Source organism: Acomys russatus, chromosome 8 (genome assembly GCF_903995435.1).
Source record: "Acomys russatus chromosome 8, mAcoRus1.1, whole genome shotgun sequence".
Lineage (NCBI taxonomy): Eukaryota > Metazoa > Chordata > Mammalia > Rodentia > Muridae > Acomys > Acomys russatus.
This window is the reverse complement of record NC_067144.1, coordinates 68,756,006-68,900,184: the sequence shown is the minus strand read 5'-3', so window position 1 is coordinate 68,900,184 and position 144,179 is coordinate 68,756,006. Positions and strand designations below refer to the sequence as shown.

General features: G+C 43.8%; 2 protein-coding genes and 1 pseudogene across 3 annotated transcripts; 1 reads left to right on the top strand and 2 right to left on the bottom strand.

The window, feature by feature from the left end:
* Nucleotides 1–24,799: 24,799 nt before the first annotated feature.
* Nucleotides 24,800–83,462, top strand: Scaf4 (SR-related CTD associated factor 4). Its single transcript, XM_051150238.1, has 20 exons — nt 24,800–24,906; nt 48,944–49,027; nt 49,707–49,751; nt 51,810–51,971; nt 53,109–53,244; nt 53,989–54,128; nt 54,686–54,835; nt 59,246–59,439; nt 59,784–59,892; nt 61,455–61,787; nt 62,320–62,405; nt 63,239–63,429; nt 63,684–63,784; nt 64,164–64,277; nt 66,079–66,235; nt 67,311–67,468; nt 68,346–68,508; nt 68,594–68,680; nt 68,836–69,027; nt 81,658–83,462. Exons 1-20 carry the CDS (start codon nt 24,877–24,879, stop codon nt 82,611–82,613), a joined length of 3,588 nt encoding a protein of 1,195 aa, XP_051006195.1. The 5' UTR covers nt 24,800–24,876; the 3' UTR covers nt 82,614–83,462.
* Nucleotides 83,463–85,268: 1,806 nt separating this feature from the next.
* Sod1 (superoxide dismutase 1) lies at nt 85,269–109,690 on the bottom strand. Of its 2 annotated transcripts, none has more exons than XM_051150199.1 (5): nt 109,620–109,690; nt 89,057–89,153; nt 87,311–87,380; nt 86,460–86,577; nt 85,269–85,475 (listed from the first exon to the last, which is right to left on the bottom strand). In XM_051150199.1, exons 1-5 carry the CDS (start codon nt 109,623–109,625, stop codon nt 85,368–85,370), a joined length of 399 nt encoding a protein of 132 aa, XP_051006156.1. In that variant the 5' UTR covers nt 109,626–109,690; the 3' UTR covers nt 85,269–85,367. The 2 variants fall into 2 exon arrangements, with proteins under 2 accessions (XP_051006156.1, XP_051006155.1); XM_051150198.1 differs by lacking the exon at nt 109,620–109,690 and adding an exon at nt 91,131–91,217.
* An 11,462-nt stretch (nt 109,691–121,152) lies between these two features.
* LOC127193032 (60S acidic ribosomal protein P2-like) lies at nt 121,153–121,868 on the bottom strand (annotated as a pseudogene).
* Between the last annotated feature and the right edge of the window lie 22,311 nt (nt 121,869–144,179).

Genomic DNA, 144,179 nt, shown 5'->3' with positions numbered 1-144,179 from the left:
AACTATGCTATCTGATTTGGTCACTCCTCATTTTGGCTGTCTGGTATATCTGCAAGACTTCCTATATGTACTCCTAGCTTGACTATTTTTAAACATCATATAAATATCGCTAAAATGTTGTTTTTCTGAGACTTCTCTTTTTTTTTTTTTTTTTTTTGGCTTTTCAGAAAGGGTTTCCCCATTTAGCTTTGGCTGTCCTGGACTCACTGTGTAGACCAGACTGGCCTCGAACTCACAGCGATCTGCCTGCCTTTGCCTTCTGAGTGCTGGGATTATAGGCGTGAGCCACCACACCCGGCGAGTCTTCCCTTTTTTGTTCAACGTGGGGTCCCAGAGAGCCTCCCGTGGGGAAGTGTTAGCTCCATCTCCCACTGGCACTGCATTCTGCTTTGCAAGCTCAGTTCCATCTACTTTGGCTCATGGACATTCAGATGAGTTCCTTATGTGGGTCTTGGCTCCTGCAAACATGATGCTAAGGCCAAGGTTGAACTCAGCAGTAGAGAACATGCTGAGCCTATGTGGGGCTGAGGGTTCGATGCTTAGCACCCAAACCAAAAAAATGCTGCCAAGGGTTCTCTCCAGTGAGGCCTGCATACCCCACCAGCCTTTCTAGGTGGTCGCTAATCGAGTCTGGAATGATAGAGTGCACATGCCTCTCCCCCACCCCTCTGACAGCAGCATGCCCATGGTCTTTTCACATCTTTATTCCTGGACACATCTGAGCACAGACAACAGCTGTTTAAGGAACAGCCATTTGACAGTGGTTGGATAGATGGAAGAGAAGCGCCTCGCCAGGTAAGATGAGGAGAGCCAAGGACACCATTAGGCGCCTCCTCGGAGGGGTTCTGGATCTAGCAAGATACGCACTCCTTTAGAGGCAGAATTCCTGCAGATGTGCTCCTGGTCTACCCACCAGGATATGGCTCTCAACAGTATGCACAGGTGTGGGAGAGGAAAAAAATCTACCACCTATCCCTGGTCTATTGAAAGGACTTGGCTACAGAAAACGTACCATGCATCTTCAAACCCAGCCTCAGTTGTCTGTTACTCGGGCATCCTGATACACTCCACAGGAACACTCTGTGGCAGGGCAGATCACTGACAGGAATGGCCATTGGAACGTATAGAACTAGACATGTGTTGAGGTCTGTTTACAAGTAAGAGCAGGTGACGCACGCACCAGTTGAAAACGGGACAGAACACGACCAGTCCGTGTGGTGCTTCCTGGTGACAGCTTGAATCTTATTCAACTGGAAAAGGTTAGTTTTGTAGCAACAGGACTTTCCCCAAACCATGGGCTTCCCTCACTTCCTGCACAGCAAACAGGGTGTGCTGGAGGGCGGCTGAGGAGGAAGGCAGGAGGCATAGGCAGGTTTCCTGAGGGTAGCAACTTCCAGTGAAGACATCCACTACACATATGACATGGCCTCATCTTCATCAGCCATGTTATCTTGTTTGACCAAGGACTGGGGAGACAGGAGCTTCTGTCTCTATCTCTGGCTACCTTGTGGCTGGTCCACTGCTTTGGTAGCACTGTGACCCCTCAGCAGCAGGCGATACCATGAATCATTACCATGCCCCCACTAACAAAGAAAGGAGAAGCACAAATCACTGGTGGCCAAGTGTAGATGCTGCTGATGGTTTGCCTTGGCCTGGGTCAGTGGGTGCTGATGGAACGGTGTGGCCTGGCTCAGCAGAGGGTCCTTCATTTGTGACAACTGCAGAGTATAAACAAGAACCGAGAGATGTGATCACAGGACCTCCTGTCTCAGTAAGCTCCAGGAGAAATCACAAAATCCCACTGACTTGGTGGCTTAAAGAGCAGAAGTTGGACAAGTGAGGGGAAAACAGTTGAGATGTAATCTGAATAAATTAATTAAATAATAATTTTTTTAAAAGAGCAGAAGTTGAGACCTGGGGAAATAATTCCATTTGGTGGAGTCCCTGCTTTAAAAGATGAGGACCTGCGTTCCACTCCCAGGGCCCATGTTCCAGACGAGCTGGCTATAGTGGCACATTCGTGAAAAGGTCACTGTGGAAGTAGAAAAGAGAAAGGTGCATGCTGAGACTGTTGGCCAGCCTGCTTGGTGGATTCCAGGCCACTGAGAGACCTTGTCTCAAGAAAAGTAAATAATACAAAGTGGATGACATCTGAGGAAAAACATCCAGAGTTGACCATTGGGCTCTACACAAGCACCCAATGAATATATTACCCCTTGTGTGTGCGTGCACACACACACACACACACACACACACACACACACACACATACACACACACCACCACCACCACCACATCACACCAAAAATGTATCTTTTACAATTCTAGAGCCTGGAAGTCAAAGTTAGGTTGATGGTGCTTTCAGTTCTAACAACAGCCTTCTTCCAAGCTATGGACAGCTGATTTTTTAAAAAGATTTATTTATTATTATGTGTACAGTGTTCTACCTGCATGTACACCTGCAGACCGGAAGAGGCCATCATATATTATAGATGGTTGTGAGCCACTATGTGGTTCCTGGGAATTGAACTCAGGACCTCTGGAAGAGTAGTTGGTGTTCTTAACTCCTGGGCCACCTTGCCAGCCCAGACAACTGACTGACTTCTAAGTATATCTACACACGATGGAAAGATGAATGAGACAGTGCTCCCTGGGGCCCTTTTCCAGGGACATGTGTCTCATTCACGAGGGCTTCTCTTTCATGGCCTGCTCATCTCCTCAAAGGCCTACCTCCTGATGCCATCCCAAGGAAGGGGGTCAGTTTCAACATTTGAACTTAGAAGGAGCACACATTTATTCCATAGCACCCTGTCATCGTGTACATGACAAAAGCTGGGGTAGTGGGAACAGTAGTGTGCTCACCAACCCCAAAGCCCAGGACCATGACTAGATGAATAAATATATGGAATGCATTGCATTCGTGGGATAGGATTCCATATAACAATTGCGGCTGCAAAGTCACAGATAAGGACACCTGTGACCTCGGAGGTCACAATATATGCTTCCATTGCTGGAGATCTTCAGGAAGCAAGAAACCTCCAGAGAAAAGTCTTGGAAGCTGAAGGCTCTCTCTGCCCTTCTAGGGGACACAGGGGATGCTCAAGTTAAGTTTACCAACAGGAAAGGAAAACATCCAACATGGATTATCAGACCAAGGGCAAATGATACGGCCACTTACATGAGTCACTGTGGCTGTGCATATCTAGTCACCTCAGCTCAAAGGGAAATTCCCTCAGTTCAGCTTGACCTGGGGCAGGGGTGACTTTTCCCTTTGCCCTGCCCCCATGAAAGGTCTTTCACATGGTTGTTTACTGTGCTGAGATATCACAGGCCAGTCCTTCCTTCCCTGCCTGGAGAGGCTCTGCTCTCTACGCACTCCCCTCTCTCATCTCACGCACTTCAGGGGCTGGAAGTCCAAGTTCAGTGTGCCACTACATTCTTGCCTCAGCTGAGAGGAAGGAAAACACACAGAAAGTCAGCTGTGTCTTTGCTCTGACAGATAAGCCAGACCACAGTCCTTCAATGAAAGCATCCTCCCACCCCCCTTGGAGGCTAATATGTAGGCACTACTTTTAACTCTATTTTATTTGATATTCCTTAAACCTCTACCTCCCTTCCAACCCCCCAACCCTAGGTAGGAGAGAAAGAAGTTTAGAAGGGAAAGGGGACGTAGGCCTCTTTAGACTTAGTTCCAGCTTAGGGTCTTTGGGTTCTCTGAAAAAAAAAAAAGCAATCTCAATCATTAGGATGTCCAGCAGTCCAGCAACAGCAAACACAGGAGGACGAACAAGCAACCTTCTCCCACTCAGTCTGTCTCCTCAAAACCCCTCGCTTCTTCTCTCTCTGGGCTCTTGTATTTATACCCTCTCCGAGTCCTCAGCATTAAACTAACTGCAGCTGGCAAAGACCATGCCCCCCTCAGAGCCACACAAGGCAATTATCAGCTGTGGATAAACTAAGGAAGTCCATATCCCACACTTGGGATTAAAACAAAAACACACTTATGTAACATACCTGAGTTTTTGAAGAAAGCAAAACTTCCGCTACATAAGTACTGGTGTTACAGCAGTCCCCTTGCTGCAGTCTGGACCTCCAATGTCACAAAAGGTCTATATGTTAAAGGCCTCGTCCCAAAGATGACACTATTGAGATGTGTGAGGAAAGTCCCTAGGTCTTTGGGAACATGCCCTCAAAGGGGATTGACTGTGAAATTGTAGTCCCTTCCTTTTCCTCTTTTGTTCTTTTTTGTTTTTGTTTTTGTTTTTTTTTTTTTTTTTTTTTTGGTTTTTTGGGTTTTTTTTTTTTGTTGTTGTTGTTGTTGTTTTGTTTTTTTGTTTTGTTTTGTTTTGTTTTGGCAATGAGATGAGTGGATTTGTTCTAGATCATGCTTGCACTATTTTATGATGCCTTGATACAGGCCCAAAGCAACAGGAATAACCAATCATGAACTGGAAATTCCTCTGAAACTGTGAGACAAAATAAATTTTACTCTTAGTGAGTTAATTATCTCATATACTTTATCATAGTGGTAGAAATATGGATGACAGGTCTCTATCAACAGGAAATATTTTCTGAGATCTCCTGCAAAGGCTTGAAACTGCAGTTAGTCTCAACTACTTTGGAGACTACATATCTTTTCCTGTGCATCTGCACTCAACACAATTTAACGTCTAGATATAATAAAAATAATGACACCAATAACTCACAAAAAAATAGAACAATGATAATGGCATATTATAATAAATAATAATATTGTGCAGGGCCACTATTCTTGCACTTTAGGGCCTGTTATTTAAGACTCGCTTGAAGAAAAGCCCTGGGATGCATGGATGGTTGATAGGATAACTGAGATAGCTGCTTACTAATACCCTGGACAAAGAAGTGATTCCCATCCTCAGCAAGCAACAGTGAAACAGACTGAGCACACGCTAACCCCATTACACCAATGGGCAACACCCCCAGCCTTTTGCAGTCATTTGCAAGTCATCCACAGAGAACCCCTAAGAAAGAGCTCTACTAATCACTCTGCAGACACAGAAGTCTGAGAAGAAAGGAGGAAGAGTGGCTCAGGGTCCCATGGATGCTAAGTGCCAGGGTGGGGCTCCGCCTCAGAGCTCATGACAACCAATGGAAGACTCTTTCGACCTGCTCACATGAAGCAAAGATTTACATAAAGCTTAACCATAGTGCATTTACACCAAATCTACCTGATTCAGATAAAGAAACTGATTTGAGGAACAGAAACTTGGTCAAAGTTGGTGCACTGTAGCCAAAGAGAAAGTTGAATGCTTAATATAGAAAGGTCTGTCATGTGACTAAGAGCATGAAAATTTCAGCAGTTGATTGCCAAATGTCTTCTACTCAGATTTGACAATTCTAAATTCCAACACAGGCTTCTCTAGTCCACCGTAAGATGAATGATATTAGAAGAGAGTGGTCGTTTGCAAAACCACGGTCATTCTTCTGTGACATTTTCACAAAAGCCCTGTGATGAGCCTAGGGTCTGTATTACCCTTATCTCTACTCTTAAGGAGAATGAGACTGGAAGGGGAAAAAATGGCTTCCTAAAAGCATGCAGCTAAGGGCTGGGGTGTGGCTCAGGTGGTGGAGGGCTTGCCTAGCGTGCACAAGGTCCAAGGCTCAAGGCCCAGTATTGGATAACATCAGATATAGTGGTGCCATCCTGCATCAAAGAACTAAGAGGGTAGAGGCAGAAAAATCAGAAACTCAGAATCATTCTTGACTACATAGTAAGTTAAAAGCCAGCCTGGAATAATATACATAACTTCTTTTTCTTATTCTTATTTTCCATATTTTCTAGCCATTAATTGCACAACACAGAACTTAAAGATACAGTCCAGTTGACTGGCTTGGTTTCCTATTAAGAAAGCTTTGGCTGCATATTACAATTTGCATATGGTTTGTCCCATAAAGGTTAATGTACAAGATCAGCAGTATGGTAGTTAAGAGATGGTAGAATCTTTAGAAGGTGGAACCAAGAAGAAGATAATTGGGTCAAAGGGCATCATCCTTAGAGGAGAGCAAGACATACACACACACACAAAAAAATTCATAAAATAAAGAAAACCTACAAAAAACTAAACCTTTTGGAAAATTTTGAACATTCTACTAAATACTGTGTTTAAAAGGAAATGAAAACACATACATAAATAAAACTAAAATAAATCTTTAAAAAATTTTAATTTCCATAAAAATCAAACTTAACTTCTTGGGTGTTTTTAAACATTGGACTAAATAAATCTAGAGTTTGAAAGGAAATAAAAACGCAGTACATAGTCTGGGCATGGGGGCACATACCTTTAATCCCAGCACTCGGGAGGCAGAGGCAGGCGGATCGCTGTGAGTTTTAGGCCAGCCTGGTCTACAAAGCAAGTCCAGGACGGCCAAGGCAACAGAGAGAAACCCTGTCTCAAAAAAAACTATTAAAAAAATGAATTAATGAAAAAATAAAAATAAAACAAACCAAAAAAAACACAGTATAAGCTACTTGGGGCTGAGTCATAATCAGAGAATATGATATTAATGAGAGACATGTATATATATATATATATATATATATATATATATATATATATATATATATATATATCCACATACATGTATATGTAACGTTTATGCTGTATATATAATCACATACATAAGGACACAAAGATGCAGAATTTCGTGTCCACCAGTGTATTACAGGAACAGCACAATGTGGCCATTCAAGGAATTTAAGCATGCTTCCGTATTAAACATCTACTAAGTAGGACCTGAGAAGATGACTCAGGGGGTAGAAGCGCTCTTGTTTGTAAGCATGATAATGAGTTCAGGGGGGTGGCCAGGACTTGCTGCCTGCCAGTCTAGCCAAGAGCTCAAGGTCCAGTGAGAGGCCTTTTCCCAAGGGAGCAAGGCGGAGAGTGACAGAGATTTTAACAAAGACAAAGGTATCTTAGAAAATATATCTGATTTTTTAAGTAGGGGAAATCATAAGTAATGTTTATTATAAATTAATAACACAAAAAATGAGCAGACATTGCTCTAATTTTGTATCACAAAATTGGTAATTATATAATCACTAGTAATTATGGCTCCAGCTCATAGTGGCATGGGCATTACATGTTCATTGATAAGTGTGTTCTTGGAGTGGTCTGGTTTGCTTTCCAGCACTATGATAAGCAAAGTGCCACTGTGACCTAAAGCAACGTGAGGAGAAAAGGCTTGCTCCACATGGCTTGCTCAACCTGCTTTTTTATGGAAATCGGGACTACCTTCCCAAAAGTGGTACCCCCCCCACAGTGGGCGGGGCCTTTCTCCATCGACCGTTACTCCATAAATGGACCCCAGACTTACATACAAGCCAATCTGATAGAGGCATTTTCTCTGTTGAAGTTGCTGTTAAGCTTTGAGCCCTGGGCAAGTGGCTGAGGTGTCTATTTAAGATACCAAACCTGGCCCCCAGATTCTCCCATCTGCCCTCAGTCCCTGCCTGTTCCAGGGTATGGCTGGCATGCCCTGAACTTTGCAGACCAGGGGCTAGAAGCTGGGCTACCCTTCCCCAAGTGCCTCTTTACTATATAATCCAGACATTTTGGCCTCCTGGCTGCTGTGTTTGTATCTCCTTTCTCTCTTTCCTCCCCTTCTCCGTACATGCTTCAGGGTCTGCAAGTCTGGACTCTTGCAGATGTGTCTGCCTCTGGCGATGCTCTCCCACATAGCTGTGATAAACTTTCACCTCCACCATACCTAAGAACAGCCATGTCCTTCCCTTTCCTTTTTCTTTCTTTTTTCCATTCAATTTCCTCTTCCAAAATGACTCTAGCTTGTGTCAAGTTGACAAACAAAACAAGAAACTAACACGGGTTAAATGAATGAGGTAATAATCCTAGTAAATTGGTTGAATCATTAAAAAATAATTAGTGAAATTAGCATAACTGACCATGTACATCCTATGTATTACTGTTTGTTTCAGGATCAGTATTACAAGTCATTCTTGGGGGAAGGGGAAGAGCCTGTCTCTTTAGAAATAGATTTGGGCATTTCCTTTACAGTTTAATAATAAAGAGCTCAAACACTATTTCACTAGGGCAGAATGCAGCAGAGACTGAGACAGCTCTTGTGATCCGGTTAATAAAGCGATCGCTAGAGGAAAGTTTTCTAGGAAATAATAGATTTAAGGAAAAGAAGCCTTTGGACTTCTACTTCGAGTGGGGGAGGGCAAGCTCTGAAGGACTCTGATAAACGGTCGGGGGAAATGTCAGGTATTGACTCTTCCTAAGGCTGGGACGGCGATAATGTCACTTTGCAAAAGAAGCCAATGAAAATGTCACAGGTAATAGAAACAGAATCTGTCGATGTGAACAGTAGCACAGACATTAAAGATTTATGAACAGGTGTCATAGCATTATAAAATGATAGGCGTTCCATCTAGGGGAGACAGACTCTTGGAGGGGCAGGAATTATGGGAGAATCCTGGGGTAATTTTAAGATATGTTAAAGACAAATTGCCTAAAACAATCTGTCTGGACATGGCCCCTAAGGAAAGCACTTCACTACAAGATGTGAGGTAACAGAGGCAGCCAGAGGCTGATAGATCATCCTCGCACATAAAACACCCGATTGTGGAAGATGTGCGGTGGTGCAGCCACACACCAAACATTCTCTTGTTCTATTTATGAGCCAGCTCTTGTCTTGTGTCTCAAACTATTTTCCCAGGGGGAAAATCATGATAGATTTAAGCTGATCCACATGATTTTTCCCTTTGACTTTCTTATAAGCACAGATTTGGAAAACAAAACGCCCATGACTAACCAGGCATCTTCAGTAATGAAACTGTATAAAAGCCACCTCGTAGAAGCCTGGGCTGAACTTGGAAATATTTATGAGCCTGAGGTGAGCCCAGCAGGAGACCTGGGTCCTTTGTTTCCCAGAAGGCTATGAGTCACTCTTTTCATGTCAAAGGAGAACCTAAGCCTTGCTTGAGCAGTTGAATAAATAAGCCATCTCCGATACAAATAAAGGTAGGTCCACGGCTTCTCTACAGGCAATTGCAGTCTATAACTGTATTAACGTCTTCATAAATAATTGACCCTTATCTGTGATGTAGTTATGCTTGGCGAGCAATTCTGTTGGAATCATTTCAGCTTTTGTTACCCAGTTGAAATTATAAGGAAGTAACGTATCTTGTTTGAATTTTAACAAGTTTACTGGTTGGAAAAAATGGCAAATTATTTTCTCCCTTGGTCCCATGGCCTCACCAGCCATGGGTAGTTGGCTAAGTTTACAGAACCAGGCAAGAACTCCTCTATAGCTATTAAGCACGGCTTCAGTCTAATTAGACAGCAGTTGGTTACCTCCAAGACATAAGTGCCACTATTACACTTTTGGGGACATTTTGCTTTTCTGCTTGTTGTTGTGGTTTTTGGGCATCATAACTGGGCAAGGCTATTGGTTGCTTTTCCTCCTTGGCAGCTTGAATGACACCACTCACTCAGTACTACGAAAGCTTGTGTTCAGGGAGGAGGCTTCCGGATCAGGCCCAGCACAATCTTCCGAGTCCTATGTCGGAAGTACATGGTGTCTTCAGCAACAAGGATTCACCTTCAAATTCTGTGAGGCAATGAAGAGCACAAGCAGCAGCCTACATTATTTTGGAGCGGGAGGGGCTCTCGAACTCCCTTGACAAGATCTCAAAGGGAAAGTCTTCATCCCTGGTACTAGAGTTTTGTTATATAGACCTTGGCCCTAGAGGGGAGCATTGTCACTCCTAGTGGCATCATTTCATATACATATTTTTGTTTTGTTTTGTTTTGTTTTGTTTCTCGAGACAGGGTTTCTCTGTATAGCCTTGGCTGTCTTGGACTCACTTTGTAGACCAGGCTGGCCTTGAACTCACAGCAATCTGTCTGCCTCTGCCTCCCGAGTGCTGGGATTAAAGGCATGCACCACCACACCCGGCATATATATGTATTTTTTTAGGTAAACAAAACAACATGGAAGATTCCCTATGTTTTTCTCCAAACATCTCTAGTATTATTCCCTCCCCCTTCCCTCTGTATTGCCCTCCCCACACCACCCCCAATTACACTCCCTGTCCATTTATCCTTCCTAGTACCTAATCTTACTCCCACTCCCCACCCTACCTCACCCCCACCCCCTACCCACCGAGACAGGGTTTCTCTGTGTAGCCTTGGTTGTCCTGGACTTCCTTTGTAGACCAGGCTGGCCTCGAACTCACAGCAATCCACCTGCCTCTGCCTCCTGAGTGCTGGGATTAAAGGCGTGCGCCACCACGCCTGGCTTCTAATGACATTTTTTAATACTTATCCTTAAGCCCACATATAGGTGTAGCTCTCATCCCTCATCAGAGAACTTCTCGGGCAGCAGATGAAAACCATCACAGAGAGTCATAGAGTACAGAGACTCACTGACAACGGGTACCCAGCCCCAACTGATACATCCACAACACGATGTGCAGGAGGATGCAGAGATACTGCAAGAGGAAGACGACCAGGACATCTGTGATGAGATGCAATCTCTGTATATAACAGAGAAGCTTAATAAGTTGGTTGCCTAAACAAGATGAGTAATAACAATACCAGTTGACAACCCAACGTGGATGAGGGAAATCTTTCAAGGCCCTACCCCTAGATAAAATCTACAAGCAGGGTTAGGGTTAGGGTTAGGGTTAAGGTGACTGATGAGGGAAGAAAAATCAGTCTTCCCCAGGGATGAGCCCCTAATTGAATATTCAACACCAAGTGGTAAGCCCTTAAGACATATATAGACAAGCAATACTTGCTTGCTTACATATAGTACCACCCAGGACCACAACCCAGCCTAAGGGTGACACCACCCACAATGAGTTAGCCCTCTTCTGTCAATCACCTACCAGTAAATGAACTGCAGGCTTGCTCACTAGTGGGAGCATTTTCTCAACTGAGATTCCCTCTTCCAGAGTGACTTGAGCTTGGGTCGAGTTGACATAAAGAACTAGATAGCACACATAACATAACAATAATAAAGAAATGAAGCAATGAATTTGAGAGGGAGGAGGATGGGAGAGGCTAAGGGGAGGAGAGTGGCGTAGGAAATGGTGTAAATACAGTACAAATATGAAATTTAAAAATAAATAAAAGGTATCCTGTTTCCTCTTTACCGAGGGCCTTAAATTCCAGACATGTAGCTTAGAAATACGTCTTAGAGCTCTGCTGTTTGTTCAGAAGGCTAAGTGACAAGTATTTCAAACCTAGTGAGCAAGCCCTGTACTGTCCATTCTGTCAACAACTCATCATTGAAGTGTATGGAAACGAGCGAATCTATGTTCCAATAAAACTTTATCTATAAAACCCCTTGTGCCCAGGGGTCCCGCTCAAACTACGGCACCAGCCAAGGACAACACAGGCAGTGAACTTTAAACCCCTACCCAGGTCTAGCCAACGGTCAGAACAGTCTCCACACTTGAGTGGAGAGTGGGATATGATTTTCACACGTACTCTGGTGCCTCACATTTGACCATGTCCCCTGGAGGGGGAGACCTGGTGGCACTCAGAGGAAGGATAGCAGGTTACCAAGAAGAGACTTGATACCCTATGAGCATATACAGGGGGAGGAAATCCCCCTCAGTCACAGTCATAGGGGAGGGGAATAAGGGGAAAATGGGAGGGAGGGAAGAATGGGAGGATACAAGGGATGGGATAACCATTGAGATATAACAAGAATAAATTAATAAAAAAATTTTTTTAAAAAGAAATTTTCAAACAATAAAATATTTTAACAACAACAACAAAAAAAACCCTCAAAGGGCCTCCCATGGAACGGGCTTAAAAGCACCATGCCCCTTCCCCACTCACAGAAATTTGGAGATTCTCTAGCGAGGAGGTGGGAAAATGCAATTCCCATCTTACAGAAAAGAAAGCCATGAAGAGGCTAAGGTTACCTACGGTCACTAGTTACCTAAAACTAGTAGCTAGAGGAAAAAAAAAAAAAAACAAAAAACAAAAAACAAAAAACAAAAAAGCCAAATAATACTTACAATATTAGCACACTTCTCCTTCACGCTGGTGGGAAGCACAACACCCTGCAGGCAGACAGGTGCTGGAGGAGCTGTAAATTCATGTTGGGGTAGGTGTGGCCTTGTTGGAGGAAGTGCGTCACTTCACTTGTTGGAGGAAGTGGGGTGGTCTTTGAGGTCTCATATGTCCAAGTTCTACCCAATGTGGAATCCAGTCCCTTTGGATCAAGATGTAGAGCTCTTGGCTCCTTTTGGTTTTTGTCTTTTGTTTTTCTCGTTTCAATATCTAGAAAACACTAGAAGAATGTTGGTCATGTGTTTCACTTGCTGGGATAATGATAACTTTTTCCTCTTCCTCAGTGTGACGTTAGCACTCTGATGCTGTTCAGTCTGTGCAAACCTGGATCGTCTCATAGGACGTTTAGCCAAAAGACTCCAAAGAGCTGAAGTAACAAGACACTCATTCGGGTGAAACAGTTCACAGCAAAGAGTGAGTAGGAGTCATAGTTCAGAAAACTAAAGAAGGTTTGGAGAGGTCATGGAACTGTCCTATTATCTGTCTGCCTGTTTCTCTGCAGAACAAGTTGCCCTGCCGTGCAGGTCCTCCCTGAAAGCAGTGCAATGGGTGTGAGCCTGCATCAGCTTTCAGAGAGGTAGTGTGCAGCTGGCTGTGCTGTGACTCACCAGCCCGCAGTGTGGAGAGCTGAGGCCCACAGCTGGCCCAGGCTTAAATGCAAAGGACTCCACCACTTAGCACCTCTGAGCCTGCTGATGCAATGGAGCCAGATGAGACACCCAGCAACCAAGGGATGGTAAGTAACTATCCAGTCTTGGCCAGATATAGTGGCTCATGCCTTTAATCCCAGCCCTCGGGAGGCAGAGGCAGGGGATCTCTGTGAGTTCAAGGCCAGCCTGGTCTACAGAGGGAGTTCAGGACAGCCAGGGCTGTTACACAGAGAATATATAAACAAACAAACAAGAAAAAGAAACTGTTCCGTTTCTAAACAACCAGCTCTCAGGTTGCTGAGCCACAGGCAGTATAACAGAGTGGACCTTCCATGTCTCTGTGTTCTGCATCGATAGGTCAACCAATGGCAGATTAAAAATACTTTTCTAAGGGGCTGGAGAGATGGCTCAGAGGTTAAGAGCACTGGCTCTTCTTCCAAAGAATCCAGGGTCATGCTGGAGAGATGGCTCAGAGGTTAAGAGCACTGGCTCTTCTTCCAAAGGTCCTGAGTTTAATTCCCAGTGACCATATGGTAGCTCACAACCATCTATAATGAGATCGAGTGTCCTCTTCTAGCCTGCTGGCTCACATACAGGCAGAATACTGTATAAATAAATAAGTAAATAATAAATGAATGAATAAATAAATCTGGGGTTCAATTCCCAGCACACATGGCAGTTCACAGTTTTCAGGGGATCTTACATAGACACACATAGAGGATGGAGGCAGAACATGAATGTACATAAAAATTTACTGCTTTTTAAAAATTGCATTGGAGCCCAGCATGGTCGTCCACACCTTTAATCCCAGCACTTGAAAGGCAGAGGGAGACAGACCTCTGTGAGCCCAAGTCCAATTTGGTCTGCATAGTGAGTTCCAGGCCAGACAGATATAGGGAGGCTCTTTACTTTAAGGGAAAAAGAAAAGAAAAGAAAGAAAGAAAGAAAAAAGCATCTAGCATCAAGGAGATGGCTAAACAGATAAAAAACATTTGCCATGCAGCCTGATGGACAGAACCCAGAACCCAGGTAAAAAGTTGGACCCGGTGACGCACATCTGTAACCCCGGCTCTCCCGTGGTGAGGCAGGAGGCAAAGGCAGGAAAACTGGTCAGAACCTCTCTGTCCACACATGAAGCACAACAGAAGCAGGAGAAATCCTGCCTTTGCCACAGGGTGGAGGGAAAGCACCACGCCCCCAAAACGTCTCCCTTGGCTTCCCTAGGCAAGTCACTGCCTCTGTACGCCCTCTCCCTATTTAAATCAAGTTCTAGACATTGCGTCTGTACTGAAGATGTGCAGGCTTTTTTCACTTTTTGTCACTTGCCTTTCCCTACTCAATGCAGCATGCGTGGACACTGCATAGGGGTTACAGCCGATGTACAGATGATTTAAGCTCAGGGGAGGATGTCCTAGGTTGTACCGAAATACTGAGCTATACGATACAGGTGACCAGAGCATGCATAGGCCTGGTCCATTCCTCTGTGGATGCAGAGGGACAAAACCAATGTTTGAGAGTTTGGGGTTTGGATCTCATCTCAACCACTCACTCGCCACGAGGTTCTGGGCTGACACCTGTCTTGACTTCCTTTCCGTGATAGTAGCTTACCATAGGCTTGTTGGGATGTGTTATTTTATGAAAAGTGTGTGGTGTGACATGCGGTGTGTGCACATGCTTATGAATATTCATTGTTGGATCCGGTAGAGTAAGCATGAGTCACAGCACCGGCAAGATCTCCTGTGTTTGCCTCACCCTCTAAGCTCTCTTCAGTGGACATCGAGGCTTCATCACCACCACTCAGTGCTTTTCTGCTCATGTCTAGGTGACAAATGAGTCGCGTTAAATCACGTATATCTTCAGGTTAGTAGCTAGCCAACGTAAGGGTGGCAAATCTTTTATTTATTTTTATGTGCATTGGTGTTTTGCCTGCAAGTATGTCTGCGTGAGGGTGTCAGGTTTTGGGAGGTACAGACAGTTGTGAGCTGCCATGTGGTTGCTGGGAATTGAACTCAGGTCCTCTGGAAGGTCAGTGCTCTTAACCGCTGAGCCATCTCCCCAGCCCCCAACAGTGGCAACTCTTTCCTCAGCTTTTGCCTGGAAGTCTATACTGGGGGTAGAATGCCACCGCCCTGTGGCCTGGTCCCTCCCAGTTATGTCTCTTTCAATGTGCCAGCAGTTAATGCAGACCCACCTGGGTGGATCATCAGAAGGGCAGCAGGGAATAAGGGTCAAGGTCAGCTCTTCTGGCTGTCTCTGGGCCGCAGGTGGCAAGAGCGCACTCTGTCATGGCTGCTTTGAGGGTTCTGTGGGTTTTCTGGGCCTTCCCTCTTTTTACTTGCTTTGACTTCGTGGAATGTACCTGTTTTGACGATTCCCCGAGAGGCATTCTTTAACCCCTGGGCTCTCAGTGGTCAACCCCAGGCCCCAAGTGGCCTACCCACTAACTTCAAATGAAACCATTGTGCTGGCCAACCCACAGGCATGAGTAGGCCCCAGCAAACACTCAGATCACTTCTCTATTCGTCCTGGTTCCCAACATCACAGTATTGATTCTGTTGCCTGAAAAGACTGTGTTTGGCTCTTGGAGCATTTAGCATCTTTAAGTCTAAGTATACTGTAAGAGGCAAAAGAGTGAAGGAGGTCCCTTTGAGGGGTCTTCACTGACTGGCTTTGCAAGCCCATTATCCACACTTTAGCTACCACCTATGAGGGATACATCTCAGAGTTTTTGTAATGACCCCAAACGCCTTACATATGAGGCATGAGGTCAGAACAAAAGTAGGCAAACTTTTTTTAGAAAGCCAGATAGTATATATTTCAGGCATTGTGTGCTTTGGGTCTTTGTCTCAATTCTGCCACTGTAGCTTAGAAACAGCCATAAACAATACATACGTACATTAGCATGTCTGTAATCTAATAAAACTGTCCTTGCTCGTAGGATGGCACACGCCTTTAATCCCAGCACTCAGGAGGGAGAAGCAGGTGGACCTCTGTGAGTTCAAGGTCATTCTGGTCTACAAAGTGAATTCCAGGACAGCCAGAGCTGTTCTACAGAGAAACCCTGCTTCATAAAAATAAAGTAAATAAATAAAATTGTCCTTATGGAAGCTGACTGTGACCAACTTAAAGCTGGGTCTTGGATTAGGAGAAACCTCATGTTGCTAAGTTGGTTAGTTTCTTCGTGGCTGTGACAAATACCTGACAGAACCAACTTGAAGAGAAGAAGGGTTGATTTTGCCTCATGGTTTCAGAAGTCTTGGTATATAGTTGTGCAGTCCCATCGCCGTGAGCCTAGGGTAGAGCAGTGGATCATCACAGCAGAGAGGCCATAGTGGAGCCAAGCTACTCACTTCATGAAGCAAAGGTGCAAGTAGTGGCGAGGACAAAAGACAGGCAGCACACTCTCTCAGTGGCCTACTTCCTCCAGCAAGGCCCTTCTTCCCAACGGTGCCCACCCCATTCCCACAGACAGCCGCTGGGGGCTGTAGAGGCAAGTCAGCGTGTAGGGGACCTAGTGCTGGAAAGCCCTGGGCTCAATACACAGCACTGCCTAGAACAGTAGCACAAGTGGGCACCAAGCACAGTACAGGCACTTTAACCCCGTGCCTGTACTGAGTATTTCATATCCAAACCACGGCGACTCCTCACTTCACTCCAAGCACAAGGACAAGTGGTAGGAGCCAGGGACAAGCAACCACTGTTTCCAAACCTCTTCCGTTCTGTGGCTCCTCCATTCGGTGGTCTCCCTTACTCTTCCGACCGCTCGTATGTATTAGTTAGGGAAAGCTATGAAGTGCCTTCCCTTGCAAACCCCTACATGAATTTGCTTTGTCACACGGTGTAACCATTGGCGCATTAGGATCACCAGCAGAGTGTGACGCAGAAGAGCTTAACGCCTAAGACGCAGTCCAGTTGATAGAGTGCTGCTTTAAGTTAGCTTGGACTTTCAAAAACAAAGACTGGAGTAGTAGAATTGTCAGGCAATACCAGCACCAAGTGTAGAGCGGCGATTCAGCAGGAGGCGTGTGCGTTCTTACTGTAAAAACTCTGGGTCTTCCTTTTGGCTGCTTTTGCAACTGTTTCTCTGTGGGGAGCCCTACTAAATTCTGCCAGGTCAGAAACCCTGTGCTTAGGCTGCACGCTGTGACCTTCCAGTTGCTGAGCTTTGCTGGAGGAGGTCTTTGTGTTCCAGGCCATGCTTGGACTATTTACCTGTGAAAGAAGTAGGCAAGTCCCTACTGACAGACACCTAGAGGATTAAGGAAGTTCCCACAGAGAGCAACTCAGGCTATTGTGTTCTTCTTGCCTGGGACCTAGGGAGAGAGGGATCAGAATAGATCCTATTGACCTTACTATATAAAGTCTTACTCGGCTGCATTAAAGAGAGTCTTGATCAGAAATTTCCAGACCTGACTCGCGTCTCTGTACCCCACTTTCAATCCCCACTCCCTCTTTCAGGTGAACCCTGGTTCGATTCGTCCCACGGGCCGGGACACATCATTCTCTACAGTCAGCCCTTTATATTTTGAGGTTCAACCAACCATAGATCAGAAACATTTAGAGCCAGGTACAGGCTCATGCCTGTAATCCCAGGGGAAGGAGAAAGTAAGTCCAGGATATCTAAGGCTACACAGAGAAACCCTGTCTCAAAAAAAAAAAAACCAAAAACCAAAGAAGAGATATTTAGAAAAATACATATGTGTGGAACAGGTAACAGATGTTTTCTTCTCATTACTCCCTGAATAACGCAGAATAACCAGTACTTGCCCAGCACTGCTATTGCATTAGGTTGCATGCAAATACCATGCCATTTTGAGTAAAGTAACCTCAGATCCTGGAAGCGATCTACTGTAGATACTGAGGGGCTGCATCTACTTATCCAGCCACCCCTCATTCACCCTTCTCTTTTCTGCTAGCAGGCGCGTGCAGGTCTGCTGGGCTGGCAGACCCAGAGAGTGAGGACATTCCTCTTCCGTCTCCTCATGGGGGCCAGTGAAATGGCTCAGTGGGTAGAGGCTTGGATTTGAACACTGGAACTCAAGAGAGGATTAACTCCACAAAATTGTCCTCTAACCTCCATATGCATGCTGTGGCTTACCTCACTGTCATATGCATGCCCACACGTATAAACACACACAGACACACATACCTGCACAACACATGTACGGGCTTCTGTACATTTTTGAAAAACTAAGAAAACAGAAGTTCCCTAAAATCCCAACTGTTCATGCCATCGTGTGCTTCCTTCTTGAAGGTCTTGGCTTTCCCACACCAGCTTCTAGACTGCCCCACCTTTTGGGCAATAGCAGCCTAAAGATCTTGAGGACAGAAGTTGGTGCAAGGGCTGGAGAGATGGTTCAGGGGTTAAGAGTACTGGCTACTCTTCCAGAGGTCCTGCCTGAGTTCAATTCCCAGCAACTACCTGATGGTTCCCAACCATCTGTAATGGGGTCTGATGCCCTCTTCTGGGTGTGTGTGAAGACAGATTACTCACATATACATTTAAATAAATAAATACATTAAAAAAAAAAAGAAGAAGTTGGTGCAAAAAGGAGTCAGGTGGGGCCCATCTGGAAGAAAACATTAGAAAGCATCATTTGCTTTCAATTGTTTGTCTGAATACAGTTTCTTGAGCCTTTAGGGAGTGAGCTGTTTTCTGGCCCCATTCCCCACAACTGTGACCATAGCCAGCATCCCATTCACAAAAAATAAGTGAACTCGCAAAGGGTGCAGAACTGACCAAAACTAACTCCCACCTGTGGTCTTTCTCCTCTGAACAGTGATCTGTTTACTCAAGTGCAATCTTGTTTACAATGGCTGCCTAAACTTCCTGTTTTTACTATCACATTATGAACAAAGGAATCTGCATAAATCTATGCTCCAAAAAAGAAGGGAACTTTGTGAGCGGCCGCAGTGCCTGCTGGGTTCTACCATTCACATGTATTTACAATCCTCCAGCTACTTTTTAAAGTAGGGTGCATTCCTACCACTGCAAGGTCTGGCCACAAAGGGCAGCCCTTGGGAGATTTTGTCATTTGCCTCAAAATGTGTTAATAGGAGATTTACCTGGTCTTCCTGGAGAGATGGAAATACTGCAGTAGCTATGCAACTGGCTGCAGAGATACCCCTTTCTTCAGAACAAAGAAATGCCAGCAACGCTGAGGCACCCAAAGTCTAGCTGATACCACTCATCTCTAGAGCCTTTGTTTAAACCTCCCAGTCAACAGAAAACCAAACAACCCTTTCCAGTAACTCCTGAATTAGCCCCCCTCAAACATATGGCTCTTTAAAAAAACATATGGAACACAAATCTTGTTCCTTACACACCGAAATCTCAATAGGATGGGACACAGACAGTATGGTTGTCTGAACTGCTGTTCCCTCACTCAGTAGCTATTATGCAGCCCAGTAGCTACAGTGCATTGAATCTCAAAAACACCAGTCCAGAGCTGAACTTCTCATCTCCTCCTAAGCCCCTTGTGGTTCCAGCTCAAATTTCCATAATGTCCAAGATGAAACAATCCTATTGGTTGAAGAGGAAGAATATCGTTTCGTGAGCCTATTTTTAGGGCCGTCTGATGTCACAGAAAGGGGTAGTTATGACTTTACAGTCAAGCTCCCTGGAGGTTCATGTTTGAATGCTTAGTGCCAGCTGGTTGTAAAGCATTTAGGAGGTAGGTCCTAGGCCTGGGAAGAGGAATGCCGGGGACAGTAGTCTAGCCAGTCCCTGCCAAGCGTTTTGCTTCCTGGCTCCCTCTGCCATGGACCAACCCATTTCAACCACCATGTTTTCCCATACTGTGAGCTGAAATAAGCCTGTCTTTCCTCAGGTTGTATCTTTCAGGTATTATGTGACAGTAGGAGAAAAGTAGCTAACACAGGTAGAGAGGAGGCAGGATGTAGAGTGACACAGGCTTTTACACAGATAGCAGCAATGCAAAGTGATAAACACTATCCTGGATATATGGAAACATCTGGGGGAGACACTGAGACTGGCTAAGAGGAAGGCAAGGAAGCTCTCCTGGAAACTGCTTGTTACAAGGAAAGTAGGTGCTCAACACATAGTGAAAGACAGGAAGTGACCTGTGGCCATTATCAGCTACATCCAATGGGCCTGCCCAAGTGGAGGAGCAAGAGCTTTATTTTATTTTATTTTTTTATTATGTATACAGTGTTCTGCCTGCATACACACCTGCAGGCCAGAAGAGGGCATCATATCACATTACAGATGGTTGTGAGCCACCATATGGTTGCTGGGAATCGAACTCAGGACCTCTGGAAGAACAGACAGTGCTCTTAACCTCTGAGCCATCTCTCCAGCCCCAGGAGTTTTAAATAACAATAGAGGCCCCATTTTGTCAGTACCCATGTGTGTTCAAGAACTAATAAAATTTGGGTTCTCCTGCGGGGAATCTTAGTTAGCATTTGCCAGATAATGAATACCTAGAAAGGCAAGGGTAGAAGTCTAGAGACCCCTTAACTTCTGTATTTTCCAATGCAGTGTTAGTTGTCCTGTGGGTGACAGCGCTCAGAGAAGCAGACGCATTTAGAAGATGCGGAGGACATTCAAGGGAGGAGGTAACATGAAGTGACAGTAGACAATGGGTAAAGGTGAAAACAAACCCTGGGATCTGTTGTGGTTTGTGTTAGGATTCTGCTTAAGTCAGCCTCCCTGTGATGTCACTGCCTACCTGCCATGGGGGCGTGGCCCTACCCAAGATTATAAAAGGTTAAATCCTCCTGGTGGCTCCCTCTCTTCCTCTCCCTCTTTTCTCTCTTCCTCTTTCTCTTTCTCTCTCTCTCTCTCTCTCTCTCTCTCTCTCGCTCTTCCCCTCTCTCTCTCCCCAAGTGTCCTTCAAGTCCTCATGGGGCATGGACTGGGTTCTTAGCTCTAACAGGGAGGTCAAATACATTTCCAACAGAGGTCTTGCTTATCCCATGATATAAAATGCCAAAATGCCTGCAGTGGGAAGTTCAGTTATGGGAAGGTCATCCAGGGATAAGGCTGAACTGGTAACTCAGGCTGCCTGTTTTAACCTCTCCAGTCAATTTCTGATGGATGTTTTAAATATCTGATTTGATTATGTGTCTGTCTACCTAGCTGCTATTTCTTTTTTTACTTTGACTAGTTTTTTGTTGTGTGTGGTTTTTTTTTTTTTTACTTTGGCTAGTTTTATACTTAATAAATTCACTCATTCAAGATCAAAAGCCCTTGTGGTTACTCATAAGATCATGCTCCCAATCGTACAGAATAAATGTCTCCCTTGTGTCCTCAGCTGGTGGCACCGCTGAACGTTTCAGCTGCCTGCCTCTGTCTCTTGGGACTAAAGGTGGGTCTGTATTCCAGCTGGATCACATAGAGATCCGGAAGGTCTTTGGATGTGCTCTCTTGCCAGAGTAACCATGTTCTGAATTAACCCCAGCACTCAGGAGACCGAGGCAGTCAGATCTATGTGAGTTCGAGGCCAGCCTGGTCTACAAAGCAAGTCCAGGACAGCCAGGGATCTGCTACACAGAGAAACCCTGTCTGGAAACACAAGAATATCAAGTTTGAGGCCATCCTGGAATGTATGAGATCCTATTGCAAGGGGAAAACAAAAACAAAAACAAAAACAAACCAAAACTGGCAAGATGACACAGCGTTACTGTCATCTTGACTCAATCTCTAGGAATTAACCTGAGTTCAGTCCCTAGGAAAGCGAGACCTCTGACAATGGTACTCTAATTGCCACATACATATGTGCCATGGCATGAGTGTACCTACCTGTACTCATAACACTCAAACAACATTTAACAAACTTGTTTGTTTTGTTTTCCATGACATGGTTTCTGAGTGGCCTTGGCTGTCCTAGACTCACTTTGTTGACCAATCTGGCCTCAAACTCAGTTGATTGTCAGCCTCTACCTCCCAAGTGCTGGGATTAAAGGGGTGCACCACCATGCCCGGACCAACTAAACTTAGTTTTAAAGAAAAAGGATTAGTAAAGGATCTGTTTTGTTTTTCCTTTAGCAAAAATGAGCATACTTCTGTCACCTTCGTAAACTCTTCCCTTTTCCCAGCATCCCACCATGTCCTCACAACTTGTCTGCAACACCTCTCTACCTGCCCTCCCTTCTGTGATGTGTATTACATGGGCTTTTGCCCTCAACACCCTAGCCAAGGTGTAAGATAAGCCACATTCCCAGCACCTCCCAACGATTTAAATTTTAACTGAAATGTGATAATTAGATGTATTTATTTGGTTCAGTGTGGAACACAAAGTGCACGTATGCAATGAGTAGCTAGCTCAGGGTAAATAAATGACACAGCCACTAAAAGCAGGTTATTTGTTTACTTACTTAGATTTAAAAAAATAATAATTTACTTAAGCCAGGTGTGGTGGTGCACGCCTTTAATCCCAGCACTCAGGTGGCAGAGGCAGGTGGATCAACTGTGAGTTTGAGACCAGCCTGGTGTACAAAGTGAGTCCAGGGCAGCCAAGGCCACAGAGAAACCCTGTCTGAAAAAAATCAGAAAACATTTTTTAAAAATATTTATTTTGGCCGGGCATGGTGGTGCACGCCTTTAATCCCAGCACTCGGGAGGCAGAGGCAAACAGATCGCTGTGAGTTCAAGGCCAGCCTGGTCTACAAAGTGAGTCCAGGACAGCCAAGGCTACACAGAGAAACCCTGTCTCAAAAAACCAAAAAAAAAAAAAAAAAAAAAAAAGTTATCTGCATTGGTGTTTGCCTGCATGTATGTCTGTGAGAGGGTGTCGGATCCTCTGGAAGTGGAGTTACAGGTGTGAGCTGCCATATGGGTGCTGGGAATTGCTCAGCAAGAGCAGCCAGTGCTCTTAACTGCTGAGTCGTCTCTCCAGCGCCAGGTACGTTTGTTTTTTAAACCAAAGTTTCTCTATGTAGCCCTGGCTGTCCTAGAACTCACTCAGTAGACCAGGCTGGCCTTGATCTCAGAGATCCACCCGACTGCATACAGGTACGCTCCACTACCGCCTGCGTCTCATTTCTGGTACTGGGGGGAGTAAATACATTCAGAATCCTAATGGTTCTTTTGAAATTTGCTGTCAATTCTAGTTATCCACACTCTCCTATTGAGATATTTTCCAATCTTGCTCTGCTGGACTTGAACCTCGCTCTCCAATTTTGTTTTTGCTTCCAGTCTCTTGTTCTTAAACACCTCTGCTCCTCGTCTGTCTGCCTTGTTGCAGCTGTGCAGTACCGATTCCCAGACATCTTCCTCCTCTCAGCCATTTTTTCTGGTTTCCCACCATATCCTAGAAACCCTCACTTACTCTCCCAGGGGCAGCTCAGATGGCTCGAACGCCCAAAGGAAAAAGAAAAGCCACGTGACTTGGGGCACTGTGGTTAACTCAACTCGGCTTCACCCTCTCAGGGTAAAATGAGGGCACGGCTGATAGGCACCGACACAGAAGCTTGGCAGAGAGATGAAATAACAGACGCACGTCTGGTAGACCCTGGCGCACACGGAAGGTGACCTACAAGTGTCAAGCATTACTCCCTCAAACTTACTCCTTTCTGTATTTATTACCAAGTTAACTCAAACCCACCACTCATGCCCTTCAAGAAGCACTGTACATCTTCCTTGACAAATCTCTCCGGGACACCATTCTGTCCTTGTCCCACCTCATAAGTATGTCCTTCCTCCACTGCCGAGGCCCCCAGCCTCACCATCCCCATGGCCTGAAGCCATGACGTCTCTGCCCCACTTTCTTTCACTCCCTTCTGAGTGCATACTTTGCACGACTCCAACTTACTCTTTTTTTGTTTTTTAGATAGGGTTTCTATGTGCGTATCCCTGGTTGTCCTGGACTCTCTTTGTAGACCTGGCTGTCCTCGAACTCAGCCTTCCGAGTGCTGGGGTTAAAGGCGTGCGCCACCACGCCTCGCAATTTACTCTTAAAAGATCCCCTTAGGAACAAATCCTAACTCTGTTAGGAAGTGGTCTCGCTAGCGCCAGTTGCTTGACCTAAGTTCCAGCAGGCTGTCCTGCAAGGGGCGTTGATGGCACAATGCTCATAGCCCAGAAGGTCCCTCCATTTAGTTTGCTCGCCATTTTCTCCGGGAAGTCTTCCCGGACTTCTAGTCAAGAGTCAGGCCCTATTGCTTCTATAACCACGCTCTCAAGTGTCTACCCTCTCCACAAAAGTAAGGTCTCTGCAGCAGGAAAACTTTCATTTTCACACACCTGATAAACAGCGGTCGCAGCGTGCGGCAGACAGTGAGAACTCAGAAAAAGAGAATCATAGCAGCCCTTCTTCCGAAACGAAACAACGGAGTTTGGGGAAATTAGCATTAGGGGTTTGCCAGGTCCGCATGGATGTCCTTATGCGCGCTCAGCCTTATACCCACGCGGTTGGGCGGGCGCAGGTCTGCATGGATGAGGTCGCAGCACCGAGCTACGGAGGCTGCAGCCGCTCAACCTCCGCGCTTTGTTTGTCGCAGCAGCTGGGCGTAGTCCTACCGGGGAACAATTGCACCAAACTGCACCCCGGGAGCCCTGGTCTGGATCCTGAGGCCAGGAGATCCGCACTTTCCGCAGCCGCCACCGGCGGGAAAGCGGGCGGCGAAGAGGCTTCGCGCCCTGGTCGCTCGGCGCGCGGCAGGGGCGGGGCGTGGGCGGAGCCCAGCACAAGCTGGGCGGGGCCTGGCGCAGGAAGCGCCTGGAGGCCGGAGCTGTCCCAGGGTGCTCCGCGCGGCGTGCACTCCGGTCGCTGCCGCCATCCTGCTGGCGAAAGAGAGGAGAGAGAGACAGAGAGGCCCGCCCGCTAGCCGGCCCGGCCAGTGCGTGAGGGCGCGGGGGGCCGTGTCAGCGCGACTCAGAGCGCAGCCGCCACCGCCAAACGGACATGTTGGAGCCCCGCGCTGCCGCCTCCTCCCTTCCCTCCTCCGGCGCACGGGACTGAGCAGGGGCCCGCCGCCTGCCTGCGCTCGACCGGCCCAGCCTCGCCGCCTCGGCCGCAGCCCCTTCCTGCTCGGCCTCGGCCTCCGCCGCTCGTCGCCTCCCGTCTTCCTTCCCCTACGTCCCAGGCTCTGCCGGCTCCCGGCCCTGCTCCGCCGCGGCGCGAGGTCTATGTGACCGGCGGGCCCGGGGCAGCCGCAGCCGCCGCAACGCGAACATGGACGCCGTCAACGCCTTCAACCAGGAGGTGAGGGGTGCTCGGGGCAGGTCAGCTACGGGGCCAGCCGGGCCGCTTCTCCCGCTGCCCGGGAGCTTTCGAGCACGGAGTCGGGGCGGGGAGGCTTCCTGCCCGGGGTTCCGGGGCGGCGGGCCTAGAGAGGAGGAGAGGTCGCGGCCACCGCCGGGGGCTGACCCCGCGCCCCTCCCCCGCCAGTGCCCCCTTCGCCCCCTTCCGGCCTGTGCCGGCTCCGGCTTCCCTAACGTGGCCCTAGTGCTCCCGGCCGGGTTATCGGTTTGGCAGGGCCGGGATCCCGCCCGGGGGCTGCAGCGGAGCGCGGGCGGGCAGACTTTGGGGCGGGAGTTCCCGCGGGTCGTGGGGCCGGCGTTGCAGCCGCTTTGATTCTCCTGTTGCTCGGGCTGCGGCGCGTCGGCCCCTGGACTCTGATCCCCGCTGGCGGAGAGTTTGAGAGGGTGTCTACCCTCCCCGCCTCCTGGGTTGACACGCTCACGAATCAACAGAGAGGTAGTTCCTTAGCCTCGCTATCTGGAACGTGCCCTTTCTTAACGACGTGACACCCAAAAAGTTGAATGGAAAAGCAGAGTAAATGCCCCGCCTTAGTTCGCTAGAAAGGCTGCATGAGCCTCCACTTGCTCACCCTGCCCTCCGGAGTACTTAATCCTCAGCTCCCTTCTTCAGGAACATTTACATGTGAAAACCGCCCCAAACCGGGAACAAAGCTGCCTGCCACCTTAAAGCTCTCTAGTTGTATCTCTGATCGTTCCAGGTGCTGCGTTTGGAGCATAAAGTCCATACCATCTTATTTTTCTGAATGGATTTGGGAGGAGGAGTCGACCATTGATGCTTTAAAACGCAGTTACAGACTGGAATCTGTTATGGATTGAGTTGGATTGTGTTTTCCGTTTCAAATACTAAAGATAAACCAGCATTGAAGAAATCTGATGTCATAGTTTGACACATGTCGATGTGGTGTCAGAACTTGCTCCATCTCATGATGAGATTTTTGTGGCTGAACTCGAAATAGGATTAGGGTGTTACTCCCCTTTCTATCTGTAGTGCCCTCCAAGTAATGCTGCAGTTGAGAGTATTTATTACTTGTACAGATTACTCCCCTCGAAAGACTTCTGTGTGCACCTAATGAGTACATGTCTTCACTGACTGCAGTAATGGAAGTGAAATGAAGAAGTTCACAAATGATGATTTTCAAAATAGTAAAATAATCTGGGTTCCCAGAATGTTGGTAATAATGCTCCAAATATTCCAAAGTTCAACGCTGACTTTGTAGAATTGCCCTCAGCATAGCAGTTGCCTGGCAAATGGTTCTTGAATAGTGGGAACTTACACAAAAGTCAGCTTAAGATGTCAGGCACATCTCTTAAGATGAAAACTAGCTTGAGGGTTTTTAGTGTATTTTTACAGGCCAGAATTTCACGATCCTAATTTAAGGTGATATCAGGTACTCTGTTAAAGGATCTAATATTAACCTCTCCACTTAATTAGGCTTTGTAGACTACCAAGGGGGTGGCCAACAGATTAAAGGCTTAAGGCCACTGAGCCTTTTAAGGGTTAATAGAACTGGAAGCTGAGGGTTGAATGGATGAGGAGATATAGCCTAGAGCTGCAGTCAGTAATCTCTCTGAAATACCAAACTCAGGGATGTTTTTGACTCTTTGAGAAAGGGAAATAGACCCTTTACATGGCATAATGAGCATTTTCACAGGTTAGTTTCCCCTTTATCCCTAGTCTTTCTGAACTTGAAGTTACAGTTGGTAGGCATATTTTGCCTTTGCCAGCCCTTCCTGCTAAGTTGCAAATTAGAACCTATGTTCTTGTGCTTTTTGGAATTGTACTCTTATTTTCTACTAGGTCTCCCTACTCAGAAAACATTACTGATTAGGCAGCTGTACCATTGAATCTCCCAAATCTGCTATTAAAACATTTGACTATTCAGCTGTGTCCTTACTGGGAAAGGCCTGTCTCTTAGGACTCTGTCTAATTGAGCTTCAATTGATGAAAGAACAGTTTTTCCTCTGGGCTCTATGTGTTGCGGGCTGCCTATGAGGTGTTAGTGAAATTCGGAAGGAGAAAAAGAGGTGTCAGTTTAAGATTTCAGAGAAGGTAAGAGACGGTTTGAAGGACAGCAAGCCTGGGGGGAGGAGGAGTTTGGTTCCAGGAGCTATGATGCAGTGTGTAGTGAGATGTTTCATGTCCAAAGTACTTGAATTTCATTTTTAAGTAAACATTGAAGTTTTTAAGTAGTAAGATAGCCAGATTGTAGCAGTGTGGTGTAGAGAGGTAGGTGTAGTTCGGGAGAGGCATGAGAGGATGTGGGCCAAAGGAATTTGTGGGCCTTGGTGGCTGGTAGTGCTGTGGACACCTCTTGTCATTGTGTGCTGAGACAGGGGTGGTGCCATCCACGCAGGTCAGTCTTCAGAAGTACGCTTAGTGGAGAAGAAGATAGGTTTTGTTTTCAGATAAGGTGAAGTTCCTTTTGTGTGGAACGGTCATGTGGAAGTTTCTGGCAAGCAGTTGAGCATGTAGTATTTAAAGTCAGAAAGAGCCAAAATGGGCCGAATCAGATGGATGCTTGTGAAAATGCCAGGGTACAGGGCAGAGAAGAATAAGTACTGAGACGTATTCGCCTTGCTTGTTGGGCACTTTGTATCTAGCTTAACAGCTACATATTCCCATAGCCTTGCACAGACATCTAGTTTCATATAGAGAGGCTGATTGTCAAAGAAGTTAATTCCCCCAAGGGCACATTTCTGATCTAACGGTAGAGCTAGGCTTTGAATGTAGATCTCTGCTTAATTGATATGCTTTGTAGGATACTAAGGGGGTGGTCAACAGATTAAACACCACTGTGCCTTTTAAGCATAAAAGAATTTGAAGTTTAGGGTTGAATGGGTAAGGAAATAAGAGGTCTAGTGGTTTGGTTTTGAGCAGTTAGAGGAAAAGGCTGTTTCTGGGCAGTGGGAGGGAGAGGGAAGCTAAGAGTGTACTGGTGCTGCTGCCCAGTGCAGGCCACATGGCTGGGCATGCTGCACCGTCAGTTTAGTCTCAGGAAGACCCTGGTCCCTATTAGGGCGGAGGGACAGAGTGCGGCTGTTCTTTCAGAGGCCCGGACCCATCTAGCTGCTCACAGAACAGTCCGCAACTCCAGTTCCAGGGCATCTGATGCCCTCTTCTTGAGCACAGACGCAGACAGAACATCCATATACATGAAATAAACTTTAAAGGAGCGAACTGAGCATTTTCAGGCAAGGGACATAAAAAGGTGAGTTTAAGGCAGCAAGAGAAGGTGGTCACTTTGGAAGGTGTGAAGGAAAAGGACAGACTGGGAATGTCAAGAAGGTAAAGAAGAAAAGTGAATTAAGTAAAGGCATTCATTAACTTGCTGTATGCAAGGTCCATTACAGTTGGTACTTTGTGCTTTACTGTGTAGTTTTCCTCATTGTGAAAAGTTTAAAAGTTTGCTGATGTTTGTGGAATGAGTAAAAGTTACAGAAGTTTTTAGCTGGACAGTGATCATGCCTTTAACTCCAGCATTTGGGAGTCAGAAAGTTACAGATTTTTAAAATTGCTTTATTGCATTCTTAGGTATTAAAAGAACATGTCTCCCCCCCCCCCCCATTTATCTATACTTTTCAAATCTTTCAAGTATAAAAGTAATGTAAAAAACAATTTTAAATGAAAAAATGAGTTATTAGTTATTATTTATTTAAGAATAGTCCTATTTTTATTTGTCCTCACTCAAGCTATTGCTTCCAGCCAAGACAATGAAATGGTAAATTCTAAGGGCTGTGAACAATAAAAAAGAACCTGAGCCGGGCGTGGTGGTGCACGCCTTTAATCCCAGCACTTGGGAGCCAGAGGCAGGCGGATCTCTGAGTTGGAGGCCAGCCTGGTCTACAAAGCGAGGCCAGGACAGCCAAGGCTACACAAAGAAACCCTGTCTTGAAAAAAAAAAAAGAACCTGTGTTTGTACATACATTGCCTATTGTGCATATTCTTGAATGTGCTCCCAAACTAATTCTGCAGAGAGTCCATTTTTGCTGATAAACTGCAGTAAACCTTGTCGGGTATGTTCCTGTGCACACCTGCTGACAGTTGTATTCTCTTCGCATTCATAAATGTTAAGGGCCACAGCAAACTGTTTATATATGTATTAGAAAGTTAAACTGATTTGACAGTCTCCCCTTGGTGGGAGGCCTGATGGCACTCAAAGAATAAGCAGGCTACCAAGAGGAGACTTGATAGCCTATGATCGCATAGTGGGGGAGGAGGTCCCCTCGGTCTTAGACCTAGAGAGGGGAATAGGGTGAAAGGAGGGAGGGAGGAACGGGAGGATACAAGTAATCTGAATAAATTAATTAGTAATAAAAAAAAGAAAGTTAAACTGAAACTATATTATCGGGAAAACCTTTCATGCAGTAACAGCCCTTGGAAACCACTGTTGGGTGCTTGTGAGAAAATAAATGAAAAAAGAGAGGAAGCAATCTCCTAGTATATAACCATTAGTACAGTTTTGAACTCAGACCACCAACAAGGCTTTCTGAGTGCTTTATCCCTGAGGTGTGGCATGCGTGCAGTGCTGCTTTGCAACGGAGGGGAAAAAAAAAAATAGATTAATACTTTATCTTTAAAATCAAAGTGAGGGGGCTGGAGAGATGGCTCAGCGGTTAAGAGCACTGACTGCTCTTCCAGAGGTCCTGAGTTCAATTCCCAGCAACCACATGGTGGCTCACAATCATCTATAATGTGATCTGATCATGCTGCATACATAATAAATAAATCTTTAAAAAAAAAAAAATCAAAGTGAGCTGATTCTTGGTTATGAACTGATGTTCTGTTGTCACTCCTGACTCTGAATTTACCCTGAAAGGAGAATTCTGTTAAGCGGGGAGTTTGCTGTCCCTTCCTGTAATCACTGTTATGTTGACTTTGTTTTGGTTTGGTTTGGTTTTTGGTCTTTCGAGACAGGGTCTCTCTGTATATCTTTGGCTGTCCTGGACTCTGTAGACCAGGCTGGCCTCGAACTCACAGTGATCCACCTGCCTCTGCCTCCCGAGTGCTGGGATTAAAGGCTGCACTACTATGCCCGGCTAATCGCTGTTACGTTTACCTGTTGGTTACCAGGCATGATTGTCTAATGGAGTTTAGAGCTCAGATGAGGCTAGTCCTGATTTACCTGCAACGTTAGTTGTTGTTGTTGTTTAAAGATCTGAATGGAAAAAGGGTTCAAAATGCTCTTACTGTGTGGAAGGGTTGCTTACTATTCTATTAGCAGTTTCTTGCTGCATTTGACTGTGCAATGCTGTTATTCCAGGAGTGTTTGGATTCTGACAGTAAACAGCTTTCTTCTGGGCCCAACTTCCCATCTCTGTCAGCGTTTGAGTCTCTTTACACAGTAATGAAGGAAATCTGACTCTTCAGAGCATTCAGACAGCACTTATCCCTAATGTTCTTGGTAAAAATATATCCTCTTTAACATTTTTGTCAAGTATTTAGTTCCAGAAAATGTTACTTACAGAAATAATACATTGATAGAGATAACTTTAAGAGTCATAGAAAGGTTGGGTTTCTAAATATGGTGAACAGAATTGGGGATAATCTATACCTAATCATAGAAGGTTGGCAAAATGGTGGTTTTGTTTGTTTAAAGCCAGAAAGAAACAAATTGTAGGTCTTCTGTCATGGGGCAGAAAAAAACTCGATTTAAGTATTTCAAGTTGCCTTGTATGGATGTGTCTGTACATTTAAATCTCATTTTAAATATGCCTTGACAACACAGTACTATATACCCTGACCACTGTTGTCTGCAGCATTTGTGTGGCTTGTTGATTACACTCCTTGCTTTATGCTGATGTCTGTAAACAGATGCCCTGCCCTGTAGCAATGGTGTTGAACAAATCCAAAAGCCAGGCTGAAATTCAGGGAAGCAATTCAGAGTTAGAGGCCGCGTTTGGTGACTCACGCTTTTGATCCCAGCACTTGGGAGGCAGAGGCAGACAGCTCACTGTGAGTTCCAGGCCAGCCTGGTCTACAGAGTGAGTCTGCGACAGCCAAGGCTATATACAGAGAGACCCTGTCTCGAAACCACAGCCCCCCCAAAAAGAATGAGAAAGTAGAATTTGTTTGTTTGTTTTATCAGAGGTGAGTGGACAGCAGGCTCAGTAAAAATGGAGAGCCACCATTTACCTCTGCAAATTGTCACAGCCCGTCTGGGCCGTTGGGGTGTCTTGGTGTACATCCATGTGATCAGTAAGTCCCTGCTAGAACAGACCCTAGAAGGCGCAGTAGGTGACAGTGCAGAGGGTTTTGTTTGTCGTTTCCAAACACCAGTTTCCACAAAATTACTTTCAGACATAATTGATATTTAGATGGAGGGGGGGCAGAAAAGAAATTTGAACTGTATATGCATACATAGAATTGGCCAATTGCAAGTAAGTATCATGGTGGCAAAGTGTAGTTGACAAGTGCCTCTAAAACTTTTTAAAGTAGTAAAATATACTTGTGTATTAATTTGTCACAATGATAGTCACAATAGTAAATTCTTTTAAGTTTTAAGCTTGTTTTGTCAGTGGCTACTAAACTTAATCTGCACATATTTTTGTTCAGTAGACAGTTAAATGACTAGATTTATCTATCTATAGACCCTTAATTGAAGAAAAAAATTGTTCCTTTTAATTAAAAAGTTGTACATGAAACAGCAGGTGTACAGGCAGGAAGTCCCTGGGTGTCTAGTAGGAACTCAAAAGGCCTGCTTGACTATGAGGTTGAGAGGTTCCGATATTCTCTATGTGTACAGCACTGATTTTAGTGTCAGTTATCATCTTGATCAAAACGTTTCCCTATGAGGGTTAGTAAAAGTGCCTGCTCGGAGTGTCTGCCCACCTGAGTTCACCACTCCCTGGACCCTCTGCCAAGGTGCAACAACTCCATAAGGTTGTTGTCTGGCCTCCATGTATGCTCCCACACACACCATATACATTTGCTTTTTAATTCAGTAATGGTTTTTACACCAAAAGCCATTGTTTGCTTATTCCATTTTTATTTTTAAAGATTTATTTATTTATTATGTATACAACGTTCTGCCTGCAGGCCAGAAGAGATGGTTGTGAGCCACCATGTGGATGCTGGGAATTGAACTCATGACCTTTGGAAGAGTAGTCAGTGCTCTTAACCTCTGAGCCATCTCTCCAGCCCCATCTTCCATGTTTATTAACCACTGTAAACCTAGATATAAATTCCTGCTTACTCTTTGTCATTTAGTAGTAACATTCTGCATGATATTTGTCCATGAGTCTTTAGTTTTAAAGCTTGATATTCACTATGTACATTTGTTCCAGGCTGATTCTGACTCTTTGCAAATATATTAGAAGCATAACCTCGGGGTGGGGAGAGAGGCATTCATATAACCGGCATAGTTTGAATACATATATTGGTCACTGAACCCAAAGAAGTCCCATCAGTGCGTACCTTGGAGCTGACCGCTTGAGGTGAGGAAGTGGCTATTTCCTGACGCACTTTTACTCTAGATTCCTCCTATAGGTGGTGTATAGACTTGCCATCGAGGTACTGGTTAATCTTAGCAGTAGCCGCTGCACTAGTCTTTTGTACTTACGACTCTCCACTAACAAGATGCTAGGGCGTGAGGGTATTATATTCCTGGTGTTATTTATTATTGCAGATGCTTAATGGTAAGTAAAAGAATAAATGGAAAGCTCTATTATGTTTAGATCTGATCTTCTATATCCCCTTACTATTGTCCCAGTGTTTTTGCCTCTCTGTATATGCTATTATTTGGAGCAGGAGTTGACTAGCCTTGTAGTCTTCATGTTAAGAGATTTTTATATTGTTATTGGTCAGCATTAATTTTTAGCTGAAGCAAAATTATAAAACCCTACCTACATATGATAAAACTAATTATTGTTTTAAGTTTTTTATAGGTTTTATAGGATGCTAGATTTCCTAGAGTAACAGTTATGGATAGTTGTAAGCCGACAGCCATGTGTGTACAGGGAACTGAACCTGTTCCTCTGCAAGAGCCACAGATGCTCTTTGCCACTAAGCCATAAAACATGTAACTCTTTAGGAAACAAGGTATTTCTAAAAAAATGAATGTCTGGGCTGAGGAGATGGCTCATTTGGTCAAGTGTTTGCTATGCAAGCCTAAGGACCTGATTATGGGACCCAGCGCCCACATAGTTGGGTTGGCAGTATATGCCTGTAATCCTAGCACTGGGGAGACAGACATGAGGATTTCTGGAGCTTTTTGGACAGCTAACCTTGCTGAATGGCTGAGATCCAGAAGTAAGGTAGAAGGCCGTAGAGGAAGACAGGAAATGTTGACCTCTGACCTCCACATAGACCCACCACACTTATTTTTAAAAGCAAGTGTTTCTCTGTGTAGCCCTCGCTCTGCAACTCGTTCTGCAGACCAGGTGGCCTCAAGCTCACACAGATCCACCTGGCTCTGCCTCCTGAGTGCTGGGACTAAAGGTATGTGTCACCATTGCAGACACCACCACACACTTTCTAAAATGTGTGTGCATCACCTAATTCCTAAGAGTTGCCACACAGAGTAAGTCTGCTTTAGAAAGGATAGCTAAGCCGTGGCGATTTGCAGGTAAGTGCAATTCTTCCCACCCCCCCCCCCACACACACACACACACTTGAGACAGGGTCCTTCTTTGTAGTTCTTGCTGCCATGTAAACACTAACCCAGACTGCTTTTGAATGTGCAGCAGTGCCTGGCCCACCTCTGAAGGGCTGGGATAGCAGGTGTGCACCACCATCGAGGCTGTCCAAATTTATGGAAAGGCCCTTCACTGTTGTCCAGTATTGTACAAAACCAGTGAAATTACATTTTAACATACCATTTTATTGTTTCTTGATTGATCTGGTTTTTTCTGTGAGATTGAAAACAATACCTGTTAGCCAACTACATGGCTTTGTAGATTATTTTGTTGAGCCGAGCAGTGGTGGTACATGCGTTTAATCCCGGCATTTGGGAGGTGGAGAATGGGAAGTGGGTCTCTGAGATTGAAGCCAGCATGGTCTGCAGAGCACACGACATCCAGGGCTGCTCAGAAAAAACACTGCCTTAAAAAAAAAAAACAAAAGAAGAAATATTTTGTTAATTCTGAGTCTAAACTTTACTCAAAGGTGTCTTTGTTTTTGACATGATATTTTAAGAAGTTATGCAGAGGAGACAATTTGAGGAAAAGAAGGAAGGGAGAAATCCTGTGTGTGCTCATAATAACAAGCAGGTGCTAGTTGTATAGTGTTACGTATCAGTCTAAATGCTAAAAGGTATTTTACATCATTTTCCAACAAAATGATTTTTACATTCTTGAAGCAAGTTTTTTTTCTTTTGTTGAAGTCTACGAGGAAATACTTCATGAAAATGGTTCTTCATAGGTGATGTCAAGGAGATACTAGTGTTCAAGTTGACTAGTGATGCATAATAATAAAGCTGTTGTTGAAACCTGCTGCTGTGTTAGTTAGGTAGAGCAATGCCAAAGATAAGACATAGACAGTCTAAAAAAAATAGTGTGTGTGTGTGTGTGTGTGTGTGTGTGTGTGTGTGTGTGTGTGTGTAGGTCAGAGGACAGACAGCCTTATGGAGTAAGTTCATCTACCTTTCCATTGGTTGTGGTGGTTGAACTCAGGTCATCAGGCTTGGCAGCAAGCACCTTTACCCCACTCTACCCATCCTGCCAGCCCCATGCATACATTACCATTTCTTAGAATCACCTTCTGGCACATTTCATGAGCAAATGAAAAGGACTTTTGGATTGACTACAGTTGTGTGAACCAAAATGGAGGTAAGGAATGGAAAAGGCCTGGTGTTGACACTGGAGCTGATTGGTTGTGGTTTGTTTTTGTTTTGTTTTGTTTTTAGGGAAAAAACAACCCAGTGAAGGAAGTACCACTTGGTTCTGAAGTAAAAAAAATTAAATGCAGGATAGTTTTTTGCAAATTTTATCAAAGGTTCTCCAAAATGTAACAGAAATTGGGGTATATTTTAGGGCAAATCATCAGAAATTACTTTGAAAATTTCTTCTGTCAGCCGTAAATGGTAACAGAATTTGGACTTGATAATGAAATTAGAGAGTAGAAATAAAGAAAATGAATATTGCTTGTTATAGCCTATGCTGTTTTTTGTTGGACTTGCTTTGTAGACCAGGCTAGCCTCGAACTCACAGAGATCCCCCTGCTTCTGTCTCGCCGAGTGCTGGGATTAAAGGCACGGACAACCACACCCGGCTTGCTATGCCATTTTTAATGCATGTAGAAATGCATGTTAAGCTAAAATGGTCTTCTATTTAATTTTTATGTTTACGTGTCCCTAGTTTGTAAAATTTCTCTTAAGTTCTGGAATTAGAAAGTTTGATACATTTGTGGGAGAATGTGATAAGTAGAAAGAAAATTAGGGAAAATGGGTTGGGTTTTTTTTTTTTAACACACTTGAATTTAAGAATATTAAATGTAACTTTGCTTGTCAAGTGTCTGGTTTGAATCTAGAAATCTGAGGAGTGAGTCTTATAAAGAAATAGGTGGGGAAGTGTGCTGCTTACACCAAATTAAAGGCCCTGAGTTGGGCCTGGCGTGGTAGCTCACCCCTATAATCCCAGCACTTGGGAGGCAGAGGCAGGCGGATCTCCGTTTGAGGCCAACCTGGTCTACAAGGTGAGTCCAGGACCATCAGGCTGCACAGAGAAACCCTGTCTCAAAACAAAACAAACAAAGACCCTGGGTTGGGGCAGGACCTTGGGGGCTCACGCCTTTAATCCCAGCTCTTGGAAGGCAGAGGCAGGTGGATTTCTTGAGTTCAAGGCCAACCTGGTCTACAAAGTCCAGGATAGCCAAGGCTACACAGAGAAACTCTGTCTCAAGAAATGGGGGTGGGGGGGTGAGGGGCGGGAAGAGACCCTGGGGCTGGAGAGATGGCTCAGAGGTAAAGATACTACTGACTGCTCTTCCAAAGGATCCTGAGCTCAATTCCCAGCAACCACTAGGTGGCTCACAACCAACCATCTATAATGTGATTTGATGTCCTCTTCTGGCCTGCAGACATCCATGCAGGCAAAGCACTGTATACACCATCATCATAAACAAATCTTTAAAAAGAAGAAAAGAAATGTTTACCAAAAAAAAAAAAGAAAAAAAAAAAAGCCCCTGGGTTGGAGTGTAGAGCGCACTTGCCTAGTGTGAAGACCAAAGGTTGCTCCCCAAGAACAGAGAGAAGGGGAGGAAAAAAAGGATCCAAAGTAGTGTTCATGGGAGCAATAAAGAAGCACAGTATTTGCTCCTAGTTTTCTATTTTCTAGACAGGGTTTCTCAGTGCAGCCTTGGTTGTCCTGGACTAGATTTGTAGACTTAACTTTTTATGTAGTTAAACATTTAGGCTTCAAAGGCTTGGACACAAAAAAAAAAAAAAAAAAAAGAATTTACATGGAAATAAGTTAATAGTAGCTAAAAGCTAAAAGGATCCTTCCTTTAATCTACAGATGTTAATAAAAAATACACACAAGACAGTAGTTTTCCAGATTTGCATTTTATATCCACAGATCACTGGTAAGAATATAAACAGGAAATTTAAAAAATACTATTGTTAGTAATTTAAACAAAGTTTTATTAAAGATTTTCAAGTACAGCTGATAATAAAATATATAGCTAAGTTCAGTATCCCAGTACTACTACCTTCCAAAATTTGTAAGTAATGTAGACTGTAAAAAAAAGTAGAATTTATTGCAAGGACAAGCGACACGTGATAGTGCTGCGTCCATATGGCTTGACTTTGTGTTAGGGTTTTGTCTGAGTCAGGGCCTCTTTACGTAGCCCTGGCTATCTGGGAGCATTTGTATGTCAGGCTGGCCCTGAGCTGGCAGAAATCAGTCTGTGTCATCTGGGATTAAAGGCACCTGCCAGCATACCCAGCTAACACCTTTTTATCATTTAATTACTTTTATAATAATTTGACAACAGAATGGTGGCACATGCCTGTAGCACCACATTCAGGCTGAGGCAGGCAGAACTTTAGTTTAAGACTGTCCTCAAAAACAAACCTGTCTCAAAAAGAGGGGGAAATGTGTCTTACACCCAAATTAAAATTAACTTTTATGTACATGATTTTAACTTTTTCTTTTTGTGCAAGTTAGGCACAAAAAGACATTTAAGTTAGAAACATTTAAGTTAGAAAATGAAAGGAAATAAAAGTCTGACTAAGTACTACACCTGCTGATTTTGAGATGTTTCAGTATTTCTTTCCCTACTGCTTATATTGGGATTTCTCCCCTCTTGGAAGACAGAGCCTTACTGTGTTGTACTTTGTAACAGGAAATTGTTATTTATTTATCTTCTGAATAGTCCTTGTGAGAATTTTAAGAGCATCCCATTGTTACATTAGGTACATCTGTGGATGTAAATTTGGCTGAAGGTTATAGGGGTTTTGTTCAGTTTTTTTAGTTTTTGTTATTATATCTTCGTATTTCTCCAAGGAATTAAAATGCATCAACTATGTCTCACTCACCAGCTCAGTATTTTGGCTTGATGCTAAACTCAACACCATAGATACATAAAGAATTCTAGCCCATTTTAATTTATATTTACATTTTGCTTGGTAAGATTACTAATTAGTTAACTATTTTTTGATATTTCCTTTGTTAATTGAGTTCACTGTATGTTTTTCAGTTGTAGTGTCTCTTGAATTTTTTTTTAGTTCCTTTTATGGAGAGGGGAGATATGTGCTACTGTGCACATGTGGAAGTCAAAGTACTTTTTTGCCAGGAGTCTTGATTCTAGGGTCTCGGCCTTAGCAGCAAGCATTTTTACCTTTAGAAACACCTCACAGTCCCTTTCTTGCTGTCTGTACCTGCTCTTTTTTCCCCCTTTAAGATTTATTTATTATTTGTACAGTATTCTGCCTGCTTGTGCATGTGTGCCTGCCGGCCAAAAGAAGGAACCAGATCTCATTATAGATGTTTGTGAGCCACCATGTGCTACCTAGAAATTGAACTCAGGACTTTTGGAAGAGTAGATGGTGCTCTTAACCTCTGAGCCATCTCTCTAGCCCTGTGCCTGCTCTTGATAGCTCTATACAACAGGATCCTACTTTTGTAGAGGCATAGTAGTGCTTGTTTTAGTGTGCTTGGTCTTCCCCAGTCTCTTTTCCCCAATATTAGGAAAAGTATTTTCTCAAACATTGCTCTGGTAATAATATTAAAGACCTACCCTTATTATTCTGGCAATACGTTTTATGGAATTGTCTTGAAGCTGTAATTAGCTGGATAAGCATTTTTCCCGAGAAATGACAGTTACCATTTGTTAAGAAGTTTATAAGTCTTTTATGCTATGTTATTAACTATCACAGTTGTGCTGGCTTTAGCTTTTGATGTGGTAAAACTCATGCGCTGGATACTGAGTCAAATGTACAAAAGTGGAGGAGGAATGGAATTGAATGCTTTTGACCTCTGCATCTCACTGGAAGACTTTAGCATCTGCCTGTCACTAAATATTTGTATGGCTCTTAGAAACATTCTCCCCTTTTTTGTGTCATGTGTGCATGTGTGGCTCAGAGGGCGACTTCCAGGAATCAAATCTCTCCTTCATTGGGATCTGGGGATCCAACTCTGTTTGATGGCAAGTGCCTTTGCCATCCCACTGGCCCAATCTTGGGTTTTGGTTTTGGTTGTTTGTTGCCTTAAATTTTGTAATTAAGGGCTGGAAAGGTGGATCAGGGGTTAAGAGTGCCACTTGCTCTTCCAGAGGTCCTGAGTTCAATTCTCCCCAACCACATAGTGCTTTACAACCATCTATAATGTGATCTAATGCCTTTTTCTGGCGTTCAAGTATACATGCAGATAAAGCACTTAATATACATTAAATAAATAAATGAATAAATCTTTGAAGAAACTTTCATTAGATAAGAATAACAAGACTTAAAGAAAAAATGCTTTGTCATCTTGGAGTTTATATGATACCAAAGGAGAGAAAGGTAGATAGGATCCATTGTGAACTAAATTTGAGAAACCCAGCACTGGGAGGGCAGAGACAGGTCTTAGCAGCCAGTCTAGCCCGTAAATGTCTTCCAGTGCAGTAAGAGACCATATTTCAAACAAGGTGGAGAGCAGCAGAGGACATTGAACTTTGACTTCTGGCCTCAGTGGAGGCGCGCGCGCGCGCGCACACACACACACACACACACACACACACACACCTTTCTTAAAAAATTTAAGACCAGGACTGGAGAGGTGGTTCAGTGGTTTAGAGCACTTGTTTTGGTTTTGGTTTTTTGAGACAGGGTTTCCTTTGTGTAGCCTTGGCTGTTCTAGAGTCACTTTGTAGACCAGGCTGGCCTCAAACTCACAGCGATCTACCTGCTTCTGCCTACCAAGTGCTGAGATTACAGTCATGAGCCACTGCGCCCGTCAAGAGCACTTGTTCTTGCAAAGGACCTGGGTTAGAGTCGTGGCGCCCACATGGTGATTCACATTTGTCCATAACTCCAGTTTTAGGATGCACATGATACATGGAAATGGCACTCATACACATAACATTTTAATGCCCTTGGTAGTTTAATTTCAAGATTAGAGTAAGACATAATTCTAGAAGTTGTAGTCTGTACTAGTTCACTTTTTTTTCTTCCAGTTCTGTTTCTCGTAGGAATATCTAGTCTACTAGTTACCAACAGTCAGAACATGTTCATTAACAGTCTGTAACAGAAAAAAATTGCTTTGTCAAATGAAGACTGCCTAACTTTTTCTTTAGAAAGATACTGGCTATGACTATTCTGAGCCAGTTATAAAAATAGAGCTCAGATAAGGGTATCAAGTAGTTTTGTTTGTTTGTTTGGTTGGTTGGTTGGTTTTGGTTTTGCTAGACAGGGTTTCTCTATGTAGCCGTGGCTGTCCTAGATTCACTTTGTAGACCAGGCTGACCTCGAATTCACAGCGATCCACCTGCTTCTGCCTCCTACTGCTGGGATTACAGGTGTGCTCCACCATGCCCAGCTGGTATCAAATAGTTTTAATTAAAAATAATAGGACTCAGGTGAGGTCATCCTAGATAAAAGTCCCCCCCCCCTTCTTAATTCAAAACCACTTACTTAGACTAAGGCATATACAGTGAAATGAAAGTTGGTTTAAGTGATTTTCAAACTACCTAGATTGTGAAGACTATTAAAAACCCAGCAGTCACTGTGAAGATGTAGTTTTGTTAGAGATGATGAAAAACAGCCATAACACTGATTTAAAGCAATAAATACTTCTCTCTCCTCTAGCCCAGGACTGTATTATCTTAGTCAAAAAATTGGGGGGTTAATGATCTCACATGGAGACCTGAATTATCTGAGAAGGTCCTGTATAATCTCAAGGGTTCTTATCCAAGAGTGACAAGAGACAGGGGAAGTAGGACAAGGCGCGCAGAGGTCAGAGAAGGAGAAGCCATGCACCGTAGGCATGTGTCAGCCAGTAGAGGCTGGAATAACAAGAAATAGATTCTGCTGGAGAGTCTCCGGAGTGCTCCCTGCTACCGTGCTGACGTTTGATCACTGGTGTATTGTAAACTACTATTGCATCAGGCTAATTCACTCTTAGAATATATTCATTTGAGACTACGTCTAGACTCTGGAATTTTAGATGTCACCCTAAAAAATAAACTGGGATAGTTATATCTAGAAGTTATATCATTTGGCATTACAGTAGTTAAGGCATGGTAGTCAGCTTCATATACTTTTGTCATTGAGAGTCTTGAGAGGGCTCTGTACAGAGTTGGTTGTGGGTTGGTACAGACGGTGTTGTAGCCATTGGAACTGACTGACTAGTAGTTACTAGTACATCACCAGAGAGATTTCTATGAGGGCAGTATTTCCGCAGCTTCACGGCATTATGAAAATAAGAGCTCTTGGCTATGCGAGCTTGAGGCCCTGACCCCGGCACCCACCTAAGAAGCTGGTGGGGCTATGTGAGCATGCTTGTTATCCTGTTGCTGTGGTGAGTGGAGACAGGAGCATTGCTGAAACTTAGCTGTAGGTTCACTGAGAGGTCGTTTCAGGGGAATAAGGTAAAGAGTGGTAGAACAGTATTCTATGACCTTTGAGCTCTGCCCATACACACACAAATAAAACATAGATTTGTACATACCCATACTTTTTAAAAATCAGAAACAAGCTTTCCAGGGTTTACTGAGTGTGCGCACCAGGGTTAGGTGTAAGCTATGTGTGCGTTGCCTTACTTAACTTCAACAGCCTTATGAAGTGAGAGAAGAACTGTTGATGTGACATTGTCAAATGTTAAAACCCCGTGGTTTGAAAAGGTTACCTAGAATTATTGACGTGTGTGAATGATTTAGGTTCATGCATGAAATCATGTGTATGTTTGTGCAGGTGTGTTGGTAAATGAAACCTCATCAGAGATGGCTGGTTACCAAGAAGCTAATGCCTTTCTCATGAAGACAGGTTATTGAGGACATAAGCTTGGTCCTTCTCTCCTGTTTTTCTCCCCTCCCTTCTTTGCTCCTCATCAGTTCTCCTCCTCTCCTTGTGCTCTTCCCCTATCCTTTGCCATGAGGAGAGATGGAACAATTGCCTTCACCAGATAGGGCACCTTGGACTTTACAGCATTTGGGGGACTGCCTTCAGTTTGAGTAAAACCCCATCTAAAAACAAATAGAAGAGGCTGGAGAGATGGCTCAGAGGTTAAGAGCATTGTCTGTTCTTCCAGAGGTCCTGAGTTCAATTTCCAGCAACCACATGGTAGCTCATGACCATCTGTAATGGGATTTGCTGCCTTCTGTTATACATGCAAATAGAACACTCATATAAATAAATAAAATTAAAAGCAAACAAAAAAATTTAGAAGTTCCTTAAAAATTGCATAGCAGACTGAGAATGTAGGTGCCTCACACACCCTTTTAAATTGCCTAGTGTGTACTATTCTGTACAGTTAAACAGAACTAAGACATTTACCCAGGTTTGTGCAGATGGCAGAATGTTATTTTATTCTGCTTTGACTGACCCCTAAATACTGAGTGAACTCCAAAAGAACCACAGTCTAAATACCGTGTTCCCTTTTCTTCCTAAGTCTCTTTACTAGAGGAAAGGCTGAGAGTAAGTAAGTGGTTCTTTGTGTTTAAAGTACTTTGTATCTCAGGCTAGCATGTGAGGACAATGTCAAGGACAGGCTTCTTAAACGTCCCGCTTACAGAACAAAGGGCCCAACTCAGGCTGGTTGCTGGCAATGTAATGCCTGATAGGCCCTGTGCCTTTGCGATCTAGCGGCTGCGACTGTTACTGTCTGTCTGTCAGAGGAGTCCATGGCTCCACACACTGCTTTGTGATGCATTCTCCCGCTGACGAAGAAATGGAAATGGAGGCTGCTGGGGTTAAGGTGGAGCCTGCACCAAAGGAGACTGTTGAGGGCGTGTACACCCAGCCGTAGATAGCAGCGCACTTCTGGAGGGGGGGTAGTTACTGTAGTTTGGAAAGGCGAATTCCCCCAATTTAGGTCAAGTTTCTGACTCAGTACCTCACTGTCTGGTGTGTTTTCCATATTAGACAGTGTTGGAATAACAGTTTTATGGTTTCCACACGTGCACAGTTAAGTCTTGATGTTTGTTGCCTTGAGACTAGATGTTAGGTAGAAATTACCAGTCTTGAGTTACCCTCCCCCCTCTGCATTTTAGCAGTTTTCTTTTCTTCTCCTCATTTCTAAAATGGATTCCCCCCCCCCCCCAATGCATCAATGCTCTCCTGTGTTAACCACAGTCCACACAAAGACTTACAGTTTACATTAGATTCAGGTGTTTAAGGGTTATGTGCCCACAAGTGAAACCACAGAGTTTGTGAAACAGTGTAGTTGAGCCACCCTATCCTCAAATACTGGGGTGAGCCTGTAGAAAGTCCCAGAGGCTAACACTTCAGCTCACTGTTCATTAAGCAGTCCTTGGAGTCCATGTGAGTGGGGATGTGCAGACACATACTACTCAGTGTCACTAACTCACACCTCCTGTTCCACCAGCACTTGCCTGAAAATGGTTTTCTCTCGTGCCTCATCTGTGTGCGCTGTGGTGCAGACTTCGTCATCGTTGTTGTCGTTATTCTGTAAACAGTGCATCATAGCACTTGCTGTGTATTAGACTTTATAAGTACTCTGGAGGTGACTGAAAGCATACCAGAGAATGCACACATTCTATACCATTTTATGTAAGGACCTTAATGGGGAGCCAGTGTCACAGGACAAGTGTGTTAACAGTTTTTTAGTTGTGACTTCTGCCTATAGCTTGGAAAGCATGGCTCTGAACTATTTCCAAGGTGTTGGTAATAAGCTGGCACCTCTTGAGCGCTTCCTCTCTGCTACATGCTGCATATGTTTGTACTCCACACTTAACCTTTCTTAGGCAAGCAGGCCTGGCATGGTTTACATTGTGCACATGAAGAAGCCCTTTCAGCATTAGTCAGTAGCAGAGTCAAACTTAGTGGGCAGTTAGGTGATTATTGGGTCTGTATTCTAACCAAGAATAACAAATTCTGAAAATTCAGTAACTATAACCAAAATCTTGACGTCAGCCCTTATAAATCTTAGAGATTCCTCAGCTCACACTGGTGACCTTGACAAATAAATAAATCTGTCTTTTCCCCTTGATTGATGTATTTAGTGTAGGTGAGTACTCTATATGTATGTACACCTGCGTACCAGAAGAGGGCACCAGATTTCATTATAGATGGTTGTGAGCCGCCATGTGGTTTCTGAGAATTGAACTCAGGACATCTGGAAGAGCAGACAGTGCTCTTAACCTCTGAGCCATCTCTCCAGCCCAATTTTTTTGTTTAAGATTATTAAAGTGTAATTTGGCTCTAGATGAGAAGAGGAAGGACTAAATAGTACATTATTTATTTTAGAATGAAATAAACTATTCATAAATAGGAAACAGATTAACAGTATATGTGCTTTTTATTTTGAGACAAGATCTCAACTAAGGTGCCCAGGTTGGCCTTGAACTTGCAGCCTCTACTCACATAGCTGGTGTCACTGATCTTTGCATTGGGCTTAGTGTAGTCAATTTCAATTAAGGGAACAGAGTTGATACAAGTGAGGAAGGGTGGGCATAGAGACCAGGGAAAGAAAAAGAAAAGAAAAAAAAAAGCAAGACAACTATCATGGACTATTTTACATAATTCCATTTGGGAGCTGAATTCATAAGACAGTATTAAAGACCTGGGATCGGATTCGGAAGCAATTGCAGAGGCCCCTGTCTTGCCAAGGCATGCTTGCATGAGTCAGTGTTTAGAAAGTGGAATCTCACTGTATGGTACAGGGCTGCACTTGAGTTCTTTTGTGCTCACAGGATTGAGATCTCAAGCCGGTGTGCCTGCCGTACATCTTTGACATTCAACACTTCTGAGTAGCCCTCATTCTGGTCACCTGAACGCTGTGCACAAGTTTCTGGGTTTTGCTTTTCTTTCTTTTTCAATGTGGAGTCTAACATGGAGCCTTGTGCATGTGAAGCAAGCACCCTACTACTGAGCAGCGTTCCTAGGCCCTCTGTATTGTCCTGCTTTCCTTGTCACCATGACAGTACTTGTCAGGGTCCCAGTCCACTATGGCAGCAAAGGCATGAAGCCATTCATAGCATCCATGACACGACACATCATGTGGTATATTTGTGCTTTAAAGTCAGTTAGATAGTGGCAGCCATCAGCTTTAGAAATCTCTAATTTTGAATCTTTTTCCTAAAAATGGGGTTTTTTTCTTCATATTACATCAAATCAAAATTCACAGCTCTAGGATTTAAGAAAAGTTGGTAAAGTCAAGGTTGTCCAAAAAGAAACCTAGGTGCCCTGGAAACCTTACAATGCTTATTTAACAAGTAAGGTCATCTTTAAAGTTCTGAAGCATCAGCTAGGCATGGTAGCAAACACTTTTAAAGAGGCAGAGACAGATGGGTCTCTGTTTTTTTATTTTTTGTTTTTTATGGTTTTTTGGGACAGGGTTTCTCTGTGTAGCCTTGACTGCCCCGGACTCACTTTGTAGACCAGGCTGGCCTCGAACTCACAGCGTTCCGCCTGCCTCTGCCTTCTGAGTGCTGGGATTAAAGACGTGCGCCACCACGCCCGGCTTCAGATGGGTCTCTGAATTCAAGATTAACTAGGTCTGTTCTGTGAGTTCCAGAGCAGCCAGAGATGCACAGTGATTCCCTGAAGATGATCTTGCTGCCTCTCTATATGCTGAGTGTGCCACCTGTTGAGATTTTGAGTGGAAAATGTAGTCCCCAAATATGTCTCTGCTTACATGCAATCTTAACCAGTTAGAATTTAGAGTCATTGAAGAACTCATGTCTGGGGTCTGCAAGCTCAGTGGGTAAAGGGTATTTACAGACAGCTGGAAAACTTGAATCTGTCCCTGCAACCCACGGCAGAAGAAGAAAACTGGCGACCTAAGGTCCCCTGGCCTCCACACATACACCAGTACTCACATCATACAGTCACACACCACAATAAAGCCTTCATGTCTGTCATGTCTTGTCATTTCCTAACTGAAAGAACGAGACTTGCTTAGCACTCTAATTGGCCTCGAGGTGTTTGGAAGTGCCAGGTGCCTGAGTTACAGGATTTCACTTTGCTCTGGTGCGCCTTCATGCAATTCTTTTTTCTGCTGTGTTTTTGTATCCTAACTTCCAGTAGGCTCTAAGTTCCCTTTTAGCACAAACGCCTCAGCTTTCTTCACAGATGTTTCTGTTTCAAACGTGGACCTGTTTGCCTATTAAGGATCCATTTGCAGTCTCCTGCGTGTTGAGTGCAGCACATTCTGTCTCAGTGCTGAATGAGTGCAACATTCAGGGAGGAGAATATATCTGCCTGACAGTCTGCTTCTTGGTCAGTGCTTTCTACATAAATGTAGTTGGTAAACAGCATTGGATACACCATTAGGGAACATCAACTTTAGAACAAACTAGATTTGACAAATTTTAGTTTCATTTCTTGGTTATCCTCTAAAACATGAAACCTTTCTAAGAGTTGTGTGAAGCTTCTCTCAGAGGTGATGAGGTCACCATGCTTCCTCATGCATGCAAGGTGTGGAAGGAGCCCTTCTCCGTATGCATCTCTTGTTACTCTTTGCCTGGATATTGACTGTTGCTGTGTGGTTGTCTGGGCTTTGATTTGGAAGCAGTAGCAGTCTTGTATGCTCTTTGGACTTTTAAGAAAGTAATAGCTTGCTTACTATTGAAATTACCTACTATATACAATATGAGGCATTAGAGAAACACTAGCTTAGGACTCAATAAAATATGCTCTTGAGATCCATGCATTGACTTTTCTGCAGCGCAGTAAATGTGTGCTGTATGTTATAAATCATTTTTAGAGATTTTAAGCTAAAATAGCTAAATGTGTCTTAGTTGATTGATTTGTATAGCTTTACCCATCAGTATGTCCTTTCTACTTTTTAAGAAAAGGGGTGTGTGTGTGCACACAGAACAGAACAGAAGAGATTGGATCCCACAGGGCTACCGTTTTACACTGGTGAGCCACACAGCCTGGGTGCTAGGACCAGACTCAATCTCTGGAGGAGCAGTGTGCTCCCTGTTTGTTTTTAAAGAATCTCTTCAGAAAATGAATTGGTATGAAACACCTTAAATTGTTTCTTCTATTTCTTTGTTTGTTTGTTTGTTTGGTGTTTTGAGACAGGGTCTCTCTCTGTGAAACCGTGGCTGTCCTGAAACTGGCTCTGTAGACCAAGCTGATCTCAAACTCACAGAGATCCACCTGCCTCTGCCTCCTAAGTGCTGAGATTAAAGGTGTGCAGCATAGCTCAGCTTCTTGCGTTTTCTTTCTTTTTTAGATTTATTTATTGTGTATACATGTTCTTCCTGCATCCCAGAAGAGAGCACCATATGTCACCATCGATGGTTGTGAGCCATCATGTGGTTGCTGGGAACTGAACTCAGGTCCTTTGGAAGAACAGCCAGTACTTTTAACTTCTGAGTCATCTCTCCAGTCCCCATTTTCTTAACATTTCTAGGAAATGTCCACCCTTTTCTGATTAGTGTCTGGACCCTATATTGGTTGATCTGGCCTCCCATGCCTTCTCCAAAACTGCTGCATATGTGTAGGTTTAGTGTTTAAAGAACCATGAAATTGTGAATTTTAGGATAGGCTGCCAGGTGGGAAGGCTTATTCTAGGAAGAGACGGATGTCATGCTGTCTAGTCAGTATGGTATGGTGGCACATACACACATGAAACAGTGTTAGCTGGAAGGAAATGGAGATGGCTTGTAGATGGTGGATAATGCTCAGAAACCTCTGAAATGTGTTTGACAGGTTTTAGGTATGGCAGGTGACAAGTCTTAGGCTCTTCAGATAGTTCTTAGGCTTAGGGTGAGTGCTGCCTAAAAATTGAATGAGTGATTGGATGCATGTGTACATAGAGAGGACAACTTCAAGTGTCATACAATGTCCAGCCTGTCTGGCTTCTCCTAGCCCCGAGGTTACAAGGATGAGCCACCATGCACCACTTTCTGTATGGATTCTAGGGGTCAGACTCAGTCCATGAGCTGTTGAACCATCTTCTCTCCACCGCACCCCCCAACACCCCCCCCCCCCCAGTGTTTTTGAAACAGGAACTCTGTCCTTGGCTGATCTAGTGCTCACAGAGATCTGTCTGCCTCTGCCTCTGAGTACCAAGGAGATTAAAGCTGTACACTACCACGCCTGGCACTCATCCTGGGCAGGGCAAAGCTAGGGGACTCTGATGGAGGTCCCTGCCGCTCCTGAGGTGTAATTCTATCTTCTGACCTGGGCATGGGGCAAAAGACCAATTGACCCATCTAGGAGCTGGTTCCCTCCGAAGCTTCCCGCAGTTTTCTCCAGTAAAGCAAACAATCTCAACCTATTCTCAGACTTTAATGACTAAGAAGCTCAGTTAGCTCAGTTGAAAGAACGTGAGAATCTTAATCTTAGGGTCATGGGTTCGAGCCCCACATGATGCCAAACGTGAGTGTGCGGTTGTTCTAGACCTGCTTCCAAGGAAGGACACAGAGACCTAGTGTTAGACGTGTTACTAGCCGACGGCACAAGGAGTGACACAGAGACCTAGTGTTACACTTGTTACTAGCCGATGGCACAAGCTGGGCAGACTCTGTCAATACTGGCTCTCGTGCGTGAGCTCTCCCTTTCTCCCTTTCTCTCTCCCTTTTCCTTTCTGCCCATCTTTTCCTGTCCTGCCCAGCTACGAGCTGTTCAGCGCTTTATTTGACCAATCAGAAGGTGATGGAGAACAATGCTTACAACATACTAAGACAGGAAATCCAGACTCAGCATTTGAATTAATACAGTGCATATAGTCCTATAACACTTAATCTCCGGATTATGTTTATAACCCTTTTGGACTCAGATTATTAATATCATAGTTGGATTTAGTCTTTGGGGGAAGAATATTGTGTGTTTGGCATCATGATATTACCTGATTGCTGTAAAGATGCATTAAATGGTTCTGACTATTGGTGGTGGCCTGGGTTTCAAATGAAGAAATTTTAAATTCTCACACTATCATTACAGATATTTGGAACTTTATAATGGTATTTTAAATTTATTGTTCAAGTTTTTACATGTTTATCTAAATGAACCTTAGGGTTATTGAAAGTTCTCCAAAGTCTCAGTAAGACTTGGAACTGAAATTACATTAAACATTGGTAAAATCACTCTATCGACATACTCAGTCCAGGAGCAGGCATGTTGTTGTTTCCCTTTGTGGCTTTTAGTCCTTTGATATACTAATTTTGTTGGTTACTTTTGTAACATTTTTGTTGTTTTTGCCTCTGCACTCATTTTTTCCCCTTGGATGTGATCTTCCCTGTTGCTTTCCTAAGCGATGCAGATGTGGACCAAAGTTAGTGGTGTTGGACATGGGGCCAAGTCAACAGATTTTAGTTATAAAAGGTTGTTGATCTCTTGGCTGATAGGTATAAATTTCTTTGTAAAACAAGGGGAATTAACCTGCATTTACCTTGTCTTTTAAGTTATTTTTATTTCTTGTTTTTTAAGCTCTTTTCACTTATGGATATGAAACCTCCCATCTCTAGAGCAAAGATGATTCTCATTACTAAAGCTGCTATTAAAGCTATTAAGGTAAGAATAAAATGTTTAATTTAGAAATCTTTTTAGTTGCCTAATTATTACTGGTGGCAGGGATGGGGCATGCCATGGCACACATTTAGAGGTTAGAGACCACTTTGTAAAGACCCAGTTTATGTGGGTTCCAGGGATCCAGTTCAGTTTGCCAGGCTTCTTTAACAAACACCCAAACCCACTCAACTCATCTTGCTGGCTCTGCTTTTGAATTTTTAAATATTACTGTCACACATCAGAATTTATCTTGTAATTAAGCTAAAGGCTTTTGATAATACTGTGTATTTGCATTGTGGCATCCATTCATAGAACTTTTCCTGTATTCCAGTCCTTGTACATGAGCTGTGAGGTGTTCTAGTCTTCTTCCAGGCTTTGTTACTCACGATCACACTTTAGTAAGTGGCACAGTACTGAAATGGGATTGCTTAGTTTGACCCTGTTGAAATAGCCCCATATGTTCCTGTGTGAAGAGTGGTCAAGTAAGAAAGGACATGAGCCTTGCCAAGAAGTGTGTAGTTTGGTTTGATTAATTCCTTTCTCGAGATTCTTTGCACTTGTTGATTTTTGAACTATCTAACAGCTGAGTTAATTGCTAATTTTTTAAATTGAAATTTTCGGGGCTTTGAGTTGTGGGAAATGTAGAAATGTGTAAAATGGCTAATTTTCCGTTCTTTTTCAGCTCTACAAGCACGTTGTTCAGATCGTAGAAAAATTCATCAAGAAGGTAACTGTTTTGTTATTGTGCTTAAGCATACAGACAGAACACTCACACACACAATAAAGGTGTTTTTAAATAGTCACTGAATTGTTCTTTAGCATTGAGAAGTTTTAAAAGATATTTCTTCATATCACTGCTATTCTTTGAGTATTGGCAAGAAGTTTGGCACGTGGCTTCTGTCCTAGCTGAGAGCAGTGAGTATTGTTTTCTGTCAGTGTCCTTCCTCAGCCTAAGGGGCCTGCCTGTTTTGCATCCTTTGCCCCATCCACTCTGCTGTGAAATTTTCAGATGAAGTTAGGTTTTTGTTTTGCTTTTTAAAGATTATTTATTATGTATACAGTGTTCTGCCTGCATATACACCTGCACAACAGAAGAGAGCACCAGAACTCATTATAGGTGGTTGTGAGCGACCATGTGGTTGTAGAGAATTGAACTCAGGATCTTTGGAAGAACAGCTAGTGCTCTTAACCTCTGAGCCATCTCTCCAGCCCCAGATGAAGCTACCTTTTACTTTTCCTGGTCTTCCCTGTTTCTATCACAATTAAACCTGTTTTAGGCATGTGGTTGAGTGTTGTCTTAAAGTGTGTGTGTTTAGCATGTCTATCTTAATACAGAACTGAGAATGGTCTTCGGCATCTTTTTTTTTTTTTTTTTTTTTTTTTTTTGTTCCATTACTTGTTATATTATGGAATAATATCTTCATGTAGTAAACTTGAGTTTTTGAGACAGTTTTTCTGTAGCCCTGGCTGTCCTGAAACTGCTCTGTAGACTAGCCTGGCCTCAGACTTGAAGATCAGCCTGCTTCTGCCTCCCAAGTGCTGGGAATAAAATTGTGTGCCGCCACTGTGGTGGTCTTTGGAGTCTTAATCGATTGATCTGCCTTTGTGCCATGAAGCTCATAGTAGGTGTTTGTCAGTTAGAAGCTGCTTGTAGCAGATCAAAGGGCAAAGAAACAAATGGGAAACATGTAATTGCACATGTGCCTCTGCCTCCAGTTACTACAGTATGTCATGTGAATCTATGTATGTGCACATTTGTATGGAAAATGGATACAGTATTGGTTGCTGACTTGCTTTTCTACTGAGTGTATTATAAACCTCTGCAGAGAAACCCTCTGTAATTGTTACTATGGTTTATTTAGCCAGTATGTGCTTATCTCTCTAGTTTTTTACTTTGCATTAAAAATGCTTCAGTAGCTAATCTTAAAAGAAAATGAACATGCATGTTGTTTTCTGTCTTTTTAATGTATATGAGTGCTCGATCTGTATGTATACCTGCAGGCCAGAAGAGGGCATCAGATCACAGAATAGCTGGCTGTGAGCCACCATGTGGATGCTGGGAAATGAACTCAGGACCTCTAGAAGAACAGACAGTGCTCTTAACCACTGAGCCATCTCTCCAGCCCTTGCTTGTTGTTTTCTTTATCACAGAGATCTTTGTTGCTAAAGTAGTTGTCTTCCATTTTTCTATGGAAGTGCCTGTTTTTCTATTGTTTGTTTCCTTTGCCAAGTTTATAGACCCAAATGACCTTTCCTTTTACTCTTTATTTCTCTGCTACATATTTAAATAGAAGTAAAGCTAGCATGTTTAAAAGTATTTTTAGTAACCCCAAAAGGTGAAAATTACTGAATTAGAGAGTCATAGAAACTGAATTTATAGTAAAGTACATTGGTAATGGCCTCCAGAAAGTTTTGGAGAGGAAGTCGGCATGTGGGGGAAAACAAAGCCCTGGGAACCTGAAGTGTCAAAAAATGTGACTTAGTACAGACTTGAAGTCTGACTGTCAGTTAAATGGCGAGAACACTTGTAATTTCTATACAGCGGACAATGGATCTGTCAGCTGCATTTGTGTGAGATATTGGGTGTCAGATTTGTTTTGGTTTTTGAGATAGGGTTTTACTGTGTAGCCCTGGATGGCCTAGAACTTACTAAGTAGTCAAGACTGGGTTTCAGAGATCCCACCTACCTCTGCCTCTGGGACCTGGGCTTAAAGGTGTGTCCCCCTCCCCTGCACGCACTGATTTTGCTTTTCTTACACTAATTCTTGTATCTTTACCCTTGCAGTGTAAACCAGAATACAAGGTTCCAGGATTATATGTCATTGACTCCATTGTGAGACAGTCTCGTCATCAATTTGGAACTGACAAAGATGTATTTGGGCCAAGATTCTCTAAAAATATAACTGCTACATTCCAATATTTATATCTTTGTCCATCTGAAGATAAGGTGTGGTTTATAACGTCTAAAATTTTGGAATTTTGTTGAGTTTTATTTTCTTTTTATGTTTAAATTGGTATTATTTGAAGCGTGTTCTATTACTGAGTAATATCTTCCTGAGTGAACTCCTGAATTAAGTTCAGTTTTCTGCAGTGGTCCTTTCCTATTCTTACTTCCTGTGACATGGCAGATGCACGTGGCCTCTGCACAGGGACTTCTGTAGTGTAGGATTACAGGAGGGACCACAGATAGAGTCTAGGCAGCCAGTGATTGCTCAGGAGCAGCTCTGAAGCCTCCGTTAGGCAAACAACATGGTACTTAAAATGAATAGCTCTCTGTCTTACACTAAACTTTTCTAGAGAAGATATATCCCATGTTAAGTATTCTTCAGTTAAAAGACGCTAAAAAGAATAAATTAATAAAATACATTTTTTTAAAAAAAGAAGCTAAAAAGGCTTGTTCAGGAAGCATTATCTTACTTTAGAGAACACATTGCGAGCTGGGCACACAGGCACGCAGGTACTTTTGATCTCAGCACTCAGCGAGTAGCTGTAGGAAGATTGCTAGTAATGGCCAGCCTCAGCTACAAAAATGGATGATGAACAACTCTGTGGTAGAGAAAATACTTATCTCAGTTTGCTGCTTATTCTAGAAGGCCCAGAATTGTTCTTCTCCAACATACAGGCATGTAAGCGATATTAATCTGCAATGAGACTCCAACACACGTGCACACACACTGTGAAATGTAGAAAGAAAGAAGAAACATGAAAGGCACATTTAAGTGCACTCTTAAGTAGGTGGGAATCACAAAGCTAACATAACACTCATGTAACCTGCTGCTTTTGTCTCCTGAATTACTAAAGAAACTGAAACCGAAAAGGAAACGTGACTTACTTATCTATTTATTTATTATCTTAGTGTGCTAGGGCCCTGGGCCTCTGACTCAGTTCCCCTTTCATTTGCTAGGCGTATATTCTGGTTTGAGCTTCTACCCCCACCCCCCACCCCCATTAGACTGTACCACCGAGGAAAGGTTAATTAAAGTTGTTTAGGCTTTTTTCCCTTATTAAACAGTAATTCTCTTTAAAATCATGGTAATTTATTTCTATAATATTTATTGTATCTTCATTTTCTTGCATGTAACAGAGTAAAATAGTTCGTGTGCTAAATCTTTGGCAAAAAAATGGAGTGTTCAAAATTGAAATTATTCAGCCTCTTTTGGACATGGCAGCAGGAACCAGTAATGCTGCTCCCATAGCTGAAAATGTCACCAACAATGAAGGTATAGTGGCATGTCTGAAAAGCTCTTGCAAGTACACTGACATCTCTGCCTTTCTTCTGTTTGTTTGCTTTTGTTTTATCATACTTTATTATTATTTGGATGTCTACTTGTTTTCCAACAAGAGACAGAAATGGTGTAGGTTCAGATAAGAGGGGAGGTAGGGAGGGTCTTAGATGAGTTGAGGAGGAGAACCATAATCAGAATGGATTGTATGAAAAACTTGAGTCTTTAACAAAAGACAAGTTTTGGTTTGTTTGTTTTGTTTTGTTTTTAAAGAGTAGAGTTTCTGGGTGTGAAATGTTTGGTAGAACTTTCCCATAGCAAGAATAATTGAGTTTGTATTTGGAAGGTACAGATTTTCTTCCTGTGTTCTTACTTCAAATAGGAATATGCCCTTTGTCACTTCTTAGCCGGGCGGGGAGGTGGGGGAAGGGGAGCTGCGCAGGTTGAGACAGGGTTTCTCTGTGTAGCCTTGGCTGTCCTGGACTTGCTTTGTAGACCAGGCTGGCCTTGAATTCACAGCGATCTGCCTGCCTCTGCCTCCCAAGTGCTGGGATTAAAGGCGTGCGCCACCACACCTGGCCCTTTGTCGCTTTTTATATATACTATGTGCCTTAGCAACCAGTCAGTTCATTCTGCTGTATGTTAAACTGGATAAAATTTTGTTTTAGCGTCAAAACTTGAAAGGCATTTTAACAGAGAAGTATGTTGACTTTTGAGGCCTGATGTACTTTGTTCTTTTAGGCTCGCCTCCACCCCCAGTAAAAGGCTCTTCTGAACTTCCACAAGCTCCCACAAACTCCATGCCTGCTGTACCACAGCTGCCCAGCCCTGATGCCTTTGCTGCTGTGGCTCAACTGTTTCAGACAACTCAAGGCCAGCAGGTAAGCCGCTGATCAGGTGCTCACAGAGCTAGATGCTGCTGCTGCTGTTCCTGTGCCTTCTCCGCTGTGCACCACAACAGGAGAACATGTTCTCTGATCCAGCGTAGCCTTCACTAGGGAGCTAATGTAACACGTCAGGGCTAATGAGGGAATGTGAGTGTGAAGAAGAAGGAAGCAGTGATCATTCTTTGAAAGACCTTGAGAGCTGTTGAAGTGGCAGGTGGTGTTCACAAGTCTAGTATTTCTGATTGACTCAAGATTATATGGAGTGAAATTTTCTGTATTTCTAGAAAACTTACTGTTAGAATTCCATGTGTTTTCTCTTCTCTTTGAGCCTTGTTTGTATCTTTGGGATTGCCAGCATACACCTTAACCATAAGGAATACACAACGTAATGTATCCATTCACAAGCCTTACCAGTAGTAAAGTTGGGTGCTCTTCCCAGTTTACTTATTGTCTGCTATTTTCAGTCACTCTGAAGATTCTTCTCTTTTTAGTAAATTAACTTTGACGATGCTGCTTTCTTGTGTGGTTTATCGGTTTTCCCATTCTTTAAGCTTCAGCAGATCCTTCAGACTTTTCAACAACCTCCAAAACCACAGTCTCCCGCCCTTGACAGTGCTGTGATGGCTCAGGTTCAGGCTATCACAGCTCAGTTAAAGACAGCTCCTACACAGCCACCTGAGCAAAAAACTACATTTGACAAGGTATGCTTCTCTCACATCGCCCCGTCTTCCTCAGCGTGGGCTGTGGGCTTCTCTTTCTCAGCTTCTCTGGGTTGCTTGCTCTGTTTGTGGTTTGATGAGTTTCCCTCCTCAACATCAAAATGTTTATTTTTTCCTGATGTGTGACGCAGGCTTGCTATTAGAACGTTTACAGAATAAAGAAAAGTGAACAGAAAGAAATTCTTCGCTAGCCCCACTCATACCCAGCAACGATGCTTAGTGTTTTGTTGTATGTTTTTCCAGAGGTTATATGCTGTGGGCCTGTGCTTTTGTTTTGATCTTTATTGTTGGGTCTGGCTACATTCAGCATGAATGTTACTAAGATTCCAGTAGGCAAGGCATCACAGGTTATCTATTTTGCTTCTGATAGACATTTGCTGCTACTATGATAACTGTAGTTACCATGTCTGTGACGTGAGTCCTGGGGAGATTTCCAGCATCTTTCTGCTTAGTCTGTGGGCCTTGCCATCCTTAGGAACTCTGTTTCTGTATGGCTGTGACCAGATATCCAAAAGAACAAATTGGAGGAGAGATTTATTTTGGTTCTTGGTGTCAGAGAGTTGAATTTATGGTTGCAGCAGGACCACATGGCAGATGAACCTCTTCAGTTTAAAGTGGAGGGAGAAAGGGGAGGGGAGAGGACCCTGGACCAGATGACGCTTTGAGAAGTATGGCCCTAGTGGCCTCCTTACAGCTACTTACTCACCATCTTCCAAATTTCTACCAAGTCCCAAAAATGATACCAGCAGGGGACCAAGTATTGTGCATGAGCCTGTGCGGAGCCTCTCAGAGGGAACCTAGCCATCATGTTTACGACACTGCCACCAGGGGTGTGGGTGTGCTGTAGGGTTTCACAATGCAGCCTTCTTTCATGTGTGTTTTTGTTAGGATTATGATTTTCTAAAATTTCTTATCTAGTTTTACAGTTTAAAAAAACTATATCTATCTAAATAGATAGATAGATGTATATATAGATACATAGAGAAAGTCTGAAATCATAGTATTAAACGACACATTTGATTCCACAGTATCTAAAGTTTATGATTCTGTCTAATATACATACAAATTTTATCACCGGTATTAATAATCAACATGGTAGGTAAATGCCAGTTTCTATTAGTTTATCTTAGTGATTAAACTACTAGTTTTTAAAAAGACTGCATTACATTTTGAGTGAAAGGGGGGTAAAAAGGACTAGATAGATGGCGTAGTTGGTACAGTATCCATTGTGAAAGCTACATGGAGCTTGCTGGTCACCCAGTTTAACCAAGTCTGTGAGACAAATAATAAGACGAAGAACAGTTGATGAACATATGTGCTCTCCACACACACAAGGATAAGGAGTGTGTGTGTGTGTGTGTGTGTGTGTGTGTGTGTGTGTGTGTGTGTGTGTGTGTGTGTGTGTGTGTGTGTAGGAGAGACAGAACATAAAACAAAAAGAAGCTATCCAGACTGCTTTGAAAAGATGTGTTTGGGTGTGTGCCTATGGGTCTATTTCCACATACAGGTGAACATAAGTTCCTGTATAGATAGCTTTTTACAACATATTTATTAATTTGTTTTGGTTTTTCAAGTCAGGGTTTCTCTCTGTAGCCTTGACTGTCCTGGACTCACTTTGTAGACCAGGCTGGCCTCGAACTCACTGATCCACCTGCCTCTGCCTCCCCAGTGATGGGATTAAAAGCATGTGCCACCACCGCCCGGCTTGCTTGCTTGCTTGTTTGTTTATTCATTTATTTTAATCTATATGGGTAATTGTCTTCACACACCTAGAAGAGGGTATCAGATCCTGTTACAGATGATTGTGATGTGAGCCGCCATGTGGGTGCTGGGAATTGAACTCAGGGCCTCTGGAAGAGCAGCCAGTGCTCTTAGCCTCTGAGCCATCTCTCCAGCCCCCTATATATAGGTAGTTTTAAATATTAACCCCGTTCTCGTTTGGAAATCTCTCCATTGTCTTATGTTTGTCTCTTTAGTCCTTGTGGAGTGGTCTATTTCACAGACTCAGAGTTTTGTTAAGCGTGTATGTTTTTTAAGTAGCTAATGTGCTCTGTATTTTTTTATTTACTATAAAGTCTTACATTCATGTTTGGTTTTTGCTTGTTTGGTTTTTGACACTGCCTTATGACAGCAATGTTTATTTCTGCATCTTAACAGTTGAAGTAACACATATCTGGTTCCTGTGGGGCTCAGAGTCCCTGGAACTGGAGTTATAGATGGTTGTGAGACACCATGTGGGTGCTGGGAACTGAACTGAATCCTCTGGAAGAACAGCCCTTGCTCTTAGTTGCTGAGCTGTCTCTGCAGCTCTGTGAGATTTTTCTTAAAAAATTTAGTTTGTGTACTTGTTTTTTCAGGTAGAAGAGCAGGCTGTAAATCCATATAGAGTTAGCAGTGTGAACCTACCTGAGAGCATTCCAAAGGGCAGCAGATGAGAAGCTCGGTAGGGTTTCCAGCCGCTGATCCTTGGGAGGCTTTTTCAGGAAACCCCAGTTCTTGTTGGAAAGGTTGTGTCCAGGGCCCACTTACTTGTCAAGGACTGTGATTGGCTACTCCCCAGGTCTGTTGGTCACATGACATTTGAGCTACAGTATCTTACATTTCATTAGATTGGACCTCACAACTGGTGCCTATGTTAGATATACAAGTTACTACAGTTACCCGCCACCACATACCTGTCTGGTGGATACCGTCGTAAATGATCCCTTTAGCTTTGGGACACTTTGTATAGACCTTAGGGACTTTGCTATTTCATTTATCATTGGATTCCTAGTCTTTTTTAGTGTTACTTAACACTTAATTTGGTTAACAATGCCATAAAGAGAAGACTAGTGTTTATAATATTCTGTGACTGTCACAGTATTGAATGTTTAGCTTTCTACTTAGTTCTCTTGGAGTCTCTAGGTAGTACTTAACTTGACAACCTCTCTTCAACATCTGCTCCTGTTACTTTACTTCTTATACCAGTGGTAGGAAATACTGAGTAAAAATAGACCATAGTGGTGGGAATCCTTTTCTTGCTGGTTTTACCTGAAGTAGGAAGTCGGGGGGGGGGGGGGCGCGGTGCTCATATGTTCTATGCTCTTTCAGTTGACTAAAGTCTGTTTAAGACAGACACTAGGAGCTTCCATTTCCTCTAAACCACTGAAAAAAATTTTTTTATAAATTAGAGATGTTTATACTTGCTTCAGGTCTTTCACTACATCAGTATGTATGAATATTAAAACTGGGGGAAAATCTTGTTGATACCATAAATACTATAAAAATGCAAAACTACAAAGCGTCTAAAGTATAGATTATATTCTAAAAATACTAATTGCTCTTTTACAAAGAAGTTTGCTATGTCACCAAACACTTTCCACTTGGTGTAGTTCTGTGTACTGTGTTGTCTAAGGAAAGCCCTTGCTTTTGTGACATAGTAATCTGTTCATTATGTATACTAGTTTCTAGGCAGAAGAGCATTGAAAATGTGAGCTAGAACTTGAGGTGGGGACCCACGAGCACAGCAGGCACAGCTGGGAAGAAAAGTCTGCTCAGCCCCAGCCTTCGTTTCATAAAGTATGAAATCAGACCCATATCGTAGATTTTTTATGATTGCAAAATATCTATATAATGTCTTTAAAAGAAACCACAGTAGCTGTTTAGTGTACTGCATTCCTTCTTTTTAATAAGCTTTATCTTTTAAAAAAAGTTATGTGGGAGTGATTTATGTATGCCATGGCATACATGTAGAGGTCAGAGGACAATTTTGTGGAGTCTTTTTTCCCCTTTGCTTGGGTTCCAAGGATAGAACTCAAAGGTGTAAGTCTTGCATGGCAGGCAGTTTACCTACCTAACTATCCCACTGGCCCAGTAAGTTTTATTTTACAATTTTTGTTGTAGTTCCATGAATGTATGGATTATACAGGCTTGGTTTTTTAATGAAAGTTTGTGGTAATTGGAGTGAGCTGTGAAGTTTTGAGACAGAAGCTGTTGCAGTAAGCGGCTGGAGAGACTCTCCTGGCCTTGTCTTACACTATAATCTCCTCCTTCGTTGTATGAGTGTATTTGTGACTGAGCAGCTTATGGGCATAGAGTCTGCAGCACAGCTGCCTGAAAGCATGCACCTGTTTACATGCTTGCAGAAGTTTAGTCCAAGCAAATGGGTGTTTCAGATAAATGTACTGATAAAAGTATATTACAAAATAAGCAGATAGTTAGAGGGGAAGACGCTTTTTATAATAGTGATTGAAGTTGTATGTTTTCTAACATGGCATTTATATCAAAATTGTCTGTCTTTTCAACCAAACTCCCCAGAACATACAGGAGAAAAAGAAACTGTACACAACATGGTGGCAGGTTTCTTCTTTAATGATTCTGTTTTAAAATGGAATGTTGTCATACATATTACAGAAGCTGCTTGATAGATTTGATTATGATGATGAGCCAGAGGCTATGGAAGACTCAAAGAAAGAGGATGCTGCTGCTATCACCACTGCGGCCCCTGCTGCTGCTGCACCTCCTGCACCCGCTGTGGCCACACCTGCGGTTGCTCCTGCTGTGCCAGTACCCTCTGCCACCTCTCCCCCTCCTCCACAGGCACCATTGTGAGTTTCTTTTCTTTTCTTTTCTTTTCTTTTTTTTTTCTTTTTTTCTTTTTCTTTTCTTTTTTTTTTTTGTGTGAGTTTCTTCTTAATTGTATTTTGTTGATAGTTGGTAACAGTTCCAAAGCAGATTCTAAGCAACAAACACATTTAAGTGGTCTTTGTTTTATAAAATTATATTTTACAAAATTCTTAGCAGAATAGTATCCTTAGAATTTTAAAATGTGGCTTTTATGTTGTATTAATATTTGTTGACTACTTGTGACTCCTGAGTGGCATTGTACAACCTAAATGTGACTTAGAGTCTTAAGTGCTTTGAATGAATAATAAAAGTCCCTTTGTTTTAGTGGATATCCTGGAGATGGCATGCAGCAGCCAGCATACACACAGCATCAGAATATGGATCAGTTTCAACCTCGGATGATGGGAATGCAGCAGGATGCAATGCATCATCAGGTACAGGCGGTTTCCTTGTGTTGAGCCTATAAACAGGATCTGTTCCCAGACTTTTGTGTACTGCTGAGCAGTGTTGTTACTATGTAATTTACTAAGGAGAACTGCAGCTCCAGTGAGAGGGGATGGAATGGCAACTATTTTGAGTTGCTTTTTATTTTCATTACAAGTTTATAAACATAATATGTTCATCTAATAATAATATGTATTTTAGTTAAAATAATTACGTGACATTACAGTTCTGTTTAAAGAAACTCCTTAGTCACACAGCTGCTCCTTTACTGGAAGTCTCTTTCCTGTGTGCTGTGATGATTGGCTGCTGTAGAGAATTTTCTATTCATGTTAGTATAGATAGTTTGGATTATTTAACAAAAGCATATATAGCCCACTGGAGAGTTAACAGGACACTAGAAATTGTGTCATCAGATTTATTTTTGCTAAATATTGTAAGCGCAGTTTTCTATGACTCTAAAGTAGGGGCAGGGCTTTACACAGAGCTTGTGCCCCCCTTTACAATCATTCCAGAGAATCTGTTTGATTTTTAACACAACAATGATTTCCATGTACAGCCAGCCTTGGGAGACACTGTGTAAAAAGGGAGCCCAGATGAATCCTTAGACTCTTCTCTGCATTGGTTCCAGAGCATTCTTTTCATTTGGTGACATGTATCTGCTGCTGTGGTTTTTAATGGCTTATTGAGGAAGTTTATTCAAATATGAAGAAAATACAAGAGCATACTATCACATGCTACCAGCAGTTTCTGAGCGCTTATAAATCACTCAGAAAGGTATTTTGTGACCTGATTAGTTGTGTTGGTGCTGGAACTGTGCATGCAGGAACAGCAGGTTGTGAGTTTTGGTTGTGGTTTTAAAAGTTAATGATGTCAGGACGCCCTTTGGTAAGATGCTTCCAATTTTACACTTAGTACACTTAGTTGGGCGTCGTGTTGGCACACAGCCCAGCATTTGTGGGACTGAGACAGGAGAGTTATACTTTAGGCCAACCTGGGCTACACTGTAAGAGTTTTGGTTTTTTGTTTGTTTGTTTTTTGTTTGTTTGTTTGTTTGTTGTTTTGTTTTATGCTTGTTGCTGAGATGAGGTCTTACTGTGTGTAGCTCTGTCTGTCCTAGAATTCTGTTTGTACACCAGCCTGGTATCCAACTCATGGCACTCCGTGTATACCATCCACACCTAGCAAACAAAATATTTTTTTTCCCAGCAATCTAAAAACCACTTCTTAGACACATTTTTTTCTTCTAAAAAGCTAATTATTACTGTTAAAAGTTGAAGAAAGACCATTTGCAATTGACTGCCTCTTTGGCTAAGGTTAGCCTGTCATTGCTGCCTTGTGTAAATAAATTTGTATCTTAAATCACTGTTCAGAATCTGAATGAGTTGTAGAACTTGTCATCTATGTCATACTTGAAAATGTAATGATGATTGGGGAACAGAAATCAAGTAGCTTTTCTCAATTAAAATTTATTGAAGTTTATATGAGATAACTTCAAAATTATTTTTTTGGTTGCTGTTACTTAAAATAGACTTACCCTTCTTTAAAATGAAAGGTCCCACTTCCTCCTAATGGACAGATGCCAGGATTTGGACTTCTCTCTGCACCTCCATTTCCTCCTATGCCTCAGCCTGGGATGGCACAGCCTGGGATGACACAGCCCGGAATGCCTCAGCCTGGGATGGCACAGCCCGGAATGCCTCAGCCTGGGATGGCACAGCCCGGAATGCCTCAGCCTGGGATGGCACAGCCTGGAATGCCTCAGCCTGGGATGGCACAGCCCGGAATGCCTCAGCCTGGAATTCCTCCAACTCCATCAGTACAACCAACTTTCCAACCTACTTTTCAGCCACAAAATGAGCCCCTTTCACAAAAGTCACATCAGCAGGTAATGATTTCTTAGGTTTTGTGTTGTTTTTTTAATACACATTCCTTCTTATTTGTGTGCTGTTTTACTTTTTCAGTATGATGAAGATCTTCAGACACTCATTAACTTTCTGTACTTTGTGCTCCAAGATTTTAGTGGAAGGTCCACACAACAATACTATCAGTGTGAGCCTGAGCTAGAGTGTAGAGACTCAGCTGGCACCTAGTTTTCTGTGCTAGTCTGTGTTTGTAAATGATACGTGATTTATACAAAGTAGCTTCCTCAAGAAAAAACTTACCCCTAGTTTGCAAGCCATGTGAAAGGTTTTGTTTTTCCTTCGGTGGTGGCTGGTCAGTAGGACCCAGGAGTAGTCCAAATAACAAAAGAATTAGTATTTATAAGATTTTGTCCTCTTGCCCTTATGATTTCTAAATTTCTCATTTTTGCCTGCCTGCCTGCCTTCCTTCCTTCCTTCCTTCCTTCCTTCCTTCCTGCCTTCCTTCCTTCCTGCCTTCCTTCCTTCCTTCCCGCCTTCCTTCCTTCCTTCCCTCAGGAAATGGAAGTGTCACAGCCTTGTGTTCCAGAGGTTAAACGGCACATGCCTGAGAGCAGAAAGTCAAGATCAAGGTCAGCATCCAGGTAACTTACAGGATAAGTTGTAGCTCTGTGCATCTGAGGAAACTGCAAAGGTCGCAAAGTGGATGCTCTTTTTTACCTTTTTTTCTTTTTGTTTGTTTGTTTTGTTTTTGGTTTTTGGTTGGGTTATGTAATCCCAACTGGCATGGGACTCAATATGTAGGCTAGGCTGGCCTTGAATTTAGCAGTACACCTACTGATTTTTATTTTGTTTCATAATTGAGTCTGGGGTTGTAGATAAGTTGGTAGAGTACTTGCATGGTGTGCCAAGGCTCTGTGTGACTTAGGTCTGCTGTTGTGCATCTGTAATCTCAACATTCAGTCATCAGAAGTTTAAGGCCAGCCTGCCATACATGAAGGACCCTGTCTAAACAAGATGCTCCAAAAAGTAAATGTTTTTCAAATCTAGAGTCACCTTATTCATGTTACATTTGAGTTGACTTAGTACCCATGAGTCTGTGGTGTTACAGGAGTTTTAAGTTCTACACTAAGAAAAGTGGAAATACCAAAATTAGGTCACAGGTCAATTGTGTTTTTAATTGCTAAAGAGGAGTTGTTCTCGAAGAAGAAAGGTAAAGTAGCTGCAGTCTTTCTAGCACTGAGAATGGGCTTCTAGAACCATGGAGATGGAATTGTGGGTAGTGTTAGAGATGTTGAACAGAGAATACAATTAAAAACAGTCCAGCCTTACTGATTTTGTTTAAATTAATCTATGCATCCGTGTTGCTCAGTTCTTATAGCTCCAAACGTTCACTCACCTAATTATATTTCTTTTTTCAACTTAATATGTTCATCTTTCCCTTCTTCCTTTAATCTCCTTAATGAAAATGTATTAGGTCACCGAAAAGGAGAAGATCTAGGTCTGGCTCGAGGTCTCGGAGATCCCGCCATCGGCGTTCTCGGTCCCGGTCCAGGGACAGGCGCCGGCACTCACCTCGGTCTCGATCTCAAGAAAGACGGGATCGGGAAAAAGAGAGGGAACGGCGACAAAAAGGCCTTCCTCAGATCAAGTCAGAAACTGCAAGTGGTAAATAGTGAACCTTTCTTCATACCTAATTTTATCATTTTTTCATGTTGTGGGTTTAAGATGTTTAATGACTGTTATTGCTGTTGGAGCCTGGGGTTTCATGGACATTTTTAGGTCTATTTAATTTATATAATGTATAAATGGGACTTCCTATTTAAACTTTTGGCATTGTAATGTCATATAGTAATGACACGTAATAATGTGTAGTGCTGCTCAGGGTGAAATGAGTGTTTTAATCACTAATTTATTTCTAGTTTGTAGTACCACACTATGGGTGGGACAGCTGGACAAAAGGACTACTCAGCAGGATGTTGCCAGTCTCTTAGAAGAGTTTGGTCCAATTGAATCAATTAATGTGAGTATTTATTCACCTTAAGTGTGCTGAGTAAGGTGTTAGAAACAGAGGCCTTTAGTCTGAGGTATACCAGAAGATGCACAGGCTGGGCTGGGCTGTTCCTGCAGTCGTTGTTCCTCAGAAAGCTGTGCTTAAGTTCAAATGCCTTTCTAAAAAAAGTCTGTAATAAGATGTGCATGATTTAATCAAGATCAGACTTGAAGTGCCAACTTAGTGAGTCTAACCCAGCAGGTTTACCTGTTTCAGTGACGGTGCTGGGGCTAACGCGTTGTACATGCTATAAAGCTCGGGTGAGAAGGGGATATGGCCGGGGCTTAATGCTCTATCCTGTTCTTTGATTTTGTCCTTGCCTCTTGTAATACTGACATATTTTGGACAGATGATTCCTCCCAGGGGTTGTGCCTATATCGTTATGGTTCATAGGCAAGATGCATACCGTGCCCTGCAGAAACTGAGCCGAGGAAACTATAAAGTGAACCAGAAATCCATAAAGGTACATTTTTACCATTTATAAAAGAGTTTAATGTAGAATTATATTATTGTTGGGGATTTTCTTTTTAACTATAATTTTGCTATTTGGGAATGGCTTGAAGCATAAAAGCTACCTCCTAAAACAGAATCACAGGTTAGTTGGTAAAATTTTATGTGACATTTTTCTTAGTTTCTTTTTGGTTGAAAATTTTTTCTTTGAGTTTCTTTATGCGGTATATTCTGATCAAGCTTTTCTCCTCCTGCAACTCCTTCCAGATCCCGTCCTGCCTCCTTAACTCCATGCTGTTTCTCTTTCTTTAAAAAAAAAAACAAAAAAAACAAAAAAAAACAAAAAAACAACAAACCAAGGAGGAAAAAGCACAGAAAACATTGTGCCCTCCATAAACCCAGAAATCAAAACAGAAGAAAGAAGTTAATGAGATAAAAATGGCCAAATAGAGCAGTTAGAGAGGGAAAAAAAGTTTGTTTTGTGATGGCCATCTACTGCAGGGCATGGGGCCTGCCTGAGGGAGGGCATTAGATCCAGTGAGGCTCCATTGGGAAAAACCAATTTTTCCTTTGCAAGCAAGTATGAATTGCAATAAGTTCTTGGTTAGAGGTGAGAGCCTGTGTCAGCTTCCTGTCTCAGTGTTGGCATCCTGTCTGTCTTGAACCTGGGCAGGACCTGTGCATGCTACTCGTCTCTTGATTTCATCTGTGTCAGTACTGTTTCCTTGGAGTTAATCCATCCTTTCTGGCTCTTAAAATTTTTGCACCTTCTCTTCCTGAACCCTGAGGGGAGGTTTGGTGAATGAAGGTAGTAGCCCATTTAAGACTCTGGGTCTCTGTTACTTCTTGTCAATGGCAACAAGCTTCTCTGATGATGGCTAAGCAAGGCACTGATATATATGCCATTAGGACTCATTTTATTTTAAGCTAACATAGTTGTTTTGTTTTGTTTTTTGTTTCTTGAGGCAGTGTGTAGCTCGGGCTGTCCAGGGACTTGCTCTGTAGACCAGGCTGACTTCGAACTCACAGAGATATGTCTGACTCTAACTACTGAATGTTAAGATTAAAGATATGTACCACTGCGCCTAACTAAAATTCTTAATGATAGGATTTTTTTTTTTTTTAAATAAAGTGCTAGGAATTTAACCAGGGCCTTTGTTAGGCAAGCACTCTGTACTTAGCTATACTTCAGCCACCTTATGTTTTTGTGCATGTGTGTGTACAAACTGGTCAGCTCTTTCATCTACCTCCTAAACACTGGGATTGCGGCATGCAGTTACGACGTCTGTCTGGTTTAACTCCGTGCTCTAAAGATGTTTTCTAGTAAAGTATTTTATTATGAAAATGTGGTTATTCTACAACTTAAGGTTTGCCATCTCTTCTTAGAAGTAACTGTGGAAAATATCAGCAGAGGTAAAGATACTTACAAGCCCAGGGACAGCCACCCTCTGAGGAGTCGAGTTCAGTGTTGCCTGCAGGTAGCACCTTGTTCTGCCCTGGTGTATACTGAAAAAGGGATGTTGCCATTTCTGTAGGCTTAGACTGCAAAGTGCTTCTTGGCATGTTGGGTTTCTCCTTGATGAACTTGTTCTTTCTGTTCTGTGCTGGCTGTGGAGAGATTTCTATCCCAAGACTACGCGGGAAGACAGAGCCACTGATCCCATGGCAAGGAGAATCTTCAGTAATATCCAGGGACAGCTAGGCCAGCCTGCTCTGGCTGCCTCGTCCTGATGAGTTGAGTGATGGGGAATAGTCAACTCTGGGGATTTATGATCTTTTGTTTTCCTTTCTTTGTATATTTGCGCTGATTATAGATTGCCTGGGCCTTAAACAAAGGAATAAAAGCAGATTATAAACAGTACTGGGATGTTGAACTTGGTGTTACTTACATTCCGTGGGACAAAGTGAAACCTGAGGACCTGGAGAGCTTTTGTGAAGGAGGAATGTTGGACAGTGATACTCTTAACCCAGGTAAAGCAGCTCATTGTCACGTGACAAATCAAATGGAAGTTTATTCTTTGCTTTAGGAAGAAATTTGGGGTGATCTTAAAGTCCCAGTTATGAGCCAATCTCTCTGTTGACAATTAAGGCTATGGTGGTGTTTATATAAGCTTAGTAGGAGAGATACAGGCACTGGTAAGAAAGACCCTGTCAGGACTGTGAGGCTCCTCGTTAGTATGACTCTACCCTGCAAACAGACTGCTTAGTCTCCAGTTGCACATCACTGGGACAAACTGAGCAATGGGACGTTCGTCAGCCCCAGCCGCACCTCAGGGTTCAGGCTCTTTGATTACAGATGCTGCACCAGTAAGACATGAGTGGTTAAACCCCACTTTGACCCTGCATATCTCTGGCGATACTCGCCTCTGTATTATGTTTTAATGCATGCTGCAGAATAGTTTCTTTAGAAAAATTTAAATGTCCAGAGAAGATACACATGGATATGTATAGGACAGGAAGGTGAGTTGCTCGTGGGGATGAGTATGACCAGTGCCGAATTAGTAGTAAGGCCGCTGTGAGAGTAAAGGGTGTTTAGGAAGAGTGTGGTGCTGCTGAGATGCTCTCACTTAAGGGATGGAACTAGATTTCTTTTACGTCAAATGAGCCTACCGTGTCCAGGTGTGCGCTCTTGGCCAGGATAAAAAGAGTAAGACGGAAGGACCCTAGAAGTCATGGTCCTTGGAGGTTTTATTGATGAGACAGAAGGTTACTAATCAATTAATTAAGCCCCGGATACAGAGTGGAAAGATAACTATCTGGATTTTACGTGCCTACAAGATGCCAAAACAGGTAGAAGGGTGTCTTGAGTTACTTTTAATATTAGGGAGTGACTGAGAATATAAATGCTAGAACTGGACATGTCTGATGGAACCTCTGTGCTGCTCACATATTTCTGCTGTTATTTGTTAATTTAAATAATTACTAAAAATAAACATAGGAATTTCCTTAACAAGGCCAATATTTTCCAATCTTTAATTTTCATTTCAATATTTAAAGTTATACCTGAGAATAATAAAATTTATTGTTATGTTTCTATAATTCATAGATTGGAAAGGAATCCCCAAAAAGCCTGAAAATGAAGTTGCCCAAAATGGAGGCGCAGAGACATCCCACACAGAGCCAGTGTCCCCCGTACCTAAGCCTGTGCCTGTGCCTGTGCCTCCTATGCCTGTTCCTGCACCTATAACAGTGCCGCCTCCACAGGTAAGATTATTGGGAGGTGACTTAATAAACTTTTAAAGGTTTGAAAGACTGCTTTTTAACACTTGCTCTGTCTAAAGAGTGAGCATAGTAGTTTTTTTATTTTGGTATATAACAACTATTTATAAACTCTAACCTTTTTCCATATATGTCAATAAAACCAAATTAAATTTGGGTTGTTTCACAAGTATGTGTGCTGTTTAAAGCTCTGACTTACAATGTCTTAGACATGAAATTCAAAACCACTAAGTAATCTGTTATTTTGCCTTTGCTGAGCCTTCATTCTTCAGGGAGTTGTTGTGTTCTGAGCTCAGATACACATACCCAAGCTTCAACGCTTCAGCCGCTCTGTGGAGAAGGAAGTGATGTCACTTCTGTTGTTTGTTTGCTTGTGTTTTAAGACAGAGCCTAGCCATGTAGCCCAGGCTACCTTCAGACTTACATTTTCCTGCCTCAGTTTTCCAACTGCTAGGATTGCATGAGCCACTATGCCTGGCTTATTGCATTTATTGGGTGTTGGGTAAGTCTCAGGCACTGTCTCTGAATGTGTGTTAACTCATTTAATCTCATACTTGAAGTTGGCGTATTTCCAGGTTAGAAAGCGTAAGAAACCAAGAAGGCAGTAAAGACAACTTGACTCTACTACAACACAATTGCCAGCTATCTTTTCTTAGAGCAGTATTTCCCAATTTTTAAAAATTGTAAATTTGGAATCATTTTAAACATGTTGTATGCTGTCACAACACCAGTGAAATATAGTATGAATAGATCTAACAAAAGTAGTGCTATAATGAAATTTTAAAAGCACCTGCTTTTGTTTTCTCAGTGCACAGATAGTGTATTTAAGAGCAGCTAAATATGTATTTCATTTTCTTTCCAGGTCCCTCCACATCAGCCGGGTCCTCCTGTAGTTGGTGCTCTCCAGCCACCTGCTTTCACACCTCCCATGGGAATCCCCCCTCCAGGCTTTGGCCCTGGTGTTCCTCCTCCTCCTCCTCCACCATTTTTGCGCCCAGGATTCAACCCAATGCATTTGCCACCAGGTACACTGACTGAATTGAGAATACTCTTCTAGGCTCTGGGATGAAGTGATGGCAGCAGAACTTGACAAGACTTTTCTTATTCTAGGTTTTCTTCCTCCTGGACCCCCCCCTCCTATAACTCCACCAGTGTCCATTCCTCCACCTCACACTCCACCAATGAGCATCCCAAACTGTAAGCATGTCTCTCCTGCGTGTTGACTTGATGTCTTGGCGTTGGGGTAGGAGGGAAAGTGAACAAATAGGAGGGTCTGTAGTCTGCTTACAGATTGTTGACCGGGACATAACTAATTACTCAGCTTCACATGTCGATGTAATTGTATTCCTTAGCCACTATCGCTGGTATAAATGAAGACACTACAAAAGACTTATCTATTGGAAATCCCATTCCAACAGTGGTTTCTGGGGCTAGAGGAAATGCCGAGTCTGGTGACAGTGCGAAAATGTATGGTTCTGCTGTGCCACCTGCTGCACCCACGAATCTGCCTACTCCTCCTGTAACCCAACCTGTTTCACTTCTTGGTAAGTTAATTATTTTTTTTATTATTAGTTTTTTTCCCACCCTTCAAGTTTGGCTTTTTGAAAATAATGTGAGTTGTGGCCAAGTAATCCTCAATGCAATGTTCCTTTGAGGAAGATCTTAAATGATTTGTGCAGTTGGTCTTTACCAGGAGACAGCTTCATAGGTGACCTTAATACTTAGTTGCCCTCAATAAAACATTTTCATCTGCACGTGCTAGTTGGGTACATAAATTTGATTGATGTCTGTGAAATGAATTGTTATAATCTTGTTCTTGATTAACATGATTCCAGACTTCCAGCTCTAGCAGCCAGTTCCTCATAGATATTTCTGTCATTATCCATCTGAAACTTCTGGCCTTGAAAGCTTTTTTAATGCATAGGCTGGAAAATACTACATGCATATCTGATAATACTGACTGCATTTTCTGTGCGAGGGTTGTACAGCTGAGGGATAGCTGAGGCCTTTCTCACTGGCTCTTGGTTTCATCTTCTGGAGTTGCTCCTTCCCACACCTCACCGCTGCAGTCGAGTCTTCTCCCTGTGTGCACTCTGACTTGCTTCACATCACATAGTCTTTACATAACTCATACTTGAAGGGTGTCACCAGGTATAGTTAACAGCAGTTCTCTTAATGGAAGTGAATGCTTCTGAGTATGAGCCCATCTTATTTTCAGAGGTATATGTGTACGCACATTTGCTTTCAGAATCTTGTATAGCTTTAGGAGAGACTGTTGGTGACCTGAGATGTAATATTGTGGGCCATTGGTTTCAGATAAAGCGCTTTACAAAGTTCACAAAAATATTATGGATTGAAAGTTTTCACTTTGTGCATATACCACATTTATAATAAACATGCCGATTTCTTTTTAAATGGCTCTAGTGCCCTTTTCAGGCTGTACTTTAAGGCATATAATGAACTTTTATTTTGAATTTTCTTAGTACACAGGGGAAGGAATGTTAGAGCGGGTCTGGGAAGATGATTTGTTTAATGAAGGGTTGCTTCAAAGGTTACACTGCATGATCCTGGCATGGAGGCCCCATGGACCGAGAAACAGGGTACCAGCATCCCAGCCCTCACTCGGTTATGACTTTTTCTAGTCTTTCTAATGTGATCTGAATCATATGTCGTTTTCTAATCTGCTCCTTCCTCCACACCTTCCACCTGTGCACATCTCTGGCTTGGAACAAAACTTTGAGGTCTCTAGTTGTTAGGCTACCTGAAACTTACAAAATGGTGTGCACTTGTGATTTTCTTTGGACTTTATAACTTCACTGCATGAATAGAAAGATTTATCTCCAAGAGTTTGCTAGCCACTGCTCATAAGTACTCCTGTTTGGAGTGAGTACCTGCCTCTATTTACCCCAGAGCCTGAAGACCCTATCCTTCATTTCTTATCACCACTGAAACAGACAGCTTAACCTTTGCAATCAGCATGAAACAAAACAAGTTGGTAACATTAAAGAAATTAATGTGGTGGCTCACGCCTTTAATCCCAGCACTCAGGAGGCAGAGGCAGGCGGATCGCTGTGTCTAGGACAGCCAGGGTTACTACACAGAAAACCCTGTCTCGAAAGACCAAAAATGAATTAATTAACTAATTAATTAAGTTGGTAAGCACAGTGCTACTGGAGCACATCGAATCTTCTCCCACAGTTGTCATTACCTCACACACCTTCTGTGTGTCCTCCCCTCGGGGTGGACGGTCATGAGACAGGGCCATTGCCCCCATGTAAGTGTGGGGGAATAGGTAAACAAGTGACTTTTCATCCAGGGCTCTTCACTTGATTATCTTTATCCATAGATTTTAAAACAAAACTTTAAATTTGAAGGTTATTTCAGATCATGGAAGGTTTAAAATTTGATATAAGACAAAATTTGAAACTATTTTGTTAAAGCAAATACTTTAAACTAACATGGAAAAGTCTAGTTCCAGTTAACAAAAGGAAAATCTTGTGTGTGCCTTCAGTCAGAAATCTGGAAACGTATGGGGCTTTGTGGCACTGTATTCCCAGAACTGGGTAAGCTGAGATCCAAAGATCTTGAATTGGAGGCCAGCCTGAGCTACATAGCAAGCCCCTGTCTCTAAGAAAGAAATCTTGAAAAGAGATGGTCACAGATCTTGACCTTTCAGAAAAATGAGTTTCAGTTTTCTTACTATTACAAAGGTTTAATATGAAAACATTCTTGACCTGATTTTTACATCATAGTAGAGCAAGCCATTTGAAGAGGTGAGTGGGTTTCTCCCCTGAACTGTCATTGTACGCATTCCAGGGTTTCTGGCATGGTAGTGCTGTTCCCTCACACTCTCACCATTCCAGCATTGTTCTCTTGCCTTTCGTTACCATCTCACACTGTCTTCTGTCACAAGAACCACAAAGGAAGGAATCCAGTCCTTGGACACTCCTGTTACCAGTAAACATTTATAAGTGCTCATCCGAACCTCTTTCTGCTTAGAGAGGGATGAGCCTTTTTTTTTTTTTTTTTTTTTTTAAGTGAGGTGTTTTCTTGTTGTTTTCATGTGTGTGCAAATAAAAGAGAATTTATTCAAAGGAATCACAGTTCTACTACCACTTTGATTGAGGAACACAAGAATCACATTATTGTATTCCAGTACCAGTGGACCGGGAGCTGAGTGCAGGTGTTGTTGGTCACTTTGTGAGAGCACGGGGACAAGGTGTTCCTTCTTCCCCGGTGAGCTAATGTTCTCCATAAGTCTGTGAAAGGAGATGCTGTGTTGGCTGGAACACTTTAAACCTAGAGGCTAATGCTCAAGTCCCATTCCTTGTCTGTAAAGGGGATACAGATAGGCATCACACACCAGAGTGTGGTGGTGGTGATTGTGTGGCCCACATACAAGCGCGTGCCACCTGGGGGGGTGTTTAGTGATCAGTGGGCGCTGTCCCTCGCAGGTAAGACTCTGTAGGTGTGCTGAGGACCTCTGCAGGCGGGCTGGGCTCCGACTCATAGAAACTCTTGTGTCTTCTCAAGTAGAAAGCAAGCTTTTTGAAACAACTATCTTTGTATAGTTGGTTGTGCATTTTAAGGTAAATAAAAACAGATCATAAGTATTAAGTTCCATTATTTGACGTACTCAGAAAATGTTAAATCATAGCAGTATTTTACTTAATAACACAACACAACTCAGTGTTGGAGCTCTTTCTGCAGTAGATGCACAATAATTCTCTGCCATGTATCATTGGCACAGTGTTCTTGAAGCAGCACAGGCCTACAAAATGTTAATCAGGTCGAATTCCACGGTGAGGCCTAATTGTAATGGGAAAGGCAATAGAGTGCCTTGGGATTATTTGTTATTGAGAATTTTCTGTCATCACACTCGAGGTGACTGCCTGTTCCTAGAGCTGAACTGAGGTGTCCCCTCCCAACATATCCCTTTCCCAAAAGAACCCAGATTTTGAAGGACCTACGTTTCCAGCATATTTTTTAAAATATTTTTTTTAAATAATACTGATCATTTGACAGTATAAATGACAAGACATAGGACGATGATTCGTTATTACTTGATTTTTAAAACTGTACTTAGCATCTCATGGTCCAAAGTAGCTGAAACCAGTAGTGGTTTGTCAAAACTAAAGATGATACCTACAGTTGTCAGTCATCTAGGAGAGAAGATGGTGGCGATTGAGTTTATCCTTTGACTGTGTAAACGCTTGTGTTTTGAAACCTTTGTATGATATGTATTGCTAATATGATGTACAGCATATTTATTAAAGAGTTAATTGTAAATGTAAAGTTTGGGTTACTTTGGTGTTCCAAACAATAAAAAAAAAGTACACAAAAAATGTTTGTTTGTGTTACCTATCTGTCCTGTGTTACAAGGATATCCAGAGTATGTTTCAGACACAGATGCTGCCTGGTGGAATTCATGCCTTTTCCTCACACGTGCACTTCCCGTGAGTTCCTCATGCGGAGAGGTCTTACTTCCCTGCTGTAGTCACACTGCTGCAGCTGAAGTTTATAAATAAAATCCCACTTCTGAGAATAATCTTACAAGTGAGGTTACTTTGTCTTCGCTGTAAGTCAAGGCCGTTTTAAAGCAGGACTCACACATTGATGGCCTGTGAGCTGAGTTGCTGGCTCTGGGGTGGCACACTTTTAGTCCCCGTGTAGCTGCAGCAGGCATTTGAGTTGATCTTGGACTAGGGTGTCTCAAGAATTGAGGGCACAATTGGCTTGGAAATTATATAAAGATATGTTTGCTTTTATATTATACCATTAAGTTAGGAACCCTGAAAGGTACCTAGAAAACAGTTTTACCTACATTCTGGTAATTGTTTGAATAATGAGTATTTGGTTTCTTACGGTTTAGTTTTGGATTTTAAAGATTTATTTATTTATTATTATATATACAGTGCTCTACCTGCAAGTACACATGCATACCACAAGAAGGCATCAGATCACATTTAGATGGTTGTAAGCCACCCTGTGGTTGCTGGGAATTGAACTCAGGACCTTTGGAAGAGCAGCCAGTGCTCGCAACATCTGAGCCATCTCTCCAGTCCCAAGCTTTATAATTTTTATAGCTAGGAATTTTAAGCAACATCTTAATTAGAACTTTAGGACACTAGTCTGCTAGTTGTGTACTAGATATTACTGTTAACATATTATCAAAAGAAAATTAGAGCGTATAGACCTTTTTAAAAGAATAATGACTATTTTTTTAAAACACTGTCTGTATTTTAGTACTTTTTATACTAAGCTTCAGTATGGTTACACTACAGCAAGAAGTATAAACCAGATAAGCCTAAGCGTTGATAGTGCCCAAACGCTGCCCCACTAGGATCACACAGTAGAAATGGCTTGGAAGTGTTCATTACAGTGCCTTCAGCTAAATATATACAACAGTGTTCAGTGGATGGGGTGGATGATGCAAAAAGAATGGCTACTCTGTGACGGAAATTTGCCTAGGATATGAATTTATGCTTGGATACAGCAGTTACCTCAAAAGGTGAAGCACATCAAACAACATGAGGAAAATCTTACATGAAACCTCCAGGTGCTTACACTCTGTCTCCATGTCCCCTGAGGCTGTCATTTCCTAGACGGTGGTCACTAGCCTGAAGCAAGCTTTTCAACTTGTTTCTGAGGGGCATATTGAGGAGAATGGGAGGGCAGAAACTTGGGAATCCAGATAGGTTTTAGTAGGCACAGATAGTGCTGTAGAGAATTTCAGGTAAGACTGTTCTAGCTAATACTGAAAATAGAAGTGCCTACAGAAAATTACGTTGAGACAGAGGTTAACCATGTATCAAGTTTACTTTTTAAGCCTCTTTTGTACCTATCAGTTACCATAAAGTACTTAAAAGATAGCACACAATTTAATTTGTAAAAGTAGTTGTAATGGTGTAGGCTAATTAGCCATATAAAGTCTACTGTATATTATTTTGTTAAAAATCCAGAGCATCTTCAAAAGATGGCTGAGATTCAGATTTCATTTAAAATTCTTTTATCAATATAGGGTATGCCATTTGCTAACAGTAGACAAGACATCTCAATATACCTTCTTCCGTAGGTACTCCAGTTTCTCTAAAGGAGCTCGTGTTAACGTGTAAGGTCCTGTTTGTAACAGTGAATAAAATGTGCTTTCTCTCATTCTTAAAAATTAGCTCCTTAAGTTTTTACCAACATCTAACACAATTCACTGCAAGCATTGCTGGGGAGGGGTCTCCAAGTAAATGCTCATAAATACTGTGCATTGGTGAGGCTGGGGTAGGATGTTGACTATATTGTTGTAACAGAGCAGAAAATACCTTTTGTTGATTGGTTGAATAAATAAATACATATTTGTATGTTTGCCTACAGGTCAATAGACATTGGTTGTGAAGTTAAGGGTTGTTGGTAGTGGGCTGGAGGGAGACGAGATTCAGTTCACTTGGCTCTTGTGTACTGTTTCCTGGCTTGGATCCCCAACAGTACAAATAAAGAAGAAATGAGTGGCTAGTGGATAGTTTTCTCGTGTATAAGGAACACCACCTCCCTACGGAAAACACCACAGTGACCTTTCTGTTGGTGAAATTCAAGCAAACAGTGGCAGACAATTTCAGTTAGAAAGAGAAAAAGAAGCTAAAAGAAAAATCAATGTTTTTTTTTTATGTTCAGAATCTCTGATGTTTATGTTGAAAAGATTCTCACCACGTTGGTACATGTAGCCTCTGCTTTCCTTGGAGAAAACATCTTCTTGATAAGATGACTCATTCATTGCCTCTGAACCAGCATTCAAGTATCAGTATTACTCATGGGTCCATGCCTCCTGAGAACCTGTACCAAATATCCTTCCAGGTGCTAAAGATAGCAGAATGGACAAAATGTGTGCAAAGATCTGTCTCCCTAGTGTGTCTATTCCTTTGGAAATAAGTAAACTAATGTTATCACATGGAGCCCTTCCAATGAAGAGAGAAGAAAGTAGGAGGTGTGTTTGGGGGATTGTAAAGACATTAAAGATATTGAAATGTACCGTTGTCAATAAGATGGCCAAAGTGGGCATTTGAAGGAAGTAGCGTTGAGAAAGAAACCCAAATAGAAGAGAAAAATAAGTCACGTAAGTACTGAATCTGCCATTTCAACGAAAGAGGGAACCTGGATTAAGGAGCAACTTTTATTTGCCTCAAGGAAGCACAGGAGACTGGTAGAGCTGGAAAAGAGCAATTTCCAAGCGACTGACAGATGAGTGAAGGGCATGTTGTAGAAGTCGGGTGTGCAATGGAGGTGGTGCTAGATTTTTAAAGTGTGCTGCTCTCTATAAGAGAACAGCGGCCCCATATGGTATAGCAGTCTGATCTGGCCGTTTGAAGGTAGGCCTTCAGGAGGGGCAGGGGTGTACATGTGTCACATGTACATGAGCAGTTGGTGCTGTGACTTTATTCTTGAGGTGTACAAATATGTAAGAGTGCTGCCTGTTACAGGGTGTAGGTGTCACAATTAAGTGTCCAGTGTTTTAATTTTGATGTCCAAGTGCAAATGCACTACACTGGATAAATTCTAGAGGGGTACATTCATATACCATAGATAAAGATAGTATGTAATGTCACAGAGGCCTGTAGAGTTACAGAAACAGAACTGGTAAATGGGCATAGCCCTAGAGTCCTTAAACATTTCACAGTTGAAAATAACATGCTGGCAGCTAAAAACATTGTTTGGCAGGATTTCTGTATAGTTGGTATACATTTAGTCAGTTGCTGGAGAAACTGAAGCATAAGGAAAAGTCAGCCCCCAAGGTTTTAATAGCTGTACCTGATAGGATTAAAGTCAAGGTAGTCTCGCCCCAGTAGGAGGGACACTCTTGTACTATTCTGTCCTGCAAAGGGTAGTGAAAAGATGTAGCCAGTGGGCTAGAACACAGGGAAGTATCCTGGAGCCTGTACAAGGGCAAAGGAAGAAGAAATGAGTTTCCGGGCGTCATTAGCTCACAGTTTTACGAATTTGTGGAGTCCTGATCAAATAGGGACAGGAGAGAACAGGGGTGAAGAAATGAGTGCAGACCTGACTTTTCAATCCCTGGGGAGAGTCGCTTTATAGGAACACATGAGGTGAGTGTGAAAGACCATGGCAGGCAACAGGGTTGCCTTCGCTTTCATTCCTAAATAGTGGGTGATTCTGGAAAACCTGGTACAAGAAAGAAGGGTACAGTAGGTTAAAAGTAAGTAGATGGATCCAGCATAGGCGCAAAGGAAGAGCCTCTGATATGATCACAGACAGGCATAACACTGGCACAGGTGTGAGTGCATTTTGAAAAAAGACGTGGGAAAGGTGTTTTGAAAAAATCCAAGTACAATAAAAATAGAAAATGCTGTGATCACATAATGGAAGAATATTTGATAATAAGTGAAGTGCTGTTCGTGTTACACACTTGGATGAACCTTGGAAAAATGCCAAGTGGAAGGAGCCACTCACCAAGGACTACGTATTGCATGAGTTCATCTTTATGAAATGGTTAACAGGCAAGTTCATAGAAATAAAAAGCTGGGTGGGCTCGCCTGGGAGAGGGAGGGAAATGATGGTTAGTAGCAGGCTTTCTTCCCAGGGTAATGAAGGTATTCTGGACGTGCAAAAGCCATTGGCTTGAAGTTTTTGTATAAGCTTATTAGAGGATGTGGAAATTTTATCTTACTAAAGTTATGAAGCAAATCAGCTCTAAGTGACTGAGGAGAAACATTAACCTATCCGGGATGTAGAAGTGCGAGGTTGCTGCTGGTCAGAGGAAAATGTGTTTTTGTAGTTGAGAAACTTCTTAAGGAGGCCAGTTCGTATACTTGGGTTTGGGGTTGGAGAGGCTTGCAGCCATGCTAACACCCAGATTTAAATGAATATGGGGGGGGCCTAAGTTATAATATAGCTCAGTGTGAGGCCCCATGATCAGTTCCAAATGCCACAAAAAATTTTTAAATATCAAGCTAGTGTTGGGTATTTTCCAGGCAGCTATGATGAGAATTGAGGACTAAGAGGAGGGATATTGAAATTTAGGCTCGGTGGGCTTGGGATTGTTACTCAGAATTGTAATTTCAGAAAGGAACGTGGGCAGGGTGATTGAAATCTGAATTGAATAATGGATTGCTAGTGATGAAGTCTCCATTACCTGCTAGAGGCAAGGCAATGGCTGGAAACGCCTGGTCTTCCAGTGAAATGGAATACCCAGTTGGCCAACTAAAGACAGAGGACAGATTCTTTGCCCTGTTCACTTGCTTTTCTGACCCAACACCTCTGTGCATGGAGATCCCTGCTGTTGTTTAAAGATCTATCTAAATCTCTTGCCCTCTGGGCCTCAGCTGAGAGCCCCTGTATTCGCAGTGTCCGCTCAAGGTCTGAGATCTCATCTTACACAGTGGTGTCTGCCACTTGTCCCTTAGCCCTTCCATAGCTCTGTTCTGCCTTTGTGATTTCACTGTGAAACAGCAATTTGGGGAGTCGTTAGGAACTTCGCTTATTTTGAGTTTCACCTTAAGAGTAATTTCTTGTTGCCACCACCATGACCACCTCACCCTAGTCTTGCTGTATATCCCTGGCTATCCTGGAGCCTACCATCCTCCTGCCTCCATGTTCTGAGATCTGGGATTACAGGCAAGCATAATTTTCTTTCTTTTTATTCTTTTTTTCATTCTGCTCCCAAACCTGGTTTTACTAGAAATGTCTAAGTATATGTGATGTGTTGCCACCTCGGATCTGAGCTCTTTGTCTGTTTGGCCAATGTTAATGCTGTGTCTGCGCTGCTGAACCCTGAGTGTGCACATGATCTACTTACATGCATGTCTAGCAATGTTGTCCAAGTGTTCTTTTAAAATGAGGCATTTCCCTTTGGTCTCCTACAACTGTTCTCTTTCTGCATTCTTGATCTTAAACTGACACCTTCCTTTATTCAGAGATCTGTGTGTTAATCCCAGAACTCAGTCCTGCCCACTAGCTGTCCTCAGTGTATCTCCTACCCTAGTTCCTGTCTTACAGTTCAGCCGCGATTGTCTGAGATGTCTTGAGGGTAAGAACGAATTTCCTTTTTGTACACCACTTAACCAGAAAGTTCTTTCAAAACAAACAGGATCATTCATCTGATCAGGTTATTCAAGGTCCCTGAATTGCCTAGGCTCACCTGGCCAGCTTCCTAAGCCTTGGCTATAGACAGGGTCTCCTCTCTTTGTACCCGAGGTCATTCTACTGCAGTTCTCTTGAACAGTACACCCACTACCTCGCTAGAGTACTAAGCCTTTTTAAATGTTGCTCCCTCTGACAAGTCACATCTTCGCCTACCCAAGCTGGTCTTTGTTTTATTTTCTGCCTATCCTTCAGACCCAACCCAGACCTCCTCTATGATCCCCAATCAGGGCCACACATTGTGAGTCCCGGCTTTCTGTACCATTGCTGTATTGCTGTGGCCTCTGTAGCAGTTGAAATTGAAAGGAAGATTTGTTTTTAATTCCCAAACCTAAGTGGGTTAATTATTTTTTAATTTATAACTACCAGACTCAGCAATGCTACAGAGCTTACTATAGATAAACCTAATTACTGCTTGCATCTTTTCTACATTTCACTGGTGTGTAATGCTGGCTTTAAGATTCCATCACAAAAGTTAACATTTACCTACCTATATGTCTATTAAAGATTCACCTCATAAGTTTTATTTATATCCTTTACTACAAATGTAGTGTACTTTTACTGCAAAAATAGCAAGAAGAAGAAGAAACTGCAGTTAAGGTGGCAGGGAGGAGCTGAGGTGGTACATTGTCTAGGGCAGTAGTGTGTGTGGTCTGTAAATGTTACTGCTTTTCAACACCTTAAGAGGACATCCCATCTGACATCTTCCTAGCATTGTTGACAAAATGAAAGGGACTCGATTGCATAATATTTAGAGCAAATGCCAAATAGAAACATCCATACCTATGAAATAGATTAGGCAGAATTTTTTTTTTCTAAATTGCACTTTATGGGAGGTTTAAATACATGATTGCTATTGGCCAAGTTTATTCCTACATGTCTTCAAATCCACCCTATGAAAGATTTATAAGATTATCCTAGGGACTGAAGCTTATGTTAATGAAGATTCTCATTTTTATCTTTGTGATGTGGCATTGGCCTTTGCATCCCCATCTACAGTCAGGTTGGTGACAAAGGACTGCACTTATTCCTGCATGAGTCTGCTTTACTCTCAGACCTGTCTGAACCCTTAGAGCATTTTGAAATTGTCCCTGTCAGCCTATAGGTGAGCACCGGAAGATGCCACATCAACCTAACAATAAGCACCAGTTTATAGTTCTTGAAAACAAACTTTTCCTAATAAAAGCTGATAGCAATGTCAAGTCTGGTGATGCTTTTTGGCTTCCCCCACCCCATCCATATGCTGAGATCAGGCCTGGGGCCTCACCCATCCTGGCCAGTGGTGTATGTAAGGGGCTCCTGTTAGTGAGAGGAAGAGTATGTCCTAGGTGCTTTTGTGTGGCATATTCTCTGTGTACCAAAAGCACCGAGATTGTCATATACGTATTTTTGTCCTAGTCTAGCTGATAGTCCCTAGTGTGTTGTCCAGGATTTTCTCAGAACAAAGAGTCCTTGCCACACTTAATCAGTTTCACAGGGCTTTTCACAACCTCACATGGGAGTTTCATTGGCCTTAAGTTCTCAGCTACTAAAATTGACTTGAAAGTATAGTTGATACTGTATTTTAAAATGTTCCGTTTAGACAAAATGTGTAAAATAATGTCCATAGTTATCTGAGCAGGCTCTGAGCTCTGTCATAGTTTATGTGGCAGGAAGTTCTAGTCCTCTTTGGAATACTCGTGTCTATCAAAAGTAACTCCTGAGTGATGCTCATCTTTGTGCATTCAGAGGACTTTGTTGCTAATGCAAATACTCTGGCTTAAGTCTCCCAAGTTAAAGTATCGTAAGCTGGTATTCATTCATTGAGTGATTTAGTCTGACCAAACACTGGCTCACACCTTATAAAGGGTCAATGCTGGAGTAGGAATTGTGGTTCACCATTAGTACTGCCCATACAGAAAATGTAGGAGCAAGCAGGAATTGCTAGCTTTCTCCATTTGGGTAGGTTTAAGTTGACTCAACTTGGAAACCTAAAATTACATCATATTTCTGACCATTGTCAGCAAATGGACAGAACCCGTTACTTTCTCAAAGACTTCTGTGTGGTGCATGGACAAATGTCATGACTATTACCAATTACTATCTGGACCCTTTATCAGAATTACTCTTTTTGAAGATAGTGCTGTTTGCTCTTTGTAGTTGATGTCTGTATATCAGGACCAAGACAGATCCTTACTTTTCTCTGCTGTTGATGCTGGGTTGAACTTACATGATTCTTGGGCCAGAATGAGCAGGCTCTTTTGCAAACCAGAAACAAAGGCAATGAGCGAGAGTGACTTTAAACAGCACCAGCTTTGTCAATCTTACTGCCTTTGGAAGAAAAATAGGTGTGTGGCTAAGGATTCCACATGACCCAGAAGTCATGTCAACCTGATGGATCACACTTTCCACAGTGCTTAGGAAAAAATGAACAGTAAGCTTTACATGTGTATGGATCTGCGTGTCACAGATCCTAGTGTAATGATTCACATTGCATAACTGCATGGAGCAGTCTAACGAGATGTTGGCTAGATGCTGTAAGCCTTTGACCTCTTCTTGTCACAGGAGGCACATTAAGGTATGGAATCAGATTGTAAACTTGGACTGAGAGGACACCGGACATGCCCTTCTACTGTCTTGAATAGTTAACAGTGAATACAGTCCTTTATCTCACTGAGACAGCACAGTGAGATATTCTTAGATGTCATGTTGGGAAAACATCTTCTGAGGAGGGTTGCTAGAGAAGACTGACAAGAACTACAATATTTTCTTTTTTAAGGTTTTTTGTTTTGTTTTTTGTTTGTTTGGGTTTTTTGTTTTTGTTTTTTTTGTTGTTGTTGTTTTGGTTTTTTGTTTGTTTGTTTGTTTTTTGGGTCTCTGTCTATAATCGATGCCTCAACAATGAGTCTTAGTTGTCACTGGCTAACATGGGTTAATTCAGTATGAATTCAGAGTGAAACTGGTTTAAGACTGAATTTCTTTTTCTTTACAACTCCATAGGAGACAGCTAAAAATTACTTTTTTTTTTTTTTTTTTTTTTTTTTGTCTTTCAGGCACTCAAGGAGTTGCACCTGGTCCTGTAATTGGGCTCCAGGCACCATCTACCGGTCTTCTTGGTGCCAGACCTGGCATGATCCCACTCCAGCGCCCTCCAGGGATGCCTCCACCTCACTTGCAGCGGTTTCCTATGATGCCACCTCGCCCCATGCCACCACACATGATGCACAGAGGTCCACCACCAGGACCAGGTGGCTTTGCTATGCCCCCACCTCATGGAATGAAAGGGCCTTTTCCACCACATGGTCCCTTCGTTAGGCCTGGTGGAATGCCAGGGCTTGGGGGCCCTGGGCCAGGCCCAGGAGGACAAGAAGACAGAGATGGAAGGCAGCAACAACCACAACAGCAGCAGCAGCAGCAGCCACAGCCACAGCAGCCACCACCACAACAGTCACAGCCACAGCAGCCATCACCATCACAGCAGCCAGCACCAGCTCAGCAGCAGCCACAGCAGTTTAGAAATGATAACAGGCAGCAGTTCAATTCAGGTAGAGACCAAGAAAGGTTTGGAAGAAGATCTTTTGGAAATAGGGTGGAAAATGACCGGGACCGGTATGGGAACCGTAATGATGATAGAGATAATAGTAACCGTGAAAGGAGAGAGTGGGGAAGGAGGAGTCCTGACCGGGACAGGCACAGAGACTTGGAAGAGAGAAATAGGCGCTCTAGTGGGCACCGGGACCGAGATAGAGATTCTAGAGACAGAGAGTCCCGTAGGGAGAAGGAAGAAAATCGAGGAAAGGAGAAGCACGAGGTGACAGACAGGGCAGGTGGTAACAAAGCCATTGAACCTCCCCTTAGCCAAGTGGGAAAAATAGACACTGTTTCAGAACTTGATAAGGGGGAGGCCATGGCTTCGGTGGTAAAACCTTCTGAAGAGTCACCTGCTGAGGCTACCTCATCCACTGAACCTGAGAAGGATTCTGGCTCAGCAGCAGAGGCTCCTCGCTAGAGACTGGATTTGACAGAATGTGACAGTGACACTTGGGTGTAGAGCGTGAGGTGTACAGATGCTGTATAATATTTGCTCCTGCTACATTCACCCCACAGTAGTTGGTGGGGATTGTAAGCAATTTGATTGCTTTCCTTCTATTTAAAAATAGCCACAAAATAACAAAAAATACTGAAGATATATTACCCTTTTTTTGCTGTAACTTTTTAAAAGTTTTGACTTTTAAAAGTTTACAAATCCTAATTAGAAGTGCTATTTTTTTTTTTTTTTAATTTAAGACAAGGTAACGGTGAAAAGCTCCTCAAACAATAGGGATGTTTTTAATAAACTCTATTTTCGTAACAAACTTTAATGTGTGCTATTCTTCATACACTGCATTAAGGTGAAAAGGATGTTAATCATCAAAGTTTGAGCTGTTAAAGTATTGGAGTCTAAACTAGACTTATTTGATGGGGAAAAAGACACTTATGTGGAATTTGCCAACACTTGAGAGTTTTATTCTTTTGACTTATTTAGATTTTGAGCATAAGGTAAAAGTTAGTGGTCTTAATGTTCAACTAAGAAACTTGTGTTGGCAGTTTAGATTTTTTTCTTTCCCTGTTGGCCTTGTGGTAATGTTGCCTAATTTGTAAAGAGAGATTTGCTAGGATAAATAATTGGATTCCCAATAGTACACATACAAATTACCTGATTGCTTAGGCATTATTTAGAAATTTGAATGTGTTGCCTATGATCTTCCAATTCAAGTTTCCAAGGTGTAAAATGAGGTCAAGGTTAATGTATGCAACTGGAAAGCTTTTTATAGACTAGGTGCATACAGCAGAGCGTTTCTTGTAAGTTTTACCTGTTGTTCCCTTTACCATCATCAGTAGCCCAAGACGTACACCGAGCCTTGTGCCACTTCATCTGAAGGCAACCCTAGACTGCGGGCATGAGAGAGTGTTGCCCAGAGTCAGGGGCTTAATGCTAGTCAGGTATTTACTTCAATCAGTGGTTCTCAAACCTTCCCAATGCTGCAACCCTTTAATACACTTCCTCATGTTGTGCTGACCCCAACCACAAGATTATTTTTGTTGCTACTTCATAAATGTAATTTTGCTACTATTAGGAATCATAATGTAAATATCTCAGAGTCAGGATAGCTGATCTACAATTCCAAAGGGGTCACAACCCATAGGTTGAGAACTGCTGTTTGCAGTCTGGGAGTTCTTTTCCTGAAATAACATTAAGGACAAGCCAAGACCGGCTCAGCCAAGTTTAAAAAAAAAACAAAAACAAAACCTTTGTGACAACCCTGATGGCATCAGTTTGATCCCTGGGGCCCAAAACGCTAACTTGGTATCCTCATGCACACACCCTAAAAATAAATATGGTCATAAAACCACTAGGTGCCAGGTTAAGCAAAAAACAATTACCAAACTTGTTTGGTTTAGAATAAGCATTCCTTCTTATATACTCACTCCCACTTGAGTTTCAAATGCAAGTTCTTTGTCATGATGGCATGGCGAGAAGTGTCTAGCTGTACCAGGTTTTGGTTTTATGTTGACCCTACTTAGGCTTTTAAATCCTTACTAGAGTATTTCTGGGAAGAAAAGCAACTCATGCACCTGATTATTCACTGCCCAGATTCCAAGAACAGCCTTTTGCAGCTTTTTATTTCCACCTAAAAATACTGAGAAATGAACCACTAAACAATACCAACTGGTTTGTGAGTATACCCAATGCTTCCCAAGTTAGTCTCTGCATTTGAGTCACCCCCCACATCAAAACTACATTAAGAAAACTGATTGCATATTATTTACCTGAAACTTCAACATAATTACTCATGAAAACATTGCTCTTGAGCAATTTTAAAACTTGGAAATCACCAAAATTTGTCCTTTTCTAGTTCAGCAGTCTCTTCTCCAATGACAATATTTGAAAGACTATCCAGATAAGTCACAGCCTGTTGGGTTAATAGTTCCTTTAAAAAGCATACTTTCTTCAATATGTTATGTATTAATTGGGGCTGCAAGTCAGAATTTAGCCAGAACCTCCAGTCAAACATGGTTTCATCTATTGTTTTTCTTGAAACCTTAGAACAGGTGGTACCAGCTTCACTTAGAAAGTAGAGTTAGGTATTACATTAACGTTGGCTAGCTGAGGGTATGTATTTGCCTTTATTGGGTTAAATACAAGTTACAAAAAAGTTCTTAAATCATGACATGTAATTCTAATACAATATTTTAATTTTAAAACCAAGGGTACTCTCTAAATCTAAATGGAGAGCTTTAAGTAATTTCTCTGAAGCTATCAAAGGGCAGATAATTTCCTAAGGTCAAATTTGATTTGGGCTACCTCAAGACCAGGTGTACATTTTGATATCACATAAAACACTTTCAAAATGGAGTTACTATGAGAGTCAGCATCACTGAGTCTGTTGTTGATGCTCAAATGTATACAGTTAATTCAGAATTTTTATTTGTATGCACCCGACTCAAAATAAGTGCCATACAAGATGTTTACTCACAGGCCTGAATGAGAATACCCATGTGTAATTAAGTCTGGGAAAATACAGAAAGGCACAGAAACAGATTTTTGTTCAGTGAGTTATAAACTATACACACCTTCCAAGCATCATCAAAAGTCCTTTAAGCAATCAAAGGAGTCACACAGTTATACTGTTAAGATAGTTTAATGGTTTTTTTTTTTTTCCCTACAGTTTAGCAGGATAGCAAATGAGTTTGAGACTCACACCACACAGGGAATGTTTGTTTACTGGGCAATCCCAATCACACCACAAGCCAAGCGGCTTCCAGCATTTCCAGTCTTTGTACTTTCATCATTTCCACCTTTGCCCAAGTCATCTTGCTTTTCATGGACCTTTAGAAAGAATTAAGAACATTTAGGTTTAGGCAGTCAAGTAATTAGCACCTCTTCCCAGCAATACCACAAAGACTTAAAAGGACCACTTACATTAGAAAATGCTCAAAGCTATTAGTAAACTAATAAGCTAATATTTATGCTAGCAGTTAAAAGCAGACAACTAAGTTTTTCCTTGCTAGTGGCAAAGACACATTACCTTTAAATGCTAGGTCAATGTTGGTGTTTCTAAATGAAATACTAAGGACCCAAGTGACTGTTCCAGGCACATGCTGATCTTAGCCCCTACCCCCCAAATATAATAATCATTTTGCAAGTTTCCCTTCTATCAAAATCTCATGTTCAATGAACTATAGGCCTACAAATAAAAGGAAATTCTAAATATATTTAGCAACAAGATTTTAAATTTTATTTTTAGAACATTTATGAATGACTGTTCTGCTTCACCAATAGGGCTGAAGAAAATTCTAAGGATAAAGGGTCAACTGAAAGGAAGTGCCTACTGAAAAGTTAGCTGCCCAAGGTGGGCAAGATCCTTTACTTCTTGGTGTTCTGCATGAACCACTTCAGCTCCCCGAGGGTAACTTGGGAAGACGGCTCTCATATGGTAACCAAGCGATGTAAGCTACAGACTTGAATACTGACATCCATCGCAGATTTTAGACTCAACGAAATGTTTAACTGTAAGGGGGGGCAATCATGGCAAGACAATCTGGCTGTTTTAAACTAAATACTGTATCCCCAACTCAGATCCAGTGTGATCAAATGTAACCTGCTTTCTACTGCATCTCAGCAGAACAGTGTTCTTAACTGACCTAGGCAAATTAATTCTTTACTATCACATCCAATAAAAACTTATTTCCATTCTGAACTCTTAACAATTTATGTGATTCTTTAGAAACTAATTTCACCACCATAAAGTCACGGAAAGGTATGTAACTATGTTAAAAGAAATCATATGTATGTTCTTATATGAAAACTTACCACCATTGTGCGGCCAATGATGGAATGCTCTCCTGAGAGTGAGATCTCACGATCTTCAATGGACACATTGGCCACCCCATCCTTTCCGGCAGTCACATTGCCCAGGTCTCCAACATGCCTAACATTAAAACAGCATCAGGTGAATGAGAAGTGATGAGTATTTCACTTTACCAGAGTTCAAGAGCTAAATTAACATACAAGTAAAATACATAAGAGTAGATCAAAAAGTGCACAGTTACATATCAAATATGACTGCTTTTCCACAATGACAAAGGTCTAGAAACAAATTTCCAAACAGATTAGCTAGGGAACCTTGAACACCACCATTCAAGTTTGAAGGTAGTGCTGAGAACAGTCATGGTGTGGGATACACTGACTGTAGCAAAGGATAAATTCAGCTCCTGAGTTAGCATACTTCTTAGCAGGGCTTTGCTCCCGGGTCTCATTCTAAAATCAAACAAGCCAGCCCTTCTTTAAATTTAGTACTTTCCTGAGAACTCACATATAAATGGAGTATCAACTGGTTCTCATTATCTGCACTAGTGTCGTCTTCTACAATGATTTACTTTGCTAGTGACTGACAAATCTGTTATCCATGACATTTTCTGTATGGGTTCCTTTTGGCACTTGTATTAGTTCATCTCCAATAAATGCTACAAAACCAAATCACTTTAAGAGTCCCCATTTGTCAGCACCTTCACCCAAAATAAACCATTCCAGCACTTGGGGATGTGGGAGTTGTGTGGATGAAAACAAATACAAAAGCAGAGGTAGGGAGATCACTCCGTTCTTACAGGTGGCCTCCACAAAGCCTTTTCCACCACTGCATATGGAGCAGGCTGTTCGCTCACCTCTCTTGATCTGCTGGTCCGCCATGTTTCTTGGAGTGAGGATTAAAATGAGGTCCTGCACTGGTACACCCTATTCACCAGAAACCAGCAGTTAGATTATGAAGCAAACCCGTCTGTAACAATATGACCATTCTTACAACTTCTAACACAGCAAACATTGACCTGGTGATAAAAACAGGAAGCAATGGCTTGGCTTATAATCAATAGCAGGGTTATACAGCTACCTCTCAAGCTACCTTCTTTTTCTAGACTGTCAAGTTTCCTTTTTTGTTTTGTTTTTGAGTTTTGAGACAGTGTCTCACTACTACAGACCAGGATACCTGCAACTTGTGATTCCCCCCACCTTAGCATTCCAAATACTAGGAATAGGAATATGGTAGTGTCACATCATGCCTGACTCTAGTTCCTTCCTTGTAAGTGGAACAGATGTCATCTTCTATGGCTCTTCTAAACTCCCATATTTAAAGATCTTGGCTTTTAAGAAGGGAGCATAATTTGGGAGGGGGGGGAGCATGATAAAAAATTTTTGTTTTTCAAAAGCATGTGCCACCAAGCAACTCACCCACCTCGAAGTAGAACCTTATGCCCAAGGGCCAAGGCTGCTGTCCTTCACAACTCCAGGGGGTGTAACCAGGATTATAGGTACTCATGTGGGCAGGCACAGGGATACTACTCACAAGGAACACAACCACAACAATGCAGAAGTCCTTTTATGAAGGACTTTATGATACTTACAACTTCTACCCAGGTGGAGGGAACAAGTACAGGGCAGGAATCAGGAAGGAGCTGAACAAAGCAAAGCTACCAGACCAGAGGCAAAGCAACTTGGAGGAATATTACCAAAAACGGATCAAACTTGATCACAGTAACTATGTGGACAGATTGTGGCACATTACACACACGTTTGGAAGGTACATTCCTGCAACCCAGCACACATAAAGAGGAAGAAGACAAGCTGAGAGAATGGTCTGGGCTACACCACAAATTCCAAGTCAACCTGGGGTATGTAGAGAGGGTAGGAAAACAGGGGAGGAAGGGTTGGGGGAGGAAAAAACCCTAGCAACATGATTAAGGCTCTCAGGTAAACAAATTCAGATCATTACTCCAATATAGCAAAAGATTACTCAATGCAATTTTCAACCCAACGCTTTTCACTGACTTGATTCTAATCTCAAACTGAGAAAATAACCCTTGTTCAAAGCATCTGCTATATCTTCAGTTATCTTCACTTCTGCCCCATTATGCCTCTCATGCCAAGGCATGGGGCTGTTCTCAAGACACTGGGCCTAAAGCACCCACACTCAACCCCCAGCTCCAAACACCTCAAAGATTACCCAAAATGACTGGGCAGTGGTGGCGCACACCTTTAATCCCAGCACTTGGGTGGCAGAGACAGGCAGATCGCCTGCCTGGTCTACAAAATGAGTCCAGCACAGTCAAGGCTAAACAGAGAAACCCTGTCTCCAAAAACCAAAAAAGAACTACCCAAAATAAACAAGGAGCTTAACTTTTTGGTTTTGTGTTTTAAACTCAAGCCATAAGCACAAAAAACAAAAACAAAGACCAACTCCTTCACCTTCCCACACTTAAGGAATTAAACAGTACTTTTTTAATGGCTACTTTCCAAGGTTGACCTAAGTGGTTATTTTAACTTAATCTTAGAAAGAAAAATTGATGGATTTTAATGGTTAATCTTACTGGTCAGCCAGGTACAGAAATATGGTCATCAGCCAGCATAAGACCTACCTTGTGTATTATCCCCAAACTGATGGACGTGGAACCCATGCTGGCCTTCAGTCAATCCTGTAATTTGTCCTGACACCACAACTGGTTCACCGCTTGCCTTTATTTAAAACAAAAACAAAAAAAATTGAGGCATCAAGTTGAGTGCAAACACTTCTGAACAAAAGGAAAATTGCTGGTTTACACCCTTTACCATTCACAATAAAAGGCACAAGAATTAAAAAAAACCAAAAAACAAAAAACCTCAAAGTAAACCCATGTCCAGGTGTGCACACACCCTACAGACCCTCCAGCTGCTTAGCCCTAGGCCTCTCTCCCCACCCATCTTCTCTTGCTGCCAGCTGCCATGTGGGCAGGCACCTGGACTGAACAGCACTTAAAAAACACCTATTTGAAAAAAAAAAAACAACAAAAAGGGGCTACGAAATATCAGGCCAGGGAATAGATGGGATGCTGCCCTGTGTCTGGCTTGACTCTTAACAGAAATGCACACTGGCTGCCCCAGACCCCCTGCTCTTCACTCCACACTCAGGGGTATTGATCAGTTCTCATTTTTATTTAATAGCCAGAAAATGCCATGTGCTGCTGCCTGAGGGGATCCATTGGGTCTAACCAGAGCAAATGGGGGGAAAGCCTCATTAGGCATCCAAATCTAGGCCAATAACAGCACAATAGAGTGTAGAAAGCAAGGCAGTAGACCCGACATCCAGGCAGCAACGGTGATACTAACTGTGCTGTAATGTTCCATCCAAAATTCAAATTAGTATAGCTCCAGGGAGACAGTAGCAGCAGTGAAAATGCAAATGCAATCACAAGCAGTGGCACACGCTGAGAACTTTTTTTTAGGTTGTTTTTAAGTCTCTAACTTTTTCAACGGAAGAAAGGAATCCTGGCTTAGGGTAGAAAATCCTGATTTTGAAAAGTTGGCAACAGATAAACTCAAACAATGTTGATAGCCAAGGTATTACAAGTGCCAATCTGCAATGCTTAACTATCCAAGGGTCTTTTTATCGGGTACAAAGGGCACCAGCAATATGAAGTTCCGGGCTTCACAGAAGAATCCTGCAAGCTGCTCTGGGAAGGTGGGAGATGACAAAAAACTGGACGGGTAGACCAGCGGCTAGTGTTCACTTTGCTCACGAATGGTTTTTAAAAGTGCTTTCTTGCAGCCAATTACTTGGGGAGGAGAAAAAGTACAAAAAAAACAAAAACAAAAAAAAACCACCTTAGACAGGAAAACAGCAAAATGAGTTCAAATGCCAAAGAAACTGCTGAAACCGACATCGGCCAAGAAAAACTAAATTCACAGTGTCAGTTGTCCTTCGCATAAAGGAATTGTATTCACTTGGTGTCTTCTCACATTTATATAAACCACTTTAGGGTTCATGTAACACACATTTATCAAATAGTCTTTCAGGATTAAGGTAAGTACAACACAATCTTCCTGAAGATGGTAACGTAAGGCTCTGGACACTCAATCTTAACTACAAATACCTTCCCCGTGACGCAAGTGTTTTTGCAGTATTACAGACAATATTTTCTAAAATATGTCTGCATACTTTTCAAAGTGTGCTCAGAAACTCGCTGTCCTAGAAAACACCCACAATCAGGAGGACTCTTTCTGGAGCTCGAGAGAAGAAAAAGCAATGGACAACTGTCCAAGGCCGTCTCTTTTTTTCACACTTGCGACACGACCCTGACCTAGTTACAGAACAGCCCAGGGCTTTGCTTTAAAACGCCACAAACGCGTCCCGCTGCCTTAGTCCTGTTGGTCACCACCAGCATCAAACAGTCTTAATCACAAACTCGGTGGGTTGGCCACAGACAGAGCTCTGAGCCCTGGGCAGCCCCAGTGGGATAGCGGATGCCAGGCGGGCCCGCCGCTCCGGTTCGCGGAGAGCGACCCGCCCGGAAGGCCCCGCGGCGCCCCGGCCTGCCTCCCTCCCTCGCCTGTGCCCAGCCCGGACCCGAGGCCGCTGTGACTCAGCACCTAGCGGGCTCAGGCCGCGGCGGGGGCGTGGCGGGCTGCCTCACAGGTGCGCCGCGTCGCCGCCGCGGCCTGCGCCCCGGGCCTTGCCTTCTGCTCGAAGTGGATGGTGCCCTGCACCGGACCGTCGCCCTTCAGCACGCACACAGCCTTCATCGCCATGCTTCGCCGGAGGAGGGCGACGAGAAGAAGCAAACGACGCAGGAACACACCGCAAGAAACGCCGGCGCAAACCGAGGACCCCCGCGCCGCGGAGTTTTTATAGGTCCGCGGCTGGACACGCCCACTTTGGCACGGAACCAATCGCCATCCGCGGGCTCCGCCCACCGTTGATGGAGCTTGGCAGCCGCGGGGCACGCTGGGGGGTGAGGCTAAGGTAGTGTCGGCATCTGGAGCTGGAGAGCGGCGGCGAAGAAAGTTCCAGAGAGGGGAAGGCGCTGGAAAGCCGCTGTTGTCTTCTGAAGGCGACGTGGGCGGAGTCGCTCCGGAAACCCGGAACGCGGGGCCCGCGAGGCGAGCCTGGGGGGGTCTGAGGCGGCTCTGCCTGGAAATGCCGGCTGTGAGTGACTTAGGTCAGCGCGCCTCAGTCGCTGTCTGAAAGTTGGGATGCACCAAGATGGATGCTAGGCGTAATTTCCAGTTCTCTAGTTCGGCTTTATTTTCTCATGAGGTTTAGAGAGTTGTTAAAGCCCGTGCCCTATCTGCAGTTTTCTAAGTCCTTGGCACATACCACATTATTTCTTTTGTTTTTGTTTTCCTAGTGCTGGGGATTGGACCCTCCCACGAGTGGCTTTTAGGCATTACTGTGTGCCTTGCTCTGGAGGACGGGATGCCTGATGATGCCATTTGTGATACCTCCGTGTAACGGGTGAAACATAGTGTTTCAAGGAAGTATTTCTAAACTGTTACAGGATGAGTAAAAGGTACGAACCACTTTTGTAGCTTTGAAAAATAATTTTGTGGCTTTCAAAAAAAAAAGGCATCAAAATATATTTACTTGACTGTTCAGAAGTGTCTAGAAAGATATATGGGAAAATCCCAGGAGCCAAGAAAAGGCTTCAGTAAGAGAGATGGGATTCTTACCTAAAAAGAAAATTGTTTTTTTGCTGAGTGTGGTGGCACACGCCTCTAATCTCAGCACTTGGGAGGCAGAGGCAGGCGGATCGCTGTGAGTTCGAGGCCAGCCTGGTCTACAAAGCGAGCCCAGGACGGCCAAGGCTATGCAGAGAGACCCTGTCTCAAAAATAAAAATGAAAAAAAGAAAATTGTTTCTTCTTAAGATTGAACTCTGAACCACAAAAGACTGACATCTCTATAGTCTCCTAAGGGCTTTTGCATATCTCTGCATGTTCTGCTACGCTCAGGAAGCCGGATTTAGTTCCGGGGATGGTAAAATACTGAAACCTAACTCCAGGCCAGAGTGAAACGAGAGGACAAGCTCGTTTAGCCACATTGGGGCAAACTGATTTATGTCGGACCCCCGCTCCCCTCTGCTGTGTGATTTTTCCTGGGGAGTCTAATTACTCCGATAGAGTACTAACAAACTGAAGAAATGATAATTCCACCCAAATCCAGTACGATGAACAGACAAGTTTGGAGCACCCCAATGCATCTTCTGTGAGCTACACACAGCCCACATTCCCTCTTGAGGCCCTCCAGGCATGTCTTAGCATCCTTCAGCTACACAACCTGCCCCTTAATGGTCACGCTCATAACTACACTAAAACCGTTGTTGAATAAGTCTGTGTAAGGTAAAGAGGATGGTATACATAGCTGTGATTCTGATCGCTGTTCTTACTAGTATTCTCCAGATAACTTGCTTATATACTGGAGAGTTACATAAGCACAGACCCCAGCCAAAGGGCCTTTGGCCAAAGCCAGGCTTTGGGTTTCAGGTCTTTGTAAACTTGCCGAGAAAGCGCGCCATGGGTACAAAGGGCCTCCCTCAAACAGTGACTACCTCTCTCCAACACACTCAAACACAGCTGCGGTCCTCTCCTGTTTGGATCCTGGAATGCCAGGCCTAGCCTTCCCACTCCATAGGGTTGGAGGACCGTAGCCTTCCCAGGACCTGCACGAGGGATTCCCCAGCAGAGCGGTAGAAGACTAGTACCCTTCTTCAGACAGCATGTCCCATGTGAAGCCCAAAGAGGAGCCCCCACCTAGAACCTCACCTCTCCTCCTAAAACAGGATTGCAGAATTTTAATAGGTATATATGTAATAGTATTTGTGTTATGTAACCTTTGCGTGGTTGACATTTTTAGCTAGATAATCTGTTGTGGCTGTCCTGTACATTGTAGCATGTTTAGTAACATCTATGGCCTCTCCTCACTATGTACAAGAAGCATTCTTCTCTTGCCCCCCCCCCAAGCTCCAAGGTGTCCCATTTTGTGACAAGCAAAAGTGTCCATAGACATTACCAACTCTTCTTTATGAGAGCAGGGTGTCTAGGGGTTAGACCCAGGGCCTTGCACACAACAGACATGGGCACTAGCACTGATCTGCAAACCCAGGCTGCGAACTCCTGTCCTGAAACGCTAACTGAATGCCCACGATCTTGGCATTCCCTACCCAAATCGCCTTGTATGGTTTCCAGGGCCTAATCACCAGAGGTAACCAGCAGGGCTGGCCATAGCCTTCTCTCAATGTGACTAGGAGCCAGGAGTAGGGGAAAAATGAAAGGCCAGGGGCAGGCAACCAGCTCTGTCCAACTCAGTCCAAGAATTCCAAATATGAACTTGACCTTTGGAGCCTTATAAAAGTACATTTATGGGGCTGGAGAGATGGCTCAGAGGTAAAGAGCACCGACTGCTCTTCCAGAGGTCCTGAGTTCAATTCCCAGCAACCACATGGTGGCTCACGACCATCTGTAATGAGGTCTGATGCCCTCTTCTGGCTTGCAGGTGTACACACAGGCAGAACACTATATAGAATAATAATAAATAATTCTTTTTCAAAAAATATGTTTGTTAAGGCGGGTTGATCGTATGTAATTTTGACATATAACATCTGTTGAGGGAGGGCATATTTTATCTCAATGTTTTTTGTATTCTTGTATCCACCAATTTATCCCAACTTGGATATTCCAAGGTTGCATGGCCTTGAGGTTCTTCCTGACTCTTGATCTAATCAGAGTCCAGTTACTTTGACCCAGGCTTGGAAGGAGTGTGGATCTCTGGTGTGGGATTTTGAAACGATTGCTCTTCTTCAAGCTGCTTCCACTGAGACGCACCATCTCCAGGAAACCAGCAGAATCCTAAAGCAGTTTGGGCTCCCGCCCAGACTGTCGCATGCTGGACTGTGCCTTGTGTCTGACTGTCAGAATAGGGGTGGTCCATCCGGAGAACACTGGTTTCCTCAGGAATGACGGAGAGGTGGTTTCGTGGTACTGGGGTTGATCTGAGGGCCAGGCACGTGCTAGGCAGGTGCTATCCTTCTGATTTACCCAGTCCAGCCTTGTGACACCCGCTGTAGCCCAAACGGCTTCATGTAATGATTTTCCTCCTTTAGGCTCCCTGGGTTACAGGCCTGCGCCTGGGCTGACCTGCAGGTTTTCGTGTGTTTTGAGAGTGGCCTTTAAAGTTCTCTGTTGGGTAAGAGGTGACAAACGCAGTAGACCAGAGATTCACACTTGCATTTCCAGATTTTCCTTTCTTTTTTGAAAACTATTCTTCCACTTCTCCTTTTATTTCACCTTTTTCTTTACCTAAAATACTTTTCTTCTGTGACCCAAAACACTTCCCTTTTATAGCAGCATTCTCAGTCATCAATAGTTTTTGTGGGGATTGTCACCAAGGTCTTTGCCCTGGTGTCCTTAGTCAGGGTCTTCTTTATATGAATTAATTATAGGACCAAGTCAGAACTAAGCAGAACTCCAAAAATGAAATGTACAAGGATACTGTTATCTTCTAGTGCTAAGGAACACACACACTTAGAACTAGAGCACAAATTAGATAGTCAAAAGTGACATTAATTCTACCTGCATACATTTAAAATAAGTGTTAAAAAAAAATAAACATGTAGGCAGAGACTGGCAGATCCCTGTGAGTTCGAGGCCAGCCTGGTCTACAAAGTGAGTCCAGGACAGCCAACATAACACGAGAGAAACCCTATCTCGAAAAACGTTAAAAAAAATTTTTTTTAAATAAGCATAAATTCTAACATTAAACCAGAGAAGCTTGAAGTATCTGAGACATTTTTTGAAAGTTAGCTATGGGTGGGGCAGGGGGAGGGGGTGTCACAGGATGGGACGGGATGGACACAACAAAATGAATTTACATTGTTAAGCAGGAGTAAACTTGTGGTTAATTTATCAGTATGGCCTAATAATGTTTATTATTAGGCCTATAATTATTATTACCGTGGTATTTTCTAACCTGCTAGCAATCAATCAAGACACAGACACTGTTATATTTTAAAATAGTCAGAGTTAACCTGAGGCAGGGCAGATATTAATCCCCTATACTACTTCTTATGCCATCTGCTTCTAATAATTTCTATCAAGCGACCTCCAATCCATAATCCCAAATACTTGCTAATTATCATCATCTGGGCCAGATCTCTATCCATGCCCGCCATGTGCTTCTCCACCCATGGCATAGCCTTCTTCCTCCTTTCCTTCTCTCATCTCAGGATTCTCTCTCTTCTCAAAGCCTGGGAACCTTAGCCACGCCTCTCCCATTTGCCCTGCCCAGGTGTGATGGCCTTTTATTGGTCAAACAGGTTAGGTTCTTAGGTAGGGCACAGGTGGGACATAGAGACAACAAGCAGTAATTAGCATTAAAACACATCAGGCCAACCTCCAACAGTAAACACCCCTGAATTAGCAGCTTACAAATAAACTGAGAGTTAGGCATCTTGGCAATGAAACACGTGATGAGCTCTCTGTTTGGAAGTCCCAGCCTGGTTTCAGGTCATCAGGAGCCCCTGTTAGTCAAAGGAACCTGAGTGGAGCAGGTGTCAGCCTGGCTGCTCATCAGAGTCACCATAGGAACTTAGGCTGCACTAAATTCAAACTTGACTCTGTATTTGTATCTTAGCTGTAAGATAGATAAGAAGCTCTCAGGGCAAACTGAAATGACAAAAGGAAGCTACCAACAGCTATGACTGGAAATGGGCTGCATGTCTGTGGGCGCACACATGCCACACCTTGGGTATGGAGGACACAGGACGGCTTTGTGGAGTCTGTCTCTTCTACCTGTGCGTGGTTGTCGGGTTAGAACTCAGGTCAACAGACCTTAGTCATCACACATGAAAAGTACACTTTGATATAGTGAGCAAGCATAAGGCAGATTCTGTCACAAGTGCTCAAAGGGAGTTTCTTGCTGACAGAGAAGTAAAGCATTTAGCAGAGACAGCGTGATTGGGGTGAGAGGATGGTCACTCCATATCTGCATGTGTGGGTACAAAGGAGATGGGGTGTGGCTGGAGGCAGAGAAGGCTTTGGGGAGACATGATAAGTTAGGTCCTGGCCTGAAACAGTTACTAGGAGAAAGGCAGAGATAAGAAACTAGAGCCTCACTCTAACATCCTGTGGGTCTGCAGGGTGAGGGAGACAGTTGCTGTTTACTAAGGAGAGTGGATTTAGGAGTGAACAGAAGGTTAATTTAGAATGTACATTTCTTGTGTGTAAATTATCTAAAATCACCACCTAGAAGAGACATTTGCACACTGGCCTGAGCCCCAGGTCAGTGCTGAGTCTGGCTCTATAGTGATACCGCGTCCGCCATCTCCTTTCGGGGTATAATTTCCTTTGTGAACTGCCACATCAGTATTAGGAGCCAGTTATGTAACTTTGTGTTTATGGTTTAAGTGGTCTCTCTAGAGCAGAGATTCACAAACGTTAGTGTACATCAGAGTACAGGTGGCAGGCCAGAGAGATGGCTCAGCGGGTAGAGCTGCTTGCAGTGTAGCCTGAGGACCTCATAGAATAGAATGCAAGTTGTCATAACCCTCACACACATGCCCTGGCCTATGTGCCCCACCCCCTACACGCACACACACACTTTTTTTTAAAGAACCAAATGGAAGACTTGTGAAAATAGACATTGTACGATCACTAATCACCAAGGAATGCAAATCGGCCCACAGTGAACAGTCCCCTCACACCTGTTAGGATGGCTGTCCTCAAAGGGCCAACCATTAAATGTTATTGCACCTGTAGGAAAGGAAAACGTTCCTAGATTGTTGATGGGAATGAGAATAGAAAACAGCATTAAAGTTTTGCAGAATTTCCATATGGCCCAGCAATCTCTGCTGGTATGTCACCATGAAAATTAGCTTAGTTTCTCTTGGAAATACATCTGTGCTCCCAGGTTCGATGCACAGTAGCCTAAGTAGTAAAATAACCTGCATGTCCATCAGGGGATGACTAAAGGGATAAAGACCTTCTGGTAGAGATCTCCCTCTCCTTACCCCCTCACCTAGAATGCTGCTCAGTCATAGGGGAAAAAAAGTACTGCAATACTAGACAGTGCAGTCAGCCTGCAGGACACCGTGCTAAGTGCAAGTGGCTACACAACAAAAGAAAAGTAAATTCATGGTGTTAGTCAATGTGCAAGCTAAAAATAAAGTAAGGATGGGCATGGTCGTGCTCATTTGTAATCCAGCACTCAAGAGGCTGAGGCAGGAGCATTGTGAGTTCCAGGCTGGCCTTGACCCCAGAGTAAGACTCTGTCTCAAGGGGGAAAAGCAGTCAAACAGGTAGAAAAAAAAAAAAATAGAACAGTGGTGTCAGGTATGGCCAGCCAGGGAAGAGAGATGTCGGCTAAAGTGCACATCTTGGACTTGCAGCCTAATGGGGCAGTCGTTAAGATGAGACTGATAACAGCATAAATCCTGGGACTAGTGCTTTCAAAGTCTCCTCAGTGACGATTTTACGAATTATCTCAAAACTGCTGGTCAGGGTGAGACAGGACATAAAGAGAAACAAGGTATTTTGGATGAGAAATGTACCACAGTAGAGTCAGACGTTTAAATCCTCAGTTTAAATGGCACTGTTGGTGGAGATGTAGGTGTGCAGGCTCATTGGGGTTGGGGGAGGGCCTTTGAGGTTGTATAGCCTCGCCCTGGTGCTAGTTCTGTCTGTACTTCGGCCTGCTGCTTGCTGCCAAGCCTTCCTATCCTCACGAACCCTTTCCCTCTAGAACCACAAGCTAAGATAAATTCTCTAAGTTGCCTTTGGTCCTGGTGTTTTATCACAGCAACAGAAAAGTAGCTAATACTTTCTGTTTGGTATCGTCATATTGCCTCAAGATTAATCAGGCACATGCTTTTTCAAGTACAGTGGTCCCCTCTCATCCATGAGGGCTATACTCCAAGCTCCTCAGTGGATGGATACTTGAGGTTATGGGTAATACCAACCCCTTACATGCTGTTTTCCCCCTATACATACATATAATAAGATTTAACTTATAAATTCGGCACAGAAAGAGGTTAACAATTACAATAAATTAGAAAACTAGATTATAATAAATGATATGTGAATAAGGTTTCTCCTTTTTTCAGAATGTCTACTACTTTATTCTTTTTGACTAAGAATCACTTCGTGGTTTCTCCTGTTTACTTTTTCCTCTCCAGTGCTTGGGCCCAAACTCCAGCCTCACACATCCTTAGCCTCTATGCAGAGCCATACCCCAACACAGTCTGTGCCTTCTTCTCAGCACACCCAGGTTTCCAGTCTCACTGTTTTTGCAGTTAACAGTAAATTGCAAACATTCACTGGGAGACCTGACAGTGGATCTGTTAGCCATGGCAGCTACTAAGTGACTAATGCCACAGATACAACACACATGAGCTGACAAAGGAATGAGTCATGCCCCTGTCCCGCAGAATGAGGCATACACTTTAACACTTAAGGGTTGTTATTTCTGGAATTTTCCATTTAGTGTTCTAGACTTCACTTGACCAACAGTCACTAGACTCGTAGGAAGCAAACTACAAATCTAATATTGTCAGAGCCTCTGTTGTAGGACGACTCTGCTGCCATGATGGGTCTCAGTGGTGGAGTGCTTACTTAGCAAGAGGCCTGAGTTCAGTCACCAACACGAAAGTTGTCTTTTTGACACTGCTTCAAAAGAAAGATCAATTAGCTGGGCATGGTGGTGCACGCCTGTAAGCCCAGCACTCTGGGAGGCAGAGGTGGGCGGGCTTCTGTGATATCAAGGCCAACGTGGTCTACAAAGCCAGTCTAGAACAGCCAGGGCTACACAGAGAACCCCTGTCTTGGAAAAGAAAGAAAAGAAGGAAGGAAGGAAGGAAGAAAAAAAAGAAAATCAATTTGATTGAACAGGTGTAACCAGATTTCCATTACATATAGTCAAAGCAACTCTTAATAATTGAGAGGACAGTCACTAAAGGAGTCTTAATACGAAAGCACATGGTGATGACTGCTTCCTGTTTGTAGAGAAGGAAGTTGTTGATTTATCATATTAATATATAACAATAGTTAATATATATTAATTATATAATATGTAATATAATATATGAATATATCATGTGTTTTATGTAAATGTGTGTATGTGTATTAATCTAGATCTTTTTTGTTTGTTCATTTGTTGTTTTTTGTTTTGTTTTGTTTTAGTTTTTTGAGACAGGGTTTCTCTGTGTAGCTGTGGCTGTCCTGGACTAGCTTTGTCGACCAGGCTGGCCTTGACCTCACAGTGATCCACCTATCTCTGCCTCCCGAGTGCTGGGGTTAAATTGATCTGGATCTTGAAGTGGAAGACAACATGCCTTTGATCCAGATCTTGCGGCTGGATTGTGTGTGTGTGTACATTATATATACATCATACAGGTGTGCAGTGTGTATGTGTCTCCACCCCCAGAAAATTATTCATGCATGAGAAGTTTGTTAACATATAATTTATCTGTCATAAAATTCGTGGTTGTAAGTGTAGGTTTTGGTTTTATTGTTGTTGGGCTTTTTTGGAGGGGGGTGGTAAATTCAAAAGGCTGTGCTCTACTGAAATGGTACTTTTAAAACATGTTCACCAGCTCAACCAGGTGTTGGTGGCACACACCGTTAGTCCTAGAACTCAGGAGGCAGAGGCCGGTAGATCTCTATGAGTTTGAGGCCAGCCTGGTCTAGAGAGTGAGTTCCAGGACAGCAAAGGCTATATAGAGAAACCTTGTCTTGAAAAATCAAATAAAACAAAATCATCTTCATCAGTTCAGCAAGTTGCATCATGATTAATCTGTTCTCTCTTTCCCAGCCCTAGGCAACTCCTGATCTGTCCCTTAAAAAGATCCTCACAGTCTGTCTTGTCCTAGCAAGTGTCTACAGGGAGGTAGAAACAGTTCATAGCAAGAACCTCAAACACTTTTTCTAACCTTTGTCTTAAATGTGTTGTTTGTCTTTTGAAACAGGATCAGTCTACATAGCCCTGGCAGTCTTGGAGCTTTCTTTGTAGACCAGGCTGGCCTCATAGAGATTCACGTGCCTCTGTCCCCTGAGTGCTGGGATTAAAGGTGTGTGCCACTATGCCCAGCTTGTGGGTTTTTGTTTGTTTGTTTGTTGTTTTCTATGTTTTGTATTTTATTGTTACTTGTTTAAATGGCCTATTGAAGATAGCTGGGTGAGCCTGGTCAAGCCTGGCTTTTTAGGGTTTTCAGGACCCAGGCTAAGTAGCAACCTCTTCAGGAATGTGTCTTCTATGTGTTGGTGGTTAGATCTTCCTGTTACTGGAGTTGGTAAGATCAGCACCTTCTCCCAACTGCTGTCCTCAAATTGTGGGCAGTTCTGTGTCTCCCAGCTGCCTGCTGCCCTCCCCTTTCCCACTGCTGTCCTGTCTGAGGCCAGGCCCCAAAGGGAAATCATGTCCTAGGCGTGTGGTGCTGTCACAGTCAGCTGGCCCAGCTTTCATCTGTAGCCCGGTTGGCAACAGTGGAACTGTCCTGCTTCTGTCACCTGAGGTTCTGACCATTTGCCTCCCATCCCCAGGCCCCTCCTCCTTGCTGTGCCCCAGCCTTCTACCAGGCAACAAAGCATCTTCATAGTCTCACAAGGCCCCTCAAAAAGGCCAGGGTGGTAGACATAGGCCAGGTGATGTTCCTCACACCTTCCTACACCCTCCTGACTTGTCGCTGTCACCAGTTATGATGCTGAAATGTTTCCATACAGAGCTGCTCCCAGAACTTTGCTCTTTCCCACCTCTCCTGTGAACAGACCGAGTGCCCCCCAAGATTTCAAGGGCTTCTCTTTTTGCAGCTCTTGCTCCCAAACTCCAAGAGAGGGGAAGGGAGGAGCCACACGGTTCTGGCCATGTTTCCTCTGCAGCACTCTTCTGTACAGTGTCTCACGTTTTCTGTGCAGAGGACCTCAAGTTTACCTGTGTTAGAGTACACAGTAGGGACTCAGCCATCACTACGCTCTGACTGAGCAGCCCAGGAGTCGGAGGCCACACTGTGTGCGCATTCCTGACAAGGTTCCGGTGGCGGCGGCTGCTACTGCACGGCTGCCCTTAAAGAGCCATTGCTTTACGCCGCACTCTGATTTCTCTCTATTTTGTAGCTCTTTTCACCCTGACTACTTGATAGCCCTGCTTTATAGTAAGATTCGCTTTCTCTTTCCTTTTCTTTTCCTTTTTATGCTTCTCACTGCTGAATTTCGCACATTTCAAGTGTTGTTTACTCCTCTGAGCAATACCCCAGCCCCACTGTAAAATTCCATGACATTTCTGAGAAAACTAACTGTGTATTTTGGATCCTAAAGGAATTTAGAAAATCTTTGCTCAGTAAAAGATAGGGTGTGGTGGTTTGAATTAGCAGTGTCCCTCATAGGCCCAGATACGAGAATCATGTTCAGCATCCAGTGAGGCTGCTTCTTTGTTCTGGGGGTGAGCATTCCTTTTTTGGAACACAAATTAAACTTGGAAGTGGAAAGGTACCAGAGAATATGGTGTAAAGAAATACAATAGTTTTGGCATTTTCAGAGCATTATCCTTGTTGTAACTGTTTGAAGTTATCCTCCTATTGCCCAGAGACCCTAGCCTATGAAGAAGCACAGAATGTGGCCAGTTTGATTCTTCTGATGTAAGCCCCGCCATCTCTATTGGAAACTATCCTGTGCCACGTTCCCAGATGTCTTTTATGGGGATACCCACAGCAGCTGTTCTCATGTGCCTACAAACCAGAGTGCCAGCCGCAGCCTCACACGCCATCTGTGCTGCTCCCATCTCTCTTCTTCAGCCATGTCTGGCTGGTTTCTTGTTCCACCCGTCATCCACAGAGCTGCATGACGTTTGTCCCTTGCCACTGCCTATCTTGAGGCCAGCCAGTCCCATGCTAAGGCTGCTTCTGGATGCTCTCCATGTCCCTGGAGACTGGAATGTGGCTGGTTATGTACCAAGAGGGAAGGTCAGTCATCTCAACAGCTCCTGGGCTGTAGCCTAGGTGTACTTTAAAGGACTAGGAACAGGACTGACTGGTGATTAGGCGGTTGGGTTCAGGAGGAAAGGACTCCGCCATGACTCCAGAGTGTTGGCACGGTAGAAAGGGTTGTTAGTAATTAGGGGTTGAGAAGGCATCGGTAGAACAAGTTTGAGGAAAGAATGGGTTTCATTGTGGAGATACCATAGTTAAGTTTTTAGTGTCTCTAAGAAGGCCATAGTGCGGCCTTCTGTTTTAACTCATGCACACTTCCCACAGACATTTGAAGTAGAAAGGCTCTTCCCTGTTGCTCGCCAGTCCAGCGTCCCTTTCCGCTTACTCCACACTGGCAGACTTTGTTCCGTTGTTGCCCTCCTCTCTGTGACTGAGGATCTTGTCATCTAAACCCTCCGCACTGACCCTGCTCTGACGCCAGCTCAGCTGCGAGCTCGTGACCCACCTATCTGGCCCTCAAGACAGAAGGAGACGCTTGGAAGCTTCCGGGAAATGTTCTTGTTCTAAAACGAAGAAAAGCAAAATGAGGACTTACACTGGCTTCTCCTCCTGCACCAGGGTGACCCTCTTACAGACGTGATGGATGCTGCAGCTGAAAGATGCCTTCTTTACAGCCCGCTAATTAGCTAAGGCAAAGCCAGCCCTTTGGTGGATGCTTTCAGGAGATCACCAAGTATTAAGCCACTTTTAGATACGCTTGCTTCACTTGCTTGTGAAAGCATCCCAGATGGTACATAAAGTAGAGAGGGGGCAATGATCATTGCTTGTCTGTTCTTGAATATTTGAACTAGATGTACTGAACAGGGGATCACAAATCACAAGCCTGGGCAGTGGACTGAGATAGCCCGTGTCTAACTGGCCAGTGCATGAGAAGGATGGTTTCTGCAATAAGATGTTGACTTGGTATGTGGACTTGCACAAGAAATTGCTCATTTGGACAGAGGTCTTTTGTTTGCTTTTCCAGAGAAGAGTTGCTAGGATTAAAGGTGTGTGCTACCATCTCCCTGCAATTACTCTTATTTTGAATAATAGGTCTGAGTAAATTAACTCCCAAGGGTCTAGATCTGACAAGAAGCCGTGCTGTTATCTTGTCTTTAGGGTGTGTCAACTTTCTTATATAAACCAAAATAATGTTTCTTTCCATGCCACCTGGTTGAGATTCTCTTTCTCCTTCTAGTTTCTTCCGTGATCTTTCCGTTGATCTGCTGGATTGTAGCACAGGGCTCCTCCACCTTAAGTCACACCAGTAGTGAGTGATCTTTTTAACTTGACAATTACTGTGCTCCATTAACTTTTCATGGAACAGAATGATGGGCAGCTTTTTATTTTGGGGGAAATTCTTTATTTTTTTATTTTTGTGAGAATTAAAACCCAGAATGAGCCAAGGGTGGTGGTGCATGCCTTTCATCCCAGCACTCAGGAGGCAGAGGCAGGTGGATTGTTGTGAGTTCTAGGCCAACCTTGTCTACAAAGTGAGTCCAGGACAGCCAAGGCTACACAGAGAAACCCTGTCTCAAAAAACCAAAACCAAACAAACAAAAAACTCAAAAACAAAACAAAAAACCAAAAACAAACAAAGCCCAGAGTGAGTCTGAAATGAGAGAGCTACGCTGAGCTTTACTGCGGGAGACAAGTCTGACCGGTTTGGCAGGGTGACAAAGTGGTTCTTGTAGAATCTAGAGCAGCGCCTTGCCTATTTCTAAAGATGAGAAATGTTGTTAATACACTTTTTTAAAAGACAGGAGCATACGTTGAGGTGCCAGGAGTCTTGGCTGTAACAACTGCATCTGAGGAGAAAGTAGCTTATCTGCCTCCCAAGTGCTGGGAGGAAAGTGGTTTATCTTAAGTCTTTATGTGCATGTTTTAGAATGGAAAGGGCATGCTGTGGTCAACTAGTGACTTCTTCTTTTTCTAATTTTCTTGGGTTTCAGTTTTTTTCTCTTTAAGATGGTAAAGTAATTTGGTGTTTGAGTTTCCTACTCTTGTCCTAAGAAATAACCGTGCACTCCATATGTGAGATGGTTCAGCTTCTAAAGGCACTTGCCACTAAGCCTGGCAAACTGAGTTTGCCCTGGGACCCATGTGGTAGAAGTGAGCTGACTCCCCGAGTGCTGGGATTAAAGGCGTGCACCCCCACGCCGACTTGTGACAAATGCTTTTAATTCTAGCACTTGAGAGGCAGAGGCAGGCAAATCTCTGTGAGTTCAAGGCCAGCCTGGTCTACAGAGTGAGTTCCAGGACAGCCAGGACTACACAGAGAACCCTATTTTGAACCCCCGACCCTCCCCCCAAAAAAAGAAAAGAAAAGCTCACACACACATGGTGGTTTGCACAACATGAACCTTTTCCCTCATTGTTCTGAAGGGCAGACGTCTGACGTCACTAAGCTAGAGTCAGCTGTCCTCGTGCACGGACTCCTTGTCCGTAAGACAGGGTTTCTGTGTGTAGCCTTGGCTATCCTAGAACTCTCTTTGTAGACCAAGCTGGCTTCAAACTCAGAAAGATCCATCTGTGCCTCTGCCTCCCGAGTGCTGGGATTCAAGGCATGTGCCATCATTACCCGGCTTGAGTGTCATTCTTAGAAATGCCATCCGCCTCCTTTGAGGTAGGGTTTTCATTGGCCTGGAGCTTACCACCTAGACTAGAGTGGCTGGCCAGAGAACCCAGACATCTCCTTGTCTTTACCTCTCCAAAACTGGGATTACAAGGGTACACCACCACGTCTGGCATTTTCACATGGACTCTTGGGATCAAAGTCAGGCCCTCAATTGTGTGGCAGGCACTGTATAGATGGAGCTATCTCCGCAGCACCACCTCTCATACTTCCTACAAACATGGGCCCACATGAATACTCCAAGGAGCACTGTTTAAAGCCATCTGATTAGCAACCGTTTTCAACTCTAATATCCCTTTGCACATGCCCTAACAAACTCACAGGGTCTGGAAAACAAGGTGTGGGTATAGGTGGGACTCACTATTTTATCTGTCAGACTAGGTAATTTCTTACATTTCTTTCTATGTAAATTTTATAATAAACAATATAGTGTTCTTTTATTGTAGTTTTAAAGTGAAAAAATTATATCCATGTAGCTAAGTTGTAAGAAAACAAATGGAGTGCTACTTTACTTATGGTTATTTTCTGAAAAGAACTATATTCACATAGTTTAAAAACCAAAAGATAGAAAGGAGTAGATTGAAGGCCTTGCTCCCATCTCCAGTATGTGCATGTTGCAGTATTATTTTGTTTTGTTTGTTTTTCAAGACAGGATTTCTCTGTGTAGCTTTCACTGTCCTGGAACTCGCTCTGTAGACCAGGCTGGCCTAGAACTCACAGAGGAGATTCGCCTGCCTCTGCCTCCCTAGTGCTGGGATTAAAGGCATGTGCCACCACCGCTTGGCCTATGAGATGGTTTCTAAGAACACAGATGCATTCTCTCATGTTATGTCAGTGGGGTGACTACCCCCCACAGAGTCCTTCCTCATTCTTCCAGAGTTTGTGGTTCTAGTTATCCCTTGGCTTGTGTCCCTATCACTCCATAGTAGTGAATTTCTTTTCCATAGGTCTCTGACTCTAGTCCTATGTGTTCTCTCTGCTGCTTGTAAGGATACCAGTCATTAAATACCATATATGACCTCTCCTTAACTAATTGCATCTTCAGATACCTTATTCCTAAGTAAGGCTGCATTTATAGCACAAGTCAGTGTGTGACACCTATTGTTGGACATGTGGCTGGTTTAATTGTTCAGTGTTAGGCAGAGCTACATGTTTTCTCTGAATTGTGTATATTCTTCTACACTGTGAAATGCAAGCTGCTAAAAGTACATATGATGCTGGATAGTTTCCTCTAAATTGTCCTTTAGCGTATTTGTGTGCATTTTCAATCTCCCCTCTTAATTCCTGTCTCTTTACCAGTCTGAGAGCTGGAAAGTCAGCTTCATTTTGAATTTCCACGTCTTTAATTATTCACTTGCTAGTGATCAAATACAGGTCATTGTGTGTGTGAGGCAGACATTGTCCCGATGGAGGACATTTTTATTTGTTTGCTGGTGGAGTGTAAGTTTTCTAGTTCCTGGTTGAGTTGCCGTTATTTCCTTTAATCCATGTTAGCTGGTTCCAGTGCTCACCTTTTTGTGTTACTACTCTGCATTGTTGTTCTGCTCTCTCTTGAATGGAATTCGATCCTCACATAAACTTGAAGAAACAGATTATGCGAAATTTTATCTGTATGAGAAGGGGCATTAGACCCAGAGCACTGAAAATCCGATGCAGCTGCTCTTCCTTCCAGTCTGGAGAGCGTTTGATGATTATGTCTGTGGTTAGCACAGCACACAGAGCCACACAGAGCAGTGTGCGCAGATACACTGGACATGAGGCATGTTTTGAAGTATGTCAGGAGCAGACTTGATTTATATCTACGAGGAAATAAAAAAATCTCTTGCTCTGATTTATTTGGTTGTTTGTGTGTGTGTGTGTGTGTGTGTGTGTGTGTGTGTGTGTTATTTTTTCAAGACACGGTTTCTCTGTTTAGCCTTGGTTGTCCCGGACTCACTTTGTAAACCAGGCTGGCCTCAAACTCACAGTGATCCACCTGCCTCTGCCTCCCGGTGTTTGTATGTTTTTTGAGACAAGGTCTTGCTATGTCCCCTTGGCTGGCTTCAAACCCACAGAGATCGGCTTCCTTGTCCTGTTTCTAAATAAGAAGACTTCATTTAAATTGGGAAGCCAGTGACACACATCCATTAGACTGGCAGAGCATCCTTTCTCTTCTTAACACCTTTACTTTTCATAGAGGATTCTGAGGGAGGTTAAAAGAGAGATAAATAACCCACAGTATATAAATACAAAAGCAAAGAGAATGCTGGGCATAGTGGCGCATGCCTTTAAACCCAGCACTTGGGAGGCAGAGGTAGGCAGATTGCTGTAAGTTCAAGGCCAGCCCTAACCCTAACCCTAACAACCCTAACCTTAACCCTAACCCTGACGCAGGACAGCCAAGGCTACACAGAGACACCCTGTCTCAAAAAAACAACAAACAAACAAACAAACAAACAAACAAAGCAAAAGAAGAAAAATCCATAGAGAACTATGAAAAAAATTTTAAATCAGTTAATAAAAATACAACAGCAGGGCTGGAGAGATGGCTCAGAGGTTAAGAGTACTGTCTGCTCTTCCAGAGGTCCTGAGTTCAGTTCCCAGCAACCACATGGTGGCTCACAACCATCTCTACCCTCCAATGGCTTCTTCTGACCAGCAGTTGTACATGCAGATAGAGCACTTACATACATAAAATAAATAAAATCTTAAAAAAAATACAACAGCAAACCTTCCCTATCCATGATTATTTTAAATCTAAAGGTTTAAATTCATCAATCAAAAGACATATAATAGCTGAATGGATTTAAAAATAAAGAGCCAAATCATATGCTCTCTATAAGAAGCTCAGTTTGGATTTAAGGACACAAGTAACCTAAAAGGACAGGAAACAATACCCTAAATAGTGCAGGGGTGCCTCTATTTACATCAGCAAAACAGATCTTAGGTCAGAAACTCACAAGAGACAAAGGTATGATTTACTGATAAAGATGTCGGTATACTGGAAAGATACAACAGGTGTAAATCACCTCAGAACACCAAAATGGAAACACTGGCAGAACTAAAGGACAAGATGGACAACCATGTGGTAGTCATATCAGACTTCAACGTGTAGTAGTAAAACATCCACACAGATGTCTAATGTCCTCAAGCAGAAAGCAAGCTTTTTGGGACAACTATCTTTGTATAGTTGCTTGTGCATTTTAAGGTAAATAAAAGCAGATCACAAGTATTCAAGTTCCATTATTTGACGTACTCAGAAAATATGTTAAATCATAGCAGTATTTTACTTAATAACACAACACAACTCAGTGTTGGAGGGCTTTCTGCAGTAGATGCACAGTAGTTCTCTACCATGTATCATTGGCACAGTATTTCTCATGGGTGCCAGTATTCTTGAAGCAGCACAGAGGCTGAGCATAGTGGCACACGCCTTTAATCCCAGCACTCGGGGAGGCAGAGGCAGGGGAACTGCTGTGAGTTCGAGGCCAGCCTGGTCTACAAAGCGAGTCCAGGACAGCCAAGGCTACACAGAGAAACTTTGTCTGGAAAAAACAAAAAAAGAAAAAAAAAAGAAAGAAAAAGAAAAGAAAAGAAAAAAGAAGATGCTTTCAGGATGTTGAAAGCATGCAGCACACTCGGTGGTGAAAACCAGAAGCCTTTGGGCCAGATGAAGAACAAGGTAGGCACCATCTTGAGTTGCTCCTGCTCTAGCCAACACTACCGGAAACCATTTACTTCTTTATTTAAAGTCACACTATACCAGGCTGCCCTGCCTCACCTTCCTGAGTGCTGGGATTACAGGCCTGGGCCACCATGGAAACTAGATTTTGAAGAGCTGTCCACATTTCCATGTTCCTGGCAGCACTGTTCATAAAAGCCAAGACATTAAGTCTTATCAGAGGTCAGGGAGACAAAGGGTATTGTGATGAATACACGAAGTGGAGTGTCACTCAGCCTTCTAGAAGAATTCTGGACCAGCACGATGGTGAAGGCACGTGTGTCAGTGCCTGACAACCTGAGTTCCAGCCCTAGACCCCACAAGGTAGCCAGAACACACAAAAATAGGGTTGTTTTTTTTAAGTTACTACAATATACAACAACACTATTATTCACTGTGCCAAGTGAACCAAGCTTGTCACTGAGGTACTGTTATTCCATCATAAGTCTATATGAAAGAGGCAGCTCACTGAATCAGAGATGTAGCGGGCTTTTTTCTCTCTCTCTCTCTCTTCTAGACATGGTATCTAGAAGCACAAGATTTATTCCATTGTTCTGGCAGCCACCAGTTTTCTTACAACACAACCCTCAACAAAACCAAGCTGGGCCTGTTGGGAATGTACAGAATTGTTTGCCTTAAACAGGCTGTGGTGATGCCTGCCTGCAATGCCAGTGCCCCGGAGATGGAGGCATGAGCTTGGCATGTATAAGGAAACCCTGATCCCCCGAAGCACAGCAGAAAGCCATGCTTACATTCCTGCCAGCTTAACTCTGAGTGTGTATCACTCTTTTAAGTTTTAGTGGCTTGTTATGTTTATGTTTAATGCTTTGGCCCCTGATTTAGGAAGAAAAGGCCCAGAAATGTCGTCAGTGCTTCTCTCACCTGCATTCATGTGTCACCCGGAGCTCAGTCTGCAGTGCAGCGGGCTGCGGCACACCTGGAGTGAGCTGGGAGTTAGGGAATGCACTTCCAGCGAGCTCCAGTGGCAGCGCTGCTGGGCTGGGACACGCTTCGAGCAGCCAGTGGTTTCCCTCTGTTGAATCTCAGCCCTCCAGTGGAGTTGGCTTCCCCCACCCCCTACGCGGTTACATAACCTGTTGTGTAACACCTGCTAGCTGTGCCATTTGCCCCTTGGTTGGAAAGCAGCCGTCGAGGTACTACAAGCCTCCTCCTTTCCTTCTGAAACCTGTGGCCACCACAGGCCAGCTATGCTCAGAGGCCACCACTCATTTCACACAGCAGACCTCTTATGCTGGGATCCTTTGTGTTTGGCTCTAAGCCACAATCTACATACTTTACTGTATCTAATACTCAGCATCTCCTGAAAGAGTGGGTTCCTTTTTTTTTTTTTTTCATCATTATAGTTACTACTGCTATTACGTGTGTGTGTGTGTGTGTGTGTGTGTGTGTGTGTGTGCGCGCGCGCGTAGGCATATGTACCATGGCACACGTGGAATTCAGAAGCACTTTCAGGACTCAGTTCCATATTTCACTATGGATTCCAAGATCAGGCTGAGGTGTTAGACTTTGTATGCAAATGTTTTTATCTACATCTGCCCAGTGGTTGAGGGAAAAGATTTTTTTTAATAAAATAGATTTGTTTATTTATTTATATATACGCTATCTGCATGTACACCTGCAGGCCAGAAGATGGCATCATATCACATTATAGATGGTTGTGAGCCACCATGTGGTTGCCGGGAACTGAACTCAGAACCTCTGGAAGAGCAGTCAGTGCTCTTAACCTCTGAGGCATCTCTCCAGCCCAAGGGGAAAGATTCTTATTACCTTTTTTTATGACTGAGGAAACTGAGCCTCAAACTCATTAAGTGTTTGCCTAGGGTCATATACCTAGAACTCAGTGTAGCCACTGCACTGAAAACAGAATGCTTGGGGAGCCTGTTTGTTGAGTTAGTGTAGCCAATGACCCTAGTTTTGTTGTGCTTTCCCCCACTGTACTCTCTATTGTAGCTTTGTTATAGTTGTGTGTGTGTGTGTGTGTGTGTGTGTAGTCCAGAGGTTGATGTCCTTCTCTGTCTTTTTTTCTTTTTGACACAGAGTCTTTCTGTGAATCTAGAGTTTGCTGAACCGACTAGGCTGGCTGGCAGTGAGCTCTGCCTGTCTCCACATCGTCAGTGGTGGGATTGCAAGCACGCACCCTCACACCCACCCAGCCTTCACATGGGTGCTGGGGAGGCAAGCTGATGTGTTCATGCGTGTGCTGCAAGTACTTCACCAAGTGAGCCAGCTTCTCCCACAGAGGGTCACAGCTTGCTTATGTCTTGTATAACTGAAATCTCTGTCTCACATACTCATTTTGCGGGGTGTGAGACTACATCTCGAGCAACATAATCTTCTTTGGCTCCCCATCATCTGAGGCAAGTCAGGACTTCCTTAGTGCACTCAAACCCAGCCTTCATCAATGGGTCACATCTGCCCCCAAGACATTTGCCTAAAAGAAGGACTGACCATTGCAAATGTGTGTCCTGCAGCATCTCTCAAGGACCTGAGAGCCTTTCTTAGGAAAAAAGGCCACAGTCTCCAGGACCCTGAGAGGTTAGAACTCTACTTTTGATAATTACTCAACAAACATAGTTGCCATCTCATTCATTCATTCATTCATTCATTCATTCATTATAAAACCTTCCACCTTCTCTACTTCCATAGCACACATGCTTTACTATTCCCTCACCTCCGTCCTCACCTATTCCTGAACCTTGTAACTCCTTTCTTCCTTACTGGCCTCCGTAGACACCACATCAACTTAAGCACAAAATCTAAAAACTTCAATCTACTATCTGCAATTGAGAGAGAACATACAACATTTGTCTTTCAGGCCTGAGTTACCTCACTCGATATAATATTGTTCAGTTCCATCCATTTTCTTGTAAGTTTCATAATTTTTCCTTACAACCGATTCAACCTCTGTTATGTCTGTTCGTTCACCAGTTGGTGAATATCTGAGCTGATCCATTTCCTAGGTGTTGTGGACAGCAGCAGTGAGCATGAGCGTGCTGGTGTCTCTGCCACAGGCCTGGCGTCCTTCTGGCGCACGCCTGGGAGTGTTGGGCCTGTGGGGTTTGGGTTTGAGGTTTTCGAGCAACCCTCCACAGTGATTTTCACAGCAGCTGAATCAGTCACACATCTACCAGTAGTGACTGCTGGCTCCTCTTCCCCACATCCTCACCAGCGCCCTTGTAACTTATTTTCCTTATTGAGATTCTTACTAGGGTGAGACGGAATCTCAAAGTAGTTTTTGTTTGTATTTATCTGATGGCTAAGGACGCTAAACACTTACAAAACATATTATTTCTTTTTGTATTTCTCTTGAGAACACTCTGTTCAAAGCTATAGCCCATTTTAAAAATTGAGTTATTTGTTTTCCTGCTGTTCAGGTTTTAAGGTTGTGGTTGTTTGCTTCATTTTGCCTTTTAGTTCCTCGTATTTCCTAAGTATTAGTGCCCTGTCAGATGTACAGCTGGCAAAGATATCTTCCTATTCTGCAGGCTGTGTTTTCACTTTTTTGGCTTTCTTTGCTGTGCAAAAGCTTTTAAATTTCATGGTCGTGATCCTCCTGCATCTGCCTCCTATGTATTGAAACCACAGGCAAGTGCCACAGTGCCCAGCATTCTGGTGTTCTTTCTGCCAACTAGCCCTCTGTTGTGCTGGGAATTCTGAACTTGAGGCTTTAAGCATGCTGGGAAAGTACTCTACCGCTAAGCCGCATCCCAGCCTCCCTTTGGACTCCTCACTTCTTTGACTCTGAGCCCCATGCCCCCATCCCCAGTCTCTCATTCTGGAGGTTACATGCTAATATTAGGCACCCACTACTTTGCTGTAGGTGGGATCTCTGACATGTGGTTTAGGATGTGGTGATTCCTAAGTTACCCAGGAACTTGAAGGACTTTTTATAGGAACTGCTGACTTTCATTTGTGTCTGTCCAGGTACCCAGTGGGTGACCTTTTGACATCAGGAGACTGAAAACTCTGTCCTTAAGTCATGATAATACAGTGGCTTCTTCCTCTCCCACTTCCCTCCCTTTTCCCTCTTCTTCCTTATTTAAAAATTATTTAAAAAAAATAAATAAAAAGAAAAAGAAAAAAATTATTTTTTTTTAATTGTCTTATGTAGCTCAGGCTGGCCTTAAACTCCTGCTCTTCCTATCTTCACCACCCAAGGGCTAGAATTCCTGATGTGTGCCATCACGCTGGACCCTTTACTTGCTGTATTTCTCCTGACGACCCACAGAGCTTGGTCACAGATACACAGACCACTAACTCTCCTCCGGGCACCCACTCCGTACCCTAAGTCCACATGCTGCTTTGCCCTGTGGGTACCCTAAGCGCTGCCATCTGGGGAATGGTTGAAGACCTGAGTCGCCCTTCTAACCCTCTTACCACCTCCCAACAGCACCACCTGCTGGAAGGCAATCTGTCAACATGTGAGCCCTAGGCAGGCAGTCCAGATCCCAACTACTTTTCCCTGGGAGACCAGAGGAGAACTGAAATCCTAGAAGAGGAAGAGTGCAGGCCCAGAACTAGGGGGAAGAGAAATGTGCCGTGTCTTCCCTGCAGTCAGCCTAGCTTGTGGCAAAAGCACACTGTGAGGTGAAAGAGAGAAGTCTCGTGTGCAGTTCCTCCAGCCCTCCACACTGCTCCAGCATTTCCTCCACGCCCCACCTCTCCCCTAGCCTGTTGCTCGGCTTCTCCCTTCCCAGGCCTTCTGCCTGAAGTCCTGGCCTGTGACTCTGCTGTGTGATCACCACTCCATATCTGCCTTCCTTTACCCTCCTCCACCTCCAAATCATAGGCCTTGGCTTCCTTCCTGTTGAACTTTGTCCTAATGGTGATGGAATCCTTTTTTCAGCTGCCAGTAGCAAAGATTTAAAAAAAAAAAAAGTGAGCACAAGGGTGAACCGACACCGATTGCAAAAGCTGCACTCCAACAACCGCTGTAACATTACCTTACTGGGAATGCAACGTGCTAGAGAGTTTGGTTGGTTTTTCAGAGTCCTTTCCTCCACCTTGAACTTGCACCTAGAAGTCCTCTGTGCAACCAACTAGAGAATGGGACTGAAGTCAGCAAAAAATGGGCTCCATCCAGCACTGCTCTTCTACCTTGGAAGCATCGAGAAAAACACTAGATATGACTTCTCATTTTTAATTTAAATAATTTAATCAGATTACAGTTCAATTGTTGTCCCCTCACTTGTATCTTCCCGTTTCCCACTCCTTCCTTCTTTCACTCTATTCCCCTCCCCTAGGCCTGTGACAAAGGGGACCTCCTCTCCCACCAATATGACTTCTCTATACATAGACCTTTCTGTAGTTTTTTCTTCATAAAATTCACCTATGTAAGGCACACCTATGCCTCCCCTTTCCTTTCTGGGATGTTTTGTTTCTATTTCCTAGTCATGTTTTGCAGTCAAGTTGCAGTAAAATTCCTTTCTTAGAGTTCTGTGAGCACAGAAACCCACATAAACGCAATGTGATGGCTGGCATGGCAGCCATGTATAACAGTAGGTTGCAGACAAGAGTAGATTGTGCAGTAAGAATTCTAACCCTTTGTCCTCAGCTCCTGGGAGGCCATCTCTAAATACTTGTGATGGCCTGTCTGATAAGAGCGCTTTAGCTGAAAGGGCGTGGGTAATGCCAGACAGTCTGGTTTGTGGTGGGAGATTTGGACACACAGTATCAGTTTGACCCCTAAAGTGATTACAAACTGCGGTCCCCATCCAAGGGGCCAGCCATGGTCACAAGACTGAATTTGTAAAAACCCGAGACACCAACACTCTGCGGCTCTCCTTGCCTTGCGATGTACCATACTTACTGTCATACGTTATTTCCAAAAGGATTTAATATCACCCAAGACTTAGCTGGCAAATGATGCCAGGAAGTTTTGCACATGAAACTGTGTGGGTCCCTCAAATGCTGCCAATCTTTGTCCTTTTGTTGTTAAAAACAAAAGCAGCAACAACAAAATCCCAAAACTGGAGCTGTAAACTCAATAGCTGCCATCTGGTGACTTACTGAGCTTGGAAGCAGGAGCGAGAAGCCCTGAACTTACAGTGAGAGTGATCGTGGGAGCCATTGCCAGTTTAGCGTCTTTGGGCGTACTCTGAGCATGTGGTCCTGGTCTTGGATTTTTCCACTTTCCAGGTAAATCACTTGCTGCTTATGCATCTCCTTATTTCCTCCTTAGTGGGAAGGCATTATCCACGTACCTACTGGAGGAGGTGCTGTGGGGTCTGCTCCATGCAGATGCTTGGCTTGGGAGAAGCATGCTGCCTGCCCTTTTATGTATTGGCACATTTGATGGCCAGATCCCATTCCTATAATCTGACTGACCATTTCTCTTGTCTGGAGGGAAGATAAAGGAGTTGAACCTGAAGAATAATACTCAAAGCCCAATAGAAAGCCATTTATCTGAATTAAGGCCTATGGAGCCATTTTCATGGTGAGTGCAAGCTCTCCACATATGATTTAAAAAACATGAATTTAGATTGATTAGAATGTACTTGCTCAGCAGAATGGTAGTACCTAAATGTCTTGTCAAACCATTGTATGTGAGAATACAAAATGATACAAAGTCTGTTGAAGAGAGAAGCAATATTTTAAAATATGACAAAGCACAAATCCCACTTCAAGCTGGGCATGGTGGTGCATGCCTTTAGTTCCAGCGCTCAGGAGGCAGAAGCAGGTAGATCCCTATGAGTTCGAGGCCAGCTTAGTCTACAAAGTGAGACCAGGACAACCAACACTCCAAGAAAAACTCTGCTCAAAAAACAAAAAATTCCCACTTCAAGGTACTTATCATGAATTACATAAATGACCAAGAGATATAGACAGACAGACATCAGCCTGGAATAAACTGCCATATATAATTTGTAAGTCCAACCATTCTTTAAATTGTGTTCATATGTTAAAAAGTATTTGAATAAATTGTAGTGTGTCTCACAGAGGAGTACCACATTACTATAAAAAGCAACAAAGGAGTGTGACAAGATGCTTCGGTGAGTTTGCTTTATAGCTCTGGGACTCATTATGTAGCCTAGATTGGCCTTATAGCAATCCTTTTGCCTCAGCCTCCCTAGTGCTGGGATTGAGGGGTGAGCAATACCCCTGAGATTCTCTTTTCTTTCTTTCTTTCTCTTTTTTTTTTTTTCTTTTTCTTTTTTTCTGTATAAGGCTGACCACTTATATTAGTCAACCAACTTTTGAGGAGGCTCTTCCCCAGGGAAGACAGCCCTGGCTGTCAGCATTCCTCAGTTGCATGTAGTTCTTTGTCTATGGTTTGGGCTCCATGAGATGCCCCCTTCCATGTTAGCATCTCTATTGATGCCATCCTTCTTCGGGTCCTGTCTAGACAGCCATGTTGGTGAGACCTCATGGGTGTAGCTTTGATGACGTTTTTAAGAGTTGAAATCTCACAGCAGACAGACATCCTTACAACCTTTCTTCCACCTCCTCCGCAGTGTTCCCTGAGCCTATGGTGCAGGAGCTGTATTGTGCGTGTGTTCTTTGGAGCTGAACACCACATGATCACTTGCTCTCTGCATTTTGATTGGTTGTATTTTTTTTCTTGAAATGGTCTGTATCTGTTGCAAAGAGAGTTCTTTTATTGAGGAGTGAGAGCTACACTCATATGTAGGTACAAGAAGAAATATTTAGAGAAATAGTTAGGGGTTATGCTGGTTTAGTAAGCTGGGGATTGGAGGTTCTTCTCCAAAATTATGACCTCACGGGCTGGAGAGACGGCTCAGAGGTTGAGAGCACTTCCTGCTCTTCCAAAGGCCCTGAGTTCGATTCCCAGCAACCACATGGTGGCTCACAACCATCTATAATGAGATCTGGTGCCCTCTTCTGGTGTACAGCTGCACATGCAGGCAAAACATTGTATACATAATAAATAAATAAAACTTAAAAAAAAAAATTATGACCTCACTAACCTCAACTAATTGGCTAAACTCTCACTAACCTCAAATAATTGGCTAAGCTTTCAGTACTCGGCACACTTTTCCTCTTGTTAAGCAGACCTTAATTTCAATTGAGAGCTGAGGGTTACAACCAAGATGCGAGAACCACTACTGTGCCCTTAAGGCTCTCATGCTGTGCTAGTCAATGCTGTGGTCTACAGGTGTGATAGCTAGGTAGGACTGTTGGTTGCTTCCCTTGGAAGCCAAATGGCATCTTCTAGAACCTACCATGCAAGCTAGTCCTGAGGAAGGAGGTTTTAGGGTTAGATCCAGCTCAGATCCTCCAGGTCCTGTGTCCAAAGTGCGTCCAATAGGGGCTTATCTTCAACCTCTGGGAGACAACCAGAGACAACAGTAATGATAGTGTGTATGTTCCTAACAACATGGAAGGGAGAGTCTCATGCCTTTTATTGGGGTTTTTGTTAAGATAGTCTTATGGCTTTTTCAGGAAACATTGCCAATCCAAGTGGAAATTTTTCATTTAAACTATATATGTATATGTATGTATACACATATTTATATGTATTATGTTTATTTTTAGGTAAATAGATAATAATATGATTTCTTATGACCTTTTAAGATATTCTTACCGTTATTTTAGCTCCCCCCTCCTCTTCTGCTAACCTTCTGTTCTTTCAATTACGCCCCACCCATTTTCTTCATTCCTTGCTTCAGATTACTTTTACTCTGACATTCCTCTTTTTTCCCCTCTCCCCCCTACTTTTTTACTTTCTTTTCATTACTCCTCCCCCCTTTTCTTTTTTGGCTTCTGCAGTTACTCAGTTATATACTCCTGAGACCATGAGACATTTGTCTCTTTGGTTGTCTTGCCTTCTCGAGAAGGTTCATCACTTCAGTCACTTCCTCCAAAGTCCTGGATATCTTTCTTTCTCGAGGAAGAGTAGATGAAGACTAGACTTTTTATAGTTGGGAATGGAATTTAGACACTAAAATGTGGGTTTGCATATCATCTGAATTCTGCTCCTCAAAGATGGCAACCACCTGTCAATGACCTTTGCTAGCAAAGGAGGCTTGAACCGATACACATTGTTTTCAGACTTATGAACATGCCCATAGATGATCGTAAACTGGTGACCGAATGCTTCATGACCGTGATAGTCTGCCATTTCCAGGTTCAAGCCCTGCTCTGGAAATATAATTGTACTTACTTATTTTAAAGATTTATTTTATTTTATGTATGTGAGATTTTTGCCTGCATATATATCTGTATACACGTATGTTCCTTGTGTATGGAGAATTTAGAACAGGATGTAGGGTCCCTTGTGGCTGCAGTTATGAATGGTTGTGGGTGCTGAGAATTGAACCTAGGTCCTCTACAAGAGCAACAAGTGTTCTCATCCCCTGAGCTATCTCTTCAGCCCTAATTATACTTATTTTTAATACCCGGAAATGTGTCTAGGCAGTAGGATAGCCAAGAAGACAAGTGGACCAATTGTAAAATAGGATGAGTATCGTGCATAATTACTTCTGCTACTAACACTTACTGTGCATAAGCCCTTCTGCTATTGGAATACTGTTGTATTTTAACTAATTATGATGGATGTTCCTATATTAGATTCTGAAAATGGTCATTTTATAACTCATGACTTAAAATGACAATGGTCATTTGTCCTTTTTTTCTTTTTGGGGGTGTGTGTTGGGGGGTGAGACAGAGTTTCTGTGTATAGCCTTGGCTGTCCTGTACTCACTTTGTAGATCAGGTGCCACCGCACCCGTCAATCATTTGTCATTTGTCATGATTTATATGCAGTTCAGTAATTCTAGAGTGGATTGGTGGCCAGTGTGTTTCAATATCTGTCATGAGGCTTTAGACAAGTGTTGACTGGGGTGGGCTGCCATTAGCTGAAGGTTCAACTGTGGTTAGAGAGCCTGTTTCTCAGGAGCATCTCCATATGGCTGGCCTGATGGAGCAAGTCGCCTGTAGGAGGCCTCTCTGTGGGGCTGCTGGTGTGACCAAGTACCTTAGCAGCTGGATTTTCCTCAGAGTGAGTGGTCCAGGAGAGCAAGGCAGAAATTTTTTGGTGTCTTTTATGACCTAGCCTTGGAAACCACATACCAGCACTTTCAGAAGCTTTTATCATCCACAAATCAGCCCCAATTTGAGTCGGAAGTGAGCCACACAAAGGTGTGAGGATCGTGAGCTGAAGTTCATCAGAAGCCAGTCCAGCAGCCAGCTGCACAAGTGCCGCCAAAACTAGCTCCACTTTGATGGACCCCAAAAGTACCGGAAAAACAGCTTAAGGGGGCTTAACCCTGAGCATTGTGGCACACACATGAAGTCCCAGCATGAAGGACGCTGAGGAAGACAGGTGGAGAACTCAGGCCAGCCTTCGGTAAAGTTTCTCAAAAGAAAATACAAACAACACAACCCACCATATAAACCAAGAATAAAGGCAATGGGCCTCATCAGGACCTCCTGTCCCATGGTGTGCACAGCACCACGCTGGGAATGTTCGTTGGTCTTTAAGTCAAGGCTAAAAAAGTAAAGCTGCTTCTTGCTGGTACATACCCATGTTGTATCGTGTGTGTGTGTGTGTGTGTGTGTGATTTACCTCATGCGCAGAAAGCACGGAGAGATGGCTCAGATGGCAAAGGCTGCCATCATCAAGCCTGATGACCACGGTTTGGTCCCGAAGTCACACATGGTGGGAGGAGAGAGCTGACTCCTGCAGGGTGTCCTTTGACCTCCACATGTGCACAGTGGCTTGTATAACACAGGTAAATCAAACAAACCTTTTTTTTTTTAAGCATGTGCTGGCCTGTTGTGATGGTGTGTATGCCTTTTTAGTCTCAGTATTCAGGAGACAGATTGCCATGAGTTCATGGCCAGCCTGGTTCTACAGTGTGAGTCCAGGACAGCCAAGTCTACACAGAGAAACCCTGTCTGGAAAAACAACAACAACAACAACAAAAATGTGTTGTGTTTATGACATAAGATTAGCTGCTGTTATGATCTAGTGAAGAGGCTTTAAAGGCAAGCCATTTTAACAGCTCACCATAGTCCCTGGAAACTCCGTGTGTGTGTGTGTGTGTGTGTGTGTGTGTGTGTGTGTGTGTGTGTGTGTGTGTGTGTGTTGTGGTCTACCATGAACTACATCTCTGGTCTGCTATATTTCCCTAGAATGACTTTTCAGGCCCCCTCTGTAGACAACAGCTTCTGCTTTAGAACTAGAAACAAGAGTTAGGATTGAAAGTCAGGTGCCAGGGAGATCAGGAAGCCCACAGTCAAGGGCAGGACCTGTGGCAAGCACTTCCCCATGGCAGCTCCATCCCCAGGCAGAAAGCCAAAGCGTGTGGGCACTGTCTTGAAAAGGGTGCTTCTGGGGCCACACTCCATGGAGTCATCTGAGCAGAGGGGGCTGCTGGAAACCCACACTCTACTCATTAACCTAAGCAGGTCCTTTTAAAAACCAAAGGGAAAAAAGTAGGGAATAAAAAGTCTCTGTGTGGCGCTCAGCCACTGTCCAGCAGACTGGACATGACATGTTTGGTGGCCCTGTGAGGGAATCCACTTGGCCACGTTTTCCTAGATGACAAGCATTCCAGGTAGCCTTAAGCTTGGACCACTCACTCATTTGGGGGTTATTCTACTTGGCCCCTGTCCTGCTTGAATGCACCCCGTAAGCTGATACCCTCTCCATACTCATGGTGACGTCCATGTTCCCTATGTGCCTGGCAGATGGAAAGAGGAACAAAATGGCTGCATGGAGTTCAGGCTCCTCCAAACCCACTTTTAAATTTTGGTAGTTGCACATACTGGCAGTATTAACAAATAGTCAAAGACAGAGAAATTGGAGCCCGAGTTTGTGGCTTTTTTTAGTCTTTGTCCATGGCCAGAATTTTCCTTGTATGGCCATAATTCTGGTTTGTCTTCAGGCTAAAATGTCCAAGCAATTTGGTGAAGGTGGTATCAGATAGAACTCTGCAAAGAATTTATAAAGCTGAGCAAGGCTGATGGGTACAGCAGGGGATATTGAGGCCTCTAGAGACCATAACATGCAGGGGAGGAAGGGATGTGGCCTGCCCGCTAGAACCAGGAGAAAGAGCCAGGGCCAGAGCCCTGGAAAGGAACACTGACCCCTTCGTCCCAATTCTGATTTTTTCTCACTGCCTCTCATTAGCCAGACACAGAGAAGCCAAACAGAAGGGAGCCAGAGAACACTCACAGAGGTTAGCCCTCATGGAACAAAGTGGGTGATAGAAAGGTTAGGAGAAACTTGGAGAAAAGCTAGCAGTGATGCCCAGTAGTCCACCCCACAGCCAAGCTTTAGCTTTCAGGTTCTCAATTACTCCAATCATCTGAAGCTTGAAAATATTAATTGGAAATTTCTAGAAATAAGCTGATATCTTTGCATACTTTTTGTTGCACACAGTTTTTGTTTAACATGGCAAGGCTTTATTTGCAGGGGAGCCAGAGTTTAATCAAACAAGCCAAATCCCATGTTATCATCTGGCTCCTCGGATGACTCCTCCTTCTTCTCCTTTCTTCTCCTCTGCTGCAGCAGGGGCAGAGCCAGCAGCAGGAGCTGCAGAGCCAGAGGCAGCAGAAACAGCCACAGCAACCACCACACCCTCCAAGCAGGCACGCACCACCCTGAGCAGTGACATCCTCAATGTTTTTTCCATTCGGCTCACTGATGACTTTGTTGAGCCAGTCATCATCCAGCTCGATGCCCATGCTGTCTAATATCTTCTTGATGCCTTTGGCTCTAGGAGAGGAGTTGACCCTGAGGGCAGCCAACGGGTAAGAGGCAACTAAGGCCTGTTGGCAGCAGCGGACAGGCCTCACACATTTGACCTCGGAGGCAATGGGCAGTGATACCTTGTTGTAGTGTATTGTGGTACTTACTGTATTGTTGGATCTTGTTAGTCTTGCACTGTGCCTACTTTACAAATGAAACTATCAGATTTGTTTATATAGAGAAGTAAAAAAGTCTCCATAGAGGTTGGAAGTGTTTGCAGGCAGTCACTGAGGTGGAGTTGGGGATTCCTAGGGCGTATGCCTTATTAATGGAGGCTAGCTGTTTTGATATGTATTTCACATGTTTCACAGAAAACCAAGTCCCTGTGAGCAGGCATCTTTGGAAGCAGTTCCCCATACTTACCCTGCTAACAAGGCCAAGTATGTTGTCATCATTGTTTGCTATTCTAGGAAAAAAAAAAAGTGTGAGAAACAGTGATGCTCATGTCATACATTGGGCTAAAACAGCATGAGCAGAGCGGGTTATGGGAGGAAGGGTTGGTTTTGGCTTATGGTTCTGGAGGGATAGAGTCCATCCTGGCAGTGAGGTCTGGTAGCAAGCCGTAGCCGTGGGAGCAAGGGCAGCAAGCTGAGAGTTCCAGCGCTGATGGCAGACAGAAACTGAGGGAGCAAGTTGGAAGTGGGGTGAAACCCACACACTTTGAGGCTAACCCTAGTGACATAGTTTCCCAGGCAAGGCTACACCTCCTAAGTCTCCTGAACAGTGCCACAGTGCCATCAACTGAGGGCCAGATGTTTACAGGCTTGAACCTGCTGGGGACATTCTCTTCCCCCCACCCCTCCCCAACCCCCGCCTCAAGACAGGGTTTCTCTGTGTAGCCTTGCCTGTCCTGGACTCTGTAGACCACAGACTCTGCCTCCCAAGTGCAAGGATAAAGGCCTGCACCACCATGCCTGGCTTGGGACATTGTCATTCAGGTTACCATGACTCATAATAAGGGTGATGTAGCAGGAGCAAGCACCTTATTTTATGACTTTGTAGGGCTGGGGGTCAGCCTAGAGTGCAGGCGGGCACAGACAAAACAGAGAGACCAGTCTGTGAACCCTAACCCTGACCCTGCCTCCAGTTCCTCTTGCTGCACTCAGGAGGGTGCAGCCTTCCACGCCATCTAGGGCTTAGCCTTCCCTCTGTCTTTTTTCTTTTTTTGGTTTTTCTTAATAAAATGTATGGGTTCATCTCTGTGTATATCCTATTTGTTTTAATACTTAGATGCACGGCCTTGTAGGCAAGCTTGGCTGTTAATAATTCTTTACTCAGAGCGTCTAGTTTGAGAGCATATCTTAGCAAAGTTTGGGGTGGGGTTAGCTAGGCTAGCTGGTGTTAGTTAGCAGGGTAAGTGTTCATTTAGGCACCTTTGAAAACGAACCATCAGATTTTATGTCACTTAACAAGTATAGCTTTCACAAACTAGGGTCCTTTAGAAGGGTGGCTTGTGGGTTCAGGGGAAAGAAATTGAGTGAAGGACTCTCTCTTCTCTCTCTCTCTCTCTCTCTCTCTCTCTCTCTCTCTCACACACACACACACACACACACACATACACACACACACCACACGCATACATATGATGATATGATGAACAGGCTGACTCCCACCCCACCCCCCCACCCCCGCCTGCAGAGTGTTACTGAGAGGAGAGAATAAGAGCACAAGCAAAGGACCTGTGGGCTGGGCAGTGGTTGCGCACTCCTTTAATCCCAGCAGAGGCAGGCAGATCTCTGTGAGTTCAAGACCATCCTGGTTTACAAGTGAGTCCAGGACAGCCAGGACTATAAGAGAAACCCTGTTGTGGGGGGGAGGGGTGGGGGGGCAGGAAGGCCTATGGGAAATCATAGGCATGCGGTAGCTTCTCAGTAAAGCATCTGAGACCCAGTGTCATCGACAAAGGTGGGAGATGGTGGTGCTGCTCCAGCTAGCTGGAATGCCCAGGAGCTGAGGGCAGCTGGATGGGCAGGGGACAGAGTTAACTAAGCAAGTACCACCCTTCTGTTTGAGGGTTCAAGAGGGACACTGAGATGCATTATTGGGGGTGTGGAATTTCTCAGAAGTTATTAATGCTGTAGATGGACAGACAAGCTGTGTGGGAGGGGCAGGAAGCCATCTGGGTACCTCACTATAGACAGAAGTTTTAGAAAGGGAGCCAGTGGAGGTCAGGGTGTGCTGTCTCCCTCTTAACACTTTGGAAAGTCTCCAAGACCCTCTCCATCACTCCTGAGCATCCCCAGTGTCTGTGGACCCAGGGAGCAGCTCGGTTTTAAATTAGAGAAGAGTGAAGCTAAGAGCAGTGAAGTAATTCGGCCAAGGCCACCCAGTTAGTGACTCCACTGGGACAGAGCTCTTGAACATCCGCTTTCTTCAACCACTGTTTTATGAAAATAAGTTTTTATTGAGTTCCCTTAGGCCCACTATAGACCAAATGTAAACTTTCCAGTTTGACATAAGAAATCACATTTTGTTATTATTGGCGTCTACCAATAATGCTCAGATAAACTGCTGAGCATCTAAGTGCCGGGAAAGCATCACAGAGCCACGACTCAGTGGCCAGCAGGTGGCAGCAAGGCTTCACCGTTGTCTTGAGCTCTGTCTGATCTTAATCCATTAAGGCAAAATGGAGCCAGTGGGCTTCACTCCTCCCTCCACTGTAGCCTTCTTGTCCTTTGATGTCAAAGGTGAGTAACACCTTTAGCACCAAAATCAATTAGTTGTTGCTGGGCTTGGTGATGCACCCTCTTAATCCCAGCACTCAGGAGGCAGAGGCAGGTGGATCTCTGAGTTTGGAGCCTGCCTGGTCTGCATAGTAAGTTCCAGGACAGCCAGACTCTGTATAGAGACTATCTCATGACCTTTACTGAGGGTTACTGTGCACCAAGCACTTGGCTGCAGTAACCTCATTTAATCCTTATAATAACAAAGACAGAGGCAGAGGCAGGGCCATCTCTGTTAGAGGCTAGCCAGGCTTATATAGCAAGTTCCAGGCCAGCCAGAGATACATAGTAAGGCCCTGTTTACAAACCAAACCAACCAAACAAACAAAAGAGCAACACAAAACAAAACAAACACCACCACCATCACCAAAATAAAAAAACAACAGGTAGATTTTCTTTTCCTTACAGTGAGGATGTGGCCTGGCAGTGATGGTGCACCCTTTAATCCCAGCACTCGGGAGGCAGAGGCAAAGGGATCTCTGTGTGTTCAAGGCCAGCCTGGTCTACAAAGTGAGTCCAGGACAGCCAAGACTACTCAAAGAAACTCTGTCTCAAAAAGCCAAAACCAAACCCAAACAAACAAACAAACCCAAAACAAAACAGGGTGTGGGCCATCTGGATTCTTTGGTAGTATTTACTCAGTTACTGCCTGGAGTATTAGTGATAGATAAACATTCAGTATTTCTCACCAGGAGCTTATTATTGACAAAATTTTAATGTAGTCTATTCTAGGTGACTAATAAAATGTGACAAAATGCAACTGATTCATACATACACTCAACATTTTAACATATGCCTATCATATGTGTTCATTATTTTTTTTTTGTATACACATACACACACACACACACACACACACACACACACGTACGTCAGGGTGAGAAGATTTGAGGCAGTAGGTACCAATTCTAACCCATTCCCTGGTCCTGTACGTAGTCCCTACTTCAAGGAGGGGACACTTTTCTCTCAGCAGTGTGTGGTAAGAAGGTTCCCAGGGCTGTTGGCAATAGAATTTAAGGCCCATTGCATGCTGCAAGCACTACTGCCACTGAATCCCCACCCTGCAGAGGTGCTCTCAGGACACCCAGCCACCCTGGGTGTCTTCCAGATAATCTGTCTTTTGTACACTCCACATCTTAACTTAGCTGACAGAGACATCTTGTCTTATGCTTTGTGTTATCCATGACCTACTAGCCTAGTAATTTATGTAAATTCAGAAATCAGATCTTTTTAAAATTACAGTTTCCTGTGTGTGTGTGTGTACTGTGAGCATGCTTATGCTGTGCCCTCTCTTGTGCAAGGAGCTGTTGCTGCTGTGTGTTCACACTGGCATTGCCATGGCACATCTAGAAGACAGCACCTCATAGGACCCCTCCCATCTTCCACCTCTTACTGTCTTAGAGAGAGTCATATAGCTGTCCTCATTAGGGCTCAACAGTCAATACTGATAACAGTTTTAACCAGCTATGAGGCTTTTATTGTGCTTACTGTAAAGAGAAACTTCCCAATCAGGCGTGGTGGCACACACTTTTAATCCCAGCACTCTGGAGGTAGAGACAGGTGGATCGCTGTGAGTTTGAGGCCAGCCTGATTTACAAAGAGAGTCCAGGATAGCCAGGGCTATTACACAGAGAAACTCTGTCTTGAAAAACCAGGAGAGAGAGAGAGAGAGAGAGAGAGAGAGAGAGAGAGAGAGAGAGAGAGAGAGAGAGAGATGGCAGAATGCTACAGGGTTTCTCTGTGTTAGCCTTGGCTGTCCTGGACTCACTTTGTAGACTAGGCTGGCCTCAAACTCACAGCAATCAGCCTACCTCTGCCTCCTGAGTGCTGGGATTAAAGGTGTGTGCCACCATGCACGGCTCCATGTTTCTTTCTTTCTCTCCAGAAAATTAGCTCAAACTTTTTTGTTGTTGTTGTTGAGAGTTTGTGTGTGTGTGTGTGTGTGTGTGTGTGTGTGTGTGTGTATGTGTGTGTGTGTAGCTTTGGCTGTCCTGGAACTCACTCTGTAGACAAGGCTGGCTTCGAACTCATAGATCTGCCTGCCTCTGCCTCCAGAGTGCTGGTATTAAAGGCATGCACCACCACTGCCTTGCCACTCAAACTATTTTAAGCCTTCAATTGTGCATACATTTAAGTGTAAAATATGTACTTATAACTCTGAGTCAAATTTCTCTGGAAGTATCCCACAATTAGACTTAAGTGTTGGGAGTATTCCAGAGGTCACACCTGCGTCCCTTCCTAAGGTCAGCTCACCTCTTCCCTACAGGCAGTCAGTTCCTGGCGTTCAATGTTGTGCAGTCTGTTTTCTAGCCCCAGCGATGAAATATCTGAGACGAAGTTCTCAGTCCATGGTCAGCTGGCTCCATTGCTTTGGGCCATGGAGGGAAGAAGAAAAGCTGCTTACTGCATGGCAGCCAGGACACAGGGACAGGGAGAAAGGTGGGGAGGGAGCAAGCAAACTACATTTTGATGTGCACTTCCCAGGCACACTCTGCCAGTGACCTTCCTCCAACTAACCCAACCCCTACACTCCTACCACCTCAGTAGTGCCACATGAGCTTTCAGGGACCGTGTAAGAGCCAAGCCACAGCAGAGCTGCCTGCTCCACTTCCTTTTTTTCCTGTTTGACATAATTTTGTGTGCAAACTCAAGCCAGGTGGTTAACTGAGCTTTTAAACTTTAAGTACTGTATGTGCAACTGGGATGAACTGCCTGACTCTGACCTTCAGCTGTGGCTTTCCTTCTCCACAGCTTCTCAGAGATTAACAAGATGGCCATAGCTGGAAAAGCTTCCAGACAGTTTTAGGCCCAAACCTCTTAAATCTTTCATGTACCATCACGTGATCTCATATGTCTTAGTCAAAATATTATGTTTTCAGGAAATGAAAAATTGGAAATTTAAATATGGTTCTTATTGAGCCAGACCTGGAGCTTCTTAATCACCTATCAATCTAGTTTGAGAAAATAAAACAGTTGCAAATGTCACAGTCTGTATAAAATATCATAAGTAAGCAGAGCCCGGCACACAGGACAAAGCAGAGCTCCCTCGAGAGTTTAGCTTAACCTCCTGCTTCTTCCGTATGTCTGCACTGTGCAGGGAGGCTCAGGGGTGTGGAAGGCTCTGTGCTTCTTAAAGTGACCGTGCAGCTGGATTGTGGCGACTGTGGCCTCCCTACCTCTTCTGCCCATGCTGCATGCACTGAAATTTCAGTTTTTCCTGCTCACTGTGTGAGCTGACGTAGTCTTCCGCATTCCTTATGGTTTTCTCTGTGTTTTGTTTGCTTGTTTAAGCCTCAAGTATCCCAGGTTGCCCTTGAGTTTGCTATGTAGATGAACTTTGGATCCTCCTGACTCCACATCCCAAGTGCGTGCACCACTGCCCCTTGTGTGTGAGATCCTGCCAATCAAAGGCAGAGTTTCCTAAATGCTAGACTGGCGCTCTCATCAACTGGGGAAAATCCCCAGCTCTGCTTCCTGGGTCTTTGGACACTGCCATGCACAGCTGAGATACCAGCCATAAAGGAATATTCCAGATAGTTGAGCCGATTAAGAGTTCTGGGTGGATGGGAATGGTGAATTTTCATAGTATTGTATGCAGAAGACTTTAAAAAGAAAAAAAAATTTTTTGAGACAGTTCTCTGTAGCCCAGGCTGGCCTTGAACTTCCTTTGTAGCTGAGGATGACCTTGCTTCTGATCTGCCTAAGTGTTAGGATTATAGGCGTAGCACCAAGCCCAGTTCATGCAGTGCCAGGATTGAAGTCAGGACTCCTTCCGTGCTCAGTAAGCTCTCTCTCAACTGAGCTCATCTCTGGCTGTATGTAGCAATATAAAAAGAGGAGTGGTTGACACACATTTCTTTCATTTCTTCCAGTGTGTGTGTGTGTGTGTGTGTGTGTGTGTGTGTGTGTGTGTGTTTCATGTATGTGGCCACCCACACATGAGCATGTGGAAGTCTGAAGTCAGATGTCCTCAATGGCCCTTCTGCCTTATTTGCTGAAGTAAGGTCTCAGTCAAACCCAGAGCTTACTCAGGTGGCTGGTCTGCTAGTGGCTCCTGGGGGGTGCTCTATATCTGTCTTCTGGTGCTAGTGTTACTGGTGGATTGTCAGTTCCTGTGGCCCAAACTCGGGTCATCACACTTGGATCATAAGTACTTTAACCACCAAGGCCTCTCCCAGCCACTGATACTCTTCTTAACTACGCTGTAAGAAAAGATCTGTCATCACCATTTTTTTTTTTAATTCTCTGCAACACCTGACACAGTACCTTGTGTGAAGTGGAACCTCAGCGATGATCCGAGGAAATGGATGGGTTCTGTTTTCTGTGTACCATCTGTAGCCAGACAATGCCCGGCACCTGTAGCACACACAGGAGACACGCTGTGGGAAGCCAGTGATTAAAAGACCTTATTCTCTATTGGGCAGATGAAGCTGAGCTGTGGTTTTGTCCTTGCAAGCCTTTGTCTGTCTATCTACAAAGTGGGAAACATCAGAGCATCTGCCTGCCCAGTGCTTACTAGGAGGGCAGAGGTGAGGTGAGCAGGGCTGCTCGCTCGCTCTAGATTTCCTAAGTGCTGCCTGTGCGCAGGACGGCCTATATTGACTGCATCACAACTGAGCCCCATTCCAGAAACATGCTACTGTTCCACCTTCTAATGGACAAGGAAGCACACTGGGCAGTGCCTGGAGTTTTCTTTGGCATACTCAGTTAAGACACTCATGACACCATGACACTTTCCCAGGGTGGCTGTCAATATCACCGTCAGAGGACACTCTCTTGGCTCTACTAGTCTGAAGTCAGTGGCCACTGAAATGCAGTGATCCCTTGCCACAGCTACAACTTTGCTGAGCCATGTTTGCCCTTAGGCTTGGTCTGGTTACTGGGTTGGTTTAACAATTTAATTCAGAGAGGATGAAAATCTACACGAGAGGAAGCTGTTTTACAGGAGACACCTCATTCCAGAGGCCCCAGTAGAGTGGGTAGGGAGAGGCACTGTTACCTAACCCCTGCGGAAAGGGCGGAGAGCCTCTGTTCCCTGCACCCGGAGCATGTCAGAACAGAGGGAAACGATGTTGTGTGGCAGTTGGTGGCAGGTTTCCACTGGCCATGGCAAACTAAAAGGAAAAGGAGGTGCCCAGATTAAGGTATTTACACTACCAATTGAGTGTGCCAACTCCACCTGGCCTCAGCCCATGGGCCTGGCTTAACAGGGAGCCTGCAGAAGATTCCCAAGGTGAGCCCTAGATCAAAGTGAACGGTCTTTCAAAGTCAAGAACATAAAGATGCGGACGGTCCATGATGCCAAGCAATGGGGTGGGACTTGGCCTGGGAGCCACGAGGGCTTGGTGTAACAGAAAAGTATACACCCTGTATTAACCCCCACCTGCCTCTAGGCAGGAGAAAATGGGTGGAGCTGTAAGTGGAGGTTTGTTACAGTGGATTGACTGGGGTCCTGGAAGTGTGGGGGATAGTGGGAAAGCAAGTGGAGACCATTAGGCCAACCAATTATGATCCTTTCATTTTCACTGATAATTGTTATCATTTTTGTTGTGGGAGAATTGGGGAGCTCTTTTAGGATTCTTCATCTCATTAATAAGAGAATTTAACCGGGCGGTGGTGGCGCACACCTTTAGTCCCAGCACTCGGGAGGCAGAGGCAGGCGGATCGCTGTGAGTTTGAGGCCAGCCTGGTCTACAAAGTGAGTCCAGGACAGTCAAGGCTACACAGAGAGACCCTGCCTCTAAAAAGAGAGAGAGAGAAAGAGAGAGAGAGAGAGAGAGAGAGAGAGAGAGAGAGAGAGAGAGAGAGAGAGAATTTAAGGACAGACTCAAAAGAAAGCCTGGGGACAATTTTATTAGAATTTAAAAGAAAAACTTCAAAGTGGCAAGCTATAAATCTTGACAGACGCACAGAAGAGGAAGATGGGGAAGTAAAAAGAGAGCCATGCCATTTGACTTAAGCTGGCTGGGAGGTCAGCCAAGTATGGACAAGTGGCCTCACGGCGAGGCCGTAGTGATAGTCAGAATTGAGGGAGGTGGGCAGACCTGGCAGAGCCTCATCAAGCTCGGGGCAGCTGCACTGTGGAGACTCCAGGGAGGGAGGAATGGCCTGTGAGGCTAAAGCACGGGCTGCTGCTCTTCCAGAGGACCTGCGTTCAGTTTCCAGCACCTATGTGGTAGCTTGCAACCATCTGTGACTCCAGTTCCAGGGGATCTGACCCCGTCTTCTGGCCTTCACAGGCACTGTGTACGTGTGGTACACAGACACACAGACACACATGCAGGCAGAACAGCCATATGCATAAAAATAACTAAGATAAAGGGATACAGAATTAAGAGAGGGTGTGTTAGCTGGGTGTGGTGGCCCATGCCTTTAATCCCAGTCCTCGGGAGGCAGAGGCAGGTGGATCACTGTGAGTTTGAGGCCATTTTGGTCTACAAATCGAGTCCAGGACAGCCAAGATAACATAGAGAAACCCCGTCTCAAAAAACAAACAAACGAGAGAGAGAGAGAGAGAGAGAGAGAGAGAGAGAGAGAGAGAGAGAGAGAGAAAGAGAGAGAGAGAGAGAGAGAGAGAGGGTGCTGAGTGAGTGAGGGCACTGGGAGGGGAGTGGTATGTATTTTCCTGGGCATCATGAGTCGAACGGCTGTGTCACTGTGGCCAAACTGTGGTTTGCATCTACAGCTTAGGACACTTGGGCGTGGTAGACCCACTAAGCCAATAGGGAGGTTCTTTTCTGTTCACTCCTACTTAAAACCACCCTGCTGATTGCTTTGTTGTTCTCCGCGCTCACATGGTTTCCTCCATAGAAACCAAAGATCTCTTATGTAAGATATGTCTCTCACGACTTCCTTTTCACTCATTTCAGATCAGTACTCATGTCCCTCCCAGCAATGCTGTTTGAGGCCTCTGCAGCATCTTGTAGTGAGGAGGAGTCCTCACTGTGTGTTTGAATCTCCCAAGGCTCACAGCCTCCTCAGCAGGCCCCTGATGTATGAAGTTTTCAGGGGCATGGTGGTACGTGCCATTAGTCCCAGCACTCTGGAAGCAGAGGCAGACAAGTGTCTGTGAGTTCAAGACTAGCCTGGTCTACATAGTTCAGTTCCAGGAAAGCCAGGGCTAAACAGAGACTTAGAGCTGGTTGTGAGTCACCTGCTGTGGATGCTGGGAATCAAACTTCAGTCCTTTGCAAGAGTAGCAAGTGTTCTTAGCTGCTGAGCCATCTCCAGCCCCACCCCACCCCACCCCACCCCACTCTCCGCCCCCACATCTGGCTTTTAAGTGAAATTTTTGTTGATATGTGGCACTAGGGATTCAACTCAGGAACACTGAGCTATATCCCCAGTCTCATTTTGACATTGCATGTTTCAAGCACTCTGGCTACACATGGCCGTAGCTAGTGTATCGGACAGTGCAGGCTACAGTTTTAAACATTCATTCTTCTTTCTCTGGGTATTTGCCAGGACGTGCAAGCACCATTCAGAGAGAGTATTTTCAGCAGCCGTTAGCAAATCGAGGCTGAACCGGAGCACCCCATGCCTTGCCAGGAGCCTCCTGCTTTCTAAGGCGTTCTAGCACTTCGTTTAGCTTTCCATTGAGGGCGGATGTCGGCAGCTGTTTTGTTCTATCCCTCCTTTGAATTCATGTTACCCATGGCAACGGTAAGGCTCCTGAAGCTAACTTTGCTCTCAGTCCTACTGATGCTCAGTTGAAAAGCAGAAGCCGAACCAAGGTGTGTGTGGTGTAGAAAATGACGGTGCGTCACAGGAGACTTCGCCTTGACACACAGAACCTTCGCTAGGGAGATGGAGGCCTTATCACAGAGCCCAGCCAGGCTTGGTGTTAGGGCATTCAGGAGACATTAGCAGCACCTGGAGGAATGAGTTTCACAGCCTCCTTTACCCACCCAGGTCGCTCTGAAAAACAAATCATCTTTGCATGGGAAGTGGCTTGAATGTTAGTTCTGGACGGAGGCCACTGTGTGACTCTTTGAGACACCTTTTGCGTCTTATCACATGGAGGTGCGAACCCTCTAGATAACACAGTCTCAGTGCAGACAGCACAAGTACTGTTCTATAACATGAAGGCCTTGGCCCTCTTTACTTTTTTCCCCCATGGCTTCATATCTATCATCACCCACAGTCTGAAAATATTAAGCAGAAAATTCCATACATGAATAATTCATAAAAGGCTCTTAATTGCACACCAATGAGTAGTGTTAAGAAATTTTGCACCGGCCAGGCATGGTGGTGCACACCTTTAATCCCAGCACTCGGGAGGCAAAGGCAGGTGGATCTCTGAGTTCAAGGCCAGCCTGGTCTACAAAGAGAGCCCAGGACAGCCAGGACAGCCAGGACAGCCAGGACTGCAAGAGAAACCCTGTCTTGAAAAACAAAAAGCCTGCAGTCTTTGCATAGCCATTTTGGTTAGTATATGGACTTTCATGGTACTGCAGTTTTGAGTTCAAGTAACCTTTATTCAGTAATGACCCTGTATCCATTGCTTTTCTTATTTTGTGACAACGTAGCAAACTAAGGAAAGTTTATTTTGGCTCACAGTCTGCGCCTGTCCATCATGGTGAGGAGCTCATAACAGTGAGAGTAGGGTGTGGTGTGTCCACAGTCAGGAGGTAGGAAGTGATGAATGTCAGCACTCTGCTGGCTCTCTCCTTTTTATTTATCTGGGTCCCCCAACCCATGCGTGGTGTCCCCCACATTCTGAGTGGCTCTTCCCTCCTCACAGTCACTTCAGGAGCAGTCCAAATCCTGCCAAGATGACATTGAAGACCGTCTCAGGCTCCAGAGTGTATGGTTAATAATGCCAACACATTTTTTTGCATGTACATCATGTATTTTGGTCATACTACTAACAATTTGGATATGCCAAAAACAAGCTCTAAAATTCTTCCTCTAAGTGAAGAAGACGATGTTTATCACAGGCGTGTATAAGAGAAAACAGTGTGTATAGAGTTCAGGACTGTGCAGTGTCACTCATCTGTAGGTACTCCAGTGCTTGTCCAACGTGTGATGTCATTTTCCTGCTGACATTCAGTAAACAAATGCTTGTGTGATTTTTGGTTTTTTCATAGTCTTTTATTTTTAAGATTTATTTTTCTAATTATATGTATGTGTGGGTATGTACCCCTGAATAGGGGATCTTGAGGATGCCAGATCCCCCAAAGGCCCAGAATTATAGGCAGCTGTGAGTTTCATGACAGAGGTTCTGTTTGAGAATAGCACTCACTTTTAACCCTTGAGCCATCTCTCCAGCCCCCTTTTCTGAGGTCTTAATGAGTCATAGGCAAATTCCTCAGATCACAGATGCAGCCACATGTGGGGAATGGTGAAGCTACATGCCAGTCTGGTCTCTAATGACCGTATTCAACAGCTAGGATACCTCTAGGATGGTTTCCTGAAGACAGAAACAAATATTTTTTTAAATAAAAATTTCCCTAAGATTTATTTATTTATTATATGCCAGAAGAGAGCACCAGATCTCATTATAGATAGTTGTGAGCCACCATGTGGTTGCTGGGAATTGAACTCAGGACCTTTGGAAGAACAGACAGTGCTCTTAACCTCTGAGCCATCTCTCTAACCCTTAAATAATTTTTTAAAAAGATTTATTTATTATTTATACAGCATGTGTGCCTGCAGGCCAGAAGAGGGTGCCAGATCTCACTATAGATGGTTGTGAACCACCATGTGGTTGCTGGGAATTGAACTCAGGACCTTTGAAAGAACAGACAGTGCTCTTAACCTCTGAGCTGTCTCTCCAGCAGAGGCAGATGGATCTCTGTGAGTTCGAGGTTATCCTGGCTTACAAAGAGAGTTCCAGAACAGCCAAGGTTACATAGAGAAACTCTGTCTCAAAAAAACAAAAAACAAACAAAATCCAAACGCTACTTATCAAGGTCTACACTACACACAGAGTCACGGTCACATCTGACTGTAGGGATCAGAACCCGGACTGAGAAACACATGCCTGAGAACTGTACAGTTGAGTTATTAAAAAAAAAAAAAGAAGAGGGAAAAACATTTCTTATCTTTATAAACACGGTGTCTATAACCCCATTTGTAGCTTTGTGTTGGCCACATTCACAGTTACCTGTGGCCTCCCACAGCCTCAGACTGGACACCCCCTGGGAGCAGCACCACTTATCCTGAGCCCTCACGGTATCTCTGGGGCGCTCTGCCCAGAGTGCAGGCCTGCTTAGCCACTACTCATGTGGGGATGTTTGTTTTGTTTTGAAGATTTATTTGCTATTTACACAGTATTCTGCCCAAATGTGTGGCTGCATAACAGAAGAAGGCACCTGATCTCATTACAGATGGTTGTGAGCCACCATGTGGTTGCTGGGAATTGAACTCAGGACCTTTGGACAAACAGACAGTTTTTTTGTCTTTTGTTTTGTTTTAGGTTTTTCGAGACAGAGTCTCACTCTGTAGCCTTGGCTTTTCTAGACTCACTTTGTAGACCAAGCTGGCCTCGAACTCACATGATCTACCTGCCTCTGCCTCCCGAGTGCTGGAATTAAAGGCATGCGCCACCGCGCCTGGCTGCATTTAGGGTTTCTTAAAGGCCAGTTATGCTAAAGGGAATGCTTATGCCATGGAAATAGGCTCAAGAGCGTGCACTAGGCAGAACCTGCTAAGACAGCCTCTGGGATGCACACTTTTCTGGCAACTCTTCTTGAACATCTGGGAAGTTCACCAGACCCTATTTATTCTCAACATAACAGGGGACCTTGAGTCTGTCCCCTGTTCACATGGGTTATGCCTCAGCCTCCTGAGTAATTTCCTCCAGTCCACAACATGACCCAAACACCACTTGACTCATGACTTCCAGAGATGCTGTATAGAATACCCTTTTCTGTTTTACTGCGTTTCTTTAAGCACTAAACATATTACTAGTTAATGCACTCATCCCATCATCCATCTGTCTATATGTCTGTCTGTCTATCATTTGCTGTCTGTATCTACTTACTTCTCACACACACACACACACACACACACACACACACACACACACACACACACACACACTCTCTCTCTTATCTACCCCTGAAACCATATCTCATACAGCCTAGGCTGGCCTTGAGCTTGGTGTGTAGCCAATGATGACCTTTGACCCTCCTGCCCACACCTGAATGCTGTGATTACAGGTGTGCACCACCACATTTGCCTGGTTTATGTGGCGTAAGCAGCAGAACCCAGGGCCTGTGCGTTGCCAGATGAGCACTCTGCCGAGCAAGCTCTATGCACAGCCCCTCTTTAGTATTCTATGTAACCCTTAGTTTCCTCATCTTACTATGTGATTTGAAGAGTGGTTCTGTTGTGTCTCTCTGTTCATCTTTTCAGCCCTGAATCCTTGGCTTTCTTTATGACTCCTCCATGCTGCAACGCCCCCTCCCCCATTCCTCAGGGCCTGAGTCTGCTTACCACTGTAGTCCATCTTTGCTTCCTCAGAGTCCTGTTGATCAGGGCACAGTGCCGATTTTTTTTTTTTTTCCTTGCTTTGGCCAACTGTCTGTCAAAGCCTGCAAAGCAGCAGCTTCGGGCCCTTACAAGGAGCAGATGCATCCATCGTGGAGGTGCAGGTTGAGGCTGTGATAAGCAGAAACTGTCTAGGTCCTTTTCACGAGGTCAGCTGTTTGTGTGCCCTTAATATTCTTTTCTTTGTTTGTTTTGTTTTGTTTTTGAGACAGGGTTTCTGTGTGTAGCCTTGGCTGTTCTGGACTCACTTTGTAGACCAGGCTGGCCTTGAACTCACAGCAATCCACCTGCCTCTGCCTCCCGAGTGCTGGGATTAAAGGCGTGCGCCACCATCGCCCCGCCTGCCCTTGATGTTCTGAAGCTGTGGACCAGACTTTACATATATTCTGGTAAATTTTCAGATATTAGACTTTGCCCATTATTTTTGCCTGTCAATATGTCATCCAATCTTATTTCAGTCACCCAGGAAAGCAGTAACTCCCTCTGAGCATCCCAGCATTCAGTGAAGGCAAGGACAGATAGAGGCGGACAGCGCTTCAGCTGATGCTGTGGTACTGACCGCCTCTGCTGGAGACCTGAGGATGACAGGAGGCCCAGGGAGAGTTCTGGGTCTGAGTAACCCAGCACCCATCCTTCTTACTCTTCTGGATTCGAACTCAGGGACCCAGTTTCTGAGCCTGTTGAAAACCCACCCTAAATATAGGCAGTATCTTTCAAGGGCTGGGGTACCCAACTCAAATATAATGGAAAAGTGAGCTGATCCCAGCATCGTTTTGCTGTTTACTGGTTGTGGAAGCAGTGTGACCAGTTGCCTCAGGCTCCTACTGCTGTGGCTCCCAGCCATGCTGTCCTGGACCTTCAAACTGAACCAAAGTAAACGCTTCCTTCCTTAAATTGCTTCTGTTGGGTATTTTGTTGTAGTAACAAGGAAAACAGTAAATAGAAAAGATAATCAGGAAAGCAGGTTAACTTCCTGGCTTAGTTCCTTCTGGAACTGGGTGGTAGAGCCAAGAGGAGAAATTCTAGGTCCTTTGTCTTGCCTTGCAGTTTGCAGTCTAAGCCAGATATCAGATCCACCTACCTCTTCCCAAGAGACAGTGCGGCTCCAGGGTTTGGGAGAAAAACGTTAGCTTTCTTTTTATTTTTATTTATTTATTATTTATTTATTTATATTATGCATACAGTGCTCTGCCTGCTTTTACCCCTGCAGACCAGAAGAGGGCATTAGATCACATTATAGATGGTTGTCAGCCACCATGTGGTTGCTGGGAATTGAACTCAGGACCTCTGGAAGAGCAATCAGTGAGTGCTCTTAACCGCTGAGCCATCTCTCCAACCCAAACATTAGCTTTCTAACTAAAAATATGTATGACGGTGGGGCATCAGGATGACACTCGAGACCAAGGATGATGGTGAGTTCACTTTCCAGAAGAAGCACCATGGTGATGGGAGAAGACCACATCCCATCAGCTGAAAATGGATACATATTTTAAAAAGAAAATGCAAATAAAGACATATATAGACAAGTTATAGCTTAGAATGCAATCTCCACTCTGGATTTAGAGCTAAAATAGGGGTCCAAGACAGAAATATTTACTAAGTACTCGGGCTGTTTATATAACAGATTTCCCAGGCAGAGGTAACAGAATATGTTTTTATTTTAGAAAAAGAGTTTGAGGCAGGCCTGGTGAGCATGTCAGCTGCATGCTGGCCTTTCTGTGGGAGGCTGGAGAAGCACCAGGCCTGCTTCTCAGTCCTCTGAGCTGTTGTTTGCAGGTGTGGTCAGTACATGGAACACAAGAGAACAGCCCAAAAGGCTGCGGTGAGAGCCTGACACAATCCCAGCCTTGGGCTCAGTCACCTTAGCTTTCCAAGGACACCTGTAAGGCCTTGCAGAATTCCAGGAAGCAGGCAGTTCCTCTGGTTGAAGCTCCCTCTTCCTGGCTCTGTGGACGTTATCAGCCATAACGAATGGGAAGCAGCTTACTTCATCAAGGACTCTTCTTGTAGGCATGGATGCTAAGCAAAATGCATCCTGGAGCTCTGAGCGTTATTCAGCTCAATGTTGCTATGAGACAGCTGCTGTTTGTTCTGGCCCAGTTGTTCTCCCAAGACTCTTACGTAGCTCTGATGACAGCGTTTCCCATAGCTGCACCATGGCTCCTCTTATCTCTTATTTTAGGAAGAAATGCATAACACCCTCATCAGTTGTATAATGTCGCCAGTACTTACTTTAGAATATCAGATGAGGAAGGCGATGCCAGAGGCCTCAGAAGGGTAGAGGTCCTTTCAGCTGTGTAATTGCTGTTTTAATCTGATGCTATGGTACAAAGAACCAAAGACAGCCAAGGTCTTTCTGCCTAGAGACAATTCAGATACCCTATGTAAACAGTTACCTCTTAGAATAACAATGACCCATGTTATTGGCATCCTCATCCATCAGTACTATGATGTGCATCCCCCCTACAATGCAAGGATGTACAGCTGTTGGTTTTGCCTGCTTCCATGTTTTGGATGTGAAATGTCCCCTATGGGCTCCTGTGCTCAAACACTTGGCCTTCAGCTGGTGATACCGTTCTCAGAGGTTGTAGAACCTTTTTTAGACATGGGGCTTAATTGACAGGTAGGGCCATAGAGGCAGTGGTTCTCTTTCTCCTAAACACTGATGTGTGAACAGGCAGGCACCTGTTCCTCTCCCAGAGGCCCGGCCATCCAGGTGTGTCTTTCCTGCCACGGTGGTGCTCACTCCCAAGCTGTGAGCCAGAGTCATCCCTCCACCCTTACATTATTTCTTGCCAACCCTTGCCTGTGATCCTTTTCTTCATTTTTAGTTGTATCAGATCTGTTTTCTTTTGGAGACCCAGTAGTCTCCAGGGAGAAGAGCTGAAATCTGAATCAACTAGAATGACCTGGGCACTCCTTCTTGACCAGTCAGAACACAAGCTCACGGCAGCAGGCACAGAACAGGTCCTTGCGCATTGCATGCCCTTCCCATGAGACTTGAGATCAAAACCCCGCCCTTCTTTGTGTAGAGCTGAATCAAACAGATGCATGGATATTGATTGGCCACCCAAGAAGGGTTAAACATTCTTGTCCTAAAGGTGTTGCCCTGGAAACACCAGCTTCCTGGATACCCAATGAGCTTGGCTTCCTGCTCTGCTTGAGAGCTCCTGCAATGTTCCACCATATCCAACTAATAAATTTCATTTATTTTTTGTTTGTCTTTTTTTTTTTTTTTTTTAGATAGCATTTCCCTGTATAGCCTTGGCTGCCCTAGACTCACTTTGTAGACCAGGCTGGCCTTGAACTCACTGTGGTCCTCCTTCCTCTGCCTCCAGAGTGCTGGGATTAAAGGCGTGCACCACCATGCCCGGCCAATAAATTTCATTTGTGTAATGTTTTGTTTAAATAATCCAAAGTTCAATGCTCAGATCCCACTTCAGAAAGAAGGTACTAAGCCAAATTTTCTGTGATGGGGAAGTCTGCTTTCTCATCATTTCCTTATGAACTTGTAAAGTTTGCCTGTGAGAGAAAAAAAATATGTTCAGTAGAATAAGTAGGAAAAAGGATTTTAACAAAGAACAGCAGTGTGGGGGCAAGGGGGCCTGATTCTGGGACCATGTAAGTACATTTGAAAGGGCTTGGGCCAGGCACAGCAGAAGTGCCTGGCTCTTTGAGATGTCTTGAATTCATTTATGTAATGTACTTTTTCCCCTTGGAGTCCTCCTTCAACATATAGCCATGTTTTTAGTCTAGATATATCTTTTTTGAGACGTAGGTATCATGTAGCCCAGGATGGCCTCAGGTTTGCCAGGAAGCCGAGAGTGGCCTTGAACACCCCACTCCTGATCCTCCAATGTCACCATTTCCAGCTAGAAGATTTTTCTTTTCTTTCTTTCTTAAAGTTTTATATTTGAGGCCATCCACATATCCAAATGGCTTCTTGACTGGCCTTGACCTTACAGCTTTCCTACCTCTGCTTCCCGAGTGCTGGAACATTATGAACCATTGCACCCAGCTTAAACTCTTAATTACTAGAGTCTAGAACGTGAGAGTTCGAGGGAAGGTCTCATTAGAAAACAAAGACTTAATATACATTTACACCAGATCCCAATGACGTCTAAACTTCTGAACCCCAGGGGTACAGTGAGCATGAAAAACAGTGCAGGATTTCTTCTCCCCAGCCTCACTTTTCCCACGTCCCCAAGCATGGCACCCCTGTAATACCACTCTCTGGCAGCAGGTGTCAGCAGCGCACTCTGAGAGGCCCCTTAGGCAACGTTCTTTTAGGACCCTGGTATTCTTTCCAAAGTGTTTATGCAATCAGCCTTTTGGGTAGTGTTTGGTTATGGTCTGAACCTCTGTGCTTGGGGACCACCAAAGGGGAGTTTTTTCACAATCTTTGTGAAAGTTCACATCTTGATGGAAATTTGGCTCTGGGGGTTTGGTTGTTGTTCATTTGGTTTGGCTTTTGGCTTTTTAAGACAAGGTTTCATGTAGCCCAGGCTGGCCTTACACCTGTATGTAGCTGGCAGTGAGTGACCTTGAACTCCTGAATCCTTTTGCTTTCACTTCTCAAATACTGGGATTATAGGTGGGTGTCACCACGCCAGGCCAGCTTAAGACGCACTACAGTACTGCCAAGGGTCAGCTTCAGGTGACGTGTTCATGCATTTTCTTTGTCTTTCTTTCGAGGTTAATTTTATTTTATTTATTTTTGGTTTTTCGGGACATGGTTTCTGTGTGTAGCCTTGGCTGTCCTGGACTCACTTTGTAGACCAAGCTGGCCTCGAATTCACAGCAGTCCGCCTGCCTCTGCCTCCCAAGTGCAGGGATCAAAGGAGTGCGCTACCACTGCCCAGCTTGGTTAATTTTTATCTTAAAGTTTCTCTCTCTCTCTCTCTCTCTCTCTCTCTCTCTCTCTCTCTCTCTCTCTCTCTCTCTCTGTGTGTGTGTGTGTGTGTGTGTGTCCCCTCACACACACATAAGTGCAGATGCCTGAGGAGGCCGGAGCTGGAGTTACACAGGTAGATGCAGGGAACCAAATGCAGAGCCTCTACAGGTGCAGTACACGCTCTTAGCTGCTAAACCTTCCCCTCAGCCCCTTTGGCATTTCCTTACTTCCAGAGGAATCTTTATTACTGCTGACCCTCCCATTTTACAGATGAGAAAGTAAAGGTACAGGGAAAAAAGACAGTGACTCGTCTAATACAGTGAATCCAGTGGAGAAAGAGGCAAGAACTTTAAGTGTTTACACAACATGACTCACTCTTTACCCTGTTTATAAAGAAAGAAAACAGGGACTGGAGAGATAGCTTAGATGTTAAGAACAGCTGTATAGGATCCCACAGCGGCACCCTTGGTTTAATACTGTACTGTTACCATCTTGGATTTTTGTCATCACTGTTAATGTTTTGGTGTATTGGGGTTTGCTCTGATTATGTAGCCCACTCACAATTTCCCTGCACTAACCTGTCTAGTGCCGGGATCACAGGCGTCTGCCACCCTGCTTGGTTGTCAACTTGGAACCTTCCATGAAGTTTGAGCACTGGGCCAAACATTGTGATTCTGTACTGGGCCATGTGAACTGTGCAGCAGGTCCTGCTTACCAATGCTATGGGAGAATAGATGGAGGCCCAGAGAAGGGAAGGGCCCTGGTTGTTCCTTCTTCTTTCCTCGGTGTTTTCTCTTTATTCCTGCTTACTCATCTCCCAGTCTCTCTCCTTTTCTGACACTGCTTTTCTTCATAGCACCATTGATTTCCCCTTTTCCTCTCCCTTTGCCCCTTTGTTTTCTAGCAGTGGACATACAATCCCAGAAAGGATTTACTTGTCTGTAAGAAGCAAACGTCCCAGCCTGGCCTTGGAATCTTCAGCCATCACCTAGCTTGTCTCACCCTGCTTCAGTTTCCTAACACATCTTCCTTTTATTCCTTAAGATGTTAATCTCTCTCTCTCTCTCTGTGTATGTGTGTGTGTGCAGAGTGTGTGTGTGTGCAGTGCCAGCAGAGATCAGAGGCATAAGAATCCTGAGCTGTCGTTACGGAAGATTGTGAGTTACCCAGTGTGGGTCTCGTGCAAGAGCAGTTGGTGTCCCTAACCCCCAAGCAGTCTCTCTGGCCCACCCTCCGTCTTTGTTAAGACTCTTGTTGGCACCAAGAGAAACACATTTCAAACCACTGCATGGGATAACAGTAGATGCATTGACCTGGAAACTGCTGCAGGTAGAGTTGGATTCAGGGGTCCAAGCTATGCTTTTTGGCTCCCTTTGCCCTGTGACTCCTGCCTGCCTCTGGCACCTGTCATGTAGCCGGATCTTTCCACAAGAAGGTTGAGATGGTGTCATTTGGAGACAAGAAGGAATGTCATTCATTCCTCACGTGACCTGCCAAAACTGGAGGTTAAATTCAGAGTGGCCTAGTTTATCCCCTTGCCTCTCACCACTAGGAGTGCCCTGGAGCAGGTCATGTGCCAGACCATGTGGTCCAGTGATGACTGGTAGTCATGAGGACTCCAGCAACATCACTTAGGCAAGCTCTCTGTTGGCAACAGGGCTTCTAGAGCTATTCTCCTATATAAGTACTGTTGTTTCTCCCTCAAGGCACACACCTGAGTCTATTCGGTGTTGCTCTTCTGATCATGAGTTTACAGTTGATCTCTTGGCATTAGATAGTTTCCTAGAGGACCCAGCCATTAACTGCCTCTAGCTCTTCAGCTAGGGGCAGAACCTTGTGAGATTCTCCCCACCCATGTTAGCATGTCGACTGGTGTGATCACCATGCAGGTCTTGTTTAGGTGACCATATTGTTCAGATGTCACAGGTACATAGATGAGGACACAGCCTCGCAGCTGGCATCCCGGTCTTCTGGTGTTGACAATCTTTCTGTCCCCTTCTGCCATAATGTTCCCGTGACCTTAGAAGTGAGGGTGTGTTCTAGATTGATCAGTTGATGGTGGGTAACCAATGGTCATTTTGACCAATCTTGGATCTTTGTAGCAGCCTCCATCGCCTGCAAGAAGCCGCAGCTGTGATGAGGGTGAGAGCTGTACTTCACCACCTGGCTCCCACTGCTGTGGACATCAGGACAGCTCTTTGTAGAATATTTGGGGGATGATTGGACACCGAAAGTTTTATGAGAAAGGCGGCTTTTGTTGAACTGAAGTGAGTCAGCTCCATTTCAGCCTTTGTTTGCACAACTTTTATGGAGACGTTGCTGGCCTTGGTTTGTTAGTTGAAAGGATCAGACAGATACTTGAAAGGTGTTGACTGAAAAGGTTCAAGGTTGTCACATGGAGCCAGAGCAGCTGGGCCTCAGGAGGATCTGGAAGAGGCCCAGATCCAGGGTGTTTTTCTGTTCTCATGTCTGTTTGTTTGCAAGGTTTTCCTGTTTCCCATGAAGGTGGCTGTTGTTACCCATTGCTGTCTTCTGTGGAATGCTGCTAGCCTTGCCTGGTGACAGATATCACTTGGTGGTTCTGGGGCCCATCACTTGGTGACATGCTCTTGGGTCTCTTTGCCCAGGATTTTGTGAAAGACTACCTGTGGTTATATGTATATGTGTGTGTGTGTGTGTGTGTGTGTGTGTGTATGTGATTGTGTGTGTGTGTATGTATGTGTGTGTGCACACAGGTATGCCACACATGTACAAGTGCTCACAGAAGGGTGTCTGCTCCCCTTTTCTGCAGTTACAGGTACTCACGAACCTGCTGACTGTGGGTGCTGGAAATGAGCGTGGGTCTTCTGCACACTTCCTTACCATCAAAGCCATTTGTCCAGCTCTCCTCCGGCTTCTAGACACAGGGTCTCTCTCACTCTGTAGCCCTGGTTGGTCTGGAACTCAGTGTAGAACAGGTTTTTTCCCAAGCTCAGAGATACACTCACCTCTCTCCCTTCCATATGCTAAGATTGAGGGTGTATACCATCAAGCCTGGATCTACTTTTTAAAAATGAATTAATTAGCTAACTAGCTAATTAATTAATTTAGCTGTGTCAAGAAGCTTCATTTTAACTTGGTCTAAGACAAGGGAGGGACTCGAGGGCAGTTGCAAAGCTGACTCATGCCTTGCGAGGTTCATTCAGGTGGAGGTTCTGAGGCTACCTGGTACAAAGCAGAGGAGGAGCCCCTTGGAATGCGAGGAGATCTAGTCATACTTGAGAGTGGGGTGCTCAAAGACAAACTCATCTGTGTAGGTTGAGGTGCAGCCTACAGAGTTGGTCACATGGTTTCCCACCTTCTTGATGAGTGTCACCTCCTCATCCAGGAAGTGGTTTTCCAAGAAGTCACAGAGATGAGGTTCTGTCTGGGCAGAACACAAGGAGTTCAGGTGCATCTTCAGGGCTCAGGCAGCTTCCCAGGCCTCCTAGGTTCCCCCCACTCATCTTAGAGATGGCTTCAGCACATCCTGGAAGAGTTTGTGGCCTCCAAGATTGTTCTGCAACTTGAGGAGACTGTTGGCATCTTCGAGTGTCTCTTCAGCCGGTTTG

Bases quoted from the DNA above. Each gene is read 5' to 3' on its own strand.
- Sod1 (XM_051150198.1), bottom strand. From the start codon at position 91,202: ATGGCGATGAAGGCTGTGTGCGTGCTGAAGGGCGACGGTCCGGTGCAG. The intron at 86,578-87,310 runs GTGAGCGAACAG...TTTTAATGTTAG, and splicing joins GGACCAGCAGATCAAGAGAG to GCATGTTGGAGACCTGGGCA. The intron at 85,476-86,459 runs GTAAGTTTTCAT...TTCTTTCTAAAG, and splicing joins TCATTGGCCGCACAATGGTG to GTCCATGAAAAGCAAGATGA.
- Scaf4 (XM_051150238.1), top strand. From the start codon at position 24,877: ATGGACGCCGTCAACGCCTTCAACCAGGAG. The intron at 68,681-68,835 runs GTAAGCATGTCT...TGTATTCCTTAG, and splicing joins ACCAATGAGCATCCCAAACT to CCACTATCGCTGGTATAAAT. The intron at 69,028-81,657 runs GTAAGTTAATTA...TTTGTCTTTCAG, and splicing joins CCAACCTGTTTCACTTCTTG to GCACTCAAGGAGTTGCACCT.